Here is a 144,179-nt window from a genome sequence, read left to right on the forward strand (position 1 = left end):
GGGTTTAAACTGTTAATTAAATTCAGACTGTACTGAACAGCAATTTCTGTCCTTACGAGTCCTACTTTTGAGTAAATCTTATCAGTTAATAGGACTGTGTTACTGAGCTGCACTGCAAACATCTCTAATTTCTGCTGGAACCAAGAATAGCCCTCAATACAGATAGGCATGGCCACCAGCTACTGAGCCTTGTTGGATTTTTAACCTTTCCAGGAAGACAAAACATCTAAGTAGGATAACGATCAGCAGGGTTTAGGGTCCACACCATTACATTTCCTGTCACCAATAAATCTTGCGACTAATAAAGGCAAGGCTGCAGTTCTTGCAGCAGAGCCATCCATGGACTGCAGTCTACAGTAGTTTGTAAAATATTAGATTAAGATCATGAAATTTATTCTCATTTTGAGACGAACTCGAGACAGATATTTGCAACATACAGAAAGATTGAAAACCCAATTATTACAACCACAAGATCTGAAAAGAAAAAATCCATGCTGTCTTTCTGCCTGTCTGTTCTGCAGGATGCATTTTTTCCACTGCTTCAGAGCAGCGCTTCTAATGAACATTGGGTAAAATTGGCTGTTTCGGGAGGTGGTGGGATGGGACAGTGGCGTGTAACGATCTCCCTACAGTAGAGGGAGCTGATGTTCAGCGAGCGCGGGCATGAGTTTTTGTTGCTGTATGACTCCTTATCACAGTGCAGGCACTAAAGAGGAAAGATTCACTTTCGTGATTTTGAGAGGTCTGCTTCTGCATCCCTCACCTGCTGAGCACCATCACAGCTGATGCCTCTGGCAGTGCAAATGAGAGTCCCCTGCTGGGGCCCATGGATGTTTTCCCCGTCAGGATTGATGTGTGGGAGAGATTGGCAATGTTGTCTGCGTAACCTTGCAAAGTGAATCCCAGCACACCTCCTGCCAAAGGCTGATGATTCCATCTTTCAAAATATTCTAACTTCCTACTACAGCACAGTCAGTGTCTCTTTTGTATACCTGGTTCTGCTGTGCTCCTCGCCCTTGGCCTGGGCTCCATCTGACCCATCTCACGAAAGAGCGCTGAAGAAATTCTGTGATTTGCAGCACTGTTTAAAAACCAGAAATCTCTGGTTCTCTGCAACTGGCTGGTTGAGTTATGCAAGCTATTCAAACTTAATTAAAATAGAGACAGAACAAGTGTGTAATAACAGAATGCATATGCACATATGGACTGGGGATGCAACTGAGTCCCAGCTCTTGGCTTTGCCATCACACTCCTTGGTAAAAGCTGTCCTCCCAGTGAGGCAATTTTCCTGCCTGCTATGGTTCAACTGAGGTGAGCACAAAAGAATGAGTCGGTGAAGGCATGCTGTCCCAAGATAAGTGTAGGATGTATATTTAATAAGAGAAAATAGAGGACTCAGAGAATTACAGACCCATCTAACTTGTATAACCTGAAAGATCCTCAAACAAATGATTAATTTGCCCTGCTAACACCTATTGCAATAGTTTTTGATCTGTATGTATGTGTGAACAAAACTTCTAAAGAAGCCGTGTTCTGTAGCACCTTGATTTTCCAGACAACTTGGGCTATATCACTGGTGGTTTTCTTAAGCCACGAGCACCAGAGCTGCTGACCTCATCACTCTATGAGGCAGTGAGAAGTATGGAGAGTACTGAGTTCATCCTTGGCACCACACTGAAGAAATGTGGATAAACTGGGAGCAAGAAGAAAGCTAACTTGTTTAGAAAAGACAGCACATAAGTGAGAGTTGAAAACCTTTTACCTTAGAAAAGATTAATATGGGATATACTTTGTCAAAAGGTCTCTGCAAATGTGGTGGTTGTTTGTTTGCTGTGTAGGCAGAGTTAGGCAAAACAGAAGCTGGCACCCTGACCCTAACCCTTATGCAGCAGGGGAGATCTGGAAAAGCTGTCCAGGAGAACATTAGTGCTACACAAACAATGAGGTCTTGAAATCCTTGTAGCTTGGGCAGTTATTTTTTAAGAAAACATTCTAGACAAACATTTGCTAAAGCAGCTTATGTGCATTCATCTGGTCTGAGTGACATAGGGTGGGCCAAGTCATTTTCTGACATTTCCTCCAGCCCTACATGTCTGTTGGAGTGCTCTGAAATGTATTGATGAAAAGAATCCAATTTCCAAACTAGGCAGTAGTATTTATTATATTTACCAGTGTGGTTACCAAGGGAAGCTCCTATCTCCTAAATCGGTCCTTTCTGCTCATTCTCTGGTCAGCTTTCTTGGCATTAGGCCTTATCGTAGTGGGAGAAAATTACCACTAGCTGCTTAAACAAAGCAGTGTTCAATTAGAAGCAGCAGAAAAAGGAGGGACGAAGGAGGCTTTTGTGATGATATTTCCATTGGGGAATTCTCCCAGTATTGCAGTGTTTCTTAATCATGGGTGATTTTGGTGTTAATTTCCTCAACCAGTCTCTCTCAGAGTGATTGATTTTTGAGTTGTTTGCCTTTGTGCCTGTTATTGGATAATAGCTCTACGCTGAACAATGTACTGACGTTATCTCAGCTGCTCACAGCACTAGCATTTGCCTCTTTAAGCTGCCTTTTATCAGTATCCCCTTGTCTTGAAATATAAATATTGTAGAGTGAGGGACAGCGCTCATATTCTCTAGTGTAGCTTTGATCTGTGAGAGGATGCATTATGTATTCCATCCATATCTAAAGAAAACTCATTCAACAACATAAACATCAAAAGTTTTGGATACCTTTCATGTACATGAAAAATATAACAGTGGCATCGCAAACCGCAGATAAAGCAAAGCAGCAGTGCTCTCTGTCTCTGACTGACGCAGTCTACATCTCAGCCATGCTTTAGCACTAAATAGAAGTTCCCTTGAGACTCTACCAGTCCATCACTTAATGCTTAAATAGTTGGGATTTGTAATACATCTGGGAAGTAAAACACTGGGAAGCGTTTCAGATCTAAAGGAGCTGAGCGCTTCAAGCAGGTGGCTTCTTTCCAGAGAAAGCTCTTCCAGCTTTCAGAAATGCTGCTCATAAAATCTGACCCAGCTCTTAGGGTAGTGTATAACTAAGCAACGGGGTGGGGGGGAGTGATTTTAAACTTCTGTAGAAAATATCATTGAGTAGATTGAGCATTAAAATTCTCTGGTATCATTGTGGTCTCTGATTTACTGGTTGTAACTGAACGTATGGATGTTCCTGTGTTTGTCATTCAGGTGGTAGAGACGTCTTTAGTTTTCACTAAAATGAGGACATGACAGTCTGAATCCTGTCTGAAAGATACCATTGTATTGCTCATGTATGTTGTACTTTATGAATGATGGGTCTCTTTTATGATATCTGCTCAGCAGAGTGGTGCATAGGCACAGTACGAAAAATACAGTGTAAAAAAGCATTACATTAAGGATGGACATTTGTTAGTGGCTTTCAGCGTGGGCTCTTAACCCTCATGGCCACCAATTTCCCTGCAGTGAAGTTATTATTCTAACACCATTTCACGTTTTACACACTAAAATGTAAGACTACATAAATTTTAAGGCAATGATGGTGAGTACTACAGAAACTTCAGAAGAGAGCGCATGGGAGGAGTGCTGTGTTGATATCAGTTTGTTCAGCCCACCGATAAGGATTTGTTTGTATTGATCACCACAATTCAGATGTTGTCTTCCTATTCAGCATTGTCTACAGACCATAATATTGGATGGATATTTGCACAAAGAACCTTCACATTGTGATGCTTTCTGATATTAGACAGGAGGAGGAATGGTTGTTTACAAGGGTGGATAGTGATAGGACGAGGGGGGATTTAGGTTAGATATTAGGAGGAAGATTTTCACTCAGAGGGTGGTGACACAATGGAACAGGTTGCCCAAGGAGGTTGTGGATGCCCCATCCCTGGAGGCATTTGAGGCCAGGCTGGATGTGGCTCTGGGCAGCCTGGTCTGGTGTTTGGCGACTGCACATAATGGGGGTTGAAACTAGATGATCATTGTGGTCCTTTTCAACCCTTTTCTATGACACTATGATTATGAAGAATGAAAGACAAGAAAGAAGATGAAGTACTTGGTAGATCAGTTCTGGTGGATGAAAGATCCCTCAAGTACTGCAGAGAACTCTGTAGTTTCTGACAGATAACCCCAAATGAGTTCGCCTGGACTCTTTCCAAACCACTTCAATTTTCAGAAGAAACAAAACCTATTTCAAGATGCCTGGAACAGCTAACAGAAGGGATTTCCCTTTGTTTATCCAAGTAAGCTGACAGATTTATTTTGAATATATTCATTCTCTTAGATTTATGATATAGACTTAAACATACTTTAAAATAACTCACTCAGTAATTTTTTAATGATCTTAGAAAAACCGTGCTGCTATAAATTAATATCAGGATACCTAGCAAATACAGTTCAGAACTGTGTATGTTGCAGACATACTGTTAGTTTTCCAGGATATTTTTGGGTAAACTCAATCTTCACAGAAGGAAGCAGGAGTAGCGCTGCTATAGATGCCCTTTACTTGCATTCCATTCAGCAGCCAAGGCTTACACTTGCAGTGAGGTGAGTTTGTTTTCATTTCACCAGCATGATTAAGTGCTACTGGGGTCTGCGTGGGCCTGACAAACCCTTACCCTCTTTCTGTCTGATTCAGAGCTGATGTTCAAAGGTTCTGGTGATAGCTACAACAGGTCAGTGCCGCAGAGGTGTACGGAGGACACAGGCAGTGCTGGAGCATGCATACAGTTACTGATCTGCTGAACTCAGAGGGAAGTACTCCTGGTCCTGTTGTGGCTGTTGTGGCACTGCTTGGCCAGCAGTTTGATACAAAAGCCGAGTTCAGTAGATAAGTTTCCAGAACAGAAGCTATTCGTTTCATTACACTGCTCTATAAAATGCAAAAGTTACAGAATGTTTGTGACTTCTGAAGCTGGCTGTCCAGCAGTAACCTCTTGTACGTTTGAGAAAACCACCAGCATGTGACTGGGGCTGGCTGTGACTCATTCCTTGCTGTGTCCTGTTTGCTGACTCAGGTGTGCTTGTTTTCACATCACTCTGTGTTTGCCTCAAGTTTCACAGCATATCCATGAGTTTCACCGGACCACAGCTCAGCTCTCTTAAATTGCTTTTTCCTTTTTCCTGAGCCTTACAGAAGACAGATTGCAGCACCCATGTCTGAAGTCCTTTCCTCCTTGCTAACTGAATTTCAAACTGTATTTTTAGTGTTTGTTTTCAGATTTGTCAAACTCACAAAGTACGCCAGCAGCCACAGAGAGCCGCAGACTCGTGGCAGCTGAGGTGTCCATGTTTGGTCATGTACCCTAAAGTTTTTGGCAGTGGCACTTTTTATGTTCAAAAAGAGGATATTCAGCTGTCATTTAAATTGGAGAGGAGCTCAGTGTGTGCTTGGTTATTGGAAGTCTGGCAAATATTAATATATAGTATTTGTAGAGACCCATAGGGCCTCAGAGGCCTAAGCGAGGAAAACTTTTCTGTTAAATGGTCAGAACTACGGTGAGGTGGCACCAGGCTGCAGCACAGCACTTACCCCCAAGTGGAAAAGAAACACAACAAAACTAGATTAAATGAATCATTCCTCTTTGGTATTCTAGCTTGGATTATATAACCAAAATCATATAAGGTCCAACATACAGTTTCTGGTTATATTTGCTTTAATTCCTACATATATCCCTGCTCCTTTGCTGGATCCTGTGAGGTTGCTGAGGCAGCAGGCCAACCTGCTTCCTTGTGTTGAATTCAGAGCTGAGAAGGATGAGCTGAAGTGACAGGAGGAGGAAAAAAATTAAAGTGTGTCTCTCACCCTCCATCTACTCTCAGATAAACTGACAACTGAAAAACTTAAAGCCCAGCCTGGTCTGCATGTCGGAGCCTCACTTCTGCCCTGCCCTGATGGCCTCGCATCCGGGAGAGTCTCTCCGGGCCACCTTGTCCCTCAGGAGGTCATGGAATGGCAACAACGCCTGAGCTCAGTTGGAAGAACAGCCTTTTGGCATGCTTGTTAGGGGTGGCTGCACTGTCAGTGTTAGCAGGTGAAGGGGGATTTCAAAAGGCAAACTCCCTGTGAATGTCCCAGAGCACAGGTCGTGGGCCAGATGCTGCTCACAGTCGTGCTGGTGTCAGCTGCATCCATCAAGTTGCTCTGGGCTCTCCCTGCTGCTTATGAGATCAGGATTTCTTGTAAATGTTTTTATTAGCAGATCTGGCAAAACCTGAAAATTTCCTGTGTCTTTCTTCGATGCTCGGAATACTTAGTTCATGACCTATTTGTTAAAAGAATGGAAATTGGAATGTCTGAGGAAGAGATGTTCGGTTTAATGAGTAAAAAACTCATTAGGATTTGTATTTCATTTATCAGCTTCTATCTCTGCCTGAGATATAATATTATAGCTTAATGCCAGAGATGGCATTTTTGAAAGGAGAGGTTAATTTCAAGGCTTATGACTGTTTGCATGCCGCTTTATCTTTGCTCAGTTATACTGCTTCTGTAACAGAGATTGTAATGCACCTTTTCTCTTTATCTGTTCACAAAAGCCATTTAAATCTGCTCTTCATGGCTGAATTTAACACTAGATACAAAAAGTTTGTAATATGCAAAACCTTAAAGACCCAGTTATACAATGTGCTATTTTTTTTAAGAAACTTACTGTAGTTAGATGTATTAAAAACTCCCTTTAATAGAGGGAATTGTTTAAAACTGTTGACTTAGTAATGAATTAAAACTTTCGGGGGAAATCAACAGCATATTTTCTGTGTGGTGAGTATACCCTCCCTTTTTTTTCATCTCTTGGCTTTTGCGTTGGGTGTCTCTTATGTAACTCTTTGACCATGAGCCATCCCCTGTTAACATTGATGTCAGGGGACTGCTGCCGGTTTAAGTCAGCTGAGGATCTGAAGCAGGGTGTACCTGCTATAAACAAAGTTACTGGGATGAGAAACTGAGCATGGGAGGCTTGTGATTCTGTTGACTCTTTCACAAATGCAGTACATGACATCCCTTGCAGTCATGAGAATTAATCGGAGGAATGTGTTACAAATCTGGTATTTAAGTTCAGATCATCATTTTTCTGTTTTACGCTGAAGACCCTGGTATTAAAAACAGGCTGCAGTAAAAACTTGGGGATGTTTTACTGGCTTTTCAGGGCAACTTCGGAAATGTGTTGGCAAATAAATTAGATGTAAATAAATAGAATAAAAATACCAGACCGTTTGGTTGCATTGTGCTTGTGACACAAAGAAGAGCTGCTATTTTTGATGTCTTTGTCCCAAAAATATTTCAACATTTTGAGATGAAAACAAACAAATATATTTTATGTTAAGAAGTAAAGAAGTCTGGGGAAAAAAAAGTGATTTCCTCGATACTTTGAAATTATAAGAGCATATAAATGCTGTTTGTAACCAGCTTGACTTTGTGCATTGGAATATTTCTGAGTAAATTCAGTATAAAATGCCAGCCAGGTAAGTGGTGGGAGGAAGCAGCTTTCAGTGTTGCCATGCTCATGAGTAACACAGGACACTGAACGTTGCAGTGTTTGTTGGGTACCCACACCGAACTCTGTTTACAGAAGCGAACCATGAGTTCAGTGGGAGATGTCTAATTTGCCCCCTAGAAAACACGGAGGAGAAGAGTGGGGCTGACTCCTGTTCCTCCAAAAGAACTAAGGGCTGTGGGAACTGAGTGCCTTCTCTCTTCAGGCATCACAGATACGGAGCAGCCCATAGGAACGAGGTGCTTGGTACGAGGTGACGGATGACCACGATCCTCCTGGCCACGATGGGGTCAGATGCACTTTTTGCTTGAAGTTTCTTGTGGCTCAGGGCTGATTTGGGTGCGGTCTGTGAATAGAGAGTAGACTTTCCAACCAAACAGACTGTGCCAAAATTGTTTGCTACAGAATGTTCACACTTTTCTTTGAAGCATACAGTACTGCAGTGATGAACTGCGTGCTGATTTATCAGAGCGCTCTCCGTGTTTTTATGCTTCCGAGTTTTCCTCTCTTTTGCTCTCTTTCATGCAGTTCCATTGGTTGCTCTTCCAGCCTCAGTCAGGAAAAACATGCAGACTTGTACCAGCTTAATAGTCTAATGTTAACAGTAATAACAGCACTCAGGGCAGAAAGTATTACAAAAGTTCATTTTAGTAACATGTTTATTAGGTCATAACAACAACTATAAACATAAGTACCATTCAGCTCTTTTGCCGATAGATGAACTTACTAACATCAAATCTTACCAGAGTCACATATTCTTACAGGTGTCCCAGACACAACATTAACTTTATTGAGCAAAAGTTCATAAATAGTAAAAATGTCATCTGTTTCACATTGCAGCGTTCCTCAAGCAGGTATGTACAAGTTTGGAGTATCTTCTCCAAATCTAAATTTCCTTAGCTGTTTTAACAACCATAGAGATGATTTTTCTGCCTGCAGCAAAGCCTTTTGTCCTTGAGCAATCTACAATTAGTATTGCTCTCAGCAGACATGAAAGTTTGCTTCTGAAATGAAAGTGGTGATGAAACACAGTACAATATTATCTGCTCATAGTTTGCCTACACACTCTGCCCTCATTATAAATCTTTCATTTATAACGCCGTCTCCCAAGAACAACATTATCTCTCTTATATCAGTTCCTTACCCACACTACCTCTCTTTGAAGATCTTAAAATGGCTGGCTTGCAGCAATGGAGATATTACACTTAGGGTAGGGTGGAGTGTGTTTGCAGTCAGTTCTTTTCCTTTCTAGTATTTACACGGTATTCTTTTTCAGGTTGCTACTATTTATGAATCACGTACGCTGACATACATTTTCTGAAATGTTCACAGTGCAGTATTTTGTGGCCTAACCAAACTTTGTAAATGTCATTAAAAATAAACTTTTTTTTTAATATAAAAATAGAATACTTTATGTGTTTACACCAACAAACCCAGTTCTATTCTATTCTAAACAAGCTATACAGTAGTATGCACAGAATTCCACAGGAACAGAAATGACATGTGATGCTTGCCCTAAAGCTATAGTACTTCTCTCTAATGAATGACAGTTTATTCATTCTCTCTTTTCATTTCTTTTTCTGGGCATAACTTAGAAATAAAAATAGGTATCATAACTCACTGGGTCGTGTGATCCAAGAAAAGATAAGGGGCCATAAAGGTGTTGTTTCTTCTTTTGATCAGTCTTCTGAGCTCCTTAGGGCTGCTGTGAAAAAGTGATTAACATTTTTGCTATGGCATTCTCTTAGGTCAGGGCTGGCTGCAACACCTCTGCTCTTTACTCACCTTTGGCAGCAGCTCCACCCAAGGATAGGTGGCACACCTTCAGCTGCTCGCTGTGTGACTCATCAGACAGCAGCTCTGTATATTTGCCAGCCTGCCTGCCTGTCTCCTCTTCCTCTCCAGAATAACGCAGCCCATGTTACTGTCTCCCAGGGATTAGCCTGGCATTTAATATGGGCGCCTTCAAGTTTTCCATCTCTGAGAGCAGTTCCTTCTTTACTGAAAGTGTTGGAGGCTATGCATTTTTTTCAGTGAGATATCTGCAGATTTATCAAATGTTGGAACAGAGTTAACACTAGGAATGCTTTAAGCTGGATGCTTTTCTGTTCATTTTATGTACCGTCTGACTACACCAGAGGCCTGGCAAGGCTGACTTATTTATTTTACTGTGCACTTATTTTACTGTGATGTTGACTTCTGCTGTTGACTTTTACCACAAAGCTGGCGCTATTGGCTGCCTATCTTCTGAAAAACCTTGTTGACACAGTGCAAAAATCCAAAGTTTGGACTGTGCGGCAGGGAAATATATTTTTAAACTCTTGTACATTTCATGGTTTGTCCTTATGTAAAAACCATTCTGCACTGCTCATTATCCTAAAGTACATGCAACAATAATAGTCCTTCCAGCTTTTCTGATTGGTATTCTGCGTTCTCCTTCATGGCATTGATGATGAATCTTTGTTCTTGGGTCTCAGCACACATGAATGAGAACTAGTGAGAAGTAGCTCTGGTTGGTAGAACACAGTATCTCTATTTAGTAAATTGATGCAGTTGTCCAAATACTTGGAAATTACTGTGATGGTTTACAGAATCCCATAGCCTTAAAAAAAGATGATATCATGTCCTTGTTCTAGTGCAACTTGGGCAACAACATAAACATGTGCAACAGTGTTCTCACAAAGATCGGGCAGTAAAAACTAGTGGACAAAATGTTTCAGTTTCTGCTCATACAACTAAGAATGGATTTTCCCCTATTTCAGACATCCTCGTCATGTGTCTACATCCATGTCTGTATTGTCTTGTGTTGATAGAAGGGAAGGATAGGGAGCAACGCACTTCACGTTGACATAAGTAGCATTGACGTGAACATAGTGTTCCCCAATAAAAGTGGAGAAGATTGTTGATATTTTTGAAACAAGTTCAGAAAATGCCGGACGCATCTCAGGTTTTGGATGCCAACATTTCAGCATGACTTCATACCTGCCATCCAAACAAAAGAAGTGTTCAATTATGAAATAATAAAAAAAGGAAAAAAAAAAAACACCTCTTCTACCCCACAGTCTCATATACTGTAATATCAGAAGTTACTGCAATATCAGCAGTTGCAGAAGGTTTTGCAAACTATTTACTCACAGTGGGTCAGGGCAGTATTCAGGTTGGAGCAGCCTTCTTCCTTGTAATAAGTAAACAGTTATATCGAAAGAATTTACATCAGGATAAGGTGGTGCCCCTCTTGTCATAAGTTCCCATAACAACACACCAAAGGACCACTAAGAAAACAAAGAAATAAATAACAAGTGATAGGCTTGGAGAGCTTTACATTCCAGTTTTAGAACATGGTTTGACTCACATAAACATTCAAATGCGTTAGTTTTCCCTTTGAAAAGTTATTATTTTACTGCATTCAGCTTCATTTTAAGTGGGCTAATAAATGCTGTAGGGACTCGAGGAGCCACTTAAGTTAGAGCCAGAGAAACTCAAGTAAATAAATGAAAGAAAATAAAAGCTTATAGGCTTGCTACTTAGCTGGTAAAAACTGGCAGACATCCTTTGAGGTTAATGGAGTGCTGCCAATTTACATGATCTGATGATCTGACTGACTTTGTGTAAATAAGTACTGAAGTGGTGAAAATTCTACGCATCACAGGCTAATTTGGATCTGGACTGAAAAGAGAGCTAAAATACAAGGTGATCCAGCCAACTAATGACTTCACCCTATAATTTGTTCTTTTAAATGGCCAGGTAGTACTTGAGATTGCTGTAGGCAGAAGGTAAGCATTTATAGAGCAAATAAAGTCTTTTTGTGACCCATTGCATTTTATGATATCAAAGTTAAGCTGCTTGGTCAAGCTTTGTAGAGTCCCTCCTATAGCAGGGATCAGCTCCAACTTGGCTCCTTAGTGTACCTTGAAGTGGAATTAAATTCCTAATTCTTTTCTGAGTTCTAATTCTTTACTGAGTAGTAACACAGTCAGGTCATGTCTTGCTGCTTTGTGCCTGGGACATCTGTCTTTGCTGGATATAAAAACAGTCTCTTACTGTACATGAACTAAAGATAAATTCAAATACAAGTTTTGCTTTGAAGTCAGTCCATTCATTAAATGCTAGAAAGTGACAGGAGAGAAATTAATAAGTGATACAAATATATTTGTACTTTACCACATCTGACTTTGTTGTGAACTTCTGAGTTTGTAAACTTTCTAAAGCCATCCATTTCACTGGCAGTTTAGCTCCTGTTTTATTGTGCACACTGTAGTACTCTTTATCATAGACATCTCTAGCAAGACCAAAATCAGCCACCTTGACAGTGAATTTTTCATCCAACCTGAAGAAATGACAAAAAGTGTTATCTCCATCTGAGCAGACAGCATTTACAATGATGGTTGATTATAATGAGTGACTTGCATTTTTGAGACTGTGAGTCTGGAAGGCAGTATTTTATCTTGGAACTATTAACAAATATTACAGTGAAACAAAACTTGATACGCATTTAACAACAGTGAATGAACTCAGGAAATTACTAATATTATTTTTATAATAGAACTCAAATTACAGTTCTCTTAAAACAATTACTTTGTAGAAAAAAACTTTGCTAATAGCCTATATATCCTGGCTGGCTGTTACGTCATTTCTTCCGCAGCTATTTCTTCTTCTGTAACCTTAGAAACCTCTCATTTTTATTTCCAAATCCAAATATCACCTTTCTTATTCACTCTCAGTTTGGATAAGGAAGGACCTATCATTATCTCAGTGACTACTTGTATCTAATAATGCAATCCTGTCACTAAGAATGTGTGACTGTAATGAGATGGGTACTGGTGAAGAATGGTGGCATAAGCAGAGTTCTGCTGGGGTTGTAACTCAGTCATTTCACCAGATCTCCCTAGCTTTGGTCTTCCTAAGTTTGGAGTATGTCCTGATAAGCAGTGTTACTGACAAAGAACAGATAGAGCAGGGGGGTTGGCATGCTTAATCCTATCCTTCATTATGTGTAGGCCTAGTTACAGGAAGTGCCTATCTGGGGGCTGATGGGGGGTGAGGATGGATGGCACCTCTGAGGATCATCTCGTCCAATCTCCCTGCTCAAAGCAGGGTCAGCTGATGCAGTTTGCCAAAGACCATGTCCAGTTGAGTTCTGAGTGACTCCAAGGATGGAGACTCCAAAATCTTTCTAGGCAACCTGTGCACATCTATAACCACTTTTGTAGGAAAAAAAAAAAAAAAAGTCTTTCTTATGTTTAAATGGAATGTCATGTATTTAGTGTGGGCCTTTTGCCTCCTGGCCTGTCACTAGGCACCACTTGGAAGAATCTGACACCAGCTTCTTTACTCCACCACGTCAGATATTTATGTGTATGGATGACCACCATCACCATCTGAGCCTTCTCTTCTGCGGGCTAAACAACGCCAGCTGTCTCAGCTTTTTCATGTAGCATTTCTGTCTCTTGAACTTTATGAGATTTCTGTTTGGCCAATTCTTTAGTCTGCTGAGGTTTCTCTGAATGGCAAAGAACAATCTGCTGTATTTACTGATGTAATAACTAAGCTAATAGCAATGAAGAGAGTAGAAGGCAAGTTTGATGGGTTAGCAGGAGGGTAACTATGCCATAGCTGTTTCCTGCATATCTTGTAGAACAGTCAAGTATTTGTAGGGACTGTGTTTGCTTCCTGACTTTCTTTCTGATGGACTTCACCAGTGTAGAAGGAGCTTTGTTTATGAATGCTGAATTCCCCACGTCTGCCGAGGAATGTGGGTCTTCAACCCTGTATCTTCCTCCCATGTGGTAGCAGCTCTCCAGACTCTGAAGTGCTGAGCCACATAAAAGTACAAAAGCAGCCATTCAGTTGGCAATATGAGATACCCTGATAGCTGTTTCCTCCTCCCATAAGAAAGAGGCAGTAGTTCAGAGGAAAGTGTCCCATTGCTATGCTTTGGACTTGGATTATATGAACCAAGACTTTTATCCATTAACGTCATTCCTTTGTTCTTAGAAAGGCTGAAAATCACATTGGTTGATACTTAAACAGCAGCTGCAAGAAAATGTGCTTTTCCAGAGGCCATTCAACTACACAAGCACGCAGACTTTGAAAAAGAACAAGAAATTTGATGTCATAGGTAAAAAGCCTTTTTTGCAGCCAGAGCTCCAAATCACTACATATTAAAAAAAACCCAGCACTCTAATATTTAATGCTGTATCTCATTAGTTCACAACACAGGTGATGAATCAGCAAAATACTATTGGCAACTACTGTATCAGTTAGACTTTGTGTGAACTGAACTGCCTGGCTATGCAGTGACTGGTAAGATTCTTTGCATACTCAATTTTAAATGTAAATTAGTGTACGCAATTGAGCCAAATTAAGCTTACACTCATATAATGAAAAATTACTGTCAAGAAGTCTCACTGTTGTTTCTGTGTTCCTGTTTTTCTCACAAAATTCCCTACTGCTAGGTGCGGCTGCAGAGACGTGCTGCTTCTGAAGAGGTTGGGTGAAAGCACAGCAAGTTGAGACAGCAGCAGTATAACTTCCCTTAGGTGATGCCTTTTAAATTCTCTCACCAATGATTTTGAGAGACTTCACTTTCACCTCAACTTTCCTTATTTCCCACACTCAAAAAGCTTATGTGTAACGAGTGAGTCTTTAGCAAGATGAGTAGCTCAGCAGTATGCAAGACAAACATCAGTGTAATTGTGGAACGGTGGAAAAAATCTAGTTTGACTAAAAAGGGAGAATCCCAGAACCTTCTATTTATCTCATCTATCTGCCTTACACAAAGGAGTGTGATAATGTGCTGGAAATAGATGCTTGTACTTACATACAGTTTCTTGCTGCCAAGTCTCTGTGGACAAACTTTTTGCTTGCAAGGTATTTCATCCCTTTTGCAACCTGAAGACCAAATCCAATTAAATCTTTAACTGTTGGATTCTGTAAAATATAAACATTTGTAATGCAATGAATGCAGAAACCTGAATAGTAGACTGTTTTTTTTTTTTTGTTTGTTTTTTTTGTTGCTGTGACTTTCAGTTTTTGATTCAGATATCTTGCCACCAGATTGAGCAAGGTGTCTTTGTGCTTATCATAAAATGGCCTAAGTTTGCATCCACTGAGGAAACACGCTTGAGGAGATGAAAAGGACTGACAGACTCCGAAGACTGCAGCATAAGTAGCATGACTTGGGTTGGGAAGTGGAACAATGTGCTGAAACCTCAACAGTACAGCTGATACACAGAATTCACATATGTATATCAGTTCACGTTTGTGAACTTAGAGTAATAACTTGTAACTCAGTAGAAAATACTAACTGTGAACTTGGAGCTTGTCAGCTGAGAATGTCCAAAAAAGGAGAATCTTATCTGGGGCAAAATAAGTGCAAGCTATCATCAGTATGATGCTAAGGAAAAGATGGATGAGACCTTAGCAGCTTTCAGGGAAACATTTCCTGCAAATGACTGGTCTACAACACTCTGGTGAGACCCTACAGAAAAAAAGTTAAATATGGAAATAAATATAAAAATAAATGTGTAATTCTTTTATCCAACAACACAAGTTGCTGTGAAGTAGTAAGGTCTAGCAGATAACTGTGTTGGCATTGTTCCATACCATTTTCTTCTGTGCAACAATCCTATTCAGCTGTGGTTATTATTCTATTCATTTCAGGAAGACACATTGAGCTTCTCACACACAAGATTCCTGGTGCTCATAGAATGAAATAAGTTCAAAAGAGAAGAAGTACCTACCCTTTAAAGCTTAACTCCTGCAATAATTCTCCAAAATGCCTTCTTTTTTAGAAAAAATTATTTATTTTATTTTTATTTTTTAAATTCCTGGCTACTAGGAATCAAGAGCAAAGTCTCATTGGCTCAGAAATCACTTTCTATTGCCCAAACACTATGAAATGGGTGAATACTACAATATTCACAATATGCACAATATTCACAATATTCACAATATTCACAATATTCACAATATTCAATGGGCTTAGACTACTAGAGGCAAGACCTGGTAATGTCCTGCTAACGTGGGCCATTGAGGCCCATGTGAGAAAACTGTAGAATCTCAGTAAGAATTAAGAAAATCTTTGATAAGAGAGTACTCACAGTTTGTATAACAATTATTGGTTTACTCTGTTATGATAAGAAGAAAAAAAATTGATATCAGGACTGTGACATTCTCTAGCTGGCTGTGAAGATCCCTTACCTTGAAGTTGGAAGAGCATATGGTAACAACTGACAGCTGTACTGAAGTCAATGGAGACATGCAAGTTTAAACCAGCAGATGGTTGGGCCCCTTTACTTGAATCTCATAAAGACATTTGTTTATGAAGAGGCTTATGGATGGGAAATGAGAAATACTTATTGCTGATAATTTCTGGGAAACACTGTAGAAAGGAATTTGAGGGGGAAGGGAAGGAGTGGCAGCGCTGTGGTTGGGCTCGCTGCCAGCATAGGCAAGTGCCAAAGGTTAAGGTGTAGTAACAGCAGCAAGTTACATACCTAATGTAATTATCAACCTGTAGTGTTGGGTCTGGGTGTGGCTAGACTTGATTAATGTTCCACTGACATCACTGCGTACTTACATGAGTCTCGTTCCTAATGAAGTTTCGAAGGTCTCCATGTTTCATGTACGGAAGGACCACTAAGGGGGATCCTTCATTGGGTAAACAGATTCCCAGAAGTGACAGAACGTTGGGATGAGTGAAATCTTTCATGATTATTCCTTCTTTCAGAAACTGAGCTACTTCTTCCAGGTCTGTAATTCCTAAGAAATTCAGCATTAAAATGTAATAATTAAAAAAAAATAAATCTACAGTTCATTTCTGTACAGTGTCATCGCACAAATGAAACTGATAATGAAAGCTACAAATATGCTCCTCACCTCCCACATTGCAGCTATGCTATGTGCATAGTTCTTTTACAATGACCAAATGTGCTGTTTTTAATTCAAATTTTTAAATTAATTTTAATTAATTTCTCCTTTGCTTAGTATGAATTGCATAACAAGACTCCAGTAAAGCTTTTTTTTATTTTGTTATAGTCTCTTCCTGATTTTCCAGCATCTTTGCCTGCTGCTTATCAATTTAACTTCCAAAAGCAAATCTCAAGGAGTCAGTAGAATAAAAAATGACACTATATTTCCCTCATTTTTCTCTATCCTATTCTTTGTAGAGGAAAAACTTGGACATTTCATTCAATGAATAAATATATAGCAATGCCTAATAGTAATCTAAAGTCACTGGAGCTGCCCTACAGATAAATTTAATCCAGCTGCAACTGGGAATTTCTGTTTGTGACAGTGCACTTCACTGTAATTGATTAGGTCATCATAGTTGTCTTTGGAATTATGGTACTGTCACACTCTCAAACATGTAACTCACTATTCAGCGATTTCACAGCACAGTGAATTTTCCTGCCATCATTATCCAGCAGTGTTCCATGGTACACACACCCAAAATGACCTGTGTAAAAAATGAGCAAGATTAGCTTTAGTAAAATCAGTCTTCTGTTATTTTCCATTGGGTAGCAATTAAACTTTAAGAAAGTGATCACACTCTACTTCTGTGCAATTCCCAACATTTGTAATATTAACTGGAACTAACACATAAAACAGTCATTACATGAAGCCATCATTACATAAATGAAAACTATCTGCAACATAATTGATATTTCTTGTCCTAGATGAAGTATCTAAATAATGACAAGGCTGGCACCACAGCTGCTTCATGTTCTTGTTAATGACCATGCACACAAAACAATACATCAGCCCATTCCCACCATACTGTCCCACTGGACAGAGTTGAATAGGGGCACTGGAAGGCACAAGGCAGCAGCAGTTAGAAGGAGCTGATTCAACCACTGCATCAGTTGTTCCAAGGGTCTGGTTTAACCTCACAGCTGTGATGTGTCTTTAATGGCAATTTGAATAAAGAGGCTCTGTGGGCTTATAATCTTTCTGATCTTGTTATTTCATGGAAAATGTCGAGTGTTAAAAGTAGTGTATTGGCCATGAAAGGTTTGGGAGTCACTCCACAGGTTAGCCATATTGGTAGGAGGCAGTCTGTTGTTTCTGCTGTGGTCTCGTTTCTAGTGCATAATATCACTAAAAATGATGAGCACAATTTGCCTTCTTGCTGATAGGCTAAGCAGTGAAATAAGCTGGTAAGGACACAAGAATCCTTCTGAACCTGTGTTTTTCTGTCGAGAAAACTGAATAGTCTGCAGAATGGAAAGACCTACTGTGAGTTGACTTGTTTGGGAAGCATAGAGAACTTCAAGCTTCAGGCACATCCATTAAATAATCCAGATCAAATTATGTACATATAATGGTGACTTTTCTTCATGGATGTACTATTTAATGGGCACTTTTAAGACACTAATATTTGCAGTCAAAAAACAAAATAGGTGTTGGTTGTTCTTTTTTTTTTGCAAGTTCTTCAGACAGAACAAGATTATTTTTACTAGGTTCCAGCCATAAGTGCTGGTTGGAGCCCAGCTGGCTTTGACTTTGGCTTGGGGTAAAATTAATATAAAGTTTGTTTTATAAAAACAACTCAAATCCCATCAGACCACAGCTTGTTTGGAGCCTGGGCACAAATCCTAAAGCTTGGATTGGGTGTGTCTGAAACATTTTTGGGTTTGGCCCATTTCTAGTTATGGAGGTGAAAATTAAAACAGGTTAATTATGTTGGTGTCATTCCTGATATTTTTCAGCATTCAAAAATGGGAAATTACTTGGCCTTCTCTGAAACAAGAAAGAAAAGCAAAAGGCCCACCCTTGCTTTGGGGATGATGAAGTGTAATACATGGAAGGGAAACACACTGACTGTATGTTTGATTTGTGGCTATTTTCCTGCAGAGAGGACATTAGGAATATCACTTACAGTTCTGTAATCAGGATTCTGGTACTCAAAAACAGATCTCTTGAGCATGATCTGTAGAAGTACTGAAAATCCAGTTTCCACTTGGTTTATTCGTAGGTACTCAACGGCATAGATTTTAATAAATGTCATTAACAGAAATACTGACCTGGGCTATGAATGTGAGAGAGAACTCATTCATAAGAAGATGTAGAGAAATAAGGATTACGGGAGAAAAAACAGAAAAAATGGGAGACTTACTCAACTTGCTGTTGGGTTGAGCAAGGAATGGAGAGGAAGAGAGAGACTTCAGTAAAAGGAAACAGTGAACTCTTTAAAGCTGGGGGAAACTTGTGGAGAACATGTACGTGTACACATCCATGTACTGAAGGCACTTAGTGACTGAGGGCATTTCAGTGCCATGTAGCAACCCACACAGCTCTCATGATAGGAGTTTAAGACTCACTGATGCCTCCTCCTTGGCACCTCCTGCCAGTTAGGCACACACCTTCGGCTTGTACAGTATTCTGCTGTAGCTTCACTCCCTTTCTGCAGCCTCATAGATCAGACTGAGCTTTTTGGTGGCCTGGAAGAAGGCAAGAGTGAGGCAGCTGAGGGGTATCAGCAAGTCTCTTGGGTTCAAAGGAATCTCATTAAATGTCAGGCTACTTCCCCTCTCTGTGGTCTTCTCCAACTCTAGCACACAACCCTTCATATGACTTCAAAATGAGAACCCCCTTGGCTGTCCTCTTGATTTGGTGTACGGGATGCTGTGCCGTAAGAGGAAAAAAGCTTGAAAAACTCCCATGTAGATACCTGATTCACAGTGGTTTATGATGACTGGATGTGCAAAAAACCCAACAGTTTGCAGTCACAGTACCCACCTCTTCCTATTACTTCGCTGAAATGTACAATCAGGCTATCAGCACCAATAACAACGTGCTGGACTTCTTTGACCAGGTCAGGATTTAAGGCACTGATATCGATGTGGACGTTAGTTTGAAGAAGAGGACTGGCTAAATCTGAGTCCCCACTGGACAGAATTGGAGAGAGGTCAGAGTGAGGATATTGGACAGGTCTGCATGATCCATTCTGAGACATGCTTGGGAACTGATCTGCAAGATGAACATAAAATATTATAGTATTTTCAGGCTTTTCCCTAGAAAATGAAAGGTTTTCTTTCACTGATAAGCAAGGGTTTGACTTTACCATATGAAAGCAGCTTGCTTTTGCAAAAGATTTTCTCACAAAGGAAAATGAAAATAAGCACTGCTAATCTGCCAGACTCCAGGGAAACCATGTCACTAGAAACTTACGCTTGTCTCAGCTCTACTTTTATGAAAGCAAATGGACAAGATTTCCACTTTTAGAAAGGAACAGAACAAGATCTTGTCACTTCTTGCCAAGGGCAGTTTCTAGTAACTGTGAGTAATAGAAGTAAAATGGGAAAAATGATAGAGATGGGGGAGAAGGAAGTAGTGAACAATTAAAAACACAAAACCTACTGTCATGTTTTAATTTGGTAGGTAACTCTACTTTTCATGCAGGTTTCCAAACTGCTGGTGACTAGCTATATTTATCCGTTGGTAAATATTCAACCAGGGAAATGCCGAGAGGTGATTCATATCCTGTAGCTCCTGAAGATAATACAGTTGGTGCTACTCATGAAAATAACATGAGCCAGCTGATTCAAAATAGCAGAAATTAAAATGTTTCTGTCAAGCAAGAAGTATTTATTTGAGAAAATTATTTTTGTCAACATTGTGTCCAAGTATGTTAAATTCCTTTTGTTTAAAGGATTTTTCCTGGCATTCTATGTAATGGAATCAAGGAAATAAGTTTAATTTACACTAATTTCAGTTTGGAATGATTCCAGTGGAATCTGTGAACAGAATTTAGCAGAAGGTCAAAAAGAAAAGAGGGGAATAAATTTAACAACAGAAATTATTAGCTATTTTATTGCACAGACATGGTTTATATATTTAAGTGTAAGACCTGGGAGGTTTTCACATAGCATTGTTGTCACACAAGGTAATGAGAAAAACTCACCACTGCTCTGTCTAGAAGCAAAACCAAAACCTCTTCCATTTACAAGCTCCAGTTATGTCACCAAAAGCAAGTATCTATTTAATAGCCATGGTAAAATTAGCTATGGTCGTGAACTAATTTTTATAGCTCCTGCATGTAAGTGTGCTTGTCTTAAAATATTCCTGTCATTTTATTCTTTTATGGTAAATTAAGTGAATGCCCTTATGGCAACATTTGGTGAACAAACCTCATTCTCTGTGGTGCTTTGCCAGTGCACAGTGGCCCTGGGATCACTGCAGATTTATGTTCTATTAAGGATCTTTGCACAGTCTTGTCTCCTGTATCACCTTCCCTTCTAACACTGGCACAGACTTTCCTTCAGGAATCTTTCAGTCAAGAAGCTTCCTGTGCCAGCTGTCAGCAGCAAATATAAAATCAGAAAGGAAGCTGGAAACTGGCCCAACTACTAAGAAAAATCTATGATATCTCAAATATCTTAATACAGTAGATCCTAATAGTTAAATCTGTTTAATGGAAATTGGAGGACATGGACTCCACATTTCTTAAAGGACAAGTTCATTCTGAAGTGGTTTGGTAAGAGCAGTAGAGTTCTCTTCTGAAGAATGTCCACTCTAAAATGGTGTTACATAGTACAGAAACATATTTAGCACAGGATTAATCTTCCCTTATACTCCTAGACCTGCCGGGGAACACTGTTTTCTGAGGCTGGCATCCTAGCACACATGGATCTCCATTTGAACTGTGACAATCTGCACAGCCCTTTATCTTAAGTTTTAAACTGAATATTTCTAGGTGATAGAACTTGCCATTTATAGAAGAGCGATGAACAGACCAAAGAATGCCAGTTTACAAAAGTTTCATTTTCCATTTGAGATGACAGATCTGCTTTATAATGACTCTATAAAGTCATTGATACACGCTGAAATTAAAACCACTTGCCATCCTTAAAATCATGCTTTCAGACTGGATTTCATCATAGTCTGGCAAACATCATGATAATACAAAATCATTAGATCCAATAGCTCCTAATTAATTGTGGAAGATGCTTACAGTGAGCTTCTACTAATAGTAGTTTATTAAATTCCTGAAAATGAAGTAGACTAAAAGTAAAAATTCTTTTCACCTTAATTTTGGGAAGCACCTGAGAAGCTCAGTTCAAATAGTGAACCTGTGAACACGTGATAATCCCGTACAATGGAGACATGGTCAAACAGCCCAAATGGCTGCAATCTGAAGGCAGAGGAACAGCAAGATGCATAAACTGGTATCATCAGTACAGATTCATAGTACAGACATACCTTCTAGGAATGTTGACCTGTAATCTACAGATTCACTGGAGACCATTTCTGTCGTTGGACTGACACTCCTTGCACTCACCAGCCTGTCCAGGTGAGGAGTGTGCACTCTGCCATCATAGCGCACCAGGTCACTTCCCAGATCTGAAAGGGAATGAAAAAGAAATATTGTAACACCCTCATGTTTACTGAATGATAACATTAATGTAGTAATTTGTTTAATTTTAGATGTTCCTCTCAGCTAGGAAAAAGGTCAGTTGTGTCTGAGGCAAATATAGGCAGGGCCTGAACTTCAGCTATTGGACTGGGACAAGAATTGATGTAATGCGTTAGTGTCTCATTCTTGGCCATACTGAAAGATCCAAGGGAGGTCTGAAGCCTCTGGGACAGCTTCATGACTGCACTGTGACAACACATCAGGACAAGATCTGGTTCTATAGCAGCTCCCTCCTCCTTCCCACTTGCATATTGCAGCAGTTTCCACTGGAAGGAAAGTCAGACACAGGGGCCAGAAAGGAGGCAAACTTTCACCTAGGTCCTGATTTGAGTGAACAGGACACTGCAGTGCTCTGTCTTGCACAGCCTTGGCTCAGTGTGGGGACTTACAAGTACACTGGAAGCTGAAGAACATGTGGTTCTGGGTGCACCATCTACTTGCCCCTCTTGTAGGGGTGACTGGGAAAAAGAAGTTACTGTGTTTCCCTAATAACTCAGAATTTCCCCCTTCAGGCACAGTGCGGCCCTTCACCCAGCTCAGGCAACAGCCAAGGGTTGAAATGCATCTAAACACTGAACTAGATTGTGAAACTTCAGCTCACAGGTTACGGAGGGGCACTGCACAGCACTTAATCAGAGCATAAATTAATGGTTTTTTTTTAAATCTAAGGTATAACAACTGAATGATTGATTGGAGTTTACTATGATAGACCTTTAATCTGTTTCTTCTTCCTTCTCCAGAGAAAAAATACCAAAAAGATAAAAATTAAAACAGATGTTGAAACAACTCCAGCAATCAGTCCTGTGAAATTCTGATCTTGCCGGATCAGCACTTTCCCAATAACTGTTGACAAAACTTCTTGCTTCCACTGGAAAAAAAAAAAACAACAAACAAATAAAAAAAAAGTAGTGTGACGATTTCAAAAGACAAGTAAGAAACAGATTATTAGTACTGAATATAAACTGATATATCCCATATGAAATACATCTCAATTTTACGATGCTCTACTGAGATAAGACGCTGGCAGTGCAGAAGTGATTTTATTGGTGTCTGTGAAAACAGATCTTTGTGTTTGTGATGCCTTACTTGCTTTCAGGAGCTCTGGTGGGAACACAGCTAAGTGTGTGCCACCCCACACACACAGCACTCTCTCACACACACACTGCACAACAGGGTTATGTTGTTATCAGATTAAAAATACCAAATTCATACATTCACTCGAATGGATAGGCCTATGGATACATGAGCTGAGATGTATGCTTACGAAAAAAAAAGCCCAAATGTCTTTGATATGCGTCCTTTTGGCATAGCCAGTCTGTAACATCAAACTGTCTTTCTGTTGACAGCATGCCTGCATTTGAGTTCCCAAGGTCACGTGAGGCTGTCCCTTGCCAGCTTCTAGCTCGTCGACAGTTTAAAGAAACAAAACAAAACAAAACAACAACCCCCCAAATCAACAACTGAGCAAAACACCAAGCAGCTAACGGGGAAAAACTGTTTCAGATCACACGGCACTAGCTCAGTCAGTTGGAATGCATTTGGCCATCTTTTCTCCTCCTCTTGTGGAATTCATTCCTCTGGGTACTGTAATGATGGATTTGCCCGTCAAAAGAGCAAATTTTCTTGTTCGCTGGGCAGACTTCAATTTCTGAGGCTCCTTGCCAGTAAACAAGCAGAAACCTTATTTAACCCCTTTGTGTTGTGCCCTTTTCTACATATGGAATGCGTGTCGCACATATGTGCTGCTTAGAGGTTATGGCCTACTGTCACGTAGTAGAACAGATTGAATGAGATTGAGTATGTAAAATACAAATAGGTACAGAATGTAAAATACGAGCAAATACTGTATGAAAGTAGGCACTTACAAATCTGAGAAACAGATGTGCCAGAAGGGAGCTGCACCTCATTCTACAGTTTGTCTGATATGCCCAAGATTTTGATTTCTTACTTTTCAAAGCAAATGTGCATTAAAATAAATTAACATTTAGTGCATTAAAATGAATAATTACTATTTACTAAGATTGTAGTAACACATAAAAACATCTTTCAGAGGACAGAGTCTCATTGAGGTGAGTGCCATTAAAGCACAGAACAAAATGATGGTCCCTGTTCCAAAGAGTTTACACAGACTATGATCCTGGTCAAACTTAGATGACTGCTAATGTTAGTGTTTCCATTGTTTTCAGTGAATTGGAGTCCATGCTCAACAAATTTAATTTGTTAAAATGAAATTCCCCCTCCCTGTGATTTTACATATTTATATTTTTAAAAATACAGACATGTTGAAAGATTTGTGTTCTATTCTATGAATCAGTGGATCTACAATTTAAATCTGCGGTAGAATTGTGAATGACTCGAGAACAAAGATGAAACTCAAACATTTGGTCTCAGTGTCTGCATCTCGCAAAACTAATGAGACTATGTATGCATAAAAGAGGAAAAACTATTTCAGAAATCCAATCCTATTGTCTGTATCACAGTTTTTTGTGATACAGACAGTTTTTTGTTTTTTTTTTGACTTATGAGCTCCTAAGAAAACCCACTCCATTACAATTTCTTGTTCTTTACCACACGGCATCACTTGTCTTTGGATTAAGAACTAGCATTTTATTTCTGTGGTCCTTAGTTTAGGCTCTACTTTGTGCCCGAGGCTCCAAAAATCTCTATACAAACTGGTAATGGCAATTATAACGATAATATTTCTTTTAAAATAGTTGACATTATTTGAATTTCCATCCCAAACAAACAGAGACTGAGATGGAGATATCTCTGAAAACAGAGGATCGGGCTTATATCTGAAGTTTGTAAATTCAACAGTGTCACTGGGATTGATAATTAGGTGATATTAATATCACACGTGCATTGTAGCTGCCTCACCTCTATATTTAGCTCACTGTTGGATTTCAGGAGATCGCTCGGAACTGTGCACAAAATTGTTTCTGACTGCAAGAGAAGGTTTTCACAGCTTTTATTTCCAACTTTTAGCACCTCTCCTTTAACAGCTTCTGAATCAATATAATTTCCCTTGGGAAAAAAAAAGAAGAAAAAATCAATTTAATATTACATAACATCCTCATAAAAATTAGGGAGAAGGGCTTTTATTACCTTACAAAATGTTTTTAATGAAAAAAAACCAACCAACAATTGTAAAATAGACTAATACACGTTTACATTGACCAGTCAATATGTGCATATCAGATTTATTCATGTAAATGGGAGTTTGACAGACAGGCCAGCGAAGGGGGGATAATAATGTTTAAGGATAAAATCTCCTGTCACTACTACTCACACAGCCCATAAGGACTTCTTAAAATCCAAATGTCTGAGGAATAATTTCTGCTGGTCCTGTTTAGATTTTTGCATAATTTTCACAAGAAAGAAAGCATTATGTGATCCTGTTGTTTGTACAAAATGAACATTATATTATCCACAAACTAAAGGCATCTCAAATATTTTGTTTTGCAAGTGATTATGGCTGAGGGAGTGAAGCCCTCAAAAAGGAGTGACTGAATTTTAATAATAAAAAATGCACAAATCTGTTAAAATGACATTCCTCAGACCAAAGAAGAACAAACTCTGTTAAAGATGACAGCATGAAAAGTGCACTCCCTACACAGAAAAGCTGCCTTCACATCTCAGACCTGGATGAAATATTATTCCTTCTGGTATTGTGATAGTGGTGTCCGAAGACCAAGGTCAGGATCTTTTGTGCTTAGGACTACATTGGTATTTAGGAAGCTACAGTGCTGCCCTGACCCATTTACAGTCCAGCTTAAGATAAGATGAAAGAACCGGCATATTATGAGGGAGTAAAAGGGGAGAAGGGTAGACGGGGAGTAACAGTACTGCAGTCTATTGATGTGGGCTGGGCTGGGAGTTTTTTCACGAGACAGGAGGAAAGAGTCATGCCTGACACTGCTGTGAGGCCTCGTCTACTGAAAAGAAAATAAGAATCCCACTCCGAAGAGCAAAATAAATGTTACCTTGGAAAATGCTTTTTTTAGGTCTGTTGCAGAAAGAGGCTGACCCCTGGGGAAATTGTAATAAAAATAAAGGATAGCCACTTTAATGACCTATTTTGACTGGCAAAGCCATACCCCAGGTGAGTGCTTTTTTAATTGCTGGCAAAAAAAGTCCATTTTGCTATTTTTTTTTTCTATCTACTTGGAGCCATTCTGTTTGGTGTTGAATATTCAGTGGGCCAGGCACTGACTGGTGCTTTAGTGCTCATTAGTCTGGAAACTTACTGCAGATTGTGAACCATTCAAGTTCAAATCTATCCTTTAAATTATTACCTTAAAAGACCTGAACTTGGGTCTTCTGTGTTCAGGACAAATGTATTGTCATGGAGAATGTGGATGAGTGGCCTCTGTTTTCCTTCTGCACCAGACCTTAGGAAATTTCCTCCACCCAAACTGATGCTTAGCCAAAGGAAATAATCATACTGATATTTCCCAGTGCGGTCCTTAGTCAGTTACAGTGAAGACAGGTGTGGCAGAGAACATCCAAGATCTCAAATGTGATGTGAAACATGACATTTGTACTGCTTATTTCCCTGGTGAAAAATTTATAAATACGTGCTGGTCATGTAGGCCTCTTATGGAAGCATGCAGAGACCTGGCACTGGCTTGGCGCATCAGCACAACTCCTGACCAGGCCAGGCCTCTGCAGGTTGTGTGCAGCTCAGGCTATGGCCAGATGATGCAAAACAAAAGAACTGACACAGGAGTAAAGCAAGGCCCCTTCTTCACCACTGTCTGTCCTGCTTGCACCACTGCTCCAGGCTTGGGCAGAGGCAAGCTGTGCAATTGCTGCTGCAGCCCTCAGATCTGACCTGGCACACAGTCCCAAAACCTTGGTCTGCTGCAGTACTTCAGAAGTCATTCCTGCACCAAGAGGCTGTTGAAGAACATTCTCAAGAGCACCAAAGCGATGTCCCCGGCAGAATTAGGGCACCTTTCTCCTTGGCAAATGTGGGGCGCTGAATGATACTGATATAGGGGTTACCCTGTCTTTGCAGTGTGTTACTGCTTGCAGTATCTACAGACAGGCGGCTTTCTTGACATGACTTTGGTCAGAAGTTCCCAATTGCACAAAGTGAACTGAGTGCAGGAGTCAGTGCTCTGAAAAGCTATCAGGTCCTTCCTGGTCCAGATCAGCAGCTCTTACGGGAGGCCATGAGCAGAGTCTTTAGCTGATTCTGTTCTTCACTCTTCCCTGACAGCAAGTTTTTCCTACTCTGTGAGCTTCCTATTTTGGCAGGAGATGGGAGCTCTTCTAAAGTAACGTCTCTGTGGTGTTGAAGCAGTGAAGTGCTTCAAGCCGCTCTGCTGTGACCGCTCTGACCGGGGCATGGCGGGCACTGAGAGACTTCAAAGAGTCACATACTTGGCAGAAGAAGACAGTGATGATGTGGGTCCTTAAGAGATGTGGTAGTGTGGAAGACAAAAGGGCTGGCACTGAACACAAGGAAGGCTGGCATTTATGGTGCATAGTGCCCTGACTGTATTTTAGACACTAGACATAATGTTTTCTTGCACATAACATTTTCTTAAAAAAATGTTTTTTGGTCATCAGGGAAAACCAAATAGTACCTTTTAATCAGGACCCACAATCATTTGATGGAAGTTAATATGTCACAGTAGATTAGTCTGATTGAAAAACTTGTGATAAAAGATCCCTCCTTCTCTCTGAAACTAATTAAGAAATAGATAAAAGAACTTTGGTTTGGTAGAACAGCCTGTTCACTGAAGCAAGCTGCCATTTAATTTCATGCTGAGCTTGCTTAATTACCGCACAAAATATGACCATGAGGCATGTAAACTTGTATGTGTGTATTTTTGTATGTGGGTATGGGATGAGGGAAAAATGCTGGCAATATGGCTTGTAATGATCTTTTGGCTCCTTAATATAACTTCTGAAAGCTGCCTCACTGTTTTGATAGAAGCATCCCACTATAACTAATTCTATTTAGAGGATGCTAAATTGGGGCTTGTTCGTGCTTTGTTGCGGAGACCAACTTTCACCAATGTCATTCTTCAGTTGGTTGCCAAGAAATAATCAGGGCATTAGGTTTAGGTAGACATTTGCCTTGTGTGCCTTGACTAAGGGTGACATCAGTACTACAAAATTGTTAGTTTGGGCAGTTGTCAGTGGAACAGTTCTCAGCCAGCCTCCCTCATCTCAGTGGATTCTTCCTGTCAATAAATAGCACCAGGGAGTTTTCCTTAAGGGAAAGTAAAAGATCCAAGAGCAAAAGAAGAGAGTTAAAAAAAAAAACAACAACAAAACACCTGATTTTTAACCTAAGTTCCTGGAATGATTATGAAATAAGTTAACCGGGAAGCTTTTCCAGGTAGATGAAGGACAGGAAGGCAGTTGGGAATAGCCAGAACAGACTTCCCAGGAGCAGATTTTGCATAAGTGGCCTGATTGCCCCCTGTGAGTAAATAACTGGTTCTGCAGATGAAATGAGAGCATTTGAAAATGTTTACCTTGCTTTCGGCAAGGTTTGCAACACAATCTCTCCTTGTATTGAAAACAAATTCACTTGATACAGGCTGGATGAGTGGAGTATAGACTGGGTAAAGAAAATGAATGTACCATCAACTTAAAGATTGCAAATCTAACAAGTGGTGTTTTTCAGTGGCTGATGCTGAGACCAATAGCATTTAAAATATTCATCAACAACCTGGACAAAAGAACAGCTCATCACATACTTTAGTAGCAGCATATACTTGAGATGGAAGGAAGTGATTGTTATCCTTGCTCTGCACTTGCAAGGCCACACCTGAATAATTGTATTGAATGTTGGGCCACACAGTAGAAGAGAAATAATGACAAACTGAGGAAAGTACAGAGGGCTGCTGATATAGAAAAGGGGCTGAATTCAGCACAGGATGCACAAAGTGAGGTTAGGGGAACTGGATTATTTTTTTTTCTAAACTGTAAAATCTCCATCCTTGAAGAATTTTGAACCTCATCTGGACAAAGCCATAAGCAACCTGACCTAATTTTAAACTTAGCACTGCTTTTTGATCAAGGGAGTTAGACTAGGAAGACCTCCAGAGGTTCCTTCCAATCTAATTTATTCAATGTTTCTTCTTAAATTAGTCTTCTTTCTTCCCAATTGGTTGATATGTGTGACCTGGAAACAACTGGAACTTGCTGCTGTCACTGCACAGAGGCACTGAGCCATACAGAAGCTATGTATTCCCAGCTCTCTGCTAATCTGCACACCAGCACTCTTTTTAGTATGTCTCTATGAAAAGGCAGTTACTCTGCAGTGAGGAAGGAGTGATTGGTTGACCAGGATTTCCAAGTAGAAAAAACAAAATAACAAAAAACTCTAGATTGATTATTCTTTGGAATCTGCCCACCACACTTTGGTGTCACGTCACATCAGAGAGTTTGACTGGGACCCTGCGTGACAGTCCCTGAAGTAAGCCCTTCTGCTTTTCTGCAGTTAGAAGTTGGCTCATTGGACCATCTTGAAGTCAAAAACCTCAGGGCTCCTAGATTTCATGGCTGTACAGGGAAAAAGAGTTTTGGCTCAAAGAGCGATGGAGCAGGGACACCACTGAGGGAGATTCTTTTCTCTACAAGTTTCATTGTGCCATATAAATTATAAATATTCTATGGAAATGAAATGTACACAATAAATTTTCATACTCATTCACTGTAAGTTAGAATTCCCTGTATTTTTATCCTGTTTCTTTTTGACACTCTAAATCAGAAAAGTACTAAATTTCAGGAAATCAGATTACCAAATTAATTTAACATTCTCTGCAGTACTCTTGTACAAAGAAGACTGTGCCTCTGAGGGCCCCAAATTCCTGAGATGGTCCTGAGTGCCCACTAGGTTATTTTCAGAGCTCTTTTAGCTAGCAGTCAGTATTAACTTTGCATTTTTCATGGATCCATAAATATTTAGGCTACATTGGTGGCCGATCTTCAGTGACTGTGCACAGACCAGAATTTCCCTCGGCTTCAGAAAGCCAAAACTGCTGGGACACTTCTTAAAGGTGACTCCACATCATCCATGAGGAAGAACACAAAACCGTATGACAGTAAGAGCTGGGACACACACAGACCACACACTTCAAGTTCTGGGCTGCTGGCCATGTCTAATCCTAGACTGGTGACACAGCCTGTAGCAGTCAGATTCTGTTACACTTGTCTCACTCACAGCTCAGAGCTTGGGGAAAGCCCCTCTCCCTCTGCACCTGATGTCAGCAACTGCCCCGGAACGCCTTTGGTTTCACCTCTTTATCTTTTAAGTTGTGACAATGTGAGGTTTGGGAGAAAGCACTACCAAAAACACTGCGCTCCATTCCTCTCTGCCTTTGTTTCCTTGGGACTTCCTCTAATTTATCAACAGGTCTGTTCCACAGTACAGCGCTGATGTGCACTTCACAACTTTCAGTGCAGGTATGAGTAGTTCCATTGAAAAATGAATAACTTAAAAACTTATTTCAGCATTTCTTACCTTAATTTCCAGAACGTTTGGGTTGCTCCTTGAGATGAACACTGGCTTTTCAAAATGTTTAAATACAGGATTATTTACATAATCAAAATCAAAGTACAGAGAGCTGACACCATCAAAAATAAAGAATACTTTGGTTACAAAGGGTGGTTGAAGATTGAAGGCTTTTAGGGAAGGAGTTGTACAGCAGATTATCTCTGAACTAGAACGGTGGTTACATGCCTATAGGAAAGAAAGGAAGAATTGGAGTAAGTACGTGCATAGGAAGTAACTGATAAACATAGCAGTTGTTTAACAATACACATATATTGAAAAAATAAACACCAGAAGTCTTGTTCTTCTTTAACCAAAGCAAAATCCTGATCAAGGCTACTCAGCGTTTGTTTAAGTGGGGAGAAGGGTGTAAAAACTCAGTGGTGTTTGCACTCTCGTTGAGGAAATGTTCAAGTAAACAAGCTTCCTGGCCTGATTGTTCACAGCACTTTTAAAGTAAATATTTTGAAGATAATTAGTGGAAAATTATTTCCAATGCCAAAGACCATCAGCAGGCTACCCTTTCACTGGGCTGTATGGGGACACAAAGCGGCCATAACTCCAATATCCAGCCTGTGTCAGAGCAAACACAACATGGATTTCTCTGCCTTTTATACTACCAAAGCAATAGCAAGAGATCAGAAGAGAAATTAAAAATAAGGCAAATGCATCTGACAAAAACAGTAGAAATAAAAGTACGCTATGTTTATTCACGGTGTAGCTGGGAATTGGCCTATGAAACTTCAGCAAAATGTATCTTCTTTCTACAACAGCAGGTGTAGGACCCCAGAATCGTGGCATTTGGTGCTTAGGTATAACACAAGTAAGTTCCTCTGGGATGTGCTGACAGAAGGTTCTGCTTCGTGCTGTACATCCCTGGATGAGTGGGGATGAAGGTTTGCCTCTCAGTGCAGTGTGAAAGCTGCCTGACGTCACATGTGAAGCACCACTTTCCCTTCACTTGCACTTATTCCCACTAATGGTGTGCTCTGGACCAAGCAATGCTTCTCAGAGGAAAGATGAAACTCTTGCTTCAGAAGACCTCCTAGGGAATATACTGTGCTTTGGAGCTGTGAATCAGAGTAAGATGTGTGGCCAGGGTGCTTCCAACCATCCAGCAGCACCTTGACACAGGTTTCTTGAGACAGACAAGATGTGAATTCTTGCAGGTGAGTTTCATCCAGCCTGCATCCAGACACCCAGAATGCAGTTAGTTCTCTGAATTCCCTTGATAGTCAGAAGAGGAGGCGTTCATCTGATCTGTTTTAGACTTTAATAGATATAACTTTACAATAATAATATAATAGTAATAGATATGACTAGATACAATAACTTTAAATAGATGAGCAGCACTCTCTAAGGATCAACTTCTCTCTCTTCAGGGTGTTCTAGATAACTAATTGGATTATATTGTCAACAGCGCATCTACAAGCATCGATGGGAAGTGTGGTGGGTGCTGGGCAGCATCACACACATTGCAAAGAGGCTCTTTTATGATTGTGCTGTGTTCTCCCTTCGCTGTGCCTCCCCTTCATGCCTCCTGCAGTGGATACGGTTGAAGGACTTCTGGCACAGTTGCTTCAGCTCCACAGAACTTTTGTGTAAGCCTTGTATAAGTAGTTCCCTGCTCTGAAAGCAGACGTTACGTTGCTCTTTGCTTTAAATAGAGTGGCTGACATGTGGCCCCGTAAAAATGGGACTTATATACTAGTCATCATAAACCTTACATTTGATCTACATGATATTTTCCTGTAAAACCAACAGTGCTGTTGAATACCTTTGTGCATCGAGGAAGGGCCAATATATACATATATTTTCTGTTTTGTCTTGCAAATCAAATTGGTTCTCATTATAAAATGCTGTCTGAAGAAGCTGTGAAATTGGTTTACATTTTTCTCTAATATGCTAAATTAATGCAATGTAATTTTGCTTTGTTTCCAATCAGTGACATAACATTTCAAGCTATATCAATTATGTACTCATATTAACTTGAAAAGTAAGATTAAATTAGATAACTGCAAATCAGTGCTTTTTTTTTTTTTATCACCATAGCAATTCTCTTTCTTTGCATAATATTATGAAATCTTAAGTCTGCCCAGAAAAACACGTTTAAGGTTCTGAAACTGAGCATTAGACATTTGGAGCTCTATCACAAGACCTATGTATCTGTGAGCTGTGAGTTTTACGCTCAGTTAAATAACTCAGAGTAGCTCTCATTAAAGCCAGGGGAACTTGCACCCATGCAACTAACAGCTCATACGGATTCCTAATTCAGGAATAGTTGTCCCATAACAAAAAGGCGATCTGCAGGACACGAGTCAAGGCAGAATTTCCCTTCATTTTCTTACGGGATCAGAGAATTTTTGTTCTTTCTCTTTTGAATGCCTTGCTGCAGACCATTTATCACAGCTCATGCTTTATTATGTCACATGGATGTAGAAATTCATTTGAATCAGGATTGTATTAATCGGATGCATCGTTAATATAATGCATGACTGAGTCAGATTTTCCATGATATATGAATATTCGTAAAGTTATGTATCATATTGTGTCAATTCTAGAAAGAGATTACTGAAATATATATACAATTATAAAACCAATTATGTCCTAGGTAATCATTATATTTATTTGATTAATGTAAATTCATTAGACTTTTTATCTACTGTAGACCAGTGATGTCTGTTAAATGAATAGCAGTGGTATTCATAACTTTGTTTGTGGCTATCTATTAGAATCAGATACTTTACTTTATCAGGCTGGTCTCTGAAGAGGATGCTTTCAGAGAATGATAAAAATCTAATAATACTCTTTGGAGGGGATGCAATGTGACTGATTGGTAAGGTCAAGAAAAATCTTATTTGCAATGCCCTTATTGGTACATGATTTGACATGACATTTTTACCTTGAAATTGGTTTTAGCAATTGAAGAATATGATGGTTTAGTTTTCAAGAAATATTGGATTGAGGATCTATAAGAAAAAAACAAATTCAATCTATTGCCTACTCAATTAAGATACTGCCTATCACCCAGCACCTTTAACTTTTATTTAATTAGGCTTTAGAGTACATTCACTTTAAAAGCCAAACCTGTGTTCTTCCTATGACTATAATCTACATCTGAAGACAGTAAGGAAGAAAAGATGTAAAAATTATGAAGCATTTCACAAGCATAAATAAATACTATGCCCAAAGGGAATAATAATCCATTGCACAATGCATATGACTCATCACTTAAAGGTATGTATTCTTGCTTCATTCGTAAAATATGACCCTTGAGGCAATTAATTCAAACCTGACCTACAGAATCTGAACTTCAGTGCCCAATTCAATTTTTTTTCATCTGACACAACTACGGGAAAAGCATGAGGGAGAACCTTGGAGCTTCAAAGGTCTCTTAGCAGTCGACCCAGATAAGAGAGGGGCAGTCGGATGTGTATTACAGGATCTGTAGCAGTCAGAAGGGAGAAAAACACCAATTTGTCCTTTCATAAGAAGTCTAAACTTTTGGAGTTCCAGTGAGAAATGAAAGATGAATGAGGTTAAAGACAGACCAAGAGGCTCTCCACCTGTCTCTGCCAAGAATGATTTCTTAGAAAAGAGAAATGAGAATTCAGGTCGAACTTGAGGAAAGCCCATTCAGAAGGCTTTTATGTGTAGGTGAGAAACGCAGCAGTGACACTCAAGCAGAGTATCTTGAAGATTTTCAGGCAGCTCATGAGCTTTTGCTGTCATTTCAGTTGGTTCTAATGGTTGGGCAACATTTTAATTCCAGTTGTCTCTTAGATGTAAACACTGGAGATGATATTTTCAGTTCATCAAATTACTGGGCCAGAAAGTGGAGTAAACCCTCTTGCTCCTGCATCTGAGAGCCAGCTCTTCACACAATATGACTGATACTGACTGGGAGTCCTTGGGCTCAGGATGATTAATGTATGTGATAACAATACCAGGGACCCGATGAGTTTGCAGCATGGGATCTTTTCTGATATCCACCACTGAATTCCTTTCTCTGTGAGAAATGTATATGAGATGCAGATGCAGCACGGAAAGAAAGGCCATGTTTCCCCTTCGTGAGGGAAGATCTTTGCTGAGCTTCTGTGGCAGCATTGTTCCACAGAGTGAACATAGCTAGAAGATCTGACCCCAAGTGGTTCTGGATATAAAATCAGGAATAACTTCAGTAATCCCACACTCATCATCCACAGTTCTCAGAGAATTTCTTCTATTATTATTAAATAAATCTATGAAAGACTTTAGTGGGTGAATTCTAGCTAGTTTGTCGGGTATTATGAATAAAGATTTTAAAATGTAATTTAATTCTTCTTCCAAAGGATCCCCAGATGACAACTCACTATTGAGAACTTACTATTACAGCCTTTCAAAGAGAAAATATTGGCTTCAAGACCTTCAAGTGCAGGAGAATCATCTAGCAGGACTTACAGAAGTCACAAGGTACTTATTTTGTAGACAGGCTCCTGATCAAACACCACCCCCCACCATGCCCTGCTTTTGCACAGAAACAATGCAAAGTGAAAGGAAGGAATGAGCTGCTATCCTCCTTGTGCATCTCACAGAGGAACTGAAGGTGTGAGCAGAAGTAAGAGGGTTGGTGTATGCTTATGCACTGTCTAGAGCTCTCGGGAAGAGGAATTCATGCAGCACTCCTCAAATTCATATTTTTTGCACTTAATAAGAACAAATGGTCAAAAGAACTCTTGAAACCACAATTAAAAAGAAACATGTTGCAAATACTTAAACATACGGTTCAATAGCTAGAACATTTTTTCCACTGAATTTGAAGAAGGCAAGACATATTGACAGTGTTAGTGGAATGTAATATAAACACAATTAATATGAACATAGTATTGAATAATTTCAATGACATTTAAATAAATATGAAAAGAAAATTATGAAATTGAAGCAACTTATTTTTATGTTACAGAAGATAAATTTTCAGAAATACTGAACTGCAAATGTGTGCAACTTCCATGTTTCTTCTACAGGAGGCTGGCATCTGCTCCCAGAGCTTTTCAGTTTCAATGACACTGCAATTCTTATAGGCTGCTTTTCCATAGAAATTACCAGCTCTATTGCTCATCTGGAAAGAAGCAGATGCCCCAAGAAGAACAAGCTGATTCTGTCTCCTGAGGTTTTGAGATGCTGAGCACTCCCAACAACTCCTCCTGCTTGCTGAAGTGACCCTCCACTCACACCCTGACTACATCGGTGCTCCAGGCCCCAATTAAGCTTGGCAGAATGAATTAATGGCTTGGGGACAGATAGATGACAGGAAAAGGAGAGAGCTCTTTTAAGTCAGGCACCATCAGTTTTAAGCAAATGAGAGAGCATCTGGGAGATGGAAGAAAGGGGGAACAGAGCTCTAAGCTCTTACATTTATCATGTAAGGTCAGAGTTTGGTTTGGTTTTTTCAAATGACAAAGAGAAAGGCTGAATCATAACACAGTGCAAATAAGTAAAATTAGCAGGAGGGGCTGGTAATCTGTTGCTTGTGTCCACTGAGGGTTAAACTAATTAGCAGCTGGGATTCGAGTTAATTGTTAGAAAGAATTGCTTCCAAACCACTAGGTAAGCAGGTAGAGCAGCTCTCTCCAAAGCTTCTTTAGGTGAGATTGTGAAATTTCCTTTTCAAGGAGCTTTAATAACAGCCTAGACAAATATCTGTCAGGCAGTGGTCTGAGTATGTTTGCTGCTGCTGCAAAGAAGCGGGCCAGGCGAGGTCTTTGTGGTACCTCCCAGCTGCACTTTCCTTTGATGCTCTGGGATGTGTTTCAGTGCTGCCTTCAGTTTTCCCAAGAGCCAGAGTTTCTGAATGCTGACAAAAGCAGCTTCCTGGAGGCTGATGAGAAAACTGAAAAGAAAAAGGGCTTAAAGGACAATTAAAAAATGACTCAGTTCATTCTCCTCTCCCAAGCTAAGGAAGCGAAAAGATACATTGCCTCAGCTGCAGAACTTGATTATGTTGGTTTACATTGCACTGTCTGTCTGGGCTAGCTCTATTCAGGACTACAACTGATTTTCTCCTTTGTTAACGTGATAGCTGTCCATTGCATTGCTCTGGATCACTACTGGAAAGAGTTCTTCATCATTATTTATTTCTGTAATGAGTGGATGCAAGTTTGTTTTTTGGTATACTGCTCATGCATAGGGCCCAGAATCTCCCACACAGAATGAAACAGGTTGCAGCCATAGGCATCCTTTGCAAGCAGTTTCCTCACTTACATGGTGCAACCTTTTTTTTTTTGTTCCTTCTATGTGTTCCCCTTCCTCCTGAGAACAAATATCCATCCTGGAGAAATAAACTTGAGGTAGAGATTGGTGGCAGAGCTGAGCTGCCACAGAGGGAAGCCATGGAGTTCCAGAGGCCTTTAATTGCAATGGAACAAAATATATTACTTGGGCAGTGTCAAAGCATTATACACTCTTGATTACAATCTGATGGAGGTTATAGCCCAGCCCTCCATGCAGGGGGATGTGACTTCATGCACAGCTGCTTTTACACTGGCTCATATTCCTAGAGCTACATAAAGATATTGACAGTGGTAGGGGACAGATACCCTCATGGACAAGGAGGCTTAGACTTAACTCCTCTTGTCTGTTGACAAATATATAATGCACACTGAAAGGTATGAAAGAAAAAGAATATGGCAGATTAATTGTGACTGTCCATGCCTGTGCCTTTTTTAAAATAGCAGGTTAGAAGGCAGCACAGGAAGAAATCACTGCTCAAAGGATTGTTTGCTTCTCTAGTATTGGTTGCCTGGAGTTGCCAATCACTGCTGGAGCATGGATTTACTTCCTTACTTCAGATCTTTTTAAAGCTGAATGAATCCTGAGAAAGTCTCCAGACACATTCTCTTCGTGGATTTTGAAGAACATGATGTTATGATATATTTTTACATCATGTATTGTCAAAATTCTCACACTAAATCAGATTGTGAACTCCAGCAAATTCCAAATATTGTCTGTGCTTACTGACTGGAAATCTGATAAGCAAGGTATGCAAAATCTGTCCCTGAAGAGGGGGAATTTTGCATATTCTCCCAGGGGAATAGAGAAAGCAAGAGAGTGAAAAAGAAAGCAAGCTCATATCAACACAAAGCAAAATCTAAAGAACTGATTTCAGCAAATCTTTTGCTCTTAGAAATAATTGTGCCCACAGTGCTGAGAATAAAAAAATTCTGAGCTTGGTTGATTTCACCAAAATATTTTATTCCCCAACTCATGTGAAGTACATTTTTGATAACACTGAGCACTGTTAAATTGCAGGGGCACTGATTTCCAGATTTAAATCTGTACCCACTAAATTACAAGCCATGATTACATCCAGCTGAAATTCAGGTTCTAACACTGAAAACATTATGCAAATCAGGATCATGAAGAATATTATGACCTTGGAAATATAAAAAATGGAAAATTTGCCAACATACTAGAATTCAGTACAGGAAGTAGCATATGATGTTCATTAGAAACAAGCTAAGAATTTGAGCAGTAGTGTAGCGTGTTATAATGTGTGTAGGTTAATTTAACTTCAATTAGGCTAAACAGACCACAGAAGATGAGAGAATGTCAGAGATGTAAGACAAATGTGTAGGCAAAAGGTTACAGGAAACAGTTCCAGTCCAAGTAGCTCATAAATGTCATCTTGCCTCATAAAAATTGAAGTCGATCACATGACCATACCTGGTGATCATATTTAGGTTAAGATACTGTACATTATCAATTCAAGTAACAAAAGAAACTTCTGAATTTATGTTCATGAAGAGGTTTTCAACTGCAGATGCCCAAACCTTTCTCAATATGAGTTACTCAACTAGGGGTAAATGTTTCCTAACTTACCAAACAGGTAATTTGGCAATTAGCTGTTTTTTAAAACAACGCCTACTCTCGATTTTATACATACTTTTCCTCTTTCTTTGATATTTTTTTCATTTTCCTCTTATATTCACAGTCACCACTGAAATATATCCCCTACTTAACACATTTCAACTTGTCTGGTAAATCTGGCATACAAGTATTTTGTTGTTCTGTGCTTAGTCATTGAACTGCACTGCTAAATTGTGATATAAAAACCTTATTATTGGACACTGTGAAAGCCTAATCTCTTTGCAACAGTTTTCTTGAAAATTACTATTCTCCTCCTCCTCTAATTCCCAGTTTGCCTATGTAAAGCTATTTTTTTTCACTGAAAAACTCTTTGAAGAAAGCATTGGTGAAAGCCCTGAAGTTTTATGGCAAAAGTCAGTGTTTTGACTGAAAATTCTGTGCCATTCATCACATGTACAATGCAAGATAGCAGATTGCCTTCTTCAAGACAGACTCACCACAGAGAAGTTCATTCCCAGTTTAGGTACAGTGATCACCATCCGAGGAAAGCACACTGAATTCAAGTTGATTCCCTGAGCTGTAATTGTACTTCCACCACTAGGGAAAATGAAAAAAAGAAGAAGAAGAAAAAAATGTAAGTAGGATAATGATGCATCTGCTATGATAACCTTAATTACAAATTATATTTTAAACTAAATGACAACATAAAGCCAGAACTAGGGATAAACAGGGTGAATGCAAATACATAGCTCTGAGCAGCAAGATTATTTTTCTGGGAAACAAATTTTACACTTGTTATAACAACTAACCATATACAAGAAAAGAAAATTAATTTTAAATATTGTGGTGTGCCAGGATGTAAAACAAATGTGTGAATTTTAAAGGAGAGCAAATTTAACGTTTTCTAACTTACTTGCTGCTTTCAGTGGTGCTGAAAAAGGTGTCTTTTTTACTGCTGACATTTTTTTGGCAAAGGCAGATGGCTTGGATTAGAGCTACTGATACAATAAATATGTCACGTAAAAATACACACGTACTACCATATGTATATATTCATATTTATTATTCTGTGGATTTAGATGGTTTTAAAATCCATTTGCTCTCTTTAGTACCGCTGACTTGTCACATTAAATGAGTTTCCTCACTAATCAGTGTAATGTCCAGACACAGCATAGGAAACTCACTTAGCTGTACAGTAGGTATCTCAGCAGGACATCACAGGTACACTCAGCAGCAGTTAGGAGTTAAATCACACAAAGAACAGAGGTGCCCTTCCCCCTTCTCCTTCACCTCTGAAAGGAAATGATCTGCCCTCTGCAACTGCACCATAATAGAAGCAATTGGCATGGCAGATAGAGATAAAAATGCAATTTCTTTTGATAGATTGCTGCACGGCACAGCCACGCTTCTTTCATTCATTTCTTCTCTTATTTCTATGAGTAATTTTTACTCACCTAAGAAAAGATTTAGCTGGATGAATTTTTAAAACAACGGGGTCTTCCCTGTAGGTGAAATAACCTTTTGCATCTCTGATAGCTCCGTCGATTCCCACCCTCACGCGGTATTCCTGTGGGATTCCTTGTGCTGGAGTGTAGCACTCCACAGTGCTTTCCGATGTGCTGGAAACAGAGAAAGGCTTGCTTGTTAGTGTTATAAAACACATAGTCTGTTTAAAATCTTACCCTTCAGTAAGCCCCAAACCCACCTAAAGATCCACGTGTGAAAAAGAAATGTTACTGATAATCACCAAAGAAGGCTCATGTTGCAGAAAATAAGCACAGCACAATGTAGAAAAAGCAACAACGCTTCTTAGGCTCCAGATTCACCTTAATTTGACTGCCGTGCACCTTGTCTGGTGAAAAGCATTTCCTCAGTGCCAGTGACAGCCCTGTGAATGCACATGTTGCCCTGTGCAAAGGCAGCTTCCAGCCTGGAAAATGACACCAAGTTCAAGGAGAATGGCTTTTTCTGCCGTGACTAGGCAACAACATATTTCTCCTTCTAATGCACAGGACTCGGCCTGTGTTAAAAAACTCAAAAAAAAAAAAAAAAAAAAAGAGTGGCAGGATATGCAGCATCTTTTCAGAGATGTTCTGCACTGGGGGAATCTATTGGCTCCATGTACTAACAAGGGATAGGCAGGAGAGGGCAAGGAGAAAGGAGGAGTAGGCGAAAATTCATAAAGAGCTGGCCAAACCCGGCACAGCAGCAGTCTTGGAGATATTCACCTTTCCCTCTTTCTCTCATGCTTGGCCCTGGAGGTCTTCCTGTGCTGAGATCATTGGGTGAGGTGAAGGATCCTGAAGGTTGAAGCACGTAAATTGTGACCACAAGGGCACAACAGAGGCAAGCGTAAAAATTGATTGGAAAAGCAAAACAATATTCTAGCAGGTGGTTTCAATGATTTGGGCCAAACCACATTCAATTGCCCTCTAGGTGAGACCATACTCAAAAGATGTTTCCAAATCAGACAAACAGGCATTTTCTACTAGTTCTAGAGCTTTCCAGGAAGGTAGTGTTTGCAGTGTGCACTGAGGTGTTAGTGATTCATTCATAAATGTCTAGAAATGTTTACCATCTTTTAAAGGAAAGAAAAAAATAAAATAAAATTCACCCTTGATCCAGCTATACTCAGAACTGGGCATTACTCCCAAGAGGGAACATCACACTTTGGGTTGAGAAATATCTAACCTGAAAAACTGGCTAAGACCTTCGTATATGAATCTATACAACTTTGCTTGTAAGAAGAGGAGTGCAGGGAGAGTCTACTTGATAAGCCTGAAGCCTAGATCTGCCTCTGAGGGGGCAGTCATCTCACCCCCACAATAGGCATCTCAAATGGATTAAATGAATTATTCCTAAATGTTCCATGTATTTGTCCAATAGCTGATCAGATGAGATGATATCAATAAAGCCTACCCTGAAGTATTAAGTAGCAGCTGAAGATCTTAGTAGTGATTAAATATTGAGTTTGAACACCTAAATCCCTTTGTTGATTTAGTCAGTTCTGATCAAGAACATAACATAAATCATTTACCAGCAAAGAATAAAATTCAGCTCTCCTGACTTCAAGTCTGACATCAACTAATAAACTATTCCTTCTTTGCATCCTCTGCAAGTATGACTTTTCATCACTATAACTTTCCAAAATCTTTAGGAGAGACCTAAAATGTATACAAATTGCAGAACACCTTGTTCCTGAAACACAGTTGGCCTGATTCTGCCCTTGGTAGTGGAGGTGACAATTCTGTTCACACCAATGGGAGCCAGCCTGCTCTACCCGAAAGAGGACCAAACAAGGTTTACGCTGTTGCCAAATGGCTACTGAATTCGGAATGTTTGATTGCCTACTACAGAGAATCTGTACTTATTATTTTAATAACACTGACATTCAGATAAGATTCAAAGCATTTTCACATGTCAAATGTTTTTGGCTGAGTTCCTACTGGATCCAGTAAAGAGCCATGAAGAAATTCTGGCTTAATCCTTAGAACTATTTTATACATATCAGGAAGAGTGCTGAAATGATGCCGTGATGCATCACGCAATGAGACTTCTAGTGAACTGCAGTCCTTTCTAGGAAGCTTCTAGACACTCAGGACCTAAGCCAGAAATGAATGCTTACTGCAGTCTCTGTTCCCTGATATGTGAGATAGAGAGCAGTGTGGTTTTTTTTTAATTTATTTTTAACTCCATGATATTTTAACCAATATTAAAGCATTGTTTTACATTATTATTATTATTTTTTTTTTATACATTACCTTTTCAAGCTGCATGGTTTCTCACCAACAAAAATCCTTCTGGATTTTCCACTGTTTAGGTATTTGCCAGCTATTGTTAGCAATGTTCCTCCAGATTTGGGGCCATAGGTAGGAGAGATACTTGTTATTATGGGATTCTGAGGGGGGTAAAAATAAGAAAAGAGGACTGTTCAGTTATGTTTCTGTATTTTCAAAAAGAATAATCTCAACACATTTATTAGCACTTCTATGAAGTAATAATAAACAATAACATAGAATTATCATACTGAATTGGACTCATGAAAAGTCTTCTTTCAGTTCACACTGAAACTAATTAGACATTAAAATTCTAATCATAGTGCTTACCACATATGAAAATGTATTGAATAGTGTTTTTCCATGTCCAACAGAAACACTACTGGATATATTAAAACTTGCATTTTTTGCAGCAGGAGCTGTGCATTCCAGCCTTTGGAAAGCAAAGAAAAAAAACTGCATTACATTTATTTTCCTAGGTTGATCATTTCGTATTAAAATAAAGCCACGACTACTTCATAACAATGCTGAACCCATACAGAACTAGTCATCAATCTGTGCGTGTCAGGTATATTTCAGAAAAAAAAACAGTAGGAAGTACTGTGGTCTTCTTCAATACTAATTACAAATGCCATGGTGTTTATACATAGACAGAGAAAATAATTTTAATAAATCAAATATATTTCTGAAAAAAAAGCAAGCTGGAGAAAACAAATGCCTTCCAATCAATCGGTTAATTTGGTTTTTGGAATTTTCCCTTGTGTCAAATTTTGGCAGACAACAGCATTAGGAAAACTACATCCTATGTATATTTATTGTTTAAATTTAAATACTGCCAAAAATTAAACTTGAACTTTTGTGGCATGATGTGTCCATTAACTACATTACATTCTCCGAGTCTCATATAGGAGCCATTCTCTTTAAATCATTTAGCTTGCATTAAGACTGCTCAGAGCAGCAGAAAGGCACAAGCTCAAGACTGCTGGAGGGTGACCTCTGCTACTACAAATGCGGGTAGGGAAGCCGTGTCATGCTCTGCACATTGCTGTGTTAGTAATCATACACTCTGATCTGAGAGAGGATATTCATTGAACTTATTATTTCTTCACGATAACAACCAGAATATCCTCTGTCTTGAATTTAAGCCATTATCCCACTGTCTCAAATATGTATTTTTGAAGAAGAGTGCCTGCAAAGGGCCATGAGCAGCTTGATGACCAAATCCCTTCCTCTTCTCACATTCCTCTCCAGCAGCCTCAAAGATGAGGAAGATGGAGATGACATATCTGAGCCCTGCAGGACCCTGGCTAAAGGAGCCTGCCATATTTTCAAACCCTTAAACAGTTTCATTTAGTGCCAGCTCCCATGGGTGTAGAACAGCATTTTGTAGTCAAACTAAAAAAGCTGTTGCAAGAGCTATCGGCATTAACCAGCTTTATGGGCTCTGTGGAGCAGTTTTCCTGGGGAACTTGTCGAAATGGGGGATTGCTTAATACCAAAATCTTCTGTTTGAAAATCTGAATGAAAGCAGAATATTTATAAACCGAATGTTTGTACCATTAGTAAATCCATTCCACATAAAGAACATCTTTATAAAGGAAATTTTGTACTTTAGGTTTCTTACTTGTTTTTGTTGCTAGATTTTGCTTCCAGAACACAGATTTGTCCTCCGATATGGATGACTGTATTTCTTAATTCAAACCTATTATTTTTGCTGAATCCGAAGTCCCATCCACACAGTGTCAGTTTTGTCCCGCCTTCTAAAGGAGCACTGCTTGGGAGAATCTGTTAAAAAATATTTTGTCACTTGCATCAGGTTTTCTTGAACTTCAAACGGAGTCAAAGAATGTGCAAAGGAATAATTTTAGGAAAGCATTTCTTCTGGCGGTTTATGTCCTACCATTCATCTTAATTGCTCTTCACCTTTCATTCGTCACATTATGAGCTTTCTCTGACAGTAGCAATAAATAACAAAACCTATACTAGAAAGCTTTGAAGGATGGTGTTTAGGGGCACTGAACAAGCTGTGCATTGTAATAGTCTTTTAAGTCCTGTCGTTCTTGTCTTTCACATCTTATTTCTGGCATGTTAAACATACAATGTACTTATTTTGTTAGAAGCTGAATGCTGAACACAAAAGAGCCCCCAAATGACCATTTTCTGTCAGCTTGATGAAAGTCAGGTTCATAGTGAAGTAGCTTCAAAGACACCTAAATCCGAAATTGGATTGGCTGTGATAAAGTTAACGTGACTTCTGCTATTCTTTCCTTCAGTCTTTTACATTTGGTCACCTCTAATTCCGAGTTAAAAATAAACTACCTCTCAGAAACACAGAGACAATCTACAAAGGAAATGCTTTTTTTTTTTTTTTTCCCCTTCTGTATATTGTAAATTGTCCTGTAAAATATAACAATGGTGGGAAAAAGGTAGAAACACTATAGAAGTCTTGCAGAACTCAGTAAAAGTGCTGGTCAGTACTGCCAGCAACAAATATAAAAGAGATATTGGTTTAGGGTTTATGGGGACTTTTAACAATACTGCAAAATTGGGCAAAACTGCTAGTGCTGCTGGGCAAAAAACAGAGCATGGAGGATTGAATTTATATTTGTGGTTGTACTGCCTGAATGTCTTAAACTTAATGCTTTAGTAAGAGTAGTTTTGCCCCTAAAATGCAATACAGCTGTGCCTTTCAAAGGACTTGACTTCATTTTCAAGCTGAAAGGCAAGTGTTTGAGAGATACTTGGCTATTATTTCATCTGGAAATCCAGTAAGACACACATTTCTTTTCAACTTTCTTCAGGACTATCATAAATGAACTACTGTAGATAGAAAGGAAGCTGAAGAATACTTCAAAAGAATTATACCCTATATTCTATACGGGGAAATTTATTGCCACCATTAGAAAGCAGACAAAGAGTCTGATCAAAAATGCACTGAAGTCAGGAGGAATCTTTCCTGCTTTAATGAGCTTTGGATCAGCTCTCAGCAAGCACAGAAGAGGGAACCCGTGCAGGAACAGTGCTTCTGCACAAATCCCATAAACAGCAGATATGCTCTCACAGCCTTCCATTGCCCAGTGCTGCAGTTTAATGTGGGGAGCAGTACTGCACCCTGTGGAGCCTGTGCCATTCCCAAGTTTCAGTTTCCCTTCCTTTTTAAAAAAAATTTCCTTCAAAACCTGGATTGACTTCAGATCATAGTTTTCCACTCAGTATCTCAGCAGACTATTTTTAGGAGTAACAAAAACCCCACCAAGAACTGAAATTGCTCTGTGGGGGTACAAGTTGTTTTGCACAGTAACGCACAGACTTCTGGCATTTGAAGAATCTGAAATTAATCGTAGAATCATAGAATTCCTCAGGTTGGAAAAGACTTTAAAGATCATCAGTCCAACCACAACCTAACCTTACTACCCTAACTCTAACAACCCTCCACTAAATCATGTCCCTGAGCACCACATCCAAATGGCTTTTAAACACATCCAGGGATGGTGACTCAACCACCTCCCTGGGGAGCCTATTCCAGTGCTTAGCAACCCTTTCTGTAAAGAAGTGTTTCCTGATATACAACCTAAACTTACCCTTGTGCAACTTGAGGCCATTTCCCCTCGTCCTGTCACCTGTCACCAGTGAGAAGAGAACAACCCCACTCTCGCTGTAAGCACCTTTCAGATATTGGAAGAGCAATAATGTCCCCCCTCAGGCTCCTTCTCCCCAGACTAAACAGCCTCAGATTCTTCAGTCTCTCCTCGTAGGGCGTATTCTCCAAGCCCTTCACAAGCCTTGTTGCCCATAATCCATTAAGTTAGCAATAAAAGGCATTAAAATCAAGCTTCACAAAGCCATACAAAATCGAAACCTAAGGCACTTAGCTGGTTTTGAGAGATATTAGCCAAAAGGGACATGTGATAGCAGCCCATATGCCTTGACTGAGGAAGAATGAAAGTATTTACTACGTTCTGTAAGAGGTGAGATTTTGAAGTAGATAGCAAATAAACACACCAAAACTTACACTTTTTTACTTAACCTTTACAAAAATTCCTCTACAATGTTTTCACTCATTCCTTTATTTCAGATGGCCTTTATGATGAAGCCAATGAAAGTCAAATGTGGTTTCCCAGATGTTTTCTTGGGAGAGCGGACAGGAATGAGCAGAGAACCTACCGGACTTTGAACTGAGGCACTCAGGCATCTTGTGTGTGCTTACATTATGCAGGTAGCAACAGAAAATAAGCAAAGTGCAAAAAAATGCTATGAAATTCAGGACTTGAAAATTGCTGGCAATTCTCTGTAGCCAGGAAACCCATTGAGAGCCTGCAGCACATCCTGCCATGAGGCTGCAGTTCTGCATGTCGCTGCCGCTCCCTGGCTTTGGGCTGTAGGGCAGAAAGCTTTTTCCAAAATGTAAAAGATTCTGTTTTTCTTTTCCTTGAGTTCTTCTAATATCCACTCATGTACTTTATACACCATTAGCTAAAATAGCTATTTATTAAAGGTTCAACAGCCCATTCATTTTAATTAAGAGTGAAGAACATGCAGAGGCCACATCTGAAGTTTCCAGCAAAACCTCCAATCTAAGCAAGCAGCAGAAGGTCTGATATTCCTGATACTTCTGCAACAAAAGCTAAATAAATGACTCACTTTCAAAACAACAACACACCATCCCAGGCTTTTAGCCACAACAAAGAATCCAAAGGGAGACCAGTTTATTTTTCCTTTCACGCACTTCACCTCTTAGAGTGACCTGAACTCTGCATGCAGATGCCTATAATTTGTTTCATTATGGAGTTATCCCAAATGAGAATCCTTCAAGTCCCCAAGAGCTCCCCTAGTGCTGTCACTCAGGCTGACAAATCATGCTCTGGTTGCAGGTGGGGCGGTTGGTGGAGGGACATCTGTGGACTGTGCTGCTGTGGGGCAGAGCCCAATGGCTCCAAAGAAAAATGCTTAGAGCAGGGCAGAGGGCTAACATGTCAGCAGGACTCCAATGGGAGAACCTCGTGCTTCCTCTCTGCCATTTTTCCTGAGATGAAAATCTCTTTTTTTTTTTTTTAACCTTTTTTTTTTTCTTTCTCTTTCCACTGCACATTGCTCTGTCCAATAATGAGAGAAAACTTATTTGAAGACTCATCTAACATTCTTTGCATCAGACCCTCCGTGCTCCCCTCAGGTTAAAGCGCTCATGTGACATATCCTAAGCAATCTGCCTCACTAAATCTGCAAAATATTCGAGAAGTAGGACTGAATTTCAAATACTATGCAAAGCAGGTCATCCTCTGTTTGTTAGGAACAAAACAAGCTTGTTTCTCATATTTTATGCATATGGGTTTAAATACAGATCAGAAGATGATGAATAATCTGTTTTACATTTTTTTCAGTAATAATGTTAAATGTCATGGTCCAGCAGAGCATGAAATCTGTCTTAACAGCTAGCAATCCAAAGGGATTTGAGTACTCAGGGTTTTTTTTTTTTTCCTAACAGACCTTCTAGAAGACTTCCACCAGTGTTAGCACACTGTAATTCAAGATTGCCTTCAAGATCTAACAGTGTCACAGATCCATATCCATTACAGGGGCAGGCTGGACTTGTGCTGAGTGGGTAAGGCTGAGAGCAGTGCATGGGGAAGGGGAGCGTGTGGCTGGCACCATCCCTGCCTGCTGCCCACATCTAAGGCACACTCACCAAATGAATCCTCCCAGCAGCTTCAGGGGGACACCAGAGGTGGCTTTGGGGATATACTTCTTGGTCTAAGTATCTGTGCATGGACACTTGCTTCTTAAAGTTGCTGAGCACATGTTGGTTGAAATCAGAGAGGATTGTTGTAGCTCAGCACCTTTGAAATTCAGAAACAAAACAATTCCAAGCCTTAGAAGTCCTTTTGGATGCATGGAAATACACTGCTAATGCTGAAAAGTTTTGCTGAGAAAAAATGTTGAGGGTTACTACTTGTGCTTGAGCTCTAGGAAAGCCAAAACAAGCTAAGAAAGATGGTTTGGTCCTGAGGAAGTATATAAAAATAGGCCAGGACTAATTCTCAGTGTATGTCTTTGCACTGGTGACTCATCGTTTCTTAAAAGTGAGGACCAGAAAGGACTATTTGATCATCTACCACAGCTTTTCTGAGATGGCTGTGATCTTGTATAAAATGAAAGTGAATGATTCACCTTTGGAGTTAGGAATTTTTTACATCTCCTTTATCCAAAGGTAGAAGGCAAGACAAACTCACTTACAGGTGTGCTCACATGCACACAGCTCTCCATACATTTTGAGTTTGATTCCTAGAACGCCTCACTGTCTGATCACTGAGTTTTCTCCTGGTTTAGCTTTAAATTTTGCATCTGAAATATGAAAAAATCCTATCTGTATGAATGTGTTTCCAGATTACCAGCAAATATAAAGTTTTACAGTAGTTTTGCCTCTTTAAAATGTTGTCCATGAAATTATCAGTCTGGTTGAAAGAAGAAAACATTTGGTCCCTTTCCCTCTGGGAGTTTCAAGTGTCAAAACTTCATCTCCATTTATAAGCTGTATACTCAGAGGAAAATGTACTTTTTAGCTGCAGAGTACAGTTTAAATGTGTTAAAAGGAAATGGGTGCAAGTGCTACTGGAGAGCTTTATGCTTGCTCCTCCCTCAGCTTACTGGTCCATCGCTGCTCCTAAAACCTCAGCCTTCACAGTTGTGCCAGACCTCACTAAAAATAGCTCTGTTAAACGTTCAGTCACCCCATGCAAATCTCACACTGACCATGGCTAACTGGAAACAGGGACAAACAGTGGAGCTATGCTCATCTGCCTTGTCCCTGAACACCCCTCATAGCCCATGGAGAGCAGCCTCCGGCTGTCCCCTCTCCTGAGAACCCAGCTGCTGTAATGAGCAAGGAAACTTCTCTCCTTTGCTTCTCATATTCACCAACTGAGCATCTGGGGGCACCTCCTCCTATATACCTACCCTAAAGGCTCATCCAATCCTTCAGGCTTGTGAGGCAGCATTAAAGCAGTGTTGCAAATGATCATGGCGTGGGCACTGTTGGGTACGATGGGCTCTGAAGGACGGTGGGCAGGCTGCCCTTCACCCTGTGGGCTGGCCAGCGGCCCCTGTGCACTACCTGTGGTATGTAAACACCAGGAGCAGGCGGTTTTACCTCATAAACTCTTGGCAAGCAGGTCTCCTGGGTCCAGGTCCCTCCGCCGCATTCGGGAGCCCTCAGGCACCGCTGGCCACACCAGCCGCAGCGCATGAAGGCAGGTGCCAGCAGGCACTGGCTGCAGGACTGGAAGTGGTGGCAGCCCGGCCCGTTCAGCGGCACCTTGGTTATCTGTTGATGGAAAGAGATGGCACACAGAGCCTTCAAATGTGTATGCTTGCTGGCAAGGAGCCTCAATTTATGCGCTGTGTTGTGGTGCTACTCAGATTTCAGCTGTGCAAGTTGTGGTTCGACTTCTCTTTAGCTCGATAATTATAGGATCTTATAAGTAATTTAACTGACATGATTTTAAATTCACTTGGGAGAAACCCTAAAGGCATCTTAATGTTATATACAGTTACTACCAGCATCTGGTGTTTACAGCAAGATAGCGTTTTTTTTTGCTGATGGAAACAGCAGTGTGCTCCTCCCAGTTCTGTAGCAATTCTTGGAAAAAGCAGTGTGTCTCAGTATGCCTTAGTTCATATGTTTGCAAAACCAGTCATGGTAGCTGTTTTGGCTCTGGTGAGGCTACACTGGCAGCCGTGACACACTGGTCACACAATGGCCCAAATACAGTATTTAACACTTATTATCAGAAAACTTACCCTATATCTAAAACATAAATTGAAAATGATGTTATATTTCAAAATATCACAATAGGTATGATAATGGTAGTTCTAAATATATGTTATCTGTGCTCAAAATATTAATATTAGCATATATTTGCATCGTTAGATAAGTATACTTCATACTTCAGTACCTTTCTTAGGTACATTCTCTTTGAAAATGACTTTTATAAATATCTAATACATTTCTAGTAAATGATTAATAGCCATCTTTAGTAATGGCTGATTCATTTCTTTAAATTCTTATAGAACTCAAGGAGTCAAATTATTGCTTACGATTAGGGTTTAGGATTATCTGTAATATTATCTGCTAATGCAACAATGTTTTAAGCTCATTCTACAATGCATATCCTACTAATGACAATAGCATATTTATGACAACTCTTCATGTTTTGTTAACCCCTTGTAATCTGCCTGTGAAAATATTCCTCAAACCTCACCATGAGCAGCATCTCCAATTTTAAACACACCCACCTAAGACCTGCACACACACCTCTCTTCAAAAAGTTATAATGTTATGACACAAATGAACAACAGTCAGGGAAATTCTGCATGCCTTCTTTTCTTAGGCCATTGTGTAGTTTTCTTTGCAAGCACTTGAATTAAGGACAGACATTCATCCTGAGATTTGCATCTCCTGACTTTTGTTGGTTTATATCACAGTTCTTACATTACTTAATATTTCCCAATCTTAGTCTGTTGGTTTGCTAAGGAGGGAAAACAGTCTTGGAGGAAACTTGCTCTTTCTGTGTTCCCAGGGGAATAGTAAGGTTGGGAGGATGCAGGATATAAAACCACAGTGTAAATAGTTGCCCTTACCAAAAATCGCTGCTCTGGGTGCAGGTTTACATGGGGTGTGGAATGATGAGATTATGAACCACCCACCTTTTTTCCAGTCACTACCAGAGTATAGCCATCTGCTGCTGCTGACTGCTCAACAACAACCTGGGGAGAGACGGGGTGGGAGTCCAGCTGAAAGCTGACGTGTGGAGCTGTGGACTCGGAGCGGGAAACCACTATCTAAGAAAGACAGAAATTCAGAAAATCAGCAGGCGACATGTGACACAAATGCATCCTGCTTGGCTTTCTCACATCGCTGCCACTTTTCTGTTTGCATTAATTACTTCGCATTACATTGCATAATGTTTTGCATAATGTTTCATCATGGTCTGATTAAGCCTCTATAAAATCCACTTTATTTAACACAGCAAAATCATGGTTGTTGAGGGATCCTCAAAATGCATCGTGTTTATTAAAATATGAAGAAGTGCATGCTTTCAGTTCCTGTAATTTCAAGTATTTAAAAATCAACCATAAAAGATGAAGATGGGTCACTTAGCCAGTCTTGTAGATTTAAGAGTACATTTAAGAAAAAAAAGAACTGTAGCTACAATGTCTAGTTAAAGGAGACTTCAGACCATTGAAGGTCAAATGTATTTTCATTTATTTTCACCTTTGTCCTTCAGCTTGAAAAATAGACTATACCATGTGTCATTACTATCTGGACTTGGTGCTGTTGGAGTGCAAAGCTATGGCAGGAGCAGATTGTGGTGGCCATGAGCGGTGCTATGAAGCCACAAGCAGAATCGCAGAATCACAGAATCACAGTTACAGAATGGTTGGAAGGGACTTCAAGGATCGTGAATCTCCAACCCCCCTGCCACAGGCAGGGCCACCAACCGTCCCCATTTAATATTAGACCAGGTTGCCCAGGGCGTCATCCAACCTGGCCTTGAACACCTCTAGGGATGGGGCATCCATAACCTCTCTGGGCAGCCTGTTCCAGCACCTCACCACTCTCATAGTTAAGAACTTCCCCCTGACATCCAACCTCAATCTTCCCTCCCTCAACTTAAAACCTTTATTTCCCCCTTTTCTGCAGTTATCTACCCTTTCAAAGAGTTTACTTCCTTTCTGTTTGTAGGCTTCCTTTAGGTACTGAAAGGCTGTAATGAGGTCACCCTGCAGCCTTCTTTTCTCCAGGCTGAACAAGCCCAGCTCCCTCAGCCTGTCTTCACAGGGGAGGTGCTTCAGTCCCCTGATCATCTTCGTGGCCCTCCTCTGGAATCTCTCCAACAGCTCCCTTTCTTTCTTGTACTGGGAGCTCCAGACCTGGATGCAGTACTCCAGATGGAGCCTCACAAGAGCAGAGTAGAGGGGGACAATCACCTCCCTGTCCCTGCTGGCCACCCTCTTCTGATGGAGCCCAGGATGCTTTCCGAGCTGCCAGCACACTGCTGGCTCATGTTAAGCTTTTCATTCATCAGGATCCCCAGGTTCTTCTCTTCAGGGCTGAGAAGAACAGCCCTGTTCTCAAGGACTTCTCCTTCCAATCTGTACAGATGCCTGGGATTCCTCCAGCCCAAGTGCAAAACCTTGCACTTTGCTGTGTTGAACCTCATTAGGTTCACCCAGGCCCACCTTTGAAGTCTGTTGAGGTTCCTCTGAATGGCATCCCTTTCTTCCACTCAGCTTGGTGTCATCAGCAAACTTGCTGAAGGTGCACTTGATTCCGTCATCCATGTCATTGATACAGATGTTAAAGAGCACTGGTCCCAGGACAGACGCTGGGGGACGCCGCTTATTACCGGCCTCCACCTGGACATAGAGCCATTGATGACCACCCTCTGTCTGTGGCCTTTTAACCAGTTTCTTACCCATCGAGTGGTCCACCCATCAAATCCACATCCCTCCAGTTTGGAGATAAGGATGTGGTGGGAGACCATGTCAAAGGCCTTGCTCAAGTCCAGGTAAATGACATCGGTCACCTTCCCCTTGTCCACCAATGCCATTCCTCCAGTCATCTGGGACCTCACCTGACAGCCACGACTTTCCAAATATGATGGAGAGCAGCTCGGCAGACAGAGCTCGATTCCCAGAGCTGCTGAACTGGTTGTTGCTGCAGAAAGGCCCTTGGCAAGATGAGACTGGCAACCTCAAGTTCTATGTCCTGCTGACTTATGTATGAGGTGGGTGTCCAGAACAGTCTTCAGCACCTCTTAAACAGCAGAGAGTACTGGAGGCTTCTCTAGAAGATGTTTCAAAACAGGAGCCTAATTTAGTTGTCCTGAAGCTCTTTTCTAAGGGCCCTCTCAATTTCAGGAGATCTTAAGGAGATTAGTCACACCAGTATGAAATTCCCCCACTAGTCATCTCTCTTCATCTTAAGTTACCTACATACTTCTGAGAAATTGGGCCTATTCCTACAAACACATGCTTGACTTTACTACTGTAACTTTGTTGACTTTAATGGGATGAGTCATGGTTGTTAAGCACAGGCATAAAGCATCTGCAGATTGGGGTGGATATTTGATAGCAAGACTTTATAGGCTTGGGTCTGCAATCCAGAAGGATGTGCACCCAGTGTGATAGAAGCAGACAACAAAGGCAGAGGATTGTTTACATAAGGGAAGATCATGTTCATATTTCAAAATCTGCATCACGTGCAGTTTACTTAAGGAATTTAGAATATCAGCATTTGTTGAGAAGTTGAGATTCAATGGAGTTCATTATTTAACAATATCGAAGCTATTCTGAAAATAACTGGTATGTTGAATGTTTCATTTTTCCTGTAATGAAGCTTTTCTCCTGACTCTCAAGGCAGCATCAGAACAGCCAGGACATTGACTTACACAATTTCACTGGCATTTCCCATTGCCAAAGTCTTTCAACAAGATGGCTGACTCCAAAACTCGACTTAGAGATGCTGTAATTACAGCTGATGTTTTGTTGTAATTCAAGACTTAAATAAAATATATGAGCAGTTAATTTTTGGCGATAAAAGCTTCACATCCCAGGGGTACTTACAGTTTGCAGTTACAATAATTTTTTTTTGCCCTTAAAATGAAACTGGCATTGTTGAAGAATTTGCTATAGGTTTGTTTCACAGTACAGAAAGTACTTTTAGAAATCGATATGGTCTGATCATTTTCAGTGACACAGAAGTATGGTCTCTGACTCAGTGTATTAGGGCATAAGCTCTGTTTTTATATTCAGGACAATGAAAAATAGAACAGACTGCAAAGCTGCATGGAAAAGCTTGATTAATGTTGGCATTATGGGGAGAGGTATCACCACAGCTGCAAATACCTTTTTAGTTGATCATTAGCCATGTCTCATCTCGAATACCCACTGCTATAAAATGCTAAGAATTCTTTTCTATCATTAATCCAGGCTTCCTCTTATTGCCAAGCATTCTTTCTTATTGAGCCACAGTGTTAACCCTTTAAAGACATCTGTGTGGCAACTTCATAACGATACATGTAAATTTAGATCCCTTATCTCTACAATCTTGGAAAATTATTTGGTACATTAAACATCAAATATTTGCTGTGCTGGGGTTGATAATGAAATCACCTGCACAGAGCCCAAGTGAGTAGACTTTGACCTCACGACACACAAGGAGCTCAAATTACACTTCCTAATTCATTCAGGACTGTGGAGTAGAAGTTTGCTGTTTTCCTAGAACTAATTTGCCAGCCTATAGTTTTGTAGTAACAGACTCACAGTGCCGAAAAGCTCTTTCTGTTCTATATAACTGTGCCACTTTTGCACGCATCAACCCAGTCCTTGAAATTCCATCTTACTCTTATCCAACATAATCCTGAAAAGAGAGGCGATTTGAAGACAGTTTCAATAGGACGAAGAAGAGGCTACTTAGGACTCCAGTGTTATTCTCAGATACATCTGATTTTTATTCCTTGGAACTGGGCTGGTATATATGCTGTTTGGCATTGTTTTAATGTGGCTGCACTACCACATATGGGATACTTCTACAATGAAAACAGTACTACAGAAGGATTTTCTTTGCAAAGGCTTTAAAGCTGATTGCCCAAGTGCTGTCCATTTCCTTCCTTCCTTCCTTCCTTCCTTCCTTCCTTCCTTCCTTCCTTCCTTCCTTCCTTCCTTCCTTCCTTCCTTCCTTCCTTCCTTCCTTCCTTCCTTCCTTCCTTCCTTCCTTCCTTCCTTCCTTCTTCATTTTTATTTTCTAACACTTTAATGAGATATCAAGCATTTCTTCATAGCATACAAGAAATGAAAGTATACCTATATACCTGCACTCAAGCAGTTAAGAGAGAAGGAAGACTTGTGCAGATAAATAATTGACAAAAAGAGAACAAACAGATGCTAGATGTAAATGGTCAGTTCCTGCAATAGTCAGAAGTCACCAGGGGTGTTGTGCAAGAGTCTGTGCCATTTAATGCATGCATAAATGAGTTTGAGAAGTGCATGAGCAGTCCAGCGACAAAGTTTGCTGAGGATCCAAAAGCCTTCAAGGTGATGAGGACAGACTATGAAGGATGGCAGGAGGATTTTACAAGACAGCATGTCAAGGCAATAAAATGGCAGGTGAAACAGAACAAAGAAGATAAATTTAAAATGATACATGATAGATAGTTCCTGGAAAATATCATCTCTCTGCTCAATAGAAGTCAAAAAACCCCAAAACTTAGACATTATTAGAAAAAGATTAGAGAATAAATCAGGCAAGATCTTTATTTCATATGAATTCATGATTGGTCCAACCCTTGAACTCCCTGTGCAGTTCTGGTTATCTCATAACAAAAAGAATACTTTAAAATGGGAAAAGGTTCAGAGAAAAGTAACAAAGGTAATCAAAAGGCTGACATAAGCAGTCACTGAGTAGATTAAATATGGAAGCACTCAGTGTTTGTGATATGAAAAAGACCTACAGGATCCTGAGTGGCAAGGAGATAGTGGATAGGGATTGCCCATTTAATCTCTTCCAATCGAAGAACTGAATTCCATCAAAAGGCAAAAATGAGAATGTGCATTTAAAGGGAAATTCTACTTGTACATGAAAGAGCTAAACAGACAAAACCCAATTTTTCAGCTCAGAAAATACTCAGAACTTTAGAACCAAACATAGCTGAAGGCTTGAAGGAGAAGGTGTTACACATGATGCCCTGCTCCCTAGGTGTTCCTTTGTCACCACGGCTGGAGATAGAGCACTGACCTACATGGACCCTCAGTTTGAACCCATCTGTCTGTTCTGATGCTAAAAATCATCCCAAGCAGCACACAACCCTAGACACCCTTCTTAAAGCAAAAACAGTACTTATGTCTCTCTCTTTAAGAAAAACACAAAAAAGGGCAATCTTTGCATGTAACTAAGTACTTTCACAATGATAAGGGCCAATGGTTAATTAATTAATTAACCAATATATTATTTAATATATCCTTTATACTGGAAGCCAGTGATCACTTATGTCCATGAACATCAAAGTAATTCATTTAAATATTATTTTATTACCATGAGCATTAATGTTAAGTCAGAAGACTCTAGGTTAATTTATGGATAATATGGCAAATGAATACTTTAATAATTTGAATTGAAAAACAGTGTGCAGTGGCTTTTAAAAATAATAATTCTGATGCTCAGTTGTGCTGGTCAGCAGGATTGAATTACAAATGTTACTGTGTGAATTGTGAAATATCTTCTGCAAAAATGAGAAACCTTCTTAAAGGAATCACATCTAAGTATCATATTGTTATTTGTTCCCTAGATGTCTGGCAGGTGGAGGCCATTACCCAGCAGAAACAGGCTCAGGGTTAACTTTACTATAATGCCTCAAATGCCTCAGGATATTTGGCAAAACCTTGTGAAGGGCACATATGTAGCTCTCTAAATGCTGTATATCATCTTAATCCATGGAGAATATAATGGATCATCTCTAAAGGGTGCAAGATTCTCTATTCAAATGGAATATTGAAAATATTTGTCAGCAGGAGTTCGTGTTAGTTTGACTGTACAGACTTTGCATCATGCACTATTTTGCATTTTTTCTAGGATCATCAAGATACTCTCTTTACAACAGAAAGCTGTTAAAAGTAGAGATACAGGAATGAAAGCATCATTGATGTAGATTTTGCCATGGATTTCTGCTGGTTGAAAAATGACAAAATGGGAAGGTTTGCAACAATTCACATTCTTATAAATGCACACATATTTTGCATTTAGCTTGAACACTCCAGACTGGCAGTATTGAATTTCTGCTCCACAAAGGCAGAACAGGAGTGGGCACTGAGTAGGACAGCTTTTGCAATGGCTGCCTGCATCCCATCTCTCTTTCTTCCTCCTGGCTTTGCCTGATTTAAAGTTCATACTCATTTATCTGTGACTTCCTTGCACTTGCTTCCAACAAGGCTTGCCATTTGCACTAGTGGGTTTTATTACAATAATATTTATCTAGGAGGAAGGGAATTAGGTCAAAAGAAGTTTGACCAGCTCAAAGGGGAAAACGGCTTCCACTGTGCCGTGGTATAGATGAGTTGAATAACTGAAAGATGCAAAGCTCTGTACTCCCTAGTTCTGTATCCAACCATTTTGCTAATAGGCACCATGGCTTTGAGCCTCAGTTCCTGAAGCAGCGAGGCTTTGCCATTTCGCTGTTTACAAGAGGAGAGCAATGCTGAATGCCTGGCTCTCTTGCTGAATTCTGGGACGCAATTTTCCAAGCGCTGAGTGCAGTTCCAAATAAAAAGCAGATGTGATTAATTTTTCTATACTAATTTCTGTAACATGCATTGTGTTGCTTGGCATGTAGTCTATGAAAGCAGCTATGACACATACTGATTTTTCTCTTTTCAGGGAAATGAGATGTGTGTGTTATAGTTTGGTGGTGGTGTTTGTTTCTAATCATAAGTATTCCTGTGAAATGAATGTGACTGTCAAGTGTTCTCCACTCGGATATGAAAGCCAACAGACTTCTGCTCTGCACGTGAAAATTTCCCAAACCATTGATCTGCGTGAGCTGAGTCCCTGTTCTTCATCAGACAGAATGGGGTGCACTAAATGAAAAGATAAGGCAGCAGATAAAGGAAATCCCAAAGGAATCTCTTCATCATTCAAAGCATAATGTCATTGTCACAAGATACTGTGGAGGGCAAAGCAACATATAAATTCAAAAACCAATAAGCAGAATTAATGGAAAAGAATTCCTTTATGGACTATTAAAAGACTATTAAGGACTATTAAACACCAGGCACGGGTGCAATTTCCAGCTCAGGAAATCTCTGGGCCACTGAGTACCAGACATAGGAGACTACCGGGATAAATATTGGTCTGTCCTTTTGCTTTCCTCATTACATCTCCCCTGTATGTCCTGAACTCTTCATTCAAACCCCATACTTCCTTTCTTAGCTGAAAAATCTGGCTAAAAATGCTGAGATGTAATGGGTCTCTAGAAAAAAAAGCTTCCTATTTGTTATTGTCTTGAGTAAAACAAGTGCAGAGAGGCCCTGAGGAGGGTGAGTGGATGTTCTCCATGCCAACAAGCACTATCTATGCTAGCAAGTTTTGCTTCTCATGCCCCAAGTTATATTCAGTCCTGAAGCTGCACAGACGTGACAGTGTGTGACCATGCCTTGCCAACTCTTGGCTTCTCAGCTAGCCCTGGCTCATACCCAGACAGACTGAACAGGATTGCAGCCAATGAGGGACTGACTGCATCTCAGGGTGCATGTAAACCCAGGGGAAGACGCTCTTACCTCCATGAACAACAGGATTGACACCCTACTGTCCCATAGAGATGAGAGGACACCTGCAGGAGATCTTCACCTCAAGCATAGCCCAATGCTACCCCACTGCCAAGTTCCAAGTTCTACTCCTAGAGTCAGGAGGTCCCTAAGTGATCTGACACTACGGCCAAAATTGCATTTAAAGAGAGTTGTTACTCATAGTAGTTGTAAAGCTGTGTGAAGACTTTTCCATCCTTTTTCCTGAAGCATAGAACCAACAAACAGTGCATTTGTTTGAGTTTGACCTCAGTGATATCAGCTTCAGGTGTATGCATTGCTCTGCTTCCAAACAGGGTTATGCTGAAAACCAGCTTCTGCATTCATCAGAGGTATCAGCCTCTTGTTCATTGTTAAGACCAAACTGAATGTGAACTTTTCAGGATCTTTTAAAACTTTCCCCTATCCCACTCTCCCAGAGCTATCAGAGAGAATTCCCCTTCCTGAAGAACTTTGCTCTTTCCTTCATTACTCAAAACTCACTCTCTGAAGTAATATAACATTTCAGGAACAAAAAAAAAAGCTTCACCTCGAAGCTGACCAAAACTATAAGCATAGATTTTATTTCCTTATTTATTTGTGACAAACTATAATTTCCCTGAAATGCTGGCTAGTAATAAATGAGTCTTTTCCAGTTATGAAAGTATACTCAATGTAATTTCTCTAACTCAAGGGGAGAAAGACTGGTTTACATCAGCTGTAAATCTGATTCCACAGCTACAGTAGTGTGACTGTGTGCTGTTTTTTTAATCAAATAACCACTGTGAAATACCTGATTCACTTTGCACCCAACAGCTGTACTTTCAGCCTCTGTTCCCAGTCACACTCTGAAAACAAGCACAATAAGAAAGGTCGAAACAGCTGCAACTTCTCAACAGAAAAAAAAGGAGGGAGAAAAAAAGCTTGTTGTCAGGCTCCAGCTTAGGAAGGAAGTAAAACCATTTTTCTTGTCCGTCTCATGCGTGTCAGCTGTCTTAGAAAAATTATTACTGCTCTGTGTTGTAACAGAAACTCCACAATATTTAGTAAACTACAAACTCCAATCTACTCATGGCCAAATAAAAATTTAACATTTCTGATGCAGCCAAAACATGCTCAGTATGTCAATGGGCTGCAATTATGCTCCAGGAGAGCTTTGGAATTCACCTTCTGGCCCTAATAATCTTCCTTAAAAGAGCTCATGAATCTTTGAGTTTGGACCATCTAGATTAGCTTTAGATTTTGGCTGAAAAAATATATGTTTAGTAAAGGAGGCTGCATTTCCTGTCCAGTATTAGTGTATGGTGCTTTCCAGAGCTGTTAAAGAGCATAATTCTTTTTAATCTAAATAAAAGCACAAGCAGCAAATAACAGGTGACTATTTGCCGACTGGGTGAAGCATAGCAGCTTTTGCAATCTCATTATTTTTGGTTCCTCTGATGCTTTTTTAGAGTAGCAAAATACAGGCTATTCTCTGAAAAATGCTGGGTCATTAGCACAGCCATAACCTTCAGTTGAATCGCATCAACATGATCTGGCTGTAAATACATCAGAAATCTAGAATCAGCAAGCCATCATCTACGGAGGGAAAAACTGTTCTCAGAAACTATTTATTAAACCTTCTCCTGACTTTTGCAGAGATGTTGTGCTTGAAGTACATGGTAAACAGAGAAAAAAAAATGGAAGTGGAAACAGGCTCAGAGATAAGGCATTGGTAGAAAGGCAAAAAGTAACGGGTAGAAGGAAGCGCAAAAGAAGATAGAAAGAAAAATCAAAGAAATCAAAGAAAGAAAAGGAGGATCAAATGGTTGACTACTGATCAAGTGTAAGCAGGTGAATGTGAAAGGATTTTTTCTTGAGTTGAGAATCAGTAGTTTGCTACTGCACCAATGGATGCAGTTGCCAGAGACAGAGTACTGTGCAACTCTTAATCTCATGGATAACTCCTAGTGCTGAAATTATGCCACAAACTAAATTGCCTAAACATAGACTTGAAATTTAGTACTTCAAAGAGGAGCTGCATTCATTAGAATAAATCCATATTTGAATATATATATTTTCTTTTCCTTTTAGATAATTTCTATGTAAACATATTATGAAGATATTAATGCAATATAACCTGTTATAAAACAGGTGCCCTGACAGAACCATGCAACTCGTTTTCTCTGAAAGCAAATCTCCCTCTGAACAGGTGTGGTCAACTCTGAATAGCTGCAAGTTACAAGTAAATTGTACGAGAAAATCCAACATTTTCCTGTATGAAGAGCTAAAAATGTTAGTGCAAAAGGTATGATGCACTTGCAAAAGGTAGGTGTGCAATAAGGGAAACAACAGAGGATTCCTTGCAACACATTACAGAAGTTTTGTAAACGAAACAAAAAATGAACAGTTAAATTTCTTTGCTAAAATGTATGGGGAAGTGACTGGGGATATTGTTTTGATGAATTAAGTTACTGTTAGATTATCCTGACTTTTTAAATCCATTTTACTCCAGTAGTGTTAGTTTAATATCTCGGTATTTAATGATTTCCATCTCATTGCAGTTAATAGCAACATTTCTATAGAAACACTGAAAATCTGCTTTTGTTGGGCATTTGCTGATGAACATGTACTTCCTAGCACTTCCTAGATATCTATAAGTATTAAAAAAATGAAAGACTTAATGGAAGTGAACATTACATTCTGCAAAAAACACATCTTCTGCATCCTAGCGACCTAATATTCCTTTCAAGAGCATCTAAAAGAAGTGAAAAACACAAAGGATTTTATTTGGAGATGGTGTCATTAAAGCTAGTTAGTATGCATATTCTGCTGGTGGTCACACCAAACTCTCATAGAAAGAGCTCCTTCTTATTACAGTATAAGACCAATGATAACTTCCCTCTGTAACTCAAGCCAATCTAGTTCAATGCTGAGAATATTTCTCTAATTGCAATGTACAGTTTACACAATAGCTTTTCTTTTGATCTGTAGCTGAACCTGGAATGGGAAATATATCCTGGAAATATGTTAATTGTTCCATGAACTGGGTAAACGTCTGAAATGTCTGGTTCAGGGCTTGAATGAATAATTTAAGGAATCTTGCAAATAAAAATAATGCTGGCTTGTGCTTTCCACCAAAGCTCCCTAAAAGCTTTGTGACAGCCAAAAACAAATGCAGTGAGTAAGATACTGATTGTTACCAACTGTATTTTTCAGATAGGGAAATGGCTTTGGAAAGGTTAAACAAATTGCTCATGTTCGCTGTGTGAACCAGTATCTATGTTTAAGAGCAGAGTGTAGGTTGCTTCTGTGCTTAGCATGTAGCTCTTAGCATTTGCCTTTCCTGCCTTAAGACTTCCTGCAGCTTACAGATAACGAAGCTGTCAAAGGAAGTTCAGGCAAAAATGGCAGGGTTGTCACTGAACATTTTGTTAAATTCCTATCTGTTAGAGGGAAAGGAGAAATGTAATTTGCTCTGATTTTCTCCTGTTTTCCACCTATCCTTCGTGGAAAATTACTTTGACCTCCTGCTTTGCAGGAGCACAACAGACTGTTGTGGGATAGGTTCTGCATCCAGTCAGTGCAGAAGGCAGTAGTAGGGGCTTTCCTTTGACAGAAATAGGTGCCAACTGTGGGTTAATAAATACTGGAGACAGTATGCACACCTGCCTACGGGGTGTATTAAGAACAGAGAATGAAGGGAAGGGAGAGAAGAAAGAGAAAGCATGTTATTTAGACTATCTGATGACTTACACCCTACAAAGATTGTTATAAAAAGATGCAGTGCCCAACCGTCTTCTGATGGAAGATTGTCAGAATAAGAAAGCTGGAAGGGGACAGCAGCTCATGATGGCCTTCTTATTCAGAGTAATTTAACAATGGTTGATGGATAACACTCCTATCTTTTATGACTCATCAGCCCATGGAATAAGGATATTCAGACTGCCAACAGTTCAGGACAAGTAATACTGTCCAAATGAGAAGGACGCAGGCACTTGGATACAAGAGGGATCCAGACATACACACCCAGGCTGGGCCCTCTGGCAGCTCTAGAAGTCAAGTTCTCCCAGGTGGTCATTGCAGGCTAACAGTGCTTGAAGTGAGATGGGTAGATAGAGGCAGTCCTCATGGCTTTCAAAGTATTTTTTCCTCTTATGTGTGACTGATAAACTTCAAAAAGACTTTTGGCCCTACGGGTTAGATTTATTTCATTATTCACCTACAAAGAAGGCATGCAGGCTAGTCTGCCTACCTAGATCAGTTATGCACTCAGTGGCCGGAGACAGACTTCAGGAGCATAATTTACCACTTATTATGGAAAACATCTTTTAGGGTAGGAAGAAATGCTGTCCAAAAGAACAGTGTGAAGAAAATGTCTTGTAAAATCTAAGATGCAATCAGAGATACTTGTAAGCATGTAGGGGAAGAAGTTAATCTCAATTCTTCAACTGTGAGTCATAATCTCATATGGGTACAATAGCAAGTAATTTGGTGCCATAAAAGTGGATCAGTATCTAGAAACAACTAACGCTCCTGTTTCTGCACAATAAACTGTCTGAGCAGTTTACTTTAAGTTAGGTTTAATCTGATCTTCTAGGTTAAATGACAACATGAAGCACATGTCTGAAACAGTTTGAAGAACCAGTCATTCTTTTAGACCTTTCTACCCCGAGTTGGGGTTGAAGTATATTCAGTATGTATGTAGGACAGAAAGTGCAGTTTACTTTCCTTTGAAAGAAATCTAGTTTGTATGGACCAAAAAAGATCTCTGAGCTTAACCAGATGGACTGTGCTGGAATTTGATCCAGAACCATTGCCCCAAACCACAAATCCCATGTGAACATTTAAAATGCTGAATGCTGCATTAGATGCTTTGTTTATGTTCCAGAGGCTCTATTTTGCTCAACAATTTGAATTTTCTAACACCCTGTTAAACTGGATAATATTATACTGGTCCTCACTTTTCACTGTTCTGCAAAACTCCAGAGCATTTTTTTAGTGTGAAGGTAATATTTACCTGCATGAAGCGTCCCTCCGAAGTTCCCAGATTGGCAATGGTAAGATTCCCTTTGGTGAAGACAGATATCGAAGTTAAGAGGATGTTGTTGAACTGGCCCATGAACAAGTCAACCCTCTGCAAAGGAGTCGTAACTTCTAAGCGGTATTCATCATCTTGTGCTCTGCAGTATGAAGCATTTCTTGAAAAAGCCTGTTAGAAAATGAAGCACAGATGATTGCTGTCTTTATGAGTAAGAATAGATCTTTGTCAGAGTGAAGTCATTTAGCACAAATGCATTTGACCAAAAGTATTTTAAAACATTTCAAACTTAATTGCTTCATCAGTTATGGTGTTCCTTGAGGAAGGCAATGACTTCTTAACATTATGGGAATGTTTCTTTTAACTTCTTCATTCTGTCTGTTAGGAAGAAGACCACAGGGTCCTTATTTAACCAGATGATATGTGTATAAGAACACATATCAAAGTATCCTTTCTCGTAGTGAATTCCATAATGCTTCTTCAGCAAGGCTCTCAGAATTCTTTGATTGCAGAGCTTGACCAATAACACACTTGTTTCTAAAACACTGATTCCTAGAATATGACTCTCTAAAAAACTTTACTTTTTTCCCCACTTTTTTTCTGCATTAAAGTAAGATTTTCCAACATTTTTCTGTTCCCTAATTCCCCACATTTGTTTCAGTAACAAGGCAGAAAAGAAAAAGATGAAGAAGAACGAGATAGAGCAGGAAAAATGTGTTTCTGATTGTGTATTTTAATGAAGCTGAGGTTGAAGCCAGATTTTTATAATTACTTAAGCTGTTATATTGATCATCTATTGCTTATGCATTATTTTGTCCAATCTCTGTATGTCTTGAGTGAACTATAATAGTTGCTGTATTTGTGGGATCTTCTTTTTCAGTTTGGCAACAGAGAATACATGTTTTTAATTTTCATTTGAAAAATTCTTGAGGAGTACACTCAAGGAATCTCTAGAGAAGAATAACCTGCTGTTCTGATAATTCAATAGTAATCTATTAACTGAAAATTCCATTACTATTGATACTATATCATCTGTTTTGGTGAATTTGTACAAATAATAACCGGGAACCCCCTAAAGGATCTCTAACCAGTTTAAATTGGGAAGTCATCTAGTGTCTTCCCACTGTAGCATACTTTATGAATAAACATGTAGGAAGATTATAAAGGATCTTATGATGATTCCCTCTGTCAAAATCAATTCAGAGCTAGGTTTTTCCTGATTTTGTATTGATTTGTAGTTACAAACATGTTTTTAAAATCCTTTTAAAAGCCTGAATTTAGCCTTTTAAAGACAGAGTCTTTCCACTAAACTAAAAAGATTTGGATCTTGTACTTTAAGAACAAGTAGGAGTAAAATTTGATTTTTGTATTTTCTTGGATGATTTTCCTTCTACTATTTATAATCAAAGTATTATGAAAAAGAACACAATTAACCCCAAATTTCTTGTTGGTTAAACACTGGTAAATTCTGGGAAAAAAAAAAAAAAAAAAAAAAAAAAAGCAATGCATTGAAAATGCTACTAGCAAACAGTTCAATGTAATGATTCAGTCCTTTGCCATGAAATTGTTGTATTTCTGAACTGTGTCCAGCAATAGCAGTGGCAAATGAAGTTTCCTGTGATTCCTGGAGGTTCCTTTCAGCAATAGAGCCAGCTTTCCTCCAGGTGTCCTGCCATTTCTCTCTGTTATTTATGTAAAACCCTGCATAAGACCAAACAAGCATAACTGAGATCTCTACACACAATCTAATGATACAGAAAGAGGGCATTCAGATTAGATTTGATATAGCAATCACTTCAGTTTGGTTATCCACGTGCTAGAACGTTCTCTCTATATGTTTTGATATTAATCAATGTATGTTAGGAAATCAGCTAATACTTTGCATTTAAGCACACTGAACGTTCACTGAATACATATTTTTAACCCAGTATTTGACATGGTTAAATCATCAACAATAGACAAATTTAACTTTTCTTTGTTTTGGACACCAAACAAGCTAAAGGCTTTGTTCTTTTGCACTCATATCCTATCCAGTTGAAAAATAATTCTGAAACATCTGTGCAAAAAATACTCATACAACGAGTATGAGTAGTTCAAGTGCAGAAAGATGTGCACTTTTCATGCTTTCTGAAATGATGCAGGTTTCTGAGTGTACCCTCCCCCACCTTGGGACATCTGCTCTTTGCTTTAATTCCTTTCCTTCCACGAACAAAAAACAATTTGGGGACGATGTTTCTGCGCTAACCTTAAGAAAGCACTTCCTCTTTTTTGCTCATCTCAACATGATTGGAACATCCTGACGCTCCTTGTGAAGCTCTGTTCAAGCTCATTTTAACAAGTGGCTGGATTATCCTACTTGCCTTGACACCTTCCCTAGCCTCCCTGAAGTCAGTTCAGCCACAAAGTCATTTCAGCCTTCCTCAGAGATGTTGTAATTTTGGGTATCTGCCCAAGAACCTTCAGACTGTTCCACATATGGCTCTCTTACAAAACCCGGCGCTTCATGGACCAACAGTGTAAGATAAGCTGTTCAGAAAATACAAATGCTTTGATCCTTGAGTAGAAATAGAGAGATTAAAAGGCTACTTAGAAAATCATAGAAAGATTGATAACACAGAAAACTTCAGCAAAGAAGCTGCTTTAAATTAACTCTTTGAAGATTGAATCTCTCTCTCTCCCTCTGTTTCTCAGTACACATAAGTATCCTCTTGGCTGTCAATGTGGAAAAATAACTGATGTCAGATGATGCATTCGGGATGTTATGCCAAGTTCCAGTGACAAATCACACAAATATTGAAATGGACAATTAGAGCACGGGTAAGTGCTTGGGTTGGGCTATATTGCCTCTCCTGTGTTATGAGAAGTGCCAATTGCACATGATTCATAGCGAGGGCTTTGTGAAGCTACTGTAGGTGAGCCACTGGAATGCAACAAGGTGCAGACAAGTCCTGTCTTTTGTCCACATCCAGAAGGGTAGGACATAACATATGCTATCTTACTTGTTCATAGGAGAAGTTTTGATGTTTCAGGATTTATCTTGATCTCAGTCCAGGGAAGACAAACACATCAAAGAAGTCTCCAGAAATCTTTGAGCTGGCCTATCAAAATCAGTTGCTGCTTGGCAGTTAACTGATGATTTACACCATTATCAGAATTAAAAATAATATTTTGGACACAGCTGCATGTGTGAAACAAAGTGCAACGCATGGAGAAAATCTTGAAACTGTTAAAGAAAGTCAGTGTCAGTGCCTTGTATCTAGTCTAAAAAGGTAGATTCAGGGACAAAAAGTCTCAGAAGGTTTGACCAGGGACTTTTTTGTGAGCTTTTCTGACATTTGCAGTAGTGTTATTTGGAGAAACAGTTCAGTAAGCATTTCTCCAGGCTGGTCTTTCTAGAGCTGGCCAAAACCTCTCTTATTTAAGTGCAGTGCTCAATTAGATAGTGTTATTATGTCTTGATCTGATGCTTAATGTCTTGAATAAACTAGAAATTAATGACTTAATCACTGCAGAACATCTCATAATGTCTTGCAAGCAATTTGGAGGACATCATTAAAATTTAAATTTAATTTGACAAATTGGAGAAATGAACTGAAAGTAACGAGATTTACTAGTGTAAAATACTACATTTATGAAGGAGAATTCAAGTCTCTCAAGAATCAAATTACTAATATCAGCTTTAGTTTCATGCTGTAGGTCCTGAGAGTCTCCAGGAAGAGAAATGGACACTCAGAAGTGCCTACAGAATTTCTCTGTTGAGCATTTCTATGGTCTAGCATGGACCATGGAGAAAGGAGCTACTGCCAGATAGCTGGAGCCTGATGTACACAAATGGCAAAATCCATTTTCAATGAATAGCTGCTGTAAAGAAAATGAATGGATGATTCTACATAGCAAATTGATTCCCAATCCAATTTGAAGTTGAAACAGTGTGTGAAGACATTTAGGAAATCACCAGAATAGTTTCTTATCTCTTCTGCTGTGGAGGTCAGCAAATCAAGATGAGTAAATTGCAGTTTTCAGGAGTGTATTCTCTTATATACAAATACATAATTGTGAAGAACTTACATGCATAACAGGGTGAACAGCAACAGTAAGTGACAAGAAGACAAAAGAACCTCTTCAGATTTTCCTATCTCAATTTTCTTGAGTTTTCTCACCAACAAAGTTTTGCTGTTTTGCAGTGCATCCACATTCTCTGGGTAGCGTACAATATCTCTCTCCAGGTGAGAAACACATTTGATCACTCTATCCTTCCATATGAAAGACAAGAAGTAAAATTCTGGCTCCAGTAACATTGGTGAAACCAAGATATTGTCTGAAAAGGACGAGTGACTTGATCAGCATCATGCTAGAGGTCTACTAGAAAACTAGATTTGGAACTTGTACCATCTCTTTTCCATCCCCAAATTAAAAAATGTGAGGTACATTATGAACCTGGCCTGTCTAATGTTCTTATCTTTGAAAGGAATTCTTGGATTTCATAAACCTCATAAATCTTCCCAGCTCACATACCTGTCTCTTCAATTGTGAACTTAGGGAAGATCCTTGTTCTTATAACTCCTTGACAAAAATGAGGTAGGAGAAAAATAACGAGGACAACCTTTCTGGCCTCCAGCACAGTTAGAGGCCCTGTTCACTCTGTGCCTTTTTCTCTCAATTCCCTTGGGAAAGGGACAATCTCCCCTCTCCTTTTCCAGGTGGTTTCACACCATAGTTGGTTGGATGGATTAAAGCACAAGGAAGAAAATTAGATACATATATGTAGCTTTCTACGCTGGTCCCATGGAGGAGTATTTTTTCCTCTGCAATTTGCAAGAACAAAAATTTGTGAAATTGACCAAATTTCACTACTAGCAATTCTAAAAAGGAACACTCACATTTGTTTTTCTCCCTTAGTGCAACTGTCTCAATTCTTTGATTATAAGCATAATCAGTGACCATACAAGGAAAAATTATGGACATTCATTTTTTGTAAGTAACTGAACAGAAAAGAATCTCTTGTGAACAAACTTCAGTGCAGTACAGTGAAACCAGTCAGAATGCAGGAATATGAGAAACAGAAATTCTTTGGATGCAGCATTTTGGCTTTTGCCAGCAAAATCGACTGCAATTCTATAGTTGGAATTGTCACCTGTTGGATCAACACAGCAGCAGTGTGAATTCCCAAAACTTGCTGCTGCATTTCCAAGAAGTAGCTATGTGTATCTAAACAGGGATGTCCATATAGCCATGCTAGTTGTATGTACTGTTTAAAAGCAGGCTGAATATACAGTGACAACATTCCTCATTGGCACCAAGATTACCAAGATCATATTCTCTCATTTCCTTGGTTAGATATTATCAGTGATGAGCTTTGGTCTTTCATATTGAACTATTGCACATATTTATATCAATGGGCTCAGTATATCCTTGGAAAGAAGTATTCCAAGTCAGCTTTTATTTGCAGTGGGGACCCAATGGAAAGCATACTGGAACAGTCTGCTGTGCAGAGCCCACCTGCTGCTCTCACAGCCCAGAAAGACATATAATGTCCATGCTAATGAGGCAATGATAGGTAGTAGGTAGCTTACTAGATACATATGCTCATCTTCAAGCACTATTCATTCTATCAAGCAGCTACCTAATATCCATGCTCTTGGGAAGAATAGAAATCATTCAGAGTTCACATCACAAAAATGTATTTTAAAACACATCATACAAAAAGTGATGTGAATTTTAAAGCATAGTCTTGCAAAGCAGAATTATTCTTGTGATAATAAGGAGGGGAAAAAACAATAAAAAATTGCATGAGCCAGTTTCACTTGTGGGCACACGTTTCTCACCAAACAGTTCCTACAGAAGAAGATATACCGTGTATGTGGTCACTTCATAAGACAGTAGGTGTTGAGAACTCAGTCCAGTGTTGCCTGAGAACTGAACACAGCTGTGGTGAGGGACTGGGTTCTTCTGTTTCTAAGAACTTCTGCTGGAGCACTGTAACATAGCTTTACAAGGAAAAAGAGTTTCTTCCTCTTTTTGTTTTAAACAAAGAATTGTTTCCCTCTTCCTTCCTCTTCTTAGTATTATTCCTCATGTATTTGAATGCAAGTCAAGTGGGTTTTTTGTTTGTTTGTTTGTTTTTTTGTTTTTTTAATAAAATACAGGGGAAGTGTGTTCCCTTTCTGAGAATAAAATTTCAATTCTCAACTGCAAAGTAAGAGACTTAAAGAAAAAGCAAGATAGAAACCATTAAGCAACCATAATTATGCTGTGGCCAATACTATGCGTTACTATTGCCTGGCCATGGTCACAGTAACACAGGAAGCTAACCCTTCAAAACAGTATTTGTTGCAAAAGAAGGAGAAATTTAGAGGAAATTACTGGAAGATCTTTAAGCTACACTTTGAGCTTCCAGGACTTGATCTGGAACTCACTTAAGTCAAAGAAAGTATTGTGCAAATGACTCCCAGAAAAAGAGAAATCTTTAAAGAACTCCACTGAAGTAAAATTTTACACAATATAAACCCACTAACTCCTATACTTGTTGCCTTGATCTACTTCACTGTTAAATGAGGAGGGGAAGGAGGTTTACAGTAGTGATGCTCCACTTAAGGTAATAAGGTAAAAAGACATCCACGTTAAATGTAATCAGTTAATACAAATTAAGATGATTATATGTTCTATTGTCAAGATCATTCAAAGAGTTATTTGCTTTTGTCATTGAACAGTGCTGCATTAGTTCTTGTAATTCGGTTAGTGCATTAGCACTAAGTAAATCTTATTGATTTGGGAGATAAAATGGACCTAAGTAATCTTCGCATTTTGCTTATTTCCTTTATATTAATTTAACAGCTAACTCAGTATACAGATTATCAAATGAGAGGTGTTGACTAATTACAGATAGTGAATAAATAAAATAAGGTATAAGAGTTGTTGCTATGAACAGTTTAGGTATACATTTATGAAGTACATTAGGTGCATTTTCTCAGAGAAATCCTTATTTATGTGGAACCTGTGACGATGCAGAAAAGCTGTGAGTTTCATGTAAATCAGATATTCTAAAATAATGCTATGTGGAGACTCTTACTCCAAGAGGATATTGCTCAACAACTGCACTTGCAGCCAGAACAGTGGTACAAGAGATGTGTGGGATAGAAAGGAGTCCAGAAAGTAGGAGAAAATCATACAATTGGCCCTAATTTCTAGTAGTGTAAAAAGAAGAGTTGCATAGGCCTTGAGAAAATGAAGCTATTATTAGTACGTCCCCCAGGATCATTCTTCCCCTAACATTTCATTGTATTCACTCACTGCATATCCAGTAGAACTAATATTTCTTTGTGACCTGCTCTTACTTTCTGAAACATTTATTCAATAGTTTTTATTCCTTTGCAGTACTTTTTTTTTTTTTTTTTTTTTTTTTTTTTTAATATATATTTAGCATGGGATTTGACTCTGATTTTACTTCTGTCTATGGAAATTTAGGAGTAATTCCACCCTGATGGAAAACTATCTGAGTTCTTAACCTAGAAAGTCCAAGTGACACAACAGTCTCCTGGATACTAATTGCCTACTGTTGCTTTAGTGAGCAATAGTGCAGGAGATGGTGACACGTGGTCCTGAGTCAGATCAAACTGTGAGCAGAGAAATTGCTGAGGTAAGGGTGGTGCTGAAGGAGCTGAAAGGCAGATGTCTGCCTTGTCAGGGCTTTTGTTCTAAATGCAGACAGGATAAAAAACTGTCTTTCATAGATGGGCAGAAATGGAAGGCTGAAGGCTTGTTAGACGCTTACAATACTGTGGTATCTGAGATGGATGCCCTCTGGATATGCTTCTTCATCATTTGGCAGCAGAAGCTGAGGGAAATTCATTCCTGACTTAGATGTCTCAGCTAACCATCAAAGCCAGGTGGGCTAAATCCCAGACTTAGTAGATACACACGAGGTGCACTGCAGAATCAGCTTCCTTTTTTCTGCAATGTGGATTTGTATACAAAGAAACCCAACCAGCTCTCTCGGTAGGGGTGACAGTGTCCCATTGCAAACCATCCATCTGCAGACTAGAGAGAAACTTAAAGCAGAGGAAAGGAACCTTAGAATTTGCTTTGCACCCAGGAAAATAGACTTAATCTGAATACTGTGTCTCCAGTGAGTGTACTTAATGCTGCATGCCTACTAGTCTAAATTTTGGAAACCTCTTCCTGTGGGACCGTAAAGATTTTCACATTTTGTCAGAGTTACACAGGATCAGAAAATTATTCTATGCCCAGCTCTAGTCTTTAGAGTTTAAAGGGTTTCAGAAACTCTGAGGAATAAAAAACACATGACCAGAATATCCAGACATCAATGTGAAAAATTAAAAAACATTTTCTGCTTGAAATGATTTCTGTGAAATTCCAGAGAAATGCAGTACTATCACTCTCCCACACTAATAGCCAACAGGGATCCCTGCCTTCAGTGGAAGAATTTGATTAAAAACTCTGGAAATGGAACATTATTAGTAACTCCGGATGATAAAGCAGTGCCCTTTGCAGAAAATGGTAGGTTAACGGATACCACTTTTTCACAGAGAAATCCAGCTTTCAACAAGAAGATGATAAAATACCAAGCAGCAGCATTGGGAGCCAGAGACAGGTCCTTAACGGGAGATCAGGAGACGAAAAACTCTGTAGTTTTTCAACACTTAGATTAACAGGTCAGCCAGCCCCCAAGCCCCAGATAGGCTGGAGCTTGGAAGAGTCTGCATATACCCACATGGTACTTTCCAAAGAAGGTCCTTGACATGCTTTTTTCCTTGCCTTGCCATTTTCTTGGGAACTTTCTTGTGCCTTTGTCCCTGGGCAAGCTCAGGGACAAAACAGCCCTCACCTCAATGGTTTATGTCTCTGATGAATCTGGCCCAGCCTGAGATAACCATAGCCATACGTGTGCCTAGCTTCTTTCATGCAGTTCAGACTGTTCCTGCAGCCATCACACTCTCTCCAGACATGCCTTGCAAGACTGAGTGGGTAGATGGCACTGTACCTAATGCTGGAGGATCTTGGCTTGGCAAGCACACCTTGCCTTGCACTTGGTGCCATGAAGGACTCAAGTGACACTGGTAGGCTATTTCCTGGACTTTCAGCAGACAGGAATTGAATGCAGAACAGGAATGTGGATGCAGCCCATCATTTTACTAGCATGATTTAAGCCTGTTTTAAAGGGTGTCATTGTGCATTGCTCATCACTAAATTGCTCTTTATTTATCCTTTTGAGATGTCAGAACCCATAGAGTAGCTAGCACAAAAACTGTATGGCTAGGAGCAGGCTTCATGCCCAGGCAGAGCTCCGTGTCCCATTTGATGTAGCACTTAAAAAAAAGAATAAATGATTGAATCACTCAGATGGATCCTGGTGCCTGACTTTTAGGGGAGGGAACTAGGCACATTCTACTCACAATACAAATAAACTTATTATATATGTTGTGAGATTATCCAAATAAGCCACATCTACCCTTCCTAACCAGAGAGAAGTGGTGCTATTTTTAAGCCTGCTAATATTTTTTTAAAGCCAAATAGTGTGGGATATTAGAGTTACAGGGCTTTGGAAGAGTTATTTGTCTCTGTTTATTTTATTAAATATTCCTAGACATATCCTAAGGATGACAGATCAATAAGTGCCTTTGTGGTTTCCTGATAGAAGGCAGCAATTATTTTCTTCCATTACAATATAAGCATAACCCAATTTTACTCATCTATCATGATATGTAATAGTAATAAAGAAGCATCGGCATGTGTTCATTTTACTGTAATTTTATCTCTTGTTTTGGTGATTTTCTGTTTTCATTTCGTGTTCTTCCAGTATGATTTTTATCTCTTTGTGCCTTTCATTTGACAGGAGTGGCGACCAGCCTGTCTTGCTTTAGGACACTTGTGGGAAATGTAGTAAAAGCTATGTGTGGTTTCTCTTTTCCCAGAAAGTAAATGGAGTATGTTAGCCTCTCATCTGTCCCTATAGAAGGAACTTCTAGAGACTATTTCATTTTCAAAGATGCTTTTCCACAGAACTCAGTAGGGATTGAAACTGGGTAGCAGAGAAATGGGCTCACAATAGTTTGGTAAATAACAGACACAGAAAAGCTAAACAAAACCCATAAGATCTAACAGTTGATATATATAGTTGAGATTGCCAAGGCTAAACTCAAACCATTTTCCTCACGTGGAGAATCCCATTCAATTCATGACAGAGTTTGAGACTACCAGGCTACATCCACAGATGAAACAAGCAGTATTTGTCTCCTCAGCTAAGTACACCTCCACTCCAATACCACGGCTGAAAGTGACTTAAAGCCAACATCCAGTTTCCTCACCATGGGTGAGGGGATTCCTGAACAGTGATTCAAAACCTTCTACAGCAGCTACCTCTCGGATATATTTCTACTGACTTTGGCAAGAATACTCCTTTACTACAACTCCACATTTTACTTTTAATTTGAAACCAGTTCAATTTCCTCCTTTCTGTCACCCAAGTGACAGACAGCTCTTCACTGACAGAAATTCTCAGGAACTGTTAACTAGTCTCAGCTCCACTGAAGTACATCTGATATCAGACAGATTAACCATCAGATTAACTTTTTCTAATCCTGACTTCAGTGAGTTCGGACTTCACCTTCTGAAGTATTGCACTTAAACACAACTGAAAATGTTTCATTTTGATTTTAAAATGCTTTCCACAAGCACTGGAATAAGTGAAGCACAGTTGAGCCTGGATTTACATCTTGTGGTTGGTTGACTGCACTCTCCCACTGAGCTATGACAGAAACTTTTCCCATGGGTGAGCAATTCCTTCTCTGGTCCCAGTTAGTCCCTCTGCTGTTTATAAAGGAGCTCCTTTCACTTCCTCAGTTTCCACAGCCTGAGCATATATTGAATCTGTCTCTAGAGCCACACTTGGATTCACATCTGTAAAATTTCTAAAGGTTGCATTTGTCAGGAGAACTAACAGAAAGACAGGCATATCATAACACTGATTTAGAAAACAAGGCTAAAAGCTAACAAATTTTATTAAGCACATCAAGATGAGCGTAAGGCGCTTTTAAAAAGATCAAAATCTGAGAAGGTAGGATTAAGGAAGTGTTTTGGTTGCTTTATTCTAATTTATTCTGCAGCCCTAGCCCTTTAGCACCCTTAGTCTGAACAGTACTGAGGGATTGCCTCTCAGAAAGATGGACTACCTCAAAGCCCAGCCAAATTATGTATAATTTTCTACTGGGAATTTTTTTGGTAACATGAAATGGTCTACATCAATGACTGCAACTAAACTATCAGATAGCATAGCAGTCTCTTGCAAACACTGCTAAAGGCTTTTTCTTTTCTTTTTAATTTTGGAGATGGTGGTAACTCTTATTCACTGCTGGACTGTTTTCACTGTCCTATGACTAACTCTCATAGCGGTCAGAGCCTTTTCTTGCTTCAGTGGTCTGTGGTTTCATTCTGTCAATGTTAAAAAGAAAGGTCATCTTGGCAGCATTACAAAAAGCAAGTTTTTAATTTTGCCAAAATAAACTGTGACAAACTCTCATAGTTTATAAAAGCTTTCTTTTAAGTTGAAGGTGACTTACAAAGTGCATTTTAATAATCTACAAACCTAACTCAACCTAAGACAAGTTGAAAGGTTTGGGATTTTGTTTTGTTTTGATCTCCAGCAAAATCAATGAGTTCAGATCTGACAAGCACAAACATTCCTTCTTCTGCCTGTTCCTTCCCTTCCTTTGCTCTTCAAACTTGCAGATCTGTTTTTGCATACCTCAGAAAAACAGGTGCATAAGGGATGCCTGGCAAATTCTTGCCTATTTTTCTGGCCACATGAAGCCTGAAAAAAGCTCAAAGTATGTTTTCTATTGGAGCTTTAGTGATTCTTCTCGAATAAAATATAGAAAATGAAATAGCAAAGCTTGACAATCTTGATATCTCAGTGTTAAGCAAACAATCAGGACAAAAAAATTCCGACTGTCTTTGTGCCATTTAAAGGAACCACAGGAAATCACAGCAACATTTTTGCCTTTATCAATTTAATGTAACAGAAATCAGAGTTCTGATGACATTTCTTGAAATCGGGCAACTATAATAAACCGTCTGGAGTATAAGACATTCATTTCTGATATGCAAAGCAGCAGCAGACTCTGCAAAAGCTTTTGTAACAAGAAAGTACTTCCCAGCATGTAAAAAGTGGCAAATTATTCTGTCAATATTTTAATGGTATACTTTGCTATAAGTCACCTTGTGAAATGGGTCTACAGGCAAAAGCAGAATGAGATAAGTTAAAGGCCATAAGACAGTTAGTCACAAACAAAATACCCTGGGAATAAGGGGGAAAAAAAGCACTTTCAAAGAAGAACAACGTTCATTGTGAAAAATGAGCTGAAATGTGAAAATAAAATGATATTAAGACCTGAAATGAAAAATTAGAACAAGCAATAATGCATTGAAAGTCACTGCACTGAATGTTTGCTCTCTTGATTTAGTTCCTGAAAACTGACTCCCCTCTCCTCAAAAAGGGGATAAGACGCTATGTCTGTTGCAGGTGCAGTACCAGGATCCACTGGCAATGCCAGTGGGGATCTGGGGACAGCAATAAGCAGGCAGTCCCAAATGCAGAGGCTGTTGTGATGAGCTGGTGATGCTCTGACTGGATTGGACCCTACCTCTGAGCCATTTCCACTACTGGGTAAAAGCCACAGCATCTGTGTGACAGCTCCTTCTCCACTGATGCCCCCTCCCAATCCTCTCATTTCAGATGCTCCCAGCTCCTAATGGGGTCAGGCCTCTGGATGGCCTGGGCTGGGCAGCGTGCTGAGCTGGTCCCACCAGAGCAACAGAAGCTTGCAGTGCCCATCCTCAGCCCAAGCCTTCCCCAACGGCAGACTGAGCTGTTGCCATGGCTGGGATCACGGGCTGAGCAGCCTCCTCATGGCCCCCTGGCCCTGCCCTGGGGCAGAGGGCAGCATGTTGCCTTGCAGCTCCAATTTCCTTTTATTTGCAAAAAGCAATCTCCACAGAGAGCACATGTAAGGCCCTGCTGCATAATTCAAAGTGAGAATGTTTTATGTTTCGAAATAAATTTTAGAAGTATCCTATTTCGGATTCTGTATTTCCTTTCCAAGTGCTGCCACGGGTGCAGACACTGACCAGAAAGGAATAAATAATTCCTGTGCTTCCTTCACCTCAGTATCTCAGCAGTCACCTGAACACGTGGTGCACAGCGCAGCCACTTTTCCCTTCTGAGACTACTGGCATCCTCACTCAGATGCACTTTTAATAGATACTTCTTTCATTAAGAAAACTGATTTCAGTGGGACTGTTTATGCATTAAGTATGAGTAACTGTATTACAATCTGGCTCTCTGTGGCATGTTCCAAACCAGCACTTTCATTTTTTTTTCTAAAGAGAGCAGTGATTCAGCATTAGCAGAGTCTGAAATATGAGCGATATTTTCAGGGACTTTTCAGTGCACATGGATACGAATGTTAATGAAGGCTTCTTTACGACAATGAAAGAAATAATTCCCTAAACATCCTACTTATCTGCAGCACAGACTGTAGAGAACACAGAGTAACCAATTACTTAAGAATAAAAAAGAGGGTTTTTGTTGTTGTTGTTGTTGTTTTTCCCCTCAGTTCCAGTAATACTTAGCACCATAAGGACCTCAGTGATTTTCAGTCAGTTTACAGAAACTCATTCTTACAAGGATGAATCATCAGCAGTGCTAGGTAATCTGAAATTACCAAGGGTCTTACTTTTTGTGACTGAAGACGAGAGGACAGCTATTTAACAATGGCATCGTCAAAGAGAGACTGAGGGTTCTGAAATATAAAAAATTTATTTGTCACTTACCCTGTTCAAGCAGTATTTGCTATCCTTCCCATAAAAGTGCTGAAGACATTTCATGTTCTGCTTGTCAACAATCTTGTTGAAGAACTCATTGATTGTTCGCACAGAGACAGCACAGACAGCAGATCTGTTTGTTGGTTCTGAGGAATCTGGTTTGCTTTGTGCAAAAACGCCATAGAGAATATCGTCATTCAATCCAAGGCCCATTTCATGGGCTAGAGCTGCACCGGGTTTGCTTACGTATGCAGCTTGCAAAATGTTGAACACCTCCTTTCTAATGGACCTCTTCCTCCGCTTTTCAGTAAAAATACACTCAAGAGGCATTTCCATGTAAGAACGCATCTCTGAATCTAAAGTGCAGAAGCGGATAATTCTGGTGTGAAAAGTCTGGGAGTCAAGAGATTCTCTCTGGACAGTCAGAAAATAGACAAAGTGGTCATGCTCAAAGGCATGGACATACTTAATGGGATACGAGTCGCGGAACTGAGGGAGGATATCAATATAAGACTGATCTGTAAGAAATTCAAATCCATCCTGTGTTTCTTTCAACCTTCTAACTGATATTGAATGCAGTACATGGGGAGGTTGAAATGCAGATGTCACAGTGTTCCCAACAAAGAAGTTGACAAACCTGTCCTTTTCAGTCACCAAAACTTTGGTTCCTAAAGTGCTTACAACACAGTCAGGACAGTTTTCTGTCTCTCCATCTACCTGCGGTGAATACATGCAGTGCACCTCGCTTTCTATGTCAGCAGGGTTGTCAGGGGGAATGATGTGACGGTGACAGACACCTCCAGACACGCTACCACAGCTGATGAGCTGATCATCATAATAGGTTTCTAAGAGCAGCGCCATGTTGACATTATCCTTCCATACACTGTTAGATAAATTAGCTTTATCTTTGCAGTCTTCACATGGTGCGCAGCCAGGACTCTCCAAAATAGGCCCAGTCTTGTAGACAGAAATGTTTTGGAGAGTCTCATTTAGTACATAAATCTTGTTGACTGCTCCAATATAAACATGATGCTTGTATAAAACTACATTCTGAATTGGCGTCTCTGTGATGAAGTTAGGAAGATCATATTTTACATTCAAGTTCATCTCTGATTTTTTAGCTGCTTCTTTGCATTGTCCATGACTTCTTTGCAGCAATGCAAACAGGAATAGGATAATCCCAGAAGGATAGGCAGTAACAGGCTTCATTGTCAGAGGTTTAATCTGTCAAAATACATTTAAAAACAAGAGTGGTTATGTTTCATACGGTAAAACATGAGTTTATCAGCCAACAGAAATGTGTTTCTAGACTGAATATTAGCTGAACTATTTAACAGTTTAAGTGTCATAATCTTGCTTAGTGTCCTTAACAGCCTTGTGCTAAGAACTGCTGTGATTACTCGTTTGTGGGCACTCATTTCACTGCTTTCAGAACAGTTTACAGCAAGATTTTACAATGTTAGATTTTGCAAGAACTTTTGGTGTATCGTACAACAGTAGAAGAGAGATGACTACTTCTCAGTTGGCATTAAAACAGCTGGCTGATAGGATTTAGAACAGGATAGTGCATGGGTAAGTGAAAGCAAATGTGCCCAGGACATTCACAATGCACACAAAGCAGTTATAGCACTTTAGTGTGTGGATATAAGATACTTGGCAAGTACCCTAAGGGGCTGGAATGGTTCTTAGCACAGCTGTTCAAAAATAAGAAATAGAGAGATTAAATAATATACAGATCTGAGCTGGGATTGGGCTTCTCTTTTATTCTGTTGCATTTTTGATTAACCATGGAAGAGACATTTCTCCATAAGAACAAAGGAAGAACCCCTTTCCTCTCTCCCTCGAGATCTTTCCTGAGGGCTCATTTTGGAAGAAGAATGTTTTTTTCAGCCAGCTCTACTTCTTAGAATAGTAATTTTCGCTAGTGTTGACAAGGTTTTGTAATATATTGTTAGAATATTTTATGCATCATGTGGTGCCTGGCATGCACAAGTTTTATTTTAGGCCTTGTACCACAGCAATAAGTCACTCTGGTGAACCTTTAGAAGATACAGGCATATCACTGTATCACAAACAAAGGGATATCAAGTGACCTAGAGCCATTAACTGATGAAATCAAAAAACCTAGCACTTTTCTTTTTTTATTTTTCCACGCAATTGTTTGATGTGGCTTTGAAAACCAAAGGCAGATGACTAGTGTGATATTTCACCCCCCTGGAAGATCAATTGAATGAGCTGTGGTTATGAGTTTTTGGTGCAGCGTCCACACTATGCCTTGTCACACCAGACATTTTCTGTTAATGCCATGACACAGTTGTTAAGCCAAATTTAGCTCCTTCATGGAGAAAACAATTATGCATTCTACCAGCAATATGATCACATGCTTTGGGAAAATACTTACAGTTTGGCTATAGTGAAGCAATTGTTACTAAAGAAATGCTTAAAGGATTCAAAATAGACGACCTTGAAAATTACAAACTAATAGTAGAAATCAGGGTTGCTATATTGAATTATAATGCCATTCAGACAGAACTCTTTCAGCTATATATAAATTCTGTGCTTTTATATGATTGACTAAAACATTGATAATTTTCCTGCATTCCTTGTGACATTATACTTCAGAATCTACTGAATTCTTTTTCTGCCTTACCTCATTAACTACACAGAATAATAGGTTTTGGAAACAAGGACTTGTTCTTCCTCCCTGTTATCTGATAAAAGTCATAATTGATAGCTGGGTAAATATCAGAAACACAGGCTGTTTGCAAGTACTAGCTGGTAAAGACAATTCACACCTTTGGTATTGAGAAATGAAGGTCTTTCTTTCCAACAACTTTTTTTTAATGTTAATCAGTGATAACAATTCTGAAAAATAACCAAACAGTTTCAAAATAATAATAACTAAAAAGAACAGGAATTTGTAATTAAGAAACAGCCACAGTACACATAGTGCTGACTTTATATTTTATAGGGCAGGAAACTGTTTTCTCATCCCATGAAACTTCTTGCTGTTACAGACTTTTTCCTGCTCTGTACTGGGATGAAACCAAGAGCTTTCTAAGTTTGTGTGAAACACCCAAAAGCCTCATGCGATCCAAGAACAACTGTGCTCACGTCCCTGCACTATCAGGGCTGAACTGGGAGGAGTGGGAAACCAGTCCAACTGTCTACCTCCTTTTGGCCAGCCCTTCCACCCCGAGAAACTGTGCTAAAACTCATACATTCCTGCATTCAGTTCTGACAAGTCAACATGTTCTGACAAATAATACATTAAGCTGAAAATTCCAAAAGTGCTCTCTTTCTGACACAACACAGAAGCAGATATAATTTTTACATCAACATGTTTTAACCCAAGTGACAGAGGTAACTCTGAAAGACGAAGGAATACAATGAGTGGGACTAGAGTTAGATGAGGATGAGGATGGTTTAACACCATTACAGGAATAAAGACACAGGGGGACTTGTCAACCAAGCACCTCCTTCCTTTCAGTGTTTTTGGTTCTATGCTCTTGTTTTAGTATGTTCCTAAATAGATTTCCCAACCACTATGCCCATATACAATCCCTCGGACTTCACCTATTCTTCCAGTCTCTAAAAAGGGGATCCCTCACTGTAAAACAGTAAATTTCAGTGTGTACAGAGGGATTCAGAGCAGTAAATACAGACTGACATATTCCTTCCTTCAAACCACATCTTGGGGTGTGAGGTCGATATCCTCAGCTTATATTCAGTTGTGCTCTGGTTACAATCTGTGCTCTGGAGACAGAAAAATTCCTTCTCTGACTCTTTTTGCAAATGAGATACAAAACAAAACGTTTAGTAGCAAGAACTAGGGTCAGACTTAGTATAATGCAGCAGATACCAGGAATAATAGGTACTGCATTTCACAACAAAGGGAAGGAAAATCCGTGTGATAAAAAGTCATCTTTGCTTTCATATCTGAGTGCCATCGTTATGTCTTCCCCTGTATGTTTTTGAGGTGTTTAAATCAACCTCCTAGACAGAAATATGCAGATTCCCACCCGTGGGAATCCCAGGCTCTGTATGTATCCCGCACTGCATCAAAAGAAGGGTGGTTACCAGGGTAAGGGATGTGATTGTCCCCCTCTTCTCTGCCCTCAGGAGACCCTATCTGGAGTACTGTGTCCAGGCCTGTGATATTCAGTGCCTCTTTTTATCTTAATTTGACCCAGAGTCTTTCTCTGTTACAGAACCATTGCCTCCAGCATAGAGTCGCTTTCTGCAACCTTCAAATCAGGTAATTGCAAACATACTTCACTTGAATACATCCTAAAGAGCAGGAAAACTCTGGAGAACTAAGAGTTTAGTACCACATATTTCAAATGTCCAGCAGTGCCAGTTCTCCTAAGCACATACACAAATGCAATGTCAGCTGAACTTCAGCACATAGCGTTTTGCTGAATTTGAACCAAAATACTTATGCTAAAAGATATACTTTTCTTTCTGAATTCAGGTCAAATAATTATTTGCTGTCTGTGAGTTGCAAAAGGAAAACAAGTAATCTCTTTGTTTCTCTTCTTGATTTGAATGATGGATGCTGTTAATCCTTTCGTGACCTTTCTGTGACTTCCATGAGTGTCTACAGAAGACTTGGAAGCTTTGGCCTGTGATAACTATCAACAAGCAATAGCTGTGGATGGATTGTGCCTTTTGTAAGAGATATTTTCAACTCCTGTGTCATGATGTGCTCATTTTTCCATCTCTCAGCAGGCACTAGCTTGTATAACTGATGAGAAAACAGATTTTGGTCAACCGTTGCAACCATGGCTAGTAATGATGTGTCATATTAGTGTGCCTGGAAACTTAAAGTGTTATGGGTAAAGATTCTCATCAGGCTTGGTCTTGAGTTTCCCATTAATGGTTTCCCAATGGCAATCTCTTTTCTACAAGTTTCCCTAATTTGAGGTTGAATGATAATTTGTAAACATTGAATATCATGTCTCTCCATACTGGTGTTGGCCAGTGCACCAACAAGTCAGGCTTGGACTTTCAAGCTATCCTATGCCAAGAAGCCCAGAAAACAGAGCTGTATGTATCTTCCCAGCCCTCAATTCAACAACACAAGTCCCATTAAATCTGATCACAAAGCACTCCATGGAAATGCACAAGTTAAGACAGCACACAGACACGAAAGAAAGACTTTGGCAGATTCCTTAGTGCACCTCATCTTTTCTTATCATATCACAGAGAAGGATATCACTGTACATCCAGTGCACAGTGGCATGCTTTTACAAGAATACGCTGACTCCTCAGGTTATTTCAGGTTAGGTACAGCAAAAACATGTTCATTCTTACTTCACAAACCCTACTGTTAGCAAACATAAAATGAATAGTAGCCTTTTCCCATTTTTTAAAACAAAATATTTGGTAATATATTTTTATTTGTTTTCCCCAATAGAATAGTATGTCTTGTTACTATGGGCTCTGACGGACTTATGGTGGCAGATACTTATAGGATAACCATACTGATTACTGTTCCTGAGAGTTCAGTTTGCTTTGCTGTCCTAAACTGAAAACTGTCAGTTCAGGACCTGATTCCCCATGCATCAGATGCTCTGCCATGGAGACAGCAGCATCATTTGAAAGGACAGGACAAATAAGAGGGGGAAATGATAACAGCTCCATCCATCCAATTTTAATCTGTTATAGCAAACAACACCATCACCACACTAGCACCAGCTTTAACAGAGCAAGTTCACAGTGGGCATGTCTTCAACAGACTTTTCAATTAACCAATTGCAACTGTAGAAAGGATCGAAGCTGATTTTCTCTTTCCAACATCCACAGACTGAAAATGCTCTTAATTTAGAATTGTTAATCTGAATTAACTACCATGAGTTAAAATAACTGAGAGAACAAGGAAATTTGAGCAACTCAGCATCGAACAGACAGATGATCCCTGAGTTTAACCCGGATTAACTATTTGAATTCAAATCCATATTCCCTTGTCCTAAGTACTGTTTTCAGCCCATTTTCCTTATCTAAATTGTTCACTCTGACTGAGATGAGAACGTAACTTTTCTGCAGGGTAATATGTACCCTAATGTAGCTCAGTTCCTCACTGCAAAGACTCATATAAAGTACCAGGAGTTTCCATGGTATGCTAGGAGGTAACTATAGTGAGTACAAACATGTAGGATGGATTTGAGTGAAGAACTGGTGGGCAGGGCACAGCCTAGGCAATTGCTGGAGGATCTACCATTAAATAAACTTTTCCAGTTTGGTGGTGTGTGTCAGAATAAATTGCTTTCATTAGCACAGTCAACTGATCTGCAAGCTCTTACAGTATTCAGATAGAAAGGAGAAATCCAAAGTCTTCCTACATAAAATATACTCTTACATACATGGTCCATTACTGGGTCCAATATACCATTAGATTTCACAGCAGCTTACAACAGAAGCATTTTTGTTTTCTGACAGTTTTAACTAACATCAGAACAGAAGAAAACCAAACAAAATGTATCCTTTGCAATGGAGAAAATGTTATTCTTATACTCCTTATTATTAATTATCTGCAGGTATCCTGTAGTACAATAAAGTGCATGGTGTTTTCTTTGAAACTTGCAGCAGGTCTTAACATTCTAACACCAGCACACATCTTGCTTGTGCAGCACAACTGGATTTATTTAACCACCTTTGATATGATGAGCAGGTTCTTTCATAATGAACCTCAGCAAACACTCACTGATACATTACAAGTGAGTGGACAAGATCAAGAGCCACACCTTGTTCAGGAAGACTACTTTAAAAGGTGGAATACAGCATTTGCCATAATTCAGTGAAATTTCCCAAGTGAGGAAGTCATTCTAAGGGATGAGGAATCAAATTCACAATTAAGAGGAACTAAAACAGAAGTTCAAAATATACAAAGAACAATTGAAGAACAAGGCAGAGACAGCTAGAATAGGATAGATCTTTCATTACTTTTTCACACATATTTCAAGATGGATTGGGATCTTTACATTCAGAAGGACTGTTTTCCACATCTGGAAGCATACAGATGGAAGGACTTCTTTGAAATAATTGTATTGTTTGGCAATAGTGGGAAAATAGAAATTAGAGTCTGCACAACACAGCATTATTGATCTGCTCCGTTCATCTCGATGCAAGTCAGAAAATGTAGATCTTCATTAACAAAATACTTGGGGTGGTACTATGTCTCTTGACCGCTGTTATCAGTAGTAATAGAAATTCAATTCTAACACAGACCTAAACTCTGCATCTGCATCAACTAGTTGTCTGGTAACCCTTGTGTGAACACCTTAGTCTAAACGTTTAGTCCAAGTACAGAAGGAGATTTGTAGGGGGGCAGGATAACACGTAACACTTGTTATTTTACACGTCACAGCCAATAACCCATAGTAGGGTTGCTGTCTGTTTCAGTTGAGTGAATATGGAGATATTTGGCTTTCACTCTCAAATTTTCTTTCATTTGGACAAGCTAACGCATCTCAGTGTATTTTTACTGCATAAACAGAACAACTGCTCTACTGACTTAAGCCAGCTGAGGAAAATACAGATGCCCATGCTGATATTCTGCAGTTCAGGAAATATTTAAACATATAACATTTAAACGGGAAACTTGAGGTATAACTTGAAAGCATTCAATGCCAGGCTGGATGTGACTCTTGGCAGCCTGGTCTAGTGGTTGGTGACCCTGCACATACCAAGAGGGTTGAAACTAGATGATTCTATGTACACTGGCTGATTGAGGGTGTCAAACAACCTCAGTTAAAGATGCAAGTACCTTACTGGTCAGTATAAAAACATAACACCTTAGAGTAGGAAGAAGCAGTTTTTCTGAGCTGATCCTATTGATCAACATTTTAGCATTAGTCTAAGCATTTTGTGGCTGTCTGCAAAGAATAGGGACAGTGGAATTTTCTTGGAATGTGGCTTGTCCTTTCTTAAAGAGCCAAGTTGGCAAGTCTGGCTGTAAGCACTTCTAGCTCCATTCCCTTGACTACCCTCTGAGCACTTACTTAGATTTTGTGTTTTATGGTTATATCATCTATTTGCCTGAATTCATGTTTTGAAATGCAGAACAAATTTTGGAAGCCTTTCCTACCTTGTAGTAAAAACTAACAGCCCTCCACACTGTGATAATTAAAGGAATTGCCTGGGTCATAAAATGAGAAAGATTAAAAGGCAGATAGCAATGAGTAGCCAAGACAGCATACAGATTTGATCTAAATGTTCCAGCAGCAATCATAAATGATCTCGACGCAGTGCATTTCCTGCAGTTTAATTGTTATTTGGTGCTAATGGCTTTAATGTGTCCCTGAGACGATACCTCTCCATAGCCAAACATTAATCTTCTTTAAAGAAATAATAATAAAATTTATTTGCACCATTAGATAGGGATGACAAAGTATAGGACATGAAATCTGTACCAAAATATTTACTTGTTCATCATATCATCAAGCTTCTTTTTAATGTCATAGTAAATATTTAAGTATAGTAATAATAGCAGCAAAACCCCAACAGGTCCTTCAATTCCTCTGTGTGTGTGTGTGTATGTGAAACAGAGAGCTGACAGAAGAGTGTCAGGTAGCAGCTTTTCTGCTCTGCAGCACACATAAAACATGCTGCTGGGTGCCATGGCTTCACCCTCCTCTGTCAATGTGTCTCTGAGGGCCACAGGGCAAGTTAGTGACAAATACCCAGGGTCAAGGATTTCCAATAGGTTGCTGACACCCTACTTGATACGTATCTCATCAAGCTAAGGTGTTGTGGTCAAAGATCGTGGTGGGTCCCTGTGAGATCAGCAATCTTCAGGATGAGTTCAGCCCCAAGGTTCAGAGATCTCACCCAAAGGCTGAAATGGGTCACTCAGCTCTCCTCTACTGAGGCTTGGGTTGATCAGGCAATAGACATCTGGAAAAGGCATGATTTCTGGAGTACTGCACAGAGAGTTTCAGTTCGCCCCCAAGGCCACTCCTTGCATCTTGGAGCTTTTGAGAGGCTGCAGAGCCAAGCTGGCCTGGCACAGCCTATTGTGCTGATATTGTGGTTTGCCCACATGTATTATATTTAGCATAGTGCTAGAAAGCAGACTGCACACCTTCCATGTCCAGTCTGGCTCCTCCACCACAGTTAAATCATAATCATTTAACTTATCAGAGATAACTAGCCCTGCCAAACACAAACTGCATCTGTCTAACACTAGATTAATACTCTGCTCGATGTAAAAAATGTGGTGCTAACCCTACAGACCAAGCTGAATTGTCTGTGTTTGTAAACAGCTAGTGGAAACAATGAGCTACCAGCTTAGCAGAACACATCCTGTATCTGACAGTCATGTTAATAAGTTGATTGTACACCTAGCTTCATGCAGTTTTCTGATAATCAAACAGCAATGTCAAGGATAGCATTCACTTCACATCTGTGTTTGGTTAGGAGGTTATGACCTTTTCTTTTTAATGCTGACCTCGCTCTCGTCACTGCAAGATTATGTTATTGCAATGCACTTTAACTGATGCCCTACTTTCACTCAGTTTAGAAACTAAGTTAATGATGGCTCATTGGCTATACTGCTGCCTTGCCATGAACCTGTGATTCATGATCTGCTTCCAAGGACTTCACTGTACTGGTATTCATAAATCCCAAAATGGTCTGGAACCAGCCTATCTGACACCCTGGCTCTCACTAGAGGCAATGGTGTCACAGCTGTAATCAGCAGAGTGCCTGATCTGGAGCAGCCTCAGCTTCTTTTTTGGCCGATCTCCCTCAGTAAGGGTTTCTCTGCCCCAGCTTTCATTCTGAAATATCATGCTGACCTTCAGAAGATGCTGAAAAGCTCAGTGGTTTGAAGACTGTTGGTCAAATCAACTGATGGTTGATTTTTTTCAAGCTAATGGGGTTTTTCGTTGTTGTTTTTCGTGCCTTTTTTTTTTTTTTAAACTAAATGAATTTTCTTGATGCTTCTCCCTCTCCTCATCTCGGGGACAGCTGAAGAGCTTACATGCACTGGCACTGCTGCCAGGGCTTCTCATTTAACAGGGCATGCTCACAGGTCTCAGAATCACTCAGGCATCTTGCTTGGACCCCAGAGTGGCTCTTCTGGAAAGCTGGAGCCAGAGTCCAGGAGCTTGCAAGATAAGAAAAGAGCCTATTTCCAATCTCCAGGAAGTATTTACCTTTCTCACAAGGGAGACAAAAGGATAAGTGAGCTCACTGCTGCTCAATGCCTCCTAGACATGAAGGACTTGGTGGCAGGCTGACAACAACACGGCCTGGGACAGAGCTGGCAGTAGTGCTGCAGGACAGTGCCTTCCACAAGTGGCCTGATTTAAAGCCACCACCTTCATTCCCTCACAAATAAGCTGGCCAAAGGCCTAAACCTTGACCAGGCCCTGGCTTTCCCCCCACTGCCTTCCCTCTCCTGTTCTTTTGCCACAAGAAGCGGTGCTGGTGCCAGGTGCTGGCTGGGAAGCCACTGCTGCTCCTCTCCTCCTGTCCTGAAGATGTAGGCAGTGGGATAATCAAACAGCTGTATGGCTGTGAATCCTCCTTAGCAAAGGATGCAGTTTAAAAGCAGTCCAGCAGGCTATGAAGAAGGGAGAAGGGTCACTACTGTGTGGGATTGGATGCTGTCAGCAGCAGGACCTGTCTGCACCCTGTCCTGTCTCATGACTTTATGCAAGCTCAGCCAGGAGCTGCAACCTGCCCAGGGCATCTGACTGTTCCACATGGTTATTCCTCCTGTGGAACTTAAGCTCAGGTGAGATCCAGGGAACATTCAGAACCAAGTGCAGACACCAGCTAATCTAAGCACCTGAGGGCTTTGTGGCCGCGCAGCATTGGGTTTTTGGGTGCCTTCCTTGGACTTGTGCCCTGAACTCAATCTAAACGTCATTTAAGATTCCGAAGTAACCTCCATGGATCTTTCCCATAACTTTAAGCTCGATCTGCTTATCCAAAAAGAAAATAAAATGGCAGTGGTAAAATTGGAAGTGCCAGTTAATGCACATTTTTAATCTTGGACTTTATAATGCAGCAATCACTCTTGAGCATGAGGTTTGTTTAAACAGTTGCTGCACCAAGTTCAATACTTCAGGCACTCAACAAAGGCCAATGCCATAACAAGATCGTACTTTTACATCCCTGTTCCTGTTAAAATATTCAAATTACTTTACAGTGCTTATTTAGATCCGTGTAAATACCAGACTACTCATGATTAATAATTACTCACCCAAGCAGTTGAAATTTGAACAGGATACAGCTGCTGGGACTGATAGTAGGGCAAATCTAAGTCGTTATGCACCTGGATTTTTGCACAAAACCCTCATTTCAGGCCTAAAGTTTGTCTGGCTATGTTACATTCCTTTACTGTGAAGCTGCCACCTTTCCCAAGACTGGACTCCACATAGTCTTTATGCAAACAATATTCTCATCGATTCCTGTAATGGTTTAGCTAGAGTAAGGACTAGAAAACAGTGTGCTTAAAGGAGCCTGAATGGCAGAAGATCTGTTGACATGACAGAATCTCAATATTACCTCATTTAAAATGAGCAATAGATGACACAGAATAAGCACTGAGATGCAGAAGGCATAACTTAACAGGGGTGATAGGTGCAGAAGAGAAATCTTTAAAAATCTTATATATTGTTAATGAAGAAAATCATTACACTTTGAAGAAATACTGAATTAACCTACACAGCATTTCCAAGGAACTAATGGACACGGGCATTATCTTTTCATATGTCTTTAAAATCCCAGTAAACAATGCCCAGTCCAACAGTGGGTTTTTAGCCCTATTAATAGCGTGCAATAGAGGTCTCATTAAATAACCTATGTTCAGATTCACCTCCAAAGACCATAGAAGATACACCAACTCTCCAACAGGGAAACGGATGCTGTTATTTTCTACCATCTCGTATTGCTCAGTGCTGCTTCCTGAAAGGCTTTTTGTACTGTGAAAACAATTCACTGTTTGTTACCTTTTTTGTGTGCCCTGAAGGGATTTTAGGCTAATACTCTCAGATAAGCAAGAAGCACTCCTAATAAAGTCAGGGGAACCTTATAAGCCATGCATGCTTATCTGCAGGCAGAATTTGGCCCAGATTGTGGTTGGCTTATGAGAGAACTGTGGTATTATTTGCATTAAAGAAGTTATTTCAAAGCATGTTGTATGAAAACCGCTCAATGCGAAAAACAAATGAAAAAACATGTAATAATTTTCAGGAAGCAGCAAAGACATCTCTGAGCTACCCGAAAGCTGATTTTATCATGGCAGTTTACATCTAGGGAAGAACAAACATGTGCTTATTTTTGTAAATGTGTTTTCGGAATGAAATAAAACTCCAGGGAAATGGCAAACAGTCCTTCTGACTGATAACAACTGTGTACAGTGTTCTCCTTTTTTTAGCCCTCAGGAAAAACAGGAATCATTTTCTGCAATTAGAACATCACCTGTAATTTTTTTATTTTTTTATTTTTTATTTTTTAATTTTTGTTTTTCTTCATGCAGTAGCACACTTCACATACTTTTTGCCTGGCTCTCTGCTCTCCCAATTTCTGTTACTCTACTCTACTTTCAGAGCTCCTCCTGTCTCATTGGCTTCCAGAGTCACCCAGGAAAACAATGGCTGTGGTTGGGCAGGTTTTCCTGAATTTAAGCAGAAGAGGGAGGGAAACATCCCCTTCTCACAAACAGATATGCCTTGCCATCCATCTCTCTCGTATACACAAGATCAAGACAATACAGACAAAATCCAAAGGAATATCTTATCAATGAGTAGCTGGATTCTATGGGTTTTAAAAGAACGTAAAGGGTAATAGAGTTTTTAACATCGTGCAATCCTAAAGCTAAAAGAGAATCAGTATTAAATTTTATAGGATGGTTTAAAAACTTGCAGTAAGGTTCCTACATTGAGTAGATTCAGTGGGATTTTCCCATTGTGGAAATCTGTCTGATGAGCCAAGCTGCAGACTCAGTGGAACCTGGAGAATGTCACAGAATAGGACGTCCCCAGGCAAGGAACTATTTAATCCTCTGAGAAGGCAAAAGGGCACTGTGAAACGTTGCTGCTGTGCCACATTCTCTGGTGAATTTGTAAGGGCAGTGTTTCCAATATCAGCAAAAGCAGACTTTTGGCAATTTCAGATCTAAACACATATGCTTAATAAGCTCTAAATACTAAGAAACAGTGAAAACAAAGCAACACATAGAAGTGAAGTCCCAGACCAAATGTGGGTCTTCTAACCTGTTCTCAGCACTTTCATAGCTTCTGTGACACCCTGAGTTTAAGTAAGAACCTAGGGGAACAACCTGATTCGTCATCTGGAAGCCCTACAGACACAAACAAGGATAAAACTCTTATCAGACAACACAGTCCTTGAACACATACAGGAAGGCAACAGCAACATGTGTGCCAAAGCATCCCTTCATCACAGGGGTTAAACAACAGTTAAGATAAAAATTTTTATCAGCTACTGTGGGCTAAATTGCAGCCTCGAACAAACAGTATCTTCCACTGATTTGTATGGATGCTAAGCACATTTTTTAGGGTGGAATCTGAATTATATTCTCTGATGCAGATGAGCTTAATCACAGTGAGCTCTGCACTGGCTCAGTGCTTCAATGGAGTTCCAGACCATTTGCATTCTACCTATTTTTTAAAGCATTATTAATATTGTGATTTATTTATTTATTTTTGCTGTGACTTTGGGAATTTGTAAGAATGGTATACTAACAAAAATCAATTTTTGCTAAGAAAAATATTAGTCTATAATCTAACGAACAAAAGCAATAATCCTAAAGACTTCAACCAAACATTTTGAAAGACAGTAATATACGATACTTAAAATTAGTATCCACTTTACAGAAGTAAACAGGAAAACTGAATATAACTCCAGTAATTCACTTAACATTTTCAATGACATTAGGAAAGAGGAATTAACCTACTTTTGACATGAATTCAACTACCAACACCATTCATTGTCTTCAGCAAAACTGCCTCCCTTTTTTTCTGTTGCTAACAGAAGCTGGTATTTTCCGATGAGAAGACATGTCATCTAGACACACAATAAAATGATATAATAAAATGATTGCAGATATAGTAACATGTGAAAGGGTATACAATTCCCTAATACAATTTTAACTATGTAAGAACCTTGAAGATAGAAATCCAAGCCTTAGTCATGCTAGCATGTATCTGAAGAGAAATGATGAACTTGTGAAGTTACTTCAGTTTTGCAGAGCAAACCATGTTGTCTTCTTGTCATGTATTGTTGGAGAGCCCACAGATTCGGGGATTTTCTCCAAGCCTGAGGTCACTCATAAAGCTGCTAACTTTATCTCCATAAGATCATCCAAGGAGGGTGCTTGTGGCGGGGGAAGCAAAGCCTAATCTCTTAATAAATGTAGCAACAGAGTAGTAAAAAAAAATGTATGCAACTAGGCATTCACAGGGTACTACAGATGTATATTAAGGTTGAAATCATGCTAGTTAAAATGCCTTTAATGTGGAAAAAAGTATAAATTAAAGAAGTTCGACATACAGTTCAAACAAGCTTAAAAAAATTACAAGAAAAAGAAAAAAGGACACACGTAAAGGAGAAATAACTAAGTTTGGAATTCTAAGTGTAGCTAGCAAGTATTTTCAACTGCACAATTAGACATGTTCAGAAAAGATATCAATCTAGATTTTCTGGAAATAGAAATGAATAATTCCTGCAGGAATGATCAATTTGTACAAATATTAGCTAAAGGAATTTCATATGGTGAAAGATACCTCAATCCTCTACACTGAAGGAGAGGAAATCTGCTTTCAAATACTGTGCAAACACACCCAACACGCAGCAAACATGGAACCCACAATCAGTAGCACAGCACACACTGACAGCTGTGGGGCCTTGCTCACAGAACCCTGCAACTGGCACCGCCCGAAAAAGCAAGATGCTGGAGACCTACACGTTCTGTGGCTCTGAGGCCTGGGGCAGAGGTGGAAGGGATGGAATTCTGCCAGGGAAGGTGTTCTGCCTCGTGAGGGCATGGGCAGCACTGCTAGGCCTGGAACATCCCACACTAGAGGCTACACAGCTCTCGGCCCTTAGGAACACTCTGCGTAATCAGCACATTAGTTCAGGTTTCTCCCAGTCCCAGACAGTTGTTTAAAATGAGCATCAGTTGAAGCAAACCAGAAACCTTAAAAGACTATTTAATAAATAATGATAACTTTACTGCTGAAGTTCAGGGTGGTCCAGTCTTGTTACTGTTAGAAGCAAAATGCCTGGTTTGAGTCTTATGGAAGCAGCTCTCCTCCCTCAAGGAGGTCTGACTTTGGCATGCAGGGTGTTGAGGCCTGCTGTAATGCCAACATACTTGGGACAGGAGCATCGCATAGGGTTTGTTTTCCGGTCAGCTCCACGTCCACACAGCTGGAAGACTCAAGTACTGCATGCAGCCCTCCTGCAGACTGGCTTTTGCTTGGACACCAGCAACTGGGTCACTTTTTGCTCTATACTAGAAGATCTTAAAGGACTCCCTTTGGTCACAATCAAAACTATGATTCTAACCATTTCACAGAACATATATTTGGCTAATATCATATCCTTATGCTGAAAGAACATCTGCCTGAAAAAAAAAACTTCCCATGTGGGAAGCAAACAGTTTACATTGCATAAAAATGTCAATAAAAGTTAATTACTTGTTGCCTAGATCTATCTGTCTTTATAACTGCGGAACCTCAATTAATCGAGCCTGTTTGTTGAATTGTAATTGAGAGGCCCCTATGCTTCATCATAACTCTATTTTGTAAAATAAAAGACCTGTATCCTGTCCAAAAAATAAACTCTGTAGGTGACTTGCCGTGTTGCCATTTTGGATTACAAAAAATACTCTGCCAACACACAGGGGAAGCTTTAATTCCAGCAAACACACACATAAACAGGAAATCTCTCTCCAGTCAGAAGGTATTTTTCCTTCATACAATGGGGTTCAAAGATGTGTCATCATATAGCGTAAAACAATTGCTAAGTAACCTTCCAATTCCAATAGCTCATGAGCATAGTCAGTTCACAGGGTTCGGAGCCTGTCACAACTTGCATGGGAGGCACAAGCATGCAGACATCACATGTGGAGCCAAGGCAGGGCTGTTAATCAATAAGCACATCGGGCTGAGAGGTAGGTGGGGGGGAATCAATTTGCAGAAGGGAAATGGTAACAACCGTAGATTTAATCAAATTGAATCCACAATCCCTTGCTATTCTCAATGTTTTTGAAAGAAAGTAGCTCCATGACAAAGAATGAATTTCAATAAAAGTCACCTATTTAGTTACACTGCTGATTTTTTATATTTGTCAAGCTAGGTCACTGATCCTTCTCAGAAATCATACCAGTGCCTGTCAAGATTTCAATACTGTTTGGTTGGATAAACGTCAAAACGAAGGAGCTGCAGTAAGGAAAAGCAACTTACATAGGGATTGTTATTTCTCTGTGACTACAGGAAAAAAGATAGGCTGATGTGACCCCTCAAACAGAGGTTAAAGCTGCACCACACACAACAAAATGGATAGCTATCAAATGCCGTGGCGATGGCCATGGTGCAAACACTTGAGCAAAATGAAAATCTTCCAAAAGCATTAAGCAATTTTCCTTCCTCATCCATTTGCAACTGAATTGATCACGTATTCCAATAAGACCCTTCCTACCAGCTTCCACACAAAAGGGCAATACCGTGTTAATTTTGTTGGGATGAGCAGAAGGGGTAGCACAGAGTGGCAGGATGCACAGGAAAGAATCCTGCTTAAGTATTTTGAGCATTAGAGAACATTTCCTACTGCTGACACCTGCTTGACAAATGAAAAGTCCTGATGCGCACACGCACGCAGCCGCTGCCTTCACTTTCTGCCTCCACTGACATCAGCCCTGCTACAAACCCTCCCGACCTTTCCCTCTGCTCCCATTTCCCACTCTGATATTCAGTGTCCTCAATCGCAGACAATTCAAAGAAAGATTGATTGAGGCAGGGGTCACCATCCAGTGATAGAAAGGGATTGCAGAACAATTTAAAAAGTTCCAAAACAGATCAAAAAGCTTCAATTTCCAGGTGTCCATCCACTTGCTGGTGCTGTTGCCTTCAAAGGAGTTCTATCCCAGGCCAAGGTAGTCTGATAACTTCGCCTTTCCTTTGTTTTTTTACTGCTTGAAATTGGAGGAAAAAGTACTTTATCTTCTTGTACAACATCATAGCTTTCCTGAAGGCAAATAGCTTGGCAATTTGCTAGATTTTTTTAATGCTGGAGGAAACAAGTTAGCACACATACCACGTGTTTGAATGCCTTCAGAAATTAGATTGAAACACTGATTTGATTTCCTAAAAGGTACCTTAAACAAGGCAAGGTTAGAGATTTGGAGAGTAATGAGAATTTGTGTGACTTCAAACAGCTCTACATAAAACAGACCTGATATTCTGGGGGGGAAAAGGTCACCTAATTATTCGCTTCCTGAAGGCCCTGTCTATACTGCATTTCCCCTGGGTAAGGAAACTGATTTAAAAATGGCTTCTGGTAACATGCTGGCATCACTCAGCATGTAGGAGATAGAGATTTGTTAAAACCATTGCCAAGAAAAACACAATTTTACAAGAGGGAACAACAGAAACCTTCCTGGTGCGGTGGTTCCACTGGGGTCAGGCAAACCACACAGGGAAACACCACTTGGGTACTCCCACAGGGCCACGGTCCTGCTCGCAGCGGTGGCATGCCACATGGGGCTGCATTGGAGCTGCTGTGGTGTGACCACTAGTGGTGAGTTGTCTGGGCTTAACGATGGGCTGCAAACCTGCATGTGGGAGGCAATCATGGGCTGTGGCCACAGCAGACAAGATGTACAGGTTGATGGCTCCACTGCTGGGAGTGCAGCTCAGAGGCAGAGGTGGGGAGGTGGGGGTGGGAAGCCTGGGCACAAGGGTTTCACAGGAACCAGCCACCAAGGTGTGGTTGCAAACCATAATCTCAGGAAGGTTCGTTTGAAGCATCACACAGCAGCACTCTTCCTTGCACCTCCTTTGTAGCTCTTTTCTGGGTATCACCTTTCTGCCCAGGTTGTTTCAGAGGACACTGCTGCTCTCCCAATCAAGAAACGATGCATGCTTTTGCTGAGCAGAGAGAGCCTGAGCAGGATTTCCCCTCTGCTACATACTGCACAAACATACATGGAGATGCAGCCCATCCCCTCATTTTCTGTCTGCAGGGAACAAAGTCTGGACACACCAGCACCATAGACAAGAACAGCCATGGGAAGTTTAGACTCTCCCCCAGCCCAGCCCCATGTGTGGCCAGCAATGGGTGCTCATGGTGGCTATGCACACAGCCAATGTGTGAGCTGCTCACTGGGGTCCTGCAAGCCAGCTCTGGGAGGCGCAAGGCTTCATATTTCCCCTTGAAGCTGGAAAGTACAGCGCAGTCACTTGTGGATCACAGAAGGCGGGCTGTTCTCTTCACTGCATTGGGTCAGTGGGAGGAAGCTAAAGGCCAACAGCTAAGGGGTACCAGAGAGCTACAGCTACAGGAAAATCAGCATGGGAAAGGCACATCTAGCAGGACGACATGGTCTGCTCAGTTTTGTGTTTGTGAGCTGTTCCCTGAGCCCCAGCTGAGTTCAGGCTGTGGCTGCCCACCCTGAATCAGCGTTCTCCATCCATCAGGTTGCACCGCTGCCCCCCTAGCTGCACCAGGAGCCCCCTCCAGCCCAGCAAGTGCAACCTGGCTTACAGGTAAGGTGCTGCTTGCTGCACAGTGCTCATCCTTTGGGGAAAGGAAACATGGAAAGGAAAAAGAGCCCTACAGGATAGCAGACAATTCCCTCCTGAACAGAAAGGGTAGGACACTGATTTTATGTGCTGTAAATAGGGAGATGAGTGTTCTACAGAGTATTCCTTTCCCCCAGTGATTCAGTTTGCTTTAGGAGACAGGCAGAGAAGGAAGCACGCAGCTCTGAAGGCAGCAGGGCACACAAAGAACAAACGATACAGTCACTCTCCAAGTTACTTTGTTTTCCACACGCAGCTCCTGCCAAAGGCAGAGCCTTTTTGCTCCGCAGCCCGCGATCTGTAAACATCGAGCCGGCTCTTAGCGAGACGTGGGAGACGCATTCCCTTGCCCGGCTACGAGCACGAACTGCTCACGTTTCAAAAACTAAGATAGGAACTCGCTGGTGGACAATGCAAAAAGCGCTTTCGGGATGAGGCAGACGAAGCACCACACGCGCACAGGTTCTTCGGGAAGAGCAGGCGCCGCAGCCGGAGGAGCCTCCTGCAGGTTACACACACGCGGTTTGTTCAACACCACCGCTCCTCGGTTAGCAATCCCCGGTTTAAGATGCACGCGTGCAACTTGCAGCTCCCGAGGAGTGCATGCCGCACTTTTCAAGCCAGCGACCATCTCATTCAATGCCGGCACGGAAGCAGCTGGGGGACGCTATCGTACGCCGCGAGTTATTGACCGTTTTCAGCAAATCCCGCTTTTCAAAATAAATAAATAAAACCGAAGCAATTCCTCCGCGAGAAAGACCGCAAAAGCCGAAGAACCGCGAAGTACAACAGCACAACTCGGGGATCCCCAGCGGCTCGCACCGGCGCGTTCACCGCACGCGGAGCCCCGCCAGCCGCGCCGCCGTCACACCCCGCGCCCCCGGGCTGGGAAGGGGCACCGGCCGAGCCGCCCCGACCCCACTCACCTGCCCCGCCCGGCACGGAGCTCCGTACCCCGGGGAGCGCCGAGTTCCTCGCGGGGCTCCCGTTCTCCCCCACCTCACCCCGCTCCCGGTCCCCCCGGCTCTCCCCGCGCTTACCGCGGCGGCCGGAGCAGCGCTGCGGAGCGGCACCGCCGCCGGAGGGGCGAGCGCTACGGCCGGCGGGCGGGCAACCGCTCCCGCTCCCCGTTCCGGCGCTCGGCCCGGCCCAGCCCGGCCGGGTGGGGCGGGGCGGGGCGCAGCCCGGCACACCTACGCGCCCCGGGACTGCCCCCTTCCTTCGCTCCTCTCTGAGTCCCCTCTCCAGCCCAGCTGCCCGTGCTGCCGCCCTACCTGGGCTGCGGTGCGGTGCTGCGGGCGAGGGCCTCCCGGCGGTACCTGAGCTGCGGGGCGGCTCTTCCCTCCGGCGCCTCCGGCGCGCTGGTGGCGGCTCCCAGCGGTACGGCGGCGGTCCCTTCGGTCTCTCCGCCCCTAGGCGCGGGGCTGACCTGCCGGTGACTCACCGCGGCGCGCGGCTCGGCTGTCGGCGGGGGGGAAGGAGGGAAAGGGCTCCCGCACGTGTGGATGGCGCTCCCCGTTCCTCTCCCGGCGGGGACGGGGACTGCGTCCGAGGGATGAGAAAATCGCACGCAAGAGGGAGGGAGGGAAGGCCGAGGCACCTGCGCTCCTTGTCCCGGCCCCGCACGGCGGCAAAAGAGCTGAGCCCCCACCGACCGCGTCGTGGCGTCAACGCCCGAGAGGCTGTCGAGCTGCCTCTCGGTGTAACTGGCCTCTCTGCGCACAGGCGCGCAGCACCGAGCTGCCTCCTCACGTCATCCCCCAGGCTCCGAGCCCGGCGCTGGGGCTCTCCCTCCATGCCCACGAGGTGTCTCCCACAGGTGCTGAGAAACTGAGGCATGGAGCGAGGCCAACAGCCTGGCCCTCACTCAAGAGCCATCTCCCCGGGCTGATGGGTTTCAGCAGCTCCTGATTTAAAGCAGATTTTTAGCAAAGGGCTTCATGTTCTGATAGAAGTTATTGGAGACATCTATTTTCACTCCTCATGTTTCCTTTTTTGGCCCCGTTTCTCCTTCCCTTAATCACACCGTTTGGACCGTTGAATGTTTTGGATGAGTAAAGTGAGAGGAACTGCACGAAGCGGTGCCCAGTTCCATGATTAACCATGGGAAAAATGTCAGCCCTTCCTTCAAAACGTTTTGAAAGGGAAATCAAATAAAGCATTGCATGTGTTTGCTGTAGGCCCAGGCTGTCCGTGTGACGTGTGTGTGCACAGAGCTGCACATCAGCACGGTGCTTTCAGCAGCAGCGAGCCACCCTGCCACCAATCTGCTGCAGCAGCACTCGCAGTTTGTCTGTCTCCTTTTCCTATGAGCTTTTGGCAGTGCTGATAAAGATGTGGAACGAAGCTATAAACTAATTTATAACTAATTTATACTAAACTTATCTGCAAAGGCAAACATGTAATTGAGACAGTGTGTAACCTTTTACATGTTTAAGTTGTGAAATCCTTCCTGCTCAGTATCTGTTACCGACAACAGATAGCAAAAAGAGCGCGTGGCAATAAAAGTGGTGCAGTGCCTACAGGAGGGATGTGCTTCCCGTCTCCTTGTCCAGTGTGAGTTAGCAACACAGAAAAGCTAGACCAAGAGAAAACAAAGCCTGTCTCTTCGGTGCCCTGAGAGCTGAAATTGCTAACAAGTAACCAGTGAGGCAATGTTCCCAGTGATGCCATCCTGTTGTTTGGAGGCACTGGGAACCTGTCCATGCTTTGGTGACCTTTACTTCCATTAATACTCAACAGTAGTCAGAGAAGGAAGGCTGAGAAGCAGAATGTCAGCCCGTGGTGGGAAATGCACGGCTGCGTAGTACTGCTCACTGGGTTTTGATTCCTGATCAAGTCATTAGTGCGCACCCATACTGTTACACCAAATTTGGATGAATCCCTCATCTTGCTTTTGAAAGAATGGGGTAAAGAAACAGCTCTCAGCCCAGTGTCCACCCCACAAGGATAGCCCCTCTGCTCCCAGCACTGACACATCTGCCTGGGCTGGGCAGCCAGCGCCCAGCCCTTACCAGTGGGACAGCCAGTGTTATTCTGCAGCTAACAAATGGATTGTCACTCATGTACAAGGGAGAAACAGATGTTTCCTTTCCATTCTGACCATGCTTGTGCCATGTTATTTTAGCTTTGCTGCATGAGACAGCCACACTGCAGCAGGGCTCTGATAATCCTCCCTTTACTATTCCTGCGGTGGTATGTATGCACCATGAGCAGTTTCTTGGAGGCTTGAGGCATCTTCAAGGCTCAGGTGAAGCAGTCACTCTGCTACTTCCCTATTGACCACTGTGCTTTCACCACAACTTTCCCTCATGCCTGTCTCTAAGGACTGGTCATCTGTACACTACTACTATGAGTGCTGGTAGAAATAGCAGTCGTGGCACATTTCAGAAAGATGATGGCACTGGAAGAAAGCAATTCAAAAGTGTAAAGGAGCATCAGCCGACGTGATGTGTTCAGCAGAGAGCCAGAGCTCACCCGTGGGAGTCTGGGCACATGCTGCTCTCATGTGATTAGAGATAGGGAGCTGAGGAGTACAACAACTTGTCCAACAAAAGAGACGTGCAGTTAGAGACATGAATTGTAAGGCTATGCTTACACTGATCTCTCAGATGCAAGGAGGAAGGAGAAAACAGTGCAATTTATACTTCAGTGCATTAGCAATAGTACACCAGGAACTTAATAAGAGGACAGATTCAGTCCAGCAGGTCTGATTATGACCGAATATCTTACTCAGAGCTTAAGATTTGGTTATCTTAAGAGCAGGTGGTAAGATGGAGTATAACATCCAGGCTCACCTTGGTACTCAATTTTTATTTAATTTAAATAAGGACAAGATATTTGACTGTCTCTCTGAATCTGGACTTATCCCCCTTTTTAAACCAATCATATATTAAAAAAATGCATTTATGTAGAACCAAATCACGCTATATGGCACCACATCTATACAGCACTATCAGCATGTTCAGTCTTTGCCCTCTGCTGCCATCACTCACACCTCTGGAAGCAAATATAAAATGTAAATGTCATTGTGAGACTCCAGAGACTTCTGACTTAGCAGGGCTTTCTCATGGGTAAATGATTTCACCAGGAGCACGACAGTGGGAATGAATCAATTTAAAGCTTAAGAATATGGGAGAAGATCACTAGAGCTGAGCTGAGTGGTGGGTATCAGGCGGCCTCCTGCAGCAGCACCCTTCAAGGTGCAAAAATGAGCCTTAGGTGACTGCACTGATCCCAACTGCCCTACAGAACAGTGATCTGTAGCCAACCTGTGGGGTGATGTGGGACTGTCATAGCTGCAGCCCTTCACTCAGTTCAAGGCAGCCTGGTGAAGCTCCGGGGCAGCTCTGGGGAGGAGTTGTACCTGAGGCAACTTTTCCTCCGATTATTTCATCACTTCAAGTCAGTCTGATATAATCTATCCTTAGCTTCAGTACTTTCTGGGCTTAAAACCCCCACGTGGGCTGGGCACTGGAGGAAGCACGACCCCAGCTCAGAGTGGGACAAGAGCACCTACCAAATAAAGTGTCACAACTGACACTTTGAAGTGTAGTTTCTGAAGATTTGGTTATCCCTGCACTTCATGTTTATTTATTTATTTATTATTTAAGTATTTATTAACTAAGCCCATGGATAATGAAAGCTTAGTAAGTATTGCATGTTTGTCTGTGAGAGGATCAACAGTGGCAATAGGAGAATTTCAGCCTGCAATTGAGGGCTGCAGATGTCCCCAGGTGGAAACCCTCATCTCTAGCCACTGAGTTACCCTGGGCAGGTCTGGCTGGTATGGAATCACCAGGCTGAGATTAAGATCGTAGCTGAACACATTCCCACCTGTGGTTTCTTTTCTGCATTTACTGATGGAGCAAAGGGAAACACCTTTTTTTTTTAATTTTTGTGGTGATGTTTATTCTCTTTGTTTATCCTTCTGGATTTAACGTTGCTACTGAACACCACAACTGAGTGAATCCCAAACCCGAGCAGTGCAGGCATCAGCGAAGCTGAGAAGAGAGGAAAGTATGACTGTGGTCACTGCACGTGAAGACTGCATGGCCAGGGGTCTGCCCACTGCTGTACCAGCCCCAGGGCTCAATGAGCATGTGGGCAGCTGGTACACAGAGTTCAGGAATCCAGGAGAAATTAATCACTTGAAAGAATAAAGATTATTTTACAGGCAGATCAGCTCCTTCCATGCATCTGCTATGAGTAACATGAGTGCTAGTGCTTGCAAAGGGATGGGGTCAGGGACCATGGAGGAGGGTGGGCTCGCAGCAGCCGAGATTTATATGCATTTAAAGCGTGGTGGCTCCTCGCCCTCTGGAAAGCAGCAGGGAGCTGGGAGGAGATGGTGTGGATTGCAGCCCCGCTCCCACTTCGGCTGTGCTTCCCTTCCAAGCTGTGTTGAAACACATTAAATCCTGGAATGAGTATCTTTGAGTGTACAAAACCAAGAAATCATTTAATGGATGAAAAGCTATATCCTTTATGATTTTATGCTCACATCCCTGAAACGGATTCAGCTGCAGTAGCCCTCGGAGCCTTTGGAGAGCTCAAACAGCAGGAGAGAAGGCTTTCAAGCCTTTTTCAAGACTTTTCTAGCATGTGAACTGTTTCAGACAGACGAGGCAAAAATCCCAAACCTATATCATACATGTACCACTCTGGTAGCTCATTTGTTTATTTAACTGGAAACAAACCCTATGATAGTCAAAAGCAAGATGTTTACACAGTGAGGAATTTGCTATCAGATTCGTATTTTCAGCGTTATTACGCATTCAGTTGTCTTAAAAAAGTCTGATAACTGTTTCTGAACATACTTTTCAGTAGATTTTTAATAAATTCCCTCCTTATTCTGACATAGCACTTGTAGTAAAATCACTACTTGTGCCATTTCCAGCATTGCAGGATTTTCTGCGCACCGGCTGCTAGAAAGTTTCCATGAGCTTCCTTTCATCCTGACTGCTGTGACTGCAGCACAGCGTTTTCGGTTTTTTTTTTCCCTTTGCTTTGCCGTTTGTGTTTACAAAGGTCACAGCAGACAGATCATTGACCAGGCTGGAAATAGAAAATCTGCCTGTTTAAAAGCAGAGGGACAAGTCCTGCCTCCAGCAATGTGTGCACCTGGTGGGCAGGGGGAGGCTGTGCCTGCGCTAACATGTAAGCATGGGTGAACTGATGCTTGGCCTCGTTCAGCCAATTCAGGAAGGATGTAAGCTTCACTAGAGATTCACATACACCTAAAGTGAGGCACGTACCTGGGTCTGATGGTGTCATGGGCATCTGCAGGCTGGTTTCTGTGCTCGTGCCAAATCTCACAGCTCACCATGCAGCTCTGCAGGGAGCTGTTTGCACACCTAGCCCCTTCACTGAGTTCCTGCAAGCTTCTAAAGAACCGTCACCTTCAGATATCTCCTCTATCTGAAAGCATCTCAGGAAACTGCTGCCTCAGGTAATGCTGCTGTAAGTATCCCAGATGGGTAAAACCCAGAAAAGTTTGAGAAAAAAATCATTTTATTTTCCTCACACTTACTTCTTGCGTTTATAGCACTTTGCTTATCATCAGAATAACTGGAAGTTTGTTTTTTTTTTTTTTTGCTCTTTATGGTATTTCAATATGGGAAAGAGAGGAAAACACTTTTAAAACACAGATTATCTTTATAAAAGTTCCATAAAATTCCAGGGAATACAGGAAAAATAGACACTGTGTTGACTTTTGTTTCCTTGGCTAAACGTTCAAGTGAGAAGAAGTGTTAGAGAACATTTAGGAATGAAATTAATCTTATCCATAAATATTTGCAGTCCTGAGAGCCTGCGTCTTAAGTTGTCCACAATGACCAAAATGGAGATTTTTGGCAAAACCTCCAGCTGCTTTAGTTTAGTGGGAATTTGCCTGTTTTGGGGAGCTGTATCCACGTTATCAGCATTTTTTTTTACCATCCCTAGGGTCTTATATGCAGAATTACTTATTGATTTATAAAATCTGGTTCTTTATGCACACGTCTGCATCAAATTGTACTAAATGTCTCCTGGCCATGAAGAGCATAGTTATAAAAATGCTTTTTACTTAATGTCATTAAATATGAGGTATTTCCCAGATGTGGTTTAGAAGGTGTTACATTTTACATACCTGCTTTAATACTTTTTTTAAAAGTTAAGGAAAAGTATTCTGTGACAAAGCCAATTGCAAGTCAGGACTAGATTTGTCCATTACCATTAAAGAATCTGCATTTTTTAAGTGAGCTTTAGAATAACATTGTTGATTCTGTCATGATGTAAGCGTATGATATTTGCCAAGAGCTGTATTTCATAAGGCTGGTTTAGGATAGAGCCCAGCTCATAAGAATCTTGATAGGAGATTATTCCTTTCAATAACTTTCATAATGTAATTATACTCATGTGATGATTATGAATTTAATACTGCAGGGAATGAAGTCAATGTTAAAATCCCATTATTTAAAATTAGGCAGGAGCACACCCATGTTAGTGTAGCCAGAAAATACTTGTGCATATAACAATACATCCACACTGATGGGAATGTTTCTTCACAAATAGACACAAAATCAGAGTGTTCCTGTACTGCTGATGAAACTTTCCCTGTTGTATTCCACTGGGAGCTGTTAGCAGTGCTGTGTGACATCCAGAGAGAAGGCACGTTTAACACAACAGCAAGCACTCAGGTGAGTTTAAAGTTTCATTTTGCAGTTAGGAGCATTTTCAAATCAAATAAGTAGTTTCTAGGTGATGCTGAGCCAAACCAAAAGAGATTACTCCATCAGTGTAGTTTTATGTTCTGCTTTCCTCTACTTGATGACGTGGAGTCTTTCTAGCAGGTGGTCTCAAGGCAAACTCTGAGGAAAAAATGAGCAAGCATTCTGATTTTGGTCACTTCTTTTGGCTTCATTTTACCTCTGATATGAACAAAAAATGCTTGTGGAGGATCAGGCATGCCCATGGCAGTGGCCCAGGCACTGGGCACAGCCATCCCACACGACTCGTTTGGAGCCATGTGCCTGTGCCAGCCCCTCATAGATATGGTGGCTGTGTCTGCCCTCGGTCTGCCAGGGATGTTTTTAATAGCATGCTCATTATACAGAAATATTTTCATTTGACAGACAATTTAAATGATCCCCTAAAAGCTGCAATTACCATCAGGACAAATCCAGCTCTGATTGACTCCCACGTTAGCTCCCAAAGTTTGACTCCCAAGTAAGAGACAAGATTTTACTCTTTCTTCTTCTTTGTTACATAAGCTCTTTCACCAATATCTGTCTCCCATGTTAATGCACTGAAGAACATCTCAAAATCCTGCTGTCTTAATCTACCCCAAAAACTACTTCTGAAATAAGAAGCACTATTATCTTCACTTTACCAAGGAGGGACTGCAGAACAGAGAAAACCCCTGCTTTGTCTAAAACAAGACAGGTAGGCAACCTCTAGAGAAGCAGGGAGAGGAAAGTAGGTCTTACATAGAATTCTCTTTCTGAAGGTCCAACAGTCCTAAAGAAAACATCTTTTCACTGCCTAAATGGGTCAGGAAAGGAAGCCTGATGTCAAAATACTATTAAGAGGGCAACTTGGAAGTTAGGACATTTGGTTACACAGCCAATTCTGAAAATATTTCTTTTTGCCAAGTCTTCTGTTTTGTCTTGTTACTCTGTATGTCAGTAGCTTGTTTGCATCTTGCTGCTTATATAGCCTGTTTGTAGGTGTTTCCTGTGATTCAGGGAAGAAATTAGTTATTTGGATCATCTGGTCACCTGGTCACCAAATGCAGCAGGTCCTCTTGGTCACTCAGACAAGCTGGCTTTTGAGCTCAGCTGGACACCAGGAGGCACCCAGGCCCCCCAGAAAGGTTCTCCACAGGTTGGGTGTTTCCAGTCTCTGAATGTGTAACGATAGATAGAAATTTTACATCTCAAATTAGTTATTGATGCTTTTCTCAGAGCTAAAACATATTACCAATGTTTTGCTGGTATGTGCTAGTGCTCTTTAATGACACTAATGATGTAATAACTGTTAACATTATTTATCTTAGAAGACTGCAAAGTGTCTCACCACACGCATCCTATCGGCATTAATCAGGGAAGAGGCCTAATCCCAACACAAACATGTCAGGGGAATGGCCAGGGTGGAGGTGTAGCTGGAGATTAAAAGGAAAGGCTGCTCCTTTTTAGGAAGGAAAGGAAGGTCTCCAGAGTCTTGCCCCTGCATGGGGTGGCCTCTGTGCTAGGAGGGGGTTTGCTCCATTCCCCACACCTGGGCAAGACTCTGCTCACTTCACTTCAGGTGTGTTTGGAGACACTTTCACAACACACTTTCAGGTGTGTTTGTGCTGGGATCCTCAGCCTGGCCTCCTCTTATAGTTAATAGCAGCACAGAGGGAAACGTCTGACATCTAACATCTGAAAACGTAATTCAGCTCATCTAAAACACAAAACAGTTTTTCTTCGTATATTGCATATGAGATACATGACATACATATTTCTTCTCTGGATCTGTCAGCTGAATACTGGTAGTTAGAAAAGAAGAACCTGCATTTTTTTTTTTGCCTGATTACTGTGAAGGAAGCACCTAGGCAAATGCAAGAGATGGAGATTTCAAACCAATTAATCTGGATCAAGACTCAGTAGAAATATTCTTGCTCAATTTTTTTTATCTGTGATTTAGTCCAAGAGATTTTGAAGTAGATCATTTTTATTTCAAAAAAGAGAGCAGACAAAACCCACAAATGAAAATACAAAACCCCAACTCTTACGCAGCTCCTAATTTTCTCCTAAATTTCTTGTCTCAAAACATCTGTTGCTTTTTTTCCATTATGAAATGTTACATTAGACCTGTCACCTTAGAGTCCTTTCTCCTTCTTCAGAGTAAAGGAGCAGCAAAATTTGTATGGATAATGTTACTGGCTGTGAAAATTAACAGCTCCATTAAGTTTTAATTAAAGGCAGGGCTAATGACATCCTTTTGGACTACTTTCTGCCACTGTGGTGTTGGAGACAGTTTCAAAATGGACACCTGGGCTATCCTGTTTCTTTTTGCTGTTTATATCCTAAATGTTCCAGCACCTGATTAACATTTGCTTTATATGAAGCAGATCACCATTTTTTCAATCAGAAACTTTCCAGGAGGGGGATGTCCTTAGTGTCTAACTACCATGGAGCTTATTAGCTTGTCATTTGGCAAGGAGCTGATGGTCGAGCCAGCCGGCAGTGCAGCACAGCATTTGCTGAGAACAACTCTATTTGTGTATTCCTGCCTTCATATCCCTGGTGGATGCTGCAGGGCTTGCTGGAACAAGGGAGGAAAGCTCATGCTGGTTGTACAAAAATTTGGAGTTGATATATTGTGTTTGAATAAGATTGCATTAGTTAGCCATCTTCCTAGGAGAAAAGACAGGTCTTGATGGATGGGACCTACCCAATGGCATCAACCTTTCCCATGTGATGGAAGCTTCACGGGCCATCCTGCTTTGCCTTGGCACACAGCCAGCACTGAAAGCAATTGCTCACAGCACGAGTGCAAAGGTGATATGAGTCAGGGGATTCAAGTGAAACCACTTGTTAAATTCTGTATGACCTTTTCCTTAATTTGCAATCGGGAAGTTGTTTTGCCCTGGGAAGACTAGAAGAGGACAAGGCTGCGTCTTTCTTTAGGTATTAGTTGTTCTGCATTTCTAACATTTTGAAAAATATACTGCAGTGTTTTCATGAGCATATTCATGGTCATATTTTGCATCCCACTTTCCCAATAAGGTGCATTTTATTAGAGAAATCTGATATAAATTAACATAGGCCTGCCATTTGGTAGGTTTGCTAAATAACAAAGCCAGGATAAGATGTTCTAAATAAAACAGAAATAGAGAGAAATTGCCATTCCTTTTTAATATTTCTGTTACAACTGAAAATGAAAATGGGTTTTGAGGACTGCCTGCTTTCAGGGTATGATGTTCTGATTTCTGGTCAGGATACGATCACACCTAAATTCAGCATCCTGCACAAGTCTGTGCAGGCACCCAGCGCTGAGCGCCCAGGAACACGACAGATGCCTCACAAGAAGCCAGGCTCCTCGTCCTCGCACAATGGCTTCTGCCTTTTCTTAAGAAAATCATTTCTCATTGTTGGCTTTTGGAAATAAAGCAGATGTCCCAACAACTTCTCCAGATTTTTCAAAATTGGGATGATAAATTTCCCGGTGACATTTAGATATTTTAAAAGAAAACGAATGTTTCAGGACACGATGAGAAGAAAACCATGACACTGCCACCTGGTGGATTCCGAGATAATATCTACATCATATCATACCGTCATGATTTGGGTATTGGCATAAATGTGTGTGGTACGTCGTGGTCAACTAATAGCTCGTTTCTTTCCCACAGAAAATATAGCATATAAAAATATAGATTTTTATAAACTAAGACATTCAGTTTAACTAACGATATAGATAGGAATCTTGCTATGATTTGTGTTAAGCACTTGCATCAGTTAAGCTCTTAGCACATTCTGTCTTAAAGCATGTTAGCAGTGCTTTAAAAGCAATATTAGTCTAAACGTGTTACTCACTCAGTTCCACCTTACCACTCCTGAAAACTAATGCTATCTTGAGAAGTAGTGATCCTTGTAAATTGTGCTTAGGAATAAATTTGAAGTTCATTGAAGGCTGTTAATACAAGGATTAAAGGACTTGTTCACATGGAGTTGTAAGTTGTAATTTAAACCGAATTCCATAACTCACCTCTAAGAAAGTCTGTGATATATGCATCTTTCAAATCTTTTCTGCTCTGGTGTGTTGACGTGCAAATAACACAGACCAAGAAAGTCCCTATTGTATTGGAGTGAGTGAATTAAGAAAAAGGAAAAAAAATCCAGAGCGATCTCCTTTTTCCTGAAGGATCTGAACCACTTCATCAGCTCATCATCAGTTACTAACTAATGGATCACAGCACAAGCAGAAAAATCCACAAAATACGTTATAGCAACTTCAGTGTCCTCCTTGTGTTTTGAGTTTGCAGGGAACTGAACCAGGATGTCAAAATCCTGTACCTGTAGGAGCCAGGGTTTGAAGGAGTGCTTCTCACAGAACATTGATGCGATGCAATATGAAGCATGAGCCCATTCTGAAATCAGCTGTAGCAAGACAGTGATATCAATATTTGTATCAAGACAGCTCGCCTCTTTAGGGGAATGAAAAAAGAGCCCTTTTGCCTGTTTCAAAATGCGATATGGAGGCGTTTGTGAAAAGAGAACCGTTGATGTGCACAAAGATGAACCAGAAGCTAAGCAAAGGGCCTTAAATAAACAATTCCTGAAGACTTGCTTAGTGCTAAAATGGGAAAACAGACTCCATCACTGGCATAAAATCCATTGTGGTTCACATTTAAGCCTAGACAGTGATTCATACTGTTGCACTAGACTCAGCATGCTGCAAAAGGCACTCAAAATAATTAACACATAGAATTAAACTACTTAGATTTCACATCATCAAACATTTAACTTTCCGTAATTCCCTCTGCAGCTGTGATTTATTTGCATTTATTATTTTGCCTATTTACCACTTCTCTGTTGCTTTTTAACTCGCTCATACTTCCTTCTTCTGTAAGCCTGAACACTGGCTCATTGTTTTTGTTTTTAGCTCTTGCATCTTACTCATACTCACACTTCTGATGGCTAGTTAAAAAAATGCATTGCATCAAATATGGTCCTCAAATTGCTGAAAAGAGTTTTCTGTTTATTTATTTTAATCGTTGATGTAGCCTTACTTGGTATTCATAACATGCTTACTCATTACTGCCATTTGATTGTTTAATACTGGCAAGAATGTCTCTAAATATTTTTTTCTATTTTGCTCACAAAAAATATTAAATTTGTTTTGATTAGGTTTAAGAAAAAACACACATGAAGAGGAAGTCTCATTATGTCTGAAAGCTTCTATCAAGAAATATAGATCAGAGTCCTCAATATGACAAAGTCAGTGACTTTCTGGAGACAAAGACCCAACAGATAACTTGAGAAACATGGACATATGAAATATTAAAAAACCAGCCCTGACAAAAATGCACTTTGAAGGTAATATTACACTGCAAAACCTCAGAAAATATTTATAAACAGAGCAGTGAAAGAGAGATCCGAAGATAGACACTGATTACGTGTGTAAAAAAAAGACTGTATTGGGTCAGGACAAAAATGCAGAAGACCTGTCAAAATCTGACAATCATCCAGAGCATATGTTTGGGGAAGAAGCATACGGACAAGGCAAACAAGTAAGAATGTTTTCCCTAGTTTTGCTGCCCAGACTTCCTGAGCCATCTGTTGATTCCCCAGGCATTTGTTCCTGATGGATGCTTTCTCCATGACTTTTTCTTATCTCTCTCTGTATTTCTGACACTTCTTGCCATCAATGAGTTCTACTGTTTAACTAGAATCTACATGAAAAGAGCCCATATTCTCCTGTTTTAATCCCTCTGCCTCTTTATTTCATTTGATCTTTTCTCATTCCTTCATTCTGAGAAATAATGAACAACTCTCTTCGTATTTTTCTTTTATACTTACACTTATTTGTGCTGCTTCTATTTTGCCCTCATTGTCCTTTCTCTAGGCTGGTAAATCCCAGCTGATTTAGTCTCTTTTTTGAACATCATCCTTGTCATTGTATTCAAAACCTCTTCTACAGAACTATTCTACCGTGTTTTAGTGACAGTCCCAGAAATCCTTGACAACAGGTATTTTCAGAATTAATAAGCTTTCCCCAATGATACAATATTTCAAATTTCAAGGACATGCAGGTTACCCTTACAGGATGTTTTTATTTCAGTTTCAGAGAAAGAGTTGGTCTCTCAGGTCTCAGCACACAAATTAATGCACGCTGGGTGTGAACTGCGCTCTCACATGTGCGTAATTGTTTCTTCATTGTTTTTACAATTTGTTGCATGGATCTGGCTGCATAATTCCTTGCCCTGTACTTTCTCAGTCAATTTGGGGAGAATCTGTTTATCCCTCAAGGGAAATTATGGGAAAGTACTGGCAGGCTACCAGCTTTTCTTGAATTAGTCAGCACCTTCACAGCAAAATACGAGTGTGAAGAAAACAGGGGTTTAACTGTAGCCTGCAGTGGGATAATTTATTTACTCTCAAGGCACCACCATAACAGGGTAAAAAACTTTTTGTTGTTTGTATGTGTACAGCAGAACTATCATCTGGGTAAGAGTTTTGGTTTATTCTGCTGTGCAAAATATTTTGGCAAAGATTTTTGCAACGTTTTTGAAAATGCTGCTGTTATTACTCTTGATATTTGGAGCTTGGTGTTTCTCAGATTAGTAACAGAAGGTTGTTCAGAGAACACTTGTTCACTTGTTATAAAAGATGGAGTAAAGACAGAAAGAGCTGGTCAAAATCACCATTCACAGGCAGAATCAGAAGAAACCAAATGCTTGGGTCCTCCTTCTGTTGACACTCACCAGTGCTGTTAAGCTGCCATAGACCCCCAATTTTGTTGATGAGCTGTTTTTCATAGAGCTCATCACCTCAGAATTCAAAACATAAAGCTCAAGCTCCTGTAATTGCTGAAAATGAGATTCACCTCACCTAATTTTAAGAGTGTGAAAGCCTGGTATGTAATGTAAACTAGTGAAATCCTATCAGTAGTCAGTGAAAGATGGATGGATCCATCTTGAGAGCACCCACTCTGTCCATTTTAGATTTCACTTTCCTCGTGCCCTCAGCAGCTCATACAACAGCTGTAGTGTTGACATTTTAGAAAGTTAGAGTTTGTTGCCAGTTCAATTCCATCATGAGTACTACTGTAGAATAATATTCAGAAAGAAAACAATGTTATTTTAAAGGGACAGAGCTGCTTCCACAAACAAAAAGCCTGAGGGAAAACCTGAGACAACCTTGCCAGTCATAGTATTCCTCTCAAGACATCTGGAGTGAGCTCTTTACTGTGCTCCTGAGTTGATCTACACAACTCAGCACAACTCAGGAGTGGAAGGACAGTCATAACTGTTATCAAGCCACTGCCTAGTGCAGATTGTGGTTGTGGTGTTTGAATTGTATTTGTGGAACCTATGAACTCAGCCTTAAAAAAGGTCCAAGCAAGAAAGATGTAAATTAAAATGGTAAGTCAGCAGCAATTCTCAGAGAGCAGATATTAAACATAGTGCTTGGCTCTTACTGTCCTGCAGCTTCAGCCTTCTCTCAGCATCTTTCAGAATCAGAGCTTACTTCCCAGAGGCAAGGTGTGTGAACGTTTGGGCACGTGCTCGAAGTTCAGAGGCAGGATGAGGTGAGGTCAGTGAGAAGCACCCCCATAAAGCTCAGCTCTTTGCCTTCCTTATCTTCCCCTGGGGCACGCCTTACCTACCAGCCAGTAGGCTGGGACTGGAATACTCAGAAGCTGTGTGGCTGTGCTTTAGGCTGGGGCTTTGTGAGGGCTCTGTACAGCTGACCTTGCCTCAAGACATCTGCTCTCAGTGTCCAGCTCTGCTAGACAGAAAGTAGCTGGTGAATGCAGTGCTTCACATAAACTGAAGAAACTGCCATCCTACTTCAGGCCCTGGAAAGATGCTATAAAAGTCTGTTTGGAGGCAGGCTGACACCATAAATTCCAGAAAAAAACTGGATAGGGTAAAATTACAGAAAGAAACTGACCAAATAAATAGAAGTCTGCCGGCAAAAGTGAAAGCCAAAGCCAAGTGAAATAAATTCCATGTGAATCTTAAAACTATACTTGACTATTTGAAGAGATGCAGTGCTTCTGATGAAACAGTAAGGGCTTCTGTGATTAGACAACCGTATAAGCCGTGTATTGCAGGGCTTGATAACCATTTTTGCTTTTTATGTTGGAGACAACTAGATTTTAAACAACAGTATTCTGGAGAAATCTCAGAGTTTAAAATCATTTTGGAAGTGGATTAGAAAAAGATTTCAACATCTTGCTTGTTTACCACAGGCAAGTCTTGTCAGTTTAACACGGACTTTTGTTCCTTTTTCTTTGAAACAACACCAACAGGCCTGCACATAGGTATGCCTTTAGAGGTTCGCAGAGGGTGTTGTAAGACATTGCTTGAGACCAGAAGGAACACTTTCATCGTGTTTACATGCCAGTGTTTCTCTGCTTGAAATCATCTTTATGCTTTGATCTCCAAATCTATAAACATATACTTGTTTCTCTGATGGAATTTATTTCACTGGATCATTGCTTATGCAATCTGGTTTTGTTTGAATATGAGGGCTAGAGGGGCTGTCATATAGGTACATAATCAAATCCTGCAATTATTTTCTGTTGCCTATTTGTATAACTAATGTTCTGATTACTTTTCAGCTGTAAGGATGCAACTATGTTCACAGATAAGATTTGTCTGCTGTTGTTTTTCCTATCTTCACTGAAGCACTGTTTTTGTTACTGTGAGAAATGCAAGAGAGGAGCACATTATAGCATTCATAGCATTCAAAAGGTAAGATATTTGAGTTATTTATAGCTTTGAAACAAGGAGGGGTTGTTTCAAATTTTACTCCCTGAAGCAATGTCACTGTAAGTATGATTTTTTCTCTCTTTCTGAAGAACATAATTACATCCTCTGTAATACTGTTGCACTGATGACCTGCAGTACTCAGGCAGAACTATGCGTCAGAGCAGAGGGGTGTCCCATCTGGAAGTGCTCAAGGGAGATGTGAGAAGGTACAAGGTGTGAGTGGTTCTGTGGTATGGACACGTTCACTGGGAACTGGGCTCTTGAAATGGTTTTGGAAAGCAGCAGGTGGTGGATAGTTATACCCAGAACTGAACCTTTTCATGTTTACACAGTTCTATGACTAGTGTTCTCAGCAATAAGGAACTGCTGTTCTTGTAATAAGCTTCATCATGAACTTTGAAATGAGTAGGAACCATTAGGACTTTGACTTGGTATAGCTCATCTTCCTTAGTTCTGTTGTTGTCAGTATTCAGCATAATTAAGTTAAAACAAGTTTGGAAACATCCCTTGGGTCTTAGAACGACTTCTAGAGGACAATGGAGATGTGCCCTGTGCTTATAACATCACCAAGATACTCAAAATTAATGTATTCCCTTTTCTCAGGAGTTACTTGTTTTATTTTTTTTTTTATGTGATCACATACATATAAAAGGAGTTTTAGGAGGACACAGTTTGATTTTGTACTGTGATAGTAGATATTTCAGTGCTGCACCCAAAAGTAAATATTTTTGTGTTTTTACACAGATCTTCTGTTTTTTTCTGGCATGTCTCTGTTAGCTTGGATAATTCTCAAGAGAAAGGATAAGACAGTAGTCAACCATATCATCAGAAAGAAGCAGATTGCAGGTGGTCCTCCAGAGAATCCTGGCACGGGAGCTGGCAGAGATCTAACCATTAGATCTGACCTGTATTGCTACCTTCCAGGTTGTCTCATCCCTGGCTCCCTGACTTCTTGCCTCCATTCTGAACCTCTCAGAACATTCAAGACAATATTACATACAGTGTGCACTCACTGCTTCCTTGCTTTCTCATAGACATCCAACACCAAATGGGTGGAGATATCAGGGCCATCACACCCACCCTCCAGAAGTGGCTAGCCTGCTTGCTAAGGGGTGTGATATGCTACTAAGGCATCTCCGTGTATTGGGTAGACTGGAGCTTCCTACATTTGAGATGGTTTGAATTTCCTGCTCTAATCTCTACCTATGAAGAACATGTCCCAAATGTACTGAAGAGAAATGAAATGGAATAGTGTAGTTGTTCAACACTACGTAAGAAATGTATGGAGTAATAAGAGCTTACACTCTGAAGCTAAGAATTGTCTCAGAGATGGATATAAATTACCATGATGTATTCCTGTTGTTTTCAGTCAAGATAAATTCTTCTGCTTACTCACAGACTATTTTAAAATCTACCTTTACTTTTCTTCTCCTACCAGTTTTATTCAAATGTAAATCTGTTGACTTTAGCAGAGTTCTGATATTTGTCTCATTTCCTCAGTGTATTTTTCCAGTCTTATGCATGACTTTTCCTTCTGAAACACCCAACCCACCAAGGTCTATGATATACAAACTGGAGCACCTTCAAATTGCAGGAGGCTGAGGGGGCATTACTGCACACTGACTTTGTCTTAGTCCCTTTTGTAGGCCTCTGCTGTCAGATGGAATATTGAACTGGGTGTACCCATCTATGTGCACGGGGAACTATTTATTGTATTCTGATTGCTACTCTACAGTTAAAGTATTGAAATCCTCTTTTAAGGGGACTAACACACGGAGCTATTTTTAGAGTTCAGAAATAAAAACACGAATAAAAAAATACAACATGATTAATCATTGTTTGTTTTCTTTTTAAAAAAAGGCTGCTGACCAAGATAAAAAAACCGAAAAATTGTGAAAACAACACCCTTGTTCCTCTACTCTACAATGACATATGGCTAAACGCAAAAAAGAAGAATGGTCAGTCTTTTACATATAAAAAAAAGAGTGTTCCTACTGGATTTATCACAGCAATACTCCTGTAGTGAGCCAGAAATCATAGAGGCATCTACAATTAGAAAATCATATAAGAAATTTTGCTTCTAGAAAGAGAATGCTTAAGGTTGCTTCAAAAACAAAGAAGAAAGCTTGTATTCATACTGTGCTACCATAGCCTTGGATGAACACTTGGGTCTTCAATTTTAGCAGAGTCAAATACTACAGTGCTTAGAAGCAGAAAAGCAAATATTTGCACTTAGAATTAATGCTTTCATTCTTGTATCACTGCATGTCTGCTGGTATATTTTCAAGTACAGCGTCAGAAGTGAGATAAACCTGGCAGTTTGGGATGCTGAAAGGAAGAAAAGTGCAACTTCATGGTACCGTCTGGTGTCTGAAAGCCTGAAAAGCTTGGTGATGACAAGAGCTGGGATAATCCCATTTCATTTCTCATGAACAGCTTAGAGAGATTTCTTTCTTTTTTTTTTTTTTTTTTTTTTTGGAGAGCAGTGAGGGTGGAACCTGTGGAGTCACTGTGATCGAAAGTGTCCTCAGATAGGGAAGAAGCAAGAGAGCCTTTCTTTCGATTATGCAGCAATGTAGTTGTTAGAGTAGCAGGGGCAGAGATTGTCACTGCCTGGGAAAATACAGCTGGCAACAAAGTGTTGATCTGGTTGCATGTGGCTTGCAGCTTTACTTCAGCTTACAGAAAAAGACCCCTGTCATCACAGATAGCTGCAGATAGGTGTTTAAAATGAAAATTAATAATGCATCCCCATTAATGGTGTATTTATCACAGCATGGTTTCTGCAGTGTTTTCAATTATCTTGTCAGTTCTCAATGATGTGCAAGGACACAGTATTCTGGTACCAGAATGGAACAATGTTAGTCTTTAAGTGAAAGATGTGTGCTCAAATGTTGAGCGTTGTCAAAATCTAGGTGGTTCTGGTATTCTCATCTGCAGAAATGTGGAAAGGTAGGATTGTTTTAAAACATATCTTCAAATTCAAATGATTTGAGAGATTAATTCAGGAGCCAGTTAAATTCAGTCCTTGATGTAAGGTAGTAATTGGAGGCAGAGCTTTCCCACACAGCAGAAATCAGATTAAGCATCCTGCTACTTGGTTTTTGTGCATGTCTATTTAACATAGTGCAAAATGTCCTTGCAGTTGTATCCATTTGGTTGTGGCCACCAAATGATGAATAATAGCTATATGGCAGCCTGCTTGGCCTTTGGCTGTTTTTCTAAGTCTCCAAGACAAATTTGGCCATCACAGTGGAAGAGCAGCTACACCCAAGTAAACAGTCTGATTCAGAGTTTCTTTCCCTTGGCTAAATGAAATGTGCACAGGAGAGTCAGCAACCCCCAGTTTGAAGAACACAGGATTCACAAGTAGCAGCCTATTGCAGAAATGCACTGCTTTGCTGAGGGAGGACTTTTTTCTTCCGAGCTGTAATAGCCTTTCTCAAAGCATGACATTTGTTCACCCTTTCAGGGCTGGCAATGATGAAGGTCCTGGTCTCCAAAGACGTTCTGAGCTTTCCCATCATCCTGATGGCTGTGTCCTCTCCCAGGCCCAAAGAATTGTCCTAGGTGCACAGCACATCAGGGTCTCCCAGGGAACGCTGTGTGACAGCCTGCAAGCTGCCCCTTGTTGCCACTAGCCAGGGTTGAGGCTGCTGCTGCACTTCTGTGAAACAATGGGCTCAGCCATATTTCACTGTCAGTGTGGTGACAAATGTCGGCCTCCTGAGACTCCCAGACATATGTAACTTGGCTGGCACTCAATGGCAAAGGTCATGAGTTGTCGTCTTGCATCTCCAAGTTCAATGAGATGGTTTTGTGCTGTGTTAGTCTCTGTGTATTAAGTTTCAGCAAAGAGAGGGTGGTGGAGGAGGAAAGAGATTCTTATCTGGAGTTAGGTGATGTTAAATGTTCTGAATAATTAGATAAGATTGTGTGTGCCAAACAGACTGTGTTTTCTGATAAGACGTCTCTGGTTCCCTCTGCCTCCCTGCCCTCCAGGACATGCATGCATGCACACACCCGCACATTTTAAGTGGTTTCAGGGCTCATTAAGTAAGCTGGGCTGATAGCTGTAGAAAATGTCATTCGTTCTCAGTGGGGCAGTGAATCCATGTTCTGTGCATTTCTGGTAGTCTCAAAAAGTAGCTAAAGTAGGTGAAAATTCACTTTCCATAGTTGATCTTTTTATTTTCAGTTTGGACTTTTTAAAGTCTGACTGAGCAGTACACACTGTCTGGGCATAAGCCCAGTGTAAGCTGCAGCAGCTCAGTTTGCTTTCAAAGCTCCTATTGAATTTCTGAAGAGGTGTGTGAATTTTATTGGGAACAGGCATGTAAGGATGCACACAATATCTCCCTGGCCTCCATCTGAAAGGAGTCTGGACCAAATATGAATCATGTTGGAAAATATGAAGATATAATTGTGCAAGGGTCTCCATATGGATGCAGCTCCTTCTGAGGCTGGATAAGACAGGAAGAGGACTGATTTTACACATTCTTCCCAAGGCCAAGTCCACCCTCATTTAGCCGCTCCTAAAAGAAAGAAAACATCTTCCTCAGCAAAGTGGCATTTTGAATGTTTCTCTCCATACCCTCTCACTTCCGTCACTGCTGTCACTGTTAATAGTATTGGATCTATAGTAGTTTATCAGGCAGAATGACTGTAAGCTCTAGAAGCAAACATATAACAGAGGTGGAAATGCCATGGAAATCACAGGAAGATCATAGATAGATAGAATCATAGAGTGGTGTGGGTTGAAAAAGACCACAATCATAATTTAGTTTCAACCCCCCTGCTATGTGCAGGGTCACCAACCACCAGACCAGGCTGCCCAGAGCCACATCCAGCCTGGCCATGAATGCCTCCAGGGATGGGGCATCCACAACCTCCTTGGGCAACCTGTTCTACTGCGTCACCACCCTCTGAGTGAAAAACTTCCTCCTAATATCTAACCTAAACCTCCCCTGTCTCAGTTTAAAACCATTTTCCCTTGTCCTATCACTATCCACCTTTGTAAGCAGCCATTCCCCCTCCTGTTTATAGGCTTCCTTCAAGTACTGAAAGGCTGCAATGAGGTCTCCCCAGAGCCTTCTCGTCTCCAAGCTAAACAAGCCCAGTTCCCTCAACCTTTCCTCATAGCAGAGGTGCTCCAGCCCTCTGATCATCTCAGTGGCCCTCCTCTGAACCCGCTCCAAGAGCTCCACATCTTTCCTGTACTCGGGGCCCCAGGCCTGAACGCAGTACTGCAGATGGGGCCTCACAAGAGCTGAGTAGAGGGGGACAATCACCTCCCTCTCCCTGCTGGCCACCCCTTTTTTAATGCAGCCCAGAACACAGTTGGCCTTCCGGGCTACAAGCACACACTGCTGGTTCATGTCCAGCTTCTCATCCACCAGGACCCCCAAGTCCTTCTCCGCAGGGCTGCTCTCAAGGAAATCTTCCCCCAGTTTGTATAAATACCTGGGATTGCCCTGACCCAAGTGCAGCACTCTGTGCTTGGCCTTACTGAACCTCATTAGTTTTTCATGGGCCAACTTCTCCAGCCTGTCCAGGTTCCTCTGGATGGCTTCCCTTCTTTCCGATGTATTTACAGCACTGTTCAGCTTGGTGTCATCGGCAAACTTGCTGAGGGTGCACTCAATGCCATCGTCTATGTTACTGATAAAGATGTTGAAGAGCTGGCTGGCTCCAAGATTGACCCCTGAGGGACACTGCTTGTGACCGGCCTCCACCCTGACACAGAATCATTGTTCACAACCCTCTGGCTGCATCTGGCCAGCCAATTCCTAATCCATCCAACAGTCCACCCTTCAAATCCACATCACTTCAATTTAGAGAGAAGGATGTGGTGAGGGACCATATCAAAGGCCTTGCAGAAGTCCAGATAGATGACATCCATTGCCCTTCCCTTGTTCACCAAAGCTATCACTCATCATAAAAGGCCAACAGATTGGTCAGGCACGATCTGGCCTTGGTGAAGCCATGCTGACTGTCTTGAATCACCTCTTTGTCTTGTATGTGCCTTAACATAGCTTCTAGGAGGATCTGCTCCATGATCTTCCCAGGCACAGATTGAAGCTCACCAGCCTGTATTTCCTTTTCTCACTGGTCTTCCTTTCTCCCTTTCTTAACAATAGGAGTAATGCTTCCCTTTTTCCAATCACTGGGGACTTTACTGGACAGCCATGACTTTTCAAATACGATGGAGAGTGGCTTTGCAACCACATCAGTCATTTCTTTCAGAACTCTAGGATGGACACCATCTGGCCCCATGGACTTATACACATTCAATTTCATGAGGAAGTCTTGGACTTGTTCCACTGTTACAGTGGGATAGAAACCACTCCCTACACCCTTTCCTAGAGGCTCAGGGTCCTGGCAGATACGAGAAGATAGTTTGGTTGAGGGATATTTTAAAAAGTGCCTCCACTTGAGAGTGCTGCCAGGCTTAGAGGACTGTGGCTTCACTTTTAAAATTCATTACAAGCCAGTAGAACTGCTGTCAGTAAAAGCTAGCAAAAATATGTAGGGGTGGACTTGCCATCACTCTTTCTGGACAGATACTTTCTATAGCTGAATAGAAGGACTGTCCTCTGTGCCATACTCTCTGCAGAAGAAAACCTCGTAGATTGTAGAGGAACTGTGTGGAGTGATAATCTGAGTGTGGTTCTTACATGATGTTGGTACCAGGTCCAAGCAAGGAGGCTGTGCGCTGCCTTCCAGTGGAGGTGTTTGCTGATGCTACCGCCAGCAATGAGGGGATACTGTCTCTTGAGCACTCTCATGGCAGCTTACTTCTCACACATACACTTGACAGTTGACTTTGTTGCTCTGATCCCTAGTGATGAAAAAGCAAGATGGGATGTGGGGCTACAACAGGTCTGTGAGTGAAGCTATGATTCCTGTGGCTGGTGCTGTCCCACTCCTTTTTCAACAACAGATTATCCAGATAGTGGCTGGTTATGTTAGGTGATGAGAGGGCCATACTCAACAAAAACTGAGGAAGAAGGGAAAAAGTGCAAACATCCACCCGGATTCCCTTCAACGTCTGCTTTTCCAGCACAAATACTCTGAGTGCAAATTAATGTATGCTAGGCATGACAGCATGTCACCCCTTGCCCTCCTTCGAGATCATACTTGTCTGTGAATCACTGAACTGTTAGATGGAAAGCCACATGTGCTGAACAGCCCCTCCGCCCAGGGCTGTGAGCTGGTGCACGAGGGCAGAGCTCTGCAGGGTGCAGGAGAGGACTCGAGGTCCTGGTGAGCCATGGCTGGCAGTACTTCTCTGTGAACCCTCTGGTGAGAGACATTGAGCCCAAATAAGAGCAGCTTTTTCTCTTGGTATTTGCACCTGGTATTGATGTACCCTTAAGGAAATAAATACAATTTTGAAAGTCTCCATATGTGCATGACCAGGGGTGCAATGGGAGCAGAGGGGGAGTACATTCTCTACCCTCCCAGCAAAGCCAGTGTCTACAGCCTTGCCCGGGGCAAGCTTAAAATAAAAGGAAAGAGAATACTCTTGAAACCTGGGCCATAATTATTATTTATTTCAACAGCAATTTGCCTTATTATGGTGCACAGCATTTGTTACCCGGGCAACAGCTTTCTGTAGAGGCCTGGCTCAAATTAAAGTCAATCGAGCAAGATCTGAAGTCAATATTGGCATTATATTTTAAAACCAAGATACAAGGGAGTCGGCAATTTCACCTAACCATTGTACTTTTTACTGTTGACTTAGGCAGACACAAGGAGCTGTGATGGTCTGTGCCCACGTAATACTTTTCTCTGTTGTGCCTGGTCAATCTGCTCTATGCACATTTGCAAATAAAGTGAATTTTCCAGAATCCTGCTCTTGCCTGAGGCAGTAGGTGTGAGCGTGGCTGAGTGATGTGCTGCACACTGTGAAGAATCGCTCTCCCAGTGCCTGACCCTCTGTGCAGGCCACACACCCTCACACAGGCCTGGTGTCCTGTGAAATAGATGGAGTGTAACATATCTTCTAAGGTCCAAGGCAGAATGAAAGCAAAGCAATAGAGCTAAGCACTGTAAACTATAAATATATTATTCTCTTCATGAATTCGGCATAAAAATGCAACACAGGTAAACACGGGGAGATTGGAAAAGAGACTTTTGGGGGCTAATCTCTTTTTTCACTCTCTCATTTGCTTCTTGCTGGTTTTTTTTTTTTTGTTGTTGTTTATTTGTTTGTTTGCTTGCTTTTGTCATTAAAACATCTACCTTGAAAGACTGAAAGGGCCTAGAAAAAGTAATAGAAGTTTGTAGTGAATGACAGAATAGTACAGCTCAAATATTCTTACCAGACAGTAATCCTTTAATGGGGCATTTTTACTGCAGATTGTAGACCTATTATATAGATTTGACTATGAGTGGCTTTCCTCTTTGGATGGGGCTTTTCCTCCTGGCAAGACACTATCTCTGTTATCTGACCCTTTCTTAAGGCCCTCAGCTGGCCCTTCCGCACCAGGGGCTGATGAAGCATTGGGCTTGTGGTAGCAATGACAGATGTGCTCCCAGCTGCTTTGTGGCTGCCTGTCTGTCCCTGCTGCGTCTGTCCACAGCTCTCTGCAGACAGCGGTGCTCAGGCAGGGTGCCAGCTGCTGGGGCTGGATCCAGTTCTGCATGCTGCTTTTACAACTATCACCCACCTTCTGGTGCTGCTGCTTAAGGCTGCTCCATTTCCTGTCATCCTACCCCTCACAGACTCTCTGAGTGCTGAAGAGAATGGTTCCCAATGTAAGAGCCATGGGGTAGCAAATATTTTGCTGAAAAATCTTCCCTACGATGCTGCAACATGACTGTAAGCTAGTGCCCGCTTTCTGACAGCCTTCACAAGTTCACAGCTGCCAATAAACTGATGGCAGTAAACAACTACAAGCTGCCCAGTGCTGAGGAACAAGGGCATTTTAATAATCTTAAAAGTACTGGCTGTGTTTCACGCATTTGGGTCTTCAAACTTGTGCTTTGGGAAGTTGCTTCAGTTCGTGTCGAAAAAGTGTGATGCCTTTCATGCTAACATGTACCTTGTCTGTTGATTCAGTACTTACTAATAACACCATCAATTACATGTAGGAAGGACTGCTCCATCTCGTGCCGATAGAGAATGAGGTATGCATGTTGAATAATTTGCTTCTTGGAAAAGGAACGGAGTTTTACTCAGCTTTGGCAAAAGTAAGCATTTATTTGTTGCTGAGTTTTCCATGAAACTTCCTGATTTCCTACTTCACAAGATCTTAGGAGGTGCAGGGCTTTGGAGGTAACAGGTTTTGGACGAAGTGTTATCACTGGCATTTGTGGCTGTTAATGATTAGCAAAAGCTCTTTTCTTCCGAGAACATCCTGGCCATGCCCCAATTTCATAACATGTAAATTCCTCACTTCAGTTTTAATAAGCTATTGAACTGTGTTTGCCACTGGACTGTTGTTATTGGAGCTGCTCGGAAATTATTTTTCTTAATGAAAATTCTGCTTTATGATGAAAAATGAAGCTCATGTTTTCAATTGAAAATGGTTTTGTTTTGTTACCTCAAGTGTCTCATGAGACCAGTAGTCTGCATGCCTCATGCTCCAAACTCTTCAGCTGTGTGGGCTTCTTAAACAAGCCGCTCCTCCCTTGGTGTACTGTTCCCTTTTACTGACCTGCTGTGGGACTCATCATATTATATCTTGCCCAGATAGGAAACCTGGGAAACAGAGGGGGCTGGAGACAGCTACAGTTTTCATGAACCACCACAGGGACAATCCTGAGATGTTTCGGTTTTTAAGGAGAAAAAAAAGAAAAAAAAAAAGAAAGAAAGATGATTTAGATTTCTGGTAATCTACGTTAAGGGAAAAAAAAAGAAAAGCCAACACAGCAGTAATTAGATTTCTGGTAATCTGTTTCTTGAAAAAACATTTAGTTTTGTCTGGTGAATGGCCAGTTCTCACACAAACGGAATTAATTTTGACTGTAAGAAAACTGTGATAAAAAGAGTTTGCATATCAATAATTGCTTTTCCTTTCCAGGGAGCCATGTGAATTCTGTCATAGAGCTGGTCTATGCTGAACCACAACAATGTCTGTAAGACTTATGCTTATGATATTATAAATGGCTGCACTTGAAATAAACATAACAGAGCGCTGAACACAATGGAAATTAGGAGATGAACTGACCACCTGCTTTTGTGTGCCCACTCTTCTGTTGTGTAATGAACCTGCAGGTTAACCACTTTGCTGATTGGTAACACTGAGCATTATACACAATCCACAATTCCTTTCAGGCAATTTCAGAGTGATTTTTTTTCAAGGCATATGGACCTAAAGATATTGCATGAGATGCTTGTTTTTTCTTTTTTTAAACTTCCTTGGGTACCATTTTACAGGGCTTGATATGACTGTCTTCGAATAGCATCTGTTTTTCTGCATTTGTTCTTATTGGTGTGATATGTTATTAGATTTCGTTAAAAGAAATATGTTGTTTTTAACTCAGAGCCTGCAGTGTTGCTTCAGCTGCCTTTCAGCAGCAGTTCTGGTGTTGCACTTCCAGTTACCCTCCTCTCCCAGGTTCAATCTGCTCTTCAGGTTGCTCATGCTGCTGTTTGCACAAATAGGATGCTCTCCAGCATTCAAGCTCTTTATTGCAAGTCTCTAAGTTGTCTGAGTTAAACTCTCTGGATTTTCCTCCTCACCTTTTTTTCTTTTTAATCAGCCACTTAAGGAAGTTTTACAGTGCCAAGAAGAAAAAAATGGGGAGAAATTTTGTTCTATCCACACTGTGAATTCAAAATGCATTTGTGTACATTATGCTCAGTTCCAGTTTTGCTTCATCGATGAGAATGAAAGATTTTCCACCTGTAACAAAACATCTTGCCAGGCCTCATGGCTTTATCTAAAATGCTTTATGCATTTCTGATCTCTGTTAAACGTGTTTTCAATGTCAGTTGAGCTGTTTGCTGAGGTACTCTCACTTCTTCCTGCCCCTCCTTTCTAATTCCCCAGCAGTAGAAGAGGAGTTCTTTGGTAAGTGGAAGCCAAGAGTAAAATTTTCAAGGTTTCAGGTCAACCAAGATCGGACTGATGGAGTTTAAGCATGTTAGTTGTATTTATCCTATAAACAAGCCATCATGCCTTCCATGGTACCTCATAAGCCTTTTGTTTCTCCCTCCTGTTCCTTTGAGACTGACTGACTCCTTTGATGTCAACGGGATGAAAGCCCTGGCTGAATTGGGCTCTTGAGATGACTTAGAGTATTAGTTTCTGATTGCCTTAATAAAGCTACTGTAGCAAATCTACATCTTCCAGGATAATTTAAATACAGGAACTGTCTTTCTCATAGTGGTATTGTGTAATTATATTGTGCCGAGGAAAAATAGCCCTCACATGCCTTCAGGATATTTCTGGAAGCATCTGCTTTACAATACTCATTTTGATTGCTTTTCAGATAGGTAAGCCCATTGGTTTATCTATCACACAGTCGGTCTGGCTTCCTTTGTTATACATGACTACACTGTGTGTGATCTACCTTTGATTTAAGGAGCTAGAATTGGCTGGCTGAAGGTAAGCAAACTGGCATCCGTACTCTGAAACGTGAGCACAGGAGCTGCAGTGTTAGTTCCCACTTTTTCTCTCTGTTCACGTGTGATCAAATCCCACATTCAGAGATGCTATTTGCTTTAAAGACCTAGATCTTTTCCTTCTGCATGGACAAGACAGGTTTGCTTTCTCCTGAATCCTGCATGTATTCTGTACTTGCAGCCTGTTGAACAGCTGTGCTGCTGCATTGCTGTGAGCAGAGACAGTTTTGTGACCCTGAAGGTGCCTCAATGGTTCTGCGGTAAAAAATTGGGATTAGGAAATAAGCAGTTATTTATCTGCTAAATAGAGCATGGCATTTTCTGAATAACATAAAGACCCATGTATTTACTGTACAGGCATAGTTTGGAGAACAGACAAACCTTTTGGATAGCACTTTTATAAGTCATCTGTTCTGCCCAACATAGATAAGAATGTTGATTTTTGCCTTCCAAAAGGTTGCAGTAGAAGCAGACCCCTAGACATTTTTCATGCTTATTTCATTGTCTCCAAACAATTACAAACAAAAAATTGCTAAAAAACTTCTTGAAGATTAAAATTAATCTATTTATGTTTAATTGGACTGTGTTTTAAAAATCATGACATGAACCCTTACTCCTTAGGTAGATTTAAAGAAAATAAAACTACTGAGACTATCACTGAATAGTATTGACATTTTTAATTGCTTGCTGCTTATATTCTAGGCTTAGCATCTGTAACTGAATATTCAACAAAAAATCAGCAAGGTTTTCTTACTAGACTCTTACTGTAGTGTACATAATGTAAATTAATTCTTGCTTCCAGCTGCTAGTAATCCAGTTGATATTCAGTACTTAGAACGCTGAATCTGTGAGAGAAACTTATCCCTGCACAGGAAAGCCCCTTCAACTTCTGTACAATACTAAATAAATAATGTGCTAATCTTTCAGCAGTGTCACCACTCTTGCCTGTCAAGCAGTGCTTCAACACCTTGCAAACTGCCTGGTAGCAACAAGGCCTGTTAGCTCTGCCTAAATGAAAAGCATAACTTCATTTACAGGTCAGAATAGTCTTTCAAGCAATCTGTCAGGCTGTGAGCACAGGGCCCTGTGCTGCAGCCCTGCCACCATCCCCACAGCCAGCAGCAATGCCCAGAGGAGCTGCTCCTCATGGAGGGTTTCTTGCTTAACACGTATGTAGGCATCCATGCACTCTGCCTCTTCCTGTTTATTATAAAAATAAGTCTGAAAAGCCTTTCTACCCTACCTGCTGTTGTAAAGCAGCAAAATGGGATAGCCACCCATGGTTCTGATTTATATAGAAATTCCGGATATAAGAGATTGCACAGCAGATTGTCACTGACCTGCTCCAATTTAAGCTTGGGTGGCAGACTATTCTTCTCCTTTACCTTTTGTTTTCTTTTTCTTCTCCTTTTTTTTTCTTTTTTTTTTTTATGTATGAACAACAAAAGGAGGAATACAGGATGAAATAAGAAGGCAGATGTGGAACTGAACTTTCTGTTATCAGCAGCTAATTCCTCTTTTTGCTTTATAACCTATGATGCCCAGCCTCCAATGGTTCTGAAGAGGGACTTGCAGAACCATGATGCTTGCCTTGTATTTTGCCCTTTTGAATGTATTCATATTTAATCAACTGCATATTTTCCCAGATGCTGCCTTGCTTGCAGCTGTGGCAGCAGCGTGTAAGAAAAGTCTTTGTAACTTCAATTAAATAAAGTACAAATGCAAAGGGTGCAGAAGCTGTTTGTTGAGGACAAATGCATTCAAGATGAGAGATGTGGTATTTTCCTGTGTTGACCCCTAATAATTTGCGTAGATCACCCACCTTACTTTATCCAATAGGTAAAGACCACGTTTCTCCCCCTAAGGGCTGTGGACAAAACTCATTAATGTTTAATAAACATTTTCAAGTGCTTTTGTAAGATCATCCTATTCATAGTGGGTCACACTACTGAGACCTACGGGTAAGGTACCTTGTAATGAACAACTATTACTGTAGTATTATTCACTTTCAAGCACAAATATTTTGGTAGAGTATAAACAATGAGGGCATTTTTGCAATGAGCAATTTATCATTTTTTAATGATTTAATTTAATGAAATAAGCAAAGTATTATTTCAAATTGAAACAGCATTAATTCTACAGCAATTACATTCATTTTTTTCCCTTGACAAATCAATCAAAATTTTGACACTGATAGCCAGAGATCTTGTAATTAAATTCTTATGACACATCCCAGCTCTGACAGCCTCCCTGCCTCCCCATGATGCGAGTCTTTCCTATCAGTAAAGCCTGAATTTTCCTCTCTCCTTAGCCTTAGTTAAGTGGGTTATTACCTATTTCTAAATACTCCCAAAATGGGCCAGATGCATCTGTATGGGTCAGCTGTTGAAGGCTCAGCACTGGGATGTGTGAGAGTTATATATAATTACCTGATGGGAGGATACAAGGAGGATGGAGCCAGGCTCTTTTCAGTGGTATCCAGTGCTAGGACAAGAGGCAGTAGGCAGAAACTCTGAACACCAGAAAGCTGTGCAGATTCCCCAGAGGGGCTGTGAATCTACACCTTGGAAATCTTCAAAAGATCCTTGTTTGAGCAGACATCGGACCAGATGGTCTGTAGGGGGCCTTTCCAACCTCAGCCATTCTGTGGTTCTGTAATTCTGTAATTCAAATATTTTTATCCTGTTCTATTTTTCAGTCCTAGGACTGCCTAATAGATGTTATCTTTGTTTACAAAAGTTCTGAAAAAAAACCCAAAAAACTAACAACACTTTTTGAGAGAGACATCCATGCAAAGATTTCTCTATCTTACACATTTTATAGCCAACTCTAAAGGCAGGGTAAGGACTTCCAGCTCTGTAGGAATTTTCATAATTTTAGGCAACAGATCACAGAAAAACATTTGAAAATGCATGTTATATGAAGCAGAAAAGCTGAAATGATAACTGACTTGTTTCAACACCACAGAAATTAATTTGTGGCTGGCTTTTTGATTTACAATTCCAATGAAATTAAAAAGTTCCTGTGGAATATTTTGATGTATCTGAAGCTCTCTGATGTAAAATATACAACAGCTACTGGAATACTGAATCCTGAGAATGATTCCTGGGGCTATTTGACCTTGAAATTCTCGTTCTTAAGAGAAATTTTGAAGCATATTTGCTGGAAGCTGGTAATCCACATAGAGTATTTCAGATGAAGTGCATGGCATTGTCCTCTGGTAAAACCTTTATTCTTCAGGTGTCTAAGAAAGACAGCCTGCAAACACTGTAAATAAAACATTTCACTAAGGATTTACCTCAACACTCTATCATCAGTTTCTGTAGCAGGATGACCAGCAAGGTAACAGAGGATATTGTTTGGCAGGAAGTGCATTTCAGTTGCTGAGGAGTGTTTCCTTTATTAATTACTTGTGGGGAAAAAAAACCCTCACCACTCTTTAAGGCAAAAAGCCTGTTATTCATAGGATTATCAAAGACCCACAAGATATTCATGCTTGAAAGATTAAAACTAATCAATTTTAAGCACAGGTGCTTGATATCCACCAGAAGGGAGAAGAGAAGAGGCTACCTGGCCTATCTGTCCTCATGTAAGCATGAGTAAAATCTACATTTGCATTGAGTTCATAAGTGGAGAAGATCTGCTGAAGAACTATAGCCCTAGCTAGGCAAATACATAGTATTTTTCTAACTACATGTAAAAGCCTGTTTCATGTTAACCTGAAATACCTTTCAAGAATTCTGAAGACAATAAATAACACTGTCCTTGATGCTTTATAAGAAATACTGAGGCTCTAAGCTGGTCACTTTCTTTACTATGGAAATGAAATGAAATACTAAAATGTAGGTCAGAGATGGCCTAGGAATGCCCTTCTTCTGCAGAGATTGAAGACTGTGAATCCTTACTGCTAGAGCCAGAAGATGGTAGCTAGCATAAGGGAGATCTACACATTTACAGACTGTGGAGCATTAAAGATTAAACTGTTCACTGCTCCCATTCAGCTATGACTGGAGTTAGTCTCTCATCGTAAGAAAAGGGTTAAGATACGATAGCGCTGGCAAACAGCTCACAGAGTGGCCCTTCTTTTCAGAATTGTTCCTGCTCCACTCTAAAAGTACATGAGACTTTTCCTAGCTATAGGGACAACTTTCTGGACCTTAGCATTCTAAGGAAACACAGAAGTAAAATGTTCCTTCGCAAATTTTGTGAACATAGAAGGAAATTTCTTTTGCAAGCTTTCAATTTTGCATGACACTTTTTGAAGTTCTGCCAATTGTATCAACAGCAAAACAACATTGGATTGTTCATAACAGTGGTTAAAAATATGATACACTTGTCCCACAAACTGATCACATTGTTGACCTTTGAAGCACAGCCACAGTATAACTGCAATGAAATGCACTCCCTTTGGCTACTGGAGGTCCCTGGTTTTCACTGACACCTGGAGTAATCCTAAAAGTCCAAGAGCAGTGATCTAGATGCAGAAAAATCTCTGAAAGAGCAGCTGAACCCTTCTTCACTGAAGATATAGGCTGAGACAGCGAAGGGCCTCAGCTTTACCCCCTGGTGCCAGCAAAACCTGAGCACTGCCCTCTGAGCTTGGAGCACTGACCTGGCACAGCAGCCACCCGATAGTGACAGCAGCTCCTGTCACCTCTTATCTTTTCTGCAGCTCGAGGACCAAAAGCAAAAATCTCACCACAGAGAAGATCTGAAGAAGATGTCTTCTGAGTGCCTGACAAAGCCTTGACATTTCATTGCTATTCTCTCTCCACACTGTAGAGGATACAACCAAAGCCTGTATGCAACGACTGCAACCAGGAGTTCAGGATTAGGTCTATGTTTGCCCCTTCTGGCACCCAGTATGAATCTTCTGAGAATCACTAGGCTCTTAAAACAGCTGCAGAATCTTCTCTTCAGGCCCTGGGCTGCTGATGTCCTAAAAAGACCTCTTAGAGATACCACTGAAAAACTTCCAAGCATGAACCCAGCTTGCAATCTACAGTTGCACGGGATTTTGTCAGAGTACTGCAGTCTTATACTTCAGGGAAATGAGGATGATATGAGCAGAAGTGTTAGCTGCACTATCACTGTTCTATGAATCAGTGCTGATGACAGCTGTTTGTCAGATATGTTTTATACTCAGCAGCAAACAACTTCCAAAGCTGTCTGTTGATAGCTTGCTAATCTGAATTTCATTAGCTAAACATTTCCTATCATTTCATTCAACATGGGAATCATCGCTTAGCATGATTCTTAGTGAGAGATTCAGGCTCTTCTTTCTTCCTAGCAGACTGTGCTCAGTTATGTTGACCAGTAGTTTCTTCTGTTACCTTGTACTAATGGCTCCAAAGTCCAAACAAGATTGCCTAAATCCAGCAAATGTGTACTAAGTGGCAACACTAACAACTTAACAAAGCAGTTATAAGCAGTAAGTTACCAAAGTCAAGTTGTCTCTCTTTCCTTAGTTTTCTCCTTAATGGTCTCATTAGTTTTTGTAGTTGAGTATAGCAGTTAATGGCCTCAGCAATAAATCCCGCACAGCGAGGTTTTAAATCATCAAGGTAGATCTGTGCTACTGGTTTGTTTTGTTATTTTTCATGTTGACCTCTGCAGCCTTTATTTAGGTCATGCTCCTTTAATTTTAACTGTTTCAGAGTCAGACAGGCAGTATCTAATTTTGAAATATTAAATCTCAACCACATACACGACAGGTCAGTGCATGCTCCAGGCTCTACAAAATGATGTATAAAGACTTTCCAGGCATACAGTCAGTCAAAATTGATGATAAAAACAAGGTTTCATTGTATTTGTCATTTGAAGCTCAAAACTTTACTATTGGAGTTTTATCAGCAGCCCAAAGAGGGACTTTTAAAGCACCCATCACCACCACATGACTTGAGGAGTGGAGAGCTTTAGGCAGAGCAGCAAGGAGAAGCCATACAAACCTTGAGGTTGATACCAATTTGCTTGACACAAAGATCCTTCATCGCAATCTCAGGACCCACATACTACAATAATAATCAGATTTTTAACAGAGATTGCTGCCTTTTGTATTTCTTTTTTCTTGACAGGTTTCACGTCTGATTCACTGGGGAGTTTATTGAGTTCAGGGGTGTTCAGCCAGCGTTCAGCTGGAGCAAAGCAGCCATGAATTATGCCCTCAGCACACTCAGTGCTGCAGCCTCTAACACTTGATAATGTTGTCTGGAAATCCAGAAGAATGATTTAGTCAAACCATGCTTCTATTTCATTTTTATTAAACCTGGCTCTCTGCCGAAACTCCTGCCATTTTGAGCAGTGAACTTAGGCTAGAAGGTATTGCTTTACTCTGAGCATTTGTAACCTCTATTGATCTGCTCAGGTAAATGCAGAGTAAAAAGTCTTTCTTATTGATGGGGAAAATATTACTTCTTTGTTGTTTTTCAGTCCACAGTCATCTGTCACATTCTGCTGGATAAATCCTCTTAAGTACTATTTCTTGTTCTAGGCCTGGAAATCCCACCTGCACTCATTGGGTGGGATCCAGGTGCTTTTCCATATAGAGGAATTGAGACTCTGACTTGCAGCACTTTCTGCCTTTTTAACTTCTAAATACTCCCATTTTGCATGAATACAACCTGCTGTGGCCACTCGGAATGGGGGGTATCTATCTGTAGCTTAGGTCCCCATGTCAGCCCCTGGGCCTCATATCCCCCTGCAGTGCCGAGGGGCTGGCCGTGCCCCGGCAGCTGTGGGATGCACGTCATAACTAGCGACCTTTCAGTTCTGTTTTTCTGCCTAATGCTTGGCATCTCTAGTCCCTGCATCTGACAGTTCCAGCAGAGTAAATAAATAATTCCATGCCTGTCACAAGCATCATGACCCAGTCGTGGCTCAGTGAAGTTCACTCAGTGCCTCTGCCCTGCAAAAGCTGCGATTTCAGTGCCCTTTTTGCTCCTGTGCCTTCTGAGGCAGAACAAGCTCCCAAGGTTTTCAGTCAGTGCATGGCTGTCATGTTTCATTTTACCTGACACACATCAAGGTGATACCTTTGGCAAGTGTGTTCTCCTATGCCATTTGTTGATTTCTGCTTCATAATTCCACCTACTGGGACCAAAACTGTGGCTACACTGGCTATTCACTATCTGGTTTCTGTGTTTAAACACAGTTTTTTAAAGTTATTGGCATTTATAGATTGGTATTTATCTATGTGTGTTCTTGTGTGCATGAGTATGCATTTGCTTCTATTAATTGTTTATTCATCTCTGGGTGGAATGTCAGCTTGTTCATGTGTATGTGTTTGCGTACTGAGGGTAACATCATTTGTGCCTCTGCATGCATGCAAGCAGGTTGTTATGTTCATCTCTTTGTATATAAGCCATGTGATCCTGTCCAGGTTACAGGGAGATAAGCTGATGGTTTTCTCCTCGGCATGCAGCATTTATCTGTCTGCATGTTAGCATTTCCCAGCAGCTGCCATGTGAATCATGCATTATGTAAGGAAGGCAGCACTGCTTCCCAGTGGAGAACATTTATTTTAGGTTTTCATTTTCTGAAACGAATTTGCAATAGTGCTCTGCCATTACAAAAGAAAAAAAAAATGAAATTGTTTTGCCTGACTAAACTATTAATTTAGATTGGGAGTAATGGCATGCTTAGCACTTAACATTTCTTCATTTGGTGGATGGAATCAATCTCATTTGTTGTTGGAAATTTTAATATCAAGTTAGTCCAATTTGGTCATCTTGGCTCTTTCTGTAGACACTGAAACCTAATACAGGTCCAGAGACATCCTCCAGAGACGCTCCATCCTATAGCAGATGCCTAAAGCAGTTGGCAGGACAGCTGTTTATGGACAGGTATTTGTAGTAAGTACTGAATCTTGCTGGCTTTTGCTTTCCTGTTATATGGGGAGGGCTTACTCACCTCTTTATCTGATGAGGTGAGTCCTGGGACTCCAGAAGAGCAAAAATAGCTGAACTAAGCCTAGCAGTCTTTATGAGTTTCATGACCACAGTTTTCCTTGCAAGCAGGTTTTTCAAGCCTAGACATGGCTGGATAAAAAGCATTAATAGGAGTGGACTCAGTCGTATATGAACTATAAATGGCACAGTCATTTAATGGCATAGATCTGGAGGGAAGCTTCAGAAGACCATGAACCAACCCCAAAGCCAATGAAATCCACTCCCTTCAAATTCACAGGCTCACAGCCAATCCTACAGCCGAATGGTGATTATCTTGCAAATGATGAAGCTGCCTGATCTTTAGTACAGGGTGAAGGCCAGCAGCTCACGTGTGTGTTGTGCTAGAACTGTTGTGCAGGTAAATAAGACCTCAGTGCTGTGGCACTGATAAGCCTGATGTAGAATTTAAAGCAGCTGTTCCCAAAGGAGCATGAAGATGACAAGAGTAAACAGCACGTCCCAGGAGATAAATGATGCCCAAATTTGGGTAATTTCTCCCATTTGCCTTCCGATCTTCTGCAGTATTTTTGTAAAGAAAGATAGCAATCCAAGGCAACTCTGGTACATTTTGCCCATTTTGTAAGTATTAGGACATAGAACAGAAAAAAATCTGCAATAAGCAAAACAATCACATGATTGTCATCCAGTAGAAGTGAACCCCAATAGCTTTATAATAACCAAAAGGGTTTAGAAAATCCAACAGGACACTCACATTTGAAGAAAAGTTTAAGAGAGGAGCTTTGCTTTTTTTGGCCTTGATACTCTACAGACAAGCTGTAAGTTTATTGATTTGGGGAAGCACATTTATTTATAGAGCAGGAAGTGTTTCTATGAGTTGCTACTATACATTAAAAAATTCTACAAGTTGACTCTTACTGCCTTCTAAACCTATGTGTTGTGTGTTTGCAATAAACAACGAACTGTTTATCCTCATGATGGGTACCAAAATGACACAACTGGGGGAAATAATTGCCAATACTTATTTTTAAGAGCTGAGAATCTTTATTTTCTTGTGAGAATTCACTGGACTATGAGTGGAATTGAATCCAGCTCCATGTTTTAATAGGAATGTTTTGGATTTGGCTGATTTTAGTATTCTAAATATGGAAATGTTTCAGATAAATGCATTTATTTTTAGGGCAGTAATACCAATTTGTCTCAGGCATGCCTCATAGCTGCAGCTTTTGCAGCTTTTCTTTATCCTCTCTGCCCCTTCTCCTCCATCACTGCATGGACTCCTGACTCCTGACACACCCATGACTCCTCAGAGCCCCTGCCTTTGGGGATCTATCATGCTGTATTTCCTTATCTCCGAGCAGCACATCTCTTTTTGTCTGGGGTAAACCTGGGAGTAAAAAAGGGAATGAAGAAATCCAATAAACTTAGAAATTCTCTCTCTCCTGTTCTTCAGTCTCAGCAGTGCTCCTGCTCTCGCTCCTGTATCTTATCTTTCATGCTGTCATGCCTCACTCAGAAGATTTGACTCATGCGTTGGGAACTACTGCTTTTGGTGATGACTTGTTACTTTTTCTCTGCTGTTTATCATGTCTGAGCTAACTCTACAGCTTTCAGCTGCTGCCAGGTTGTCAACACTGGATTCAGCTGTTCCCATTGTACAGACCAAGTGTAGCAACAGCTTTCAGAGAGCAGCATCTGATAGCTCACAATTCCCTGCTCCTCTCCTTCACCAAACATGCCTCAGCCCTTTCCTGGAGGGGTCTGGCTCCTTTTTTTCCCTTGCTCCTCTCCTTAGTAACTGGGACTGCCGGCCTGGGAGTCTGTGGCAGTGCTGGTGTGGGGCCATGGCTTAAGGCAGAGCTGGAGTTCCTGCTTCCCATCTGGTTCCAAGCAGCTGGCGGGTGGTAACAAATGCCAGTGTACAATGGCAAGAGCCTGCTCCTGCTGTATGTGTTTGTGCCCTGTGCACCTCTGTGCTGGGCAGCTGCTTTCTTCTCCTTCCTAATGAGCATCTCCAGTGGCTCCCATAAAAACGCATTTTAGTGGGCATAGTAGCCTGCAAACAATGGTTTGCATTGCGGTGGCTTGCATGCCAATGTCAAAGTATCCAAATGAACAAAGCAGTTTAGCTAGGAATACATCTTATCTGCATTTTGCAGAGAGGTTGGGATGAGATGCCAGATGGATATCTTGACTAAGAATCAGGAATGACCATAGTAAATATGTATCTATATATTTTCTTGTCAGCATATATAACACAACTCAGTGCCTAAAACACACCTGTGATATTTACCTCTGGTGTTTACGTATGAAGTGCAAGTACCTGAGAATGAAGCAGACTACCTGCAGGGTGGTCTTTCTGCAAGGTTGTCATGTTTTCAAGCACTGGAAAAGTATCATAGAATCAGTAAGGTTGGAAAAGATCACTAAGATCACCTAGTCCAACCATCAACCCTTCCCCACAGTGTGCACTAAACCACATCCCTCTTGCCACATCTACTCCTGGTACTCGTACTACTTTCTTGAGCATCCCCAGAGGCAGTGACTCCACCACCTCCCTGGGCAGCCTGGTCCAATACCTCACCACTCTTTCTGAGATGAAACCTTTCCTAATACCCAATTTTTCCTAATATCTAGCATCTGGAACCATACAGCAAGCCTTTACAACGGAAACACGTTAAAAACTTTCCTGATGGGATGTTTTCAAATAAAATGGAATATTTCATCCTAGGAGCATGTTTGTTTGGATCCTTACTTAAGAAAAAGTGAGGATTTTGAAACTTGGTATAAAGAGGAAACAGCAACTATATCAAAGGCGGGGCATGTCTTTGATATCCCTGCCTGCTTGTGATTCTGTACAAGTCCTCTGTGACGTTTGAGTTACCTCAAGGAAATAGGAGCAGCTTCCCAGCCCTTGCTCCTGCCCATCTGGCTGAGGGGCCGTGTGCTCCTGGCCAGGACCTCACATCCTGGGGGCTGCTGGTGTGTGGCATTTAACCAAGGAGAGCAGCTGCTGCTGGCTGCAGAGCCAAGACTTGCCCAGTCCCCGACTGCGAGCTTGTCATATAACCTAGCACCATAACAGAGATAATAACATTTGCCCTTCTTTAGAAATTACTTTCAGATCTGCCAAAGAAAAGAGCCTATTCAAATGCAAAGCCTGATCTTCTATTATTAATAGATGTTGTGCCAGAGTCATCAATCTGTTCCTGATGCCCAAGTGCTGCTCTGAAAGCAGAATCTGCCTGCTTGATTTAGCCCAGCTGCCAAGCTGGGGCCTAGGGCTGTTTCATGATATTGGGAACAGCACGAAGCAACCAGATGTTCACCAGCAACAGCTCAAGCCTGTAGCCCTCTAAAACACAAGCAAATGTGCAACTGCCTACAGCTGGCTGCCAGCAGCATTGCTGGGCTCCTCAGAGAATCAGTTGTTCGTGTAAAAGATGGTGATTACCAGTAAAACTACCACCTCCTGTGGGAATACTTTTTAACCATGCCATAGGACTCCTAGGGATGGCAGCTCTGTGCTGGGCCAGGGAGCACGACACAGGGCTAGGCCAGCTCTACCATCACTCCAGCACTGCCTGGCAAGACCCCAGACAAAATTCCAGGGAACATAGGAAGAAAAAAGAAGCCTCCTTTCAAACAGAGAGTGTTACTCTGGCTTGGTTTCCATACTAGTGGCAGGTGGGAGATGTGCCTGTCTAATGTGTGCTGTGTTTTCTTCTGCCCGCACTCTGCAGGTGCAAAGAGCCCCGTTGATTTCGGTCATTGCTGGATCCATACTTGCTGTCCCTGGAGGGGAGCGTTATGAGATTACTTTCCCCTCCTTACAGTAACCGATGACTCTCAGAAATGCTTCGATTAGGGTAAAAGCAGAGAGCACATTTCCACCGATCGAGCGCTCTACAAACATTTGTTTTGCAGACGAAATGGACGCGCAAGGAGCTTTGCTTCCCAATATGTTACAGCCTGTTTATTCCGATTTCCTGCTTTCAGCACATACGGAAATACTTCTTTATTCCAAGCAACATGCAAGCAGGTGTATCACTGCAGGCACATAACTGACCCCCTTTAAGCTGGAGGGAGCCGTGTGTGAGGGTGAAATATCGAGAATAATGCTGTAAGGGATGAAGGCGGACCCGCGGCGCCCGGTTCCCCGCGCTGCGCGCTCTGCCCAGCAGGTGGCGGCCGCGCCGCGCCCTCACGGCCTCACTGCGGTTCCGCGCCCCGCGCTCCCGCCGCTCCCTCAGTGCCGCGCTCCGGAAGCGCGCGCTCACACGTCGTCGCGGAGGGCAGAAAATATCCTCGAAGCGCTCTTTCCGACTGCACCTCATCAGCGCTCTGTGCTCAGGCTCCACACGTTGTGCCCTCTGTGCTGAATTTCCCCAAACTGCGCCCGCAGCTCGGACGGGGAAACGGCCTGCAGGGCTGCCCGGGTGGCTGCGCCTTCGCCCCCGTGGTGACTTTCAGTGCCTCAGGGAAAGCGGGGTGGCAGCTCGTTCCTGTGGGCCTAATTGGAGAGCCTGATTTTCGGCTGGCTAAGATCTGTATCATTCATTACATGTTAGAAGAGGACACCTTTTATGATGTCCCCCACTTTGGGGAGGGATTTTCCTTGGCTTATTTCAGTTTCTGTTGATGTAACTTGGAAAAAAATTCCAATGGTTTTGGTGGAAACAGGATCAAATAATCTGGGATTCTCGGAAATGCTCCTGCTTTCCAAGAAACATCTTTCTTTAGAGATCCAGAGAGCTCTGTCTTTCACAGAACTCCAGTGCTTCTTTGCTTTTGGTGCTTCAAATGCATTATATCAGAAGTAAAGCACGGCATAAATGAGATTACACACTGAAATCCCTACTCAAAGAGATTAAATTGCACAGCATTTAAATATCTTGAATTACTATTTTTTCGTCCTGTGTTTCATTTCTTTGTCCAACATCTGGAATTTATTGAACTGCATGAGCTATCGTTGGTTTGATTCATTGTCTTCAAGGAGTTGGCATACACTCGGCTCACTATTTAAATACGGATTTCTACTACTTACTAGCAAATCCTGGAGCTGTAAACACTTCTCAGTTTTTATATCTCTGCAGCATTGCTGTGACTTGAGAGAACCACTCAGAAAGCAAAGCTATTTTCGGGTGTCTCTCTGGTCAGTAGGGAAAAATGTTCCCCTTGCAGAAGAAAACTGTTTCTATTCTGCATGAGTCACAACTCTGCTTGTATGCGCACAGCGAAAGATTTCCAGCTTCTCAGGCTTTGCTGGCATTCGGGGTAGCTTTCAGCCAGCCAAGATTCACATGTGGAAACTAAATATGGTCATAGGGTTACACTCCCATTTTTTGCCCATTACTCAGGCCCCTGCATGGTGTATTTTGGTGCCTACTCCCTTTCTGCCACTCTGCATCTCCCACTGCAGTTAGTTTACTCTGTGGTTAAAGCTAGTGAGATCTTAGACAGCACCAGTTACTAATGAGCAGTGTGTTCCAAGCTCTGCTGAGCAGTGCCATATAAATGAAAGAGCCTGTACTAATCCTGGGAGGGAAGCTGAAGCCCTGGTACCTTTGTGAAGCTCCATGCTAGAGGAGGCTGCTTGAAGTCTGCTCCAGCTTGAGCTACGGTCATTGTCACAGATCCCATGGCAGAACCTGCCAAAAATAGAAAAGCAAGAAGGAGGGAACATGTTGTGTTTTTTTTTTTTGTTGTTGTTGTTGTTGTTTGTTTGTTTTATTTCCCTGAAACAAAACAGCTTATATATTTTCAGTAACAAGAAGTCAGAGGGACATTTTTATAATTATATACAACAGTCAGAAGGATTCTGATGTCACGGGAACCAGAAAAACACATCCTAAATTATACCACATTTCACCAGGGAGATTAATGAGTGAGCCAAGGCGTATTTAGGTTCCTGTGAGTGTATTTGACCCCTGCTTGGGACCAGTCAACATGTGTGGCCACGGAGAAACAGCAGTGAGCTCAAATTGGTAGGGTCCCTCAGCTAGAGACATAGTGACACAGTGACACAGTGACACAGATCTCAGGTGCTGGCTCCTTCCCATTGGCCCTCCGGGGAAGATTTTGTCCCCTCCTCATGGGCTCTGTGGACCTGCTGGGTGCGGTGATGATCCTGACTGCGTGCTTTAGGCTGGACTTTGACTTCCTCAACTGCCTTCTCTGTTCTTCTCGCAAAATCATGGAACAGCTTAGGTTGGAAGGAACTTAAGGACCCCTCTGTTCCAACCCTGTGCCATGAGCAGCGCTGCCACCCACCAGCTCAGGCTGCCTGGGGCCCCATCCAGCCTGGCCTTGAGTGCCTTCAGGGACGGGGCACCCACAGCTTCTCTGGGCAGCTGTGCCACTGCCTCACCACCTGAGTAAAGAAATTCTGAGTAAAGAATTTCTGCCTAACATCTAATCTAAATCTCCTCTCTTTTAGTTTAAAGCTATTTCCCCTTCTCATATCACTATCTGACTGTGTGAAACAGGGTCCCCCTCCTGCTTATAAGTTCCTTTCAAGTACTGTAAGGCAATGAGGTCTCACCAGAGCCTTCTCCAAGCTGAACAAGCCCAGAAGTCTCAGTGCTATGCAGGGACATAGATGTTGGAGCCTTTGCCATCACAGAGGTAACATTTGCTTTATTTCCAATTTTCACCTTCAGCCTCCATTGTGAGTTCATTACGTGGATATTTGAGGCTCTGTGACCAAAGGGATCTACAAATGAGGCCCATTTTCAGCAAGGCCTTTACACAGTGACACCTGCATAAATTCTCCCAGCAAATTAAATGAGACCACATACATGCTTGGTTAAATTGGACTTATGTTCTGGCTGGATTACAATTTTGCTTGGAAGATACTTCCTTAGCTGGTGGTTTACTATTGCACTGCACAACCTCCATATGACTTTGTGGCTTGCTGCAGTATTTCTGTTCGAAACCAAAGCCATGATTGTTAAACAATAGTTGTGGCAACGGCATGAATTAGCGGGCTTGACCTGGAAGTATCTGACAAAAATATTGCAAACTTGTTTAGATTGTGATTAATTTTTGGTGCAGTTTTTGTGTTTAATGGCGAATAAGTTTCTAGTAACTGAAACACACATAAAATGATTATAACTTTAATTGAGCAAATAGAGATTATTTCCTGGAGAGATTCCACACACTGGAAAGCCACAGTGTTTTGAGTTTAAATTTACATCAGATTCACCATGATCACGTCACTGCTCTGTGGCTTTTAAGGGGTTCCTGTGGCAGAACTGGTTCCAGTTTCAGTCTTAGGTTTGTGTAACACAGACTTGAGAGAGAAAATGGTCTCAGTGTTGGAAGAGGTTTGAACTATGAAACTGTATTTCTGCCAGTGAAGTGTTTTTATTTCTGTGAAGTATATAAATATTTATACTAGAGACAAAATTGTTTTGTGAGAACTATTCCATTTCATGCCCTTTTTCCAGACTATTGAGCTGTCTTTAGAAATATTCAGATATGCCTTATACCAATTATTTGCACCTGTTACATTTCTTATGCAGAATTAAGTCACTGATTCTTTCACAAAGCTCCTAAGGAACTTACTTCCTACCTCAGAATATCAGCTGGTGTTTATATGTAGTGAAATGTGATAGTGCTTGCCATGAAATGGGGTCAGCACGGCTACTCATATGAACTGCAACCGTCCACATAGCCTTGTTTGACAGGAAAATGATTATTTCTTGAGATAAAAGTGTTATTTCTTGACTTGCTTTCATCAGTAGTTGTGTCTGGTAACCCAGCAGGACAGCTGAGCTGTTGGGAACAATTCAAAATCTGCATTTGACACACTGCTCATTGGGCCCCTGCAAGTGAGATCATACACTAAAAGAGCTGGATCTAGTGCCGATGTCATTGTCTGATGGGCATTTGGAAACACAGTATGAAAGAGCAATACAGTGGCTCTCTAGTAATTGTGAGCTGATTTTGTTGAGGCTTTCTGCATGTGGAATTAAGGCCTTTTGCTTCTAGATGGTGTTTGTAAACAGAGACAGAAATGAATGTAAGCTCCATCTAGGAGAAGGCTGTGAAATAGTGTTGAACAGGGAGGAAGGTAAGTAGAAGCATAATATCATAACGTTATAGAATAGTTTGAGTTGGGAGGGATCCTTAAAGGTCATCTAATCCAACTCCTCAATGAACAGGAATATCTACAGTAGGTGCAGCCTACAACAGTAGGTCCAGCCTAACCTTGAACGTCTCCAAGGAGGAAGAAATCCACCATCTCCCTGGGTAAGTGTAAGTGATATTTTTGGGTAAGATTTCTATCCAAATTTGTCTACATGGCTTGTTGGAAGCTCACTTTGAATATAGGGAGAGAATTACAGAGATCAGAAGGGATCAGGGCAAGGACTTTAAGCCTTCTGCAAAATTGTAGACCTCCTTCTGCAGACATTGTGATGAGCTACATGAAGGTTGTTTTGGAGGAAGAAAAATACCTTGAGATGAAGCTTCTGAGCAGAGCAGCAGGGCTCTGTGAACTCATATGTCTACTGAAACAAAAACTGTGTGGTAAAGCCAGACCTCTGTGTGATCCAGTGACAGGAAGGAATTCCTGGACATTGTGACAATGTAAGTGCTGATGGTCAAACAGGGAGAAGCACTAGCTGAAATAAGAAGTGACCTCAAAGGGACAATAGCTGAGGCAAGTGGTGTGGTTGTAGCTGTGAAGCTGAGTAAAAAGCTTAGTGCAAAGAATTACTGTATGTGCCTTTAGACACTGCTGTACAAATATGTGATGAATTCAGCATTGCTTTTTTATCTTCCATTGACTCTACACAGACTCAATCTTGTAAGTGACAAATGCTACTTATCAACAGAGTCAGTGTTCAGCTTCCCTGGGTGTCAGAGTGGGGCTTCAAACCAGAGGCCTTTGCCAATATAGAGAAGAATCCCTCTGTGCTTAAGCCCTGTTTTTATTGCTGTCAGCAGCACGGCTGCTTTGAAATTCAGTCCTCGTTAATCCATGAATCAACAGGATATAGACAACTAAGAATTTTTTTCTTATGTTGGATGACTGTCCACCAGCAGTTGGCCACAGTATAGTTTCAAACTAAAAGTGTTAGTCCCTCAGCCAGGAAGGAATAAATTGATGAATTAAGAAACCCAACTGTTTTGATGAGCTCTGAGGCAGAAAGTTTCTCGCTGAAGATCTGGGCAGTGGTGTCTGTAACTTGTTAGTGCTGCATGTTGCATTTGCTCAGGCAGTTCTGCATGGCTTTCCTCAAAGGATGCTTGTTAGAAATTTTACTGTAACTACAGAAACGATGCTTCAAAGACACTCAAATGCAGAGCAGAGTAACCAGTCCTGCTAAAGTCTGACAAAAACAGCTCCAGCTTTTTGTTCCTAGACATATTTGTTTCATGGAATTCCTTGGACAACTTCAGAAACTCAGCACTGATAGGCAGAATTTTAGCTGTTTCCAAATATAGTTGGAGCATTGTCTAATAGGGGAGTAACAACATCTACTCTTGTTGAAAGAAGACAGCTGAATTGACAGAAGCCCGTAACAGCTGAATCAGAGTCTACACATAATGAAATAAAGAGATAAAACGCTGCACAAGCCAGAAGATGAAAAATCAGGACCTGACAAAATATGAACAAACCTTGAGGGTGCTTGTCTAAACATACAGGAGCTAATATGCTTTTTTTCAGTTGTCATTTCCAATTATGGAGCTATTTATAGTCCTACAACAAACCTTGCCTATGCTGGAGGATTTTTGCCAGTGAGATAAGACTGATCTATAAAATAAGTAGTCTGCAAAGGCAATGCATGCTGGTTGCAGTGAACACACACGCTGTGCTGCCCACCAGCATATTCAGGTTGAGCTAGGACTGTATGCAGTCTTTCTTGTGTCCTGATGGCTGCCTGCAGCTTGAAGTGGTACCACAGCCTCTGGGATGGGAAGCAGTTTGCAGGCTCAGTTGTCTACCCAGCTGGGCTCATGTTGTACATAAGAAGTGCGAGGTAAGTCTTCAGCTGATTTATCAGTACATTTAAACCTAGCTCTGTGTGGCTGTACCCAGGGTTGTTTCCCTTCAAGGTGAGTAACACTTCAGAAATTTGCACATCCTAATGACACCTTACTGCCCTGATTACTGCTGTATCTATTAGTGCATTACACTGCACTGCTCATATTTGCTCTCCTGTGTGATTCACTTCTGGTTCAGAATGTACTTGAAAAATGTAACAGGTAGAAACTGGAGAAAGGCATGGAGAGTCATCCCTTTCTTTTAAACCTCCCCAGAGTCTCCATCTGTCACTGCCAGAAGGAGTTGTGCCTGCTGTATATGGCTCCTCCTTATTCCCTGATTATAAAAGACTCTGTGAGTCTCCTCCAACCCACCACTCTCTCTTCGGGCTATGTCTGTTCCTTTTGATTATTCTTTTTTTTTTCCCCCATTTTATTTCTCTTAGCACCAGCTATTTAGTTTCTGCAACCCTTTTTTTTACTTTGGGTTTTCTGCAAGTGGGATTTCTGGCAATGTCTACATCTGGCAAGCTACATCTGTTGCCCTGTTTGCTGGAGATGGGCAGGCTGCATGTTTTGATGAGTAATAGCCACAGATGAACGCCTGCATTCTGGTAGTTGCCAGAAAGTTATACAACTACAGATCCTGTGGTCTCTTAAGTTTTCTCTGAGCTGATCCTCTGGTGTAAAGAATGGTGTAGTGTTTTAAGCTTTTAAAATCTTTTACTTTTTCTCTCAGTCCACTCCAGCATACCAGTTGCTACCATCGGGCTATTAATACCATTAAGTACACCATTCTGCTACTGAAAAAATGCATGACAGAATGCCTTAGGTTGGTATCTGTCATTTGAACATTAAAATCTGTTTATTAGATTTTTAGGCCAAAATGTGATCGTCTGTTTTGTTGAACTTCTGTTTCTGAGGCAATGGTGTGACTGGCATTACGACCCCACAGAAAAGAGCTGTCATGACATTAGTTGGGTCTATATAGTTCAATAAGAGCTATAATTCCCCCATTTCCACACATTAAATGCTTATGCTAATGAGCTTTTATTGAGAAATATCCTTTTTCCACTGGACTCAGAAGAAAGGCTTGAAACATTTCTGAAAAGCTATTAAAGTCTATTTGAATGATCTGCACCAAACTACTGAGTGACCAAAGTAAAAAAAAAAAAAAAAAAAGAAAGAAAGAAAGATAAGCATCTAATTGTATTAGATACATTTCTATTTATTGGATCTTAAAATTTTCTACATGTAAACTTCACTACTGGGATTTGACATGTGGGCAAACTGAGGAACAAGAAAGTAAAGGAATTTGTTAAGTATTTAAGTACACGTAGGTTCCCTATTCAGTGCTGTACGTACTTGCCTTCCTGCCTACTTCTTTAACAGCGTAAAATATTTACCTGGGAGAAAAACCATAATCTTCTGCTGGGAAGAGTCTTTCTAATCCAGATTTTGAAACACAAATCAAGAATGCTTTGCATGCTGTTTCTTGACAAATAAATGACATTGCTTTTTGTTTCTTTATTAAGATATTGGTTTTTTTCTTCCTCGTAACATGGGATTTGTTCACGTGACTTTCAAGGATAAAGAAGTCAGACAGGAGCTACCATTAAGCATTGTTTTATTGTATTATTTAATGTACATGCAGAATTAAAAAAGTGTCAGTTATATCTGTAAGCATATAACTACAATGTAACTGTCTCGGGTCAGCAATGTATTGGATTAGGGACTAATAAATCTAAGTGAACAGACATCTTTCAGGATATACAGTTTATATGGTAAATCAAAAAAGTTTTCTTCAGAATGATCTTCCTCATAAAAAGATAAAATATATCTTGTTTAAAATCTTACTTGGTTTCAATACTGAAAAAAAAAATCTATAATTGTACACTCTCCATTATGTACATAGAAAAACATAAAACTATATCCATACCAGTGTCTGTTTTAAATGCAAACAATAGTAGTTAATAGCTTTGTAACATTTTGTGCACATTTCCCCCTCTTCCCTCCCTCTCTCCCTACCTCCCTCCCTCCTTCCCTCCCTCCCTCCCACCCCCATTAAAAAAATGCAGCATTTCCTAAAGTTTTCAATGCTTTGGCAGAAATGCAACTGCAGGCACTCCCGTGTTAGGTAAAGCAATATGTGAAATATCAGCGCTAGATAAGAAAGCTGCAGGTGTACCAGACAGCTCCACGCTCAATCCCAAGAGCCAAGGCCTG

At 40.9% G+C, this 144,179-nt stretch overlaps 2 protein-coding genes and 1 long non-coding RNA gene across 12 annotated transcripts in view; 1 reads left to right on the forward strand and 2 right to left on the reverse strand.

Moving 5' to 3' along the window:
- Nucleotides 1-8,101: 8,101 nt before the first annotated feature.
- On the reverse strand, nucleotides 8,102-97,413 carry MET (MET proto-oncogene, receptor tyrosine kinase). Of its 5 annotated transcripts, XR_007377370.1 has the most exons (22): nucleotides 97,282-97,386; nucleotides 77,238-78,452; nucleotides 63,369-63,560; nucleotides 50,738-50,872; nucleotides 49,182-49,355; nucleotides 43,662-43,822; nucleotides 42,368-42,470; nucleotides 42,023-42,159; nucleotides 39,716-39,880; nucleotides 38,759-38,858; nucleotides 30,387-30,605; nucleotides 24,776-24,922; nucleotides 22,610-22,766; nucleotides 21,685-21,825; nucleotides 19,222-19,452; nucleotides 16,859-16,939; nucleotides 16,061-16,242; nucleotides 14,300-14,409; nucleotides 11,641-11,806; nucleotides 10,615-10,751; nucleotides 9,265-10,461; nucleotides 8,102-9,184 (listed from the first exon to the last, which is right to left on the reverse strand). XR_007377370.1 is itself a non-coding variant. In XM_048946743.1 (21 exons), the coding sequence occupies exons 2-21, from the start codon at nucleotides 78,435-78,437 to the stop codon at nucleotides 10,251-10,253; spliced, it is 4,149 nt and encodes a 1,382-aa protein (XP_048802700.1). In that variant the 5' UTR covers nucleotides 78,438-78,452; nucleotides 97,282-97,413; the 3' UTR covers nucleotides 8,102-10,250. The 5 variants fall into 5 exon arrangements, 4 of the variants coding, with proteins under 4 accessions (XP_048802700.1, XP_048802684.1, XP_048802666.1 ...); XM_048946743.1 differs by having other exon boundaries at nucleotides 8,102-10,461; nucleotides 97,282-97,413; XM_048946727.1 differs by having other exon boundaries at nucleotides 8,103-10,461; nucleotides 97,327-97,410.
- A 4,708-nt stretch (nucleotides 97,414-102,121) lies between these two features.
- LOC125694155 (uncharacterized) lies at nucleotides 102,122-114,298 on the forward strand. Of its 6 annotated transcripts, none has more exons than XR_007377437.1 (7): nucleotides 102,122-102,469; nucleotides 103,562-103,686; nucleotides 104,122-104,215; nucleotides 108,883-109,265; nucleotides 109,817-109,892; nucleotides 112,325-112,457; nucleotides 112,565-114,298. It is a non-coding gene; the product is annotated as an uncharacterized LOC125694155 (long non-coding RNA). The 6 variants fall into 6 exon arrangements; XR_007377436.1 differs by lacking the exon at nucleotides 104,122-104,215 and having other exon boundaries at nucleotides 112,565-112,688; nucleotides 113,253-114,298; XR_007377435.1 differs by lacking the exon at nucleotides 104,122-104,215 and having other exon boundaries at nucleotides 112,565-112,681; nucleotides 113,253-114,298.
- A 29,265-nt stretch (nucleotides 114,299-143,563) lies between these two features.
- The window catches only part of CAV1 (caveolin 1), a 17,195-nt gene continuing 16,579 nt past the window's right edge, over nucleotides 143,564-144,179 (reverse strand). Inside the window, exon 3 of the mRNA XM_048946843.1 lies at nucleotides 143,564-144,179. This exon is cut by the window's right edge and continues 1,758 nt beyond it. The gene's annotated coding sequence lies outside the window, so the exon portion shown is untranslated.

Source organism: Lagopus muta, chromosome 1 (assembly GCF_023343835.1).
Source record: "Lagopus muta isolate bLagMut1 chromosome 1, bLagMut1 primary, whole genome shotgun sequence".
In the NCBI taxonomy this organism is placed as follows: Eukaryota; Metazoa; Chordata; class Aves; order Galliformes; family Phasianidae; genus Lagopus; species Lagopus muta.

What these genes read in the sequence shown, in the direction of transcription:
- MET (XM_048946743.1), bottom strand. Translation starts at nt 78,437, where the DNA reads ATGAAGCCTGTTACTGCCTATCCTTCTGGGATTATCCTATTCCTGTTT. An exon ending in TCACAACAAAGTCAGATGTG is followed by an intron (nt 10,752 to 11,640) that starts GTAAAGTACAAA and finishes TTGTTTTCTTAG; the next exon opens with TGGTCCTTTGGTGTGTTGTT. An exon ending in GAATACTGCCCTGACCCACT is followed by an intron (nt 10,462 to 10,614) that starts GTGAGTAAATAG and finishes TTTGGATGGCAG; the next exon opens with GTATGAAGTCATGCTGAAAT.